This window comes from Dermacentor andersoni, chromosome 3 (assembly GCF_023375885.2).
Source record: "Dermacentor andersoni chromosome 3, qqDerAnde1_hic_scaffold, whole genome shotgun sequence".
Taxonomy (NCBI): domain Eukaryota; kingdom Metazoa; phylum Arthropoda; class Arachnida; order Ixodida; family Ixodidae; genus Dermacentor; species Dermacentor andersoni.
Window position 1 is genome coordinate 148,040,909 of NC_092816.1, and position 144,179 is coordinate 148,185,087.

The following is a 144,179-nucleotide window of genomic DNA, read 5'->3' on the forward strand; positions in this document are numbered from 1 at the left end:
CCTGTCAAGGGTCTCGCTGAAGTACGCTTTTCAGGGGTATTCTTGCAGAGACGTGTCAAAGACAAGAAAATCTTCTTGCGGTAACCATGGTGTCCTCCCGTAGAGCAGATGAAACGGCGTGGCGCGAGTGCCTTCCCGTTGGGACGTGTTTAGAGCGAAAATCGCAGCAGCGACGTAATCACCCCAGTCGTCGTCTGTCGGACAAAGGTAGGAAGAAATGACTTCTTTTATGGTGCGGTTGGTGTGCTCGGCCTGTCCGTTCATTTCTGGATGTGGAGAGCATGCTGTAGTATGTCGTATTCCCCATTTATACAAGAAAGTTTTTAAGGCACGCGACCTAAATGGATGTGCCGCGGTCGTAAATCAGCAACTACGTGATGCCGCGCCGGAATATGACGCACTCGTTAATGAAGGTCTTGACATGAACGGCTGCAGAATCAAGGACGGCTTGAACTCCTACCGACTTAGGGAGTCAGTTGCCACAACGAACAATTTTGTGCAATGCTTGCTGCGAGGAAACGGACCCATGTAATCAATGCCCACGATATCGAATGGTTCATTAGGAGGGGCTATTAGTTGTAAGGGCACAGGTTGTGGGTTTCTAAGGACCTTACGATCGTGACAAATGCTGCAGGATAACACGTAAACGTAGAGATCGGCGCGCATGCCACACCGCCAAGACCTTTGCTTAACGCGGGCCAGAGTCTTCTGCTGACTCAGGTAGCCAGCACAGAGGGCATCCTGACACATGAAATGTATGGACAACCGCATGGCCACAAGCACCACAGATACCGCAGATAAGTAGGATTCACTTCCTGTGCGTCCATGATAGAGGATGCTGTGTCGGACTGCATAAGCTGATGAATGTCTCTCGAGGTGCCGCTTAGGTGTAGTGGTATCACTAGAGAGGCGCCGCACGGTGTCGCAGATTTCGGTATCTTCTTATTATGCAGCTCGGACATCGAGTACTGCAAATGCCGACGCAGAGTATTTAGTAACGTCAGGGCTGCGTGAAAAGTACTCGGCGTCTTGATGACAAGAACCAATGCAATGGATGACCGTGACGTCGTAGTCTTGAAGTAGTCCAGCGCAGTGCAACGTTGTGAGTAACAATAGCAAGACGCTTGATGTAGACGTTCAAGCCGAAACTTCTAAAGTGTACAGACTATCGCAAGACGCTCAAGTTCTGAAGCTTCGTGCAAACTCTTCACTTCAGAACATTAAGGTTGCCCTGACGCCTATAAGGAAACGCGTACAACATCAAGATGCCGCCTCTTCACTGAGGCAGCAACTGACATAGGCAACAGGCTTCACGTTCCCTTCGGAGACGGATTGTGGAAGAACCGTCCCAAGGCCCTGACCAGTGGTGTCATCTTTATAGTGCACGTGTTTCTTTGGAGGTGTCAGGGCCACCTTAATGTTCTGCAAGACTGATTCCCGGTCGCAGCCCCAATCCAACCCCTGATTTTTCTTTAGAAGTTCTTTGAGGTGCGCAGCGTGAGCGGCAAAGCCAGGGACGAAACGGCGGAAGTACTAAGCGAAGTCGCAACAACATTGAACTGGTTTGGCCATTGTGGGAGGCGCAATGCTCGTGAAAGCTTCTACCTTCGAAGGGTCAGGGCTTATGCCGCCGGCTCTCACAGCATGACTGAAGTGGGCAACTTCTGAATAGCCTAAGAAACGCTTTGAAGCCTTTATGCCGAGGCCACAATCATCTAGATCTCGCCTGACGAGCCCCAAACGCCGTTGGTGTTCGGAAAACGCGGAAGCGCAAACGATGATGTCCTCAAGGAACCAACGTCATCGACTACTTAGAGTTCCCAAGGACCCGGTCCATTAGACGTTGGAAGTTGCAACTGCATTTGAGAGTCCAAAAGAACTACAGTTGAAACAGTACAGGCCGTCTGGTGCGATAAAAGGGGTCTTCACGTCGTTCTCGTTCCCAGACAGTGGCGCGTGCCCACTATGGGGGATTGGCCAAGAAGCAGGCGGTTTTCCGTAAGGTTAGAAGTATAGAGAAACTAGATTTGAATAGTGGAGTGTGGGACGATAGAACTGTAATTTAGACTTGCAATGAAAATATTGTTAAGAACTTTGATAAAATAATGTAACGCAAAGAAATGAAATAATATAAACTATGGATACTTGTAGAAAATCAGCAAGGAACTCTTTTTGTTTCTCTAATAAAATTGTAAACTGCAAGAAAAGCATCCCTGTGGCTGGATACCAGTGAAGTCGCCCCAAAAGAAAGAATGCTTGTCGAGGTTAGCGATAGGCCAAGTTTGGTAAATGAGTATTCTAATATATTTCTTTGTCTTAGAAAGCGGCTGTATGACAGAAAATAATGTTCGTTAGTTTCAGGTGCACTGCAAAAAGAACATAGAGGGGACATAGCGAGACCAGACCTAGGGAATTTAGAGGAGGCATACGACATCTCACTTTTGTAAAAGATACTTTCAATTGCCTTGAAGGACACCAATTAATATTCCATGGGAAGCCAAGATGGTGGAATTCAGAACACGGTGTTAGCATGGATATTGCAGAATTTTGAGATATAGCGAAATTTCTGTACCTAGCCGCGGTGACATAAGCTGATGTCGGCAAAACAGATATGATAGGGCCGTTCAGGGATGCTCGTGCGAGTGAATCGGCCATTTCATTCAAGTGCAACCCATGATGTCGCGGTACCCGAAGCAAACATACTTTTCGTAAGTACGGAGGTACCATCGAATGAAATGTTCTTTGAATTGCTGAATTTAAAGACGCAGTTAGTGCTGTGCATACAGATAGCGAGTCGGTCACTATAACAGCTAATTGGTCTTTTTGGGGGAGTTTTCGTAATGCTAATATAATGGCTAACAATTCTGCCTGAAATATAGGTGTGAAGTCGGGAAGCCGAAGGGTGTAGGAACATTGAAGAGATTCAGAGAAGATCCCCACTCCTGCCTTCTCATTGCAAACAGAAGCGTCAGTAGCAGCTATTACGTTGTCAGTGGTTAGCTGGTGTAGGTGGCCGTGTAAGATATTAATTAAATCTCACCTTGGTAATAGTTTAGCATGATTAGGAAATATGTCCTCGAACTCAATTTTGAGGTCTGTAAAGGCATCATTTGTATGGTAAACTTGGCGTATGGATACATCCAATTTTTGTAACTGTGCTTGTACGAATACTATCTGAGGACTGTGGAATTTCGACAACGATACTTCGAAAAACTCAGCAGGTTCAGTGATAAAAGCATAATGCGTACGTCTTTTTACATAGTCATAAATTTTTAGAAATGTCTGATCCGTAAGTACGCGGAATCTGCAATCTAGGGTGGGTATATGAGCTTCCTGATATAAAACAGCGTTGGCAACAAATCTAGGTAGCCCAAGGCATTACCTTAGAGCTTGTCTTTCTAAAAGTATGAGAGGTTTAATTTTGTAGGCGGGGCCACCGGAAAATATCGCGCAGCCGATTTCTAATATGGGCCGCACATACATTTTATAGATCATCAGTAAGGTATCCCTGCGTAGTCCAGAGCGACGGTGGCTAAGCCGGCGGAGCATAGCTACGGCTCGTTCTGCCTTTGTTTTAATATGTTCAATGTGACCGCGCCAGGTGAGTTCGCCATCGTAAATGACACCAAGGTACTTGACTTCGTCAACTTGAGGAATGATTTCCTGTCGGTATTGAAAGACATGCACCTGTGCAGCTAATGGGAATACTAATACCGCACTTTTGCTAATATTTAACGACATGCCTAACCCCTTATTAAAGTTTTGCATCCATCCATCCATCCATGCCTAACCCCTCTAGCCATGTCTCCAGCATTCCTAAGTAATTCTGCAACGACTGTTGTAGTGAATGTATAATATTTCCGGACGTAAAAAATGCGATATCGTCCCCGTAAACATAAACAGGTACTTCCGGACACAAAGGAATTGTGCTTAGCAAAATGTTAAATAATATAGGAGAAAGAACGGAACCCTGTGGTACACCTGTTGTCTGCTTGTGTTCGGACGTCGAAATAGCGTGTTGGTAACAATAAAACTCTCTATCTCTTATAAATTCATAGATCCAAGCGGTTATATATTTTGGGAAATTCGTAGACTGAAGTTTATCGAATAGAATACAATGTTCTACAGAGTCGTATGCTTTTGATACATCTAGCGTCACCAAAGCTGCGTACTCTCGTTTGCAGCGAGCAAGTTTAACGCGGCTCTCTGAGTGTACATGGGCGCACCATATGAAGTGGCCGGGACGAAATCCAATCTGGCAAGGACTGAGAAGGGTGTCATCGTGTATAAAATTTGTTATACGGCCGTGAAGAACTCTTTCTATTAATTTGACGACATTGGAAGTAAGAGAAATTGGTCTTATGTTGTCTAGTCCAGCTGATTTTTTCTTTATTAGTGGAATAATTTTAGCTACTCCCCACTCTCTTGGAAGCCATGCATTCTTGAGAGAGAAATTTGTTATGGTTAGGAGGTTCTGAGGCGCATAATCAAATAAAACTTTTAGCATTCCTGTTGTAATTCCATCGGGACCGGGGACTGACGCTGGCAACGAACTAATAATGCGTTCAATCTCTGTCGCTGTTACTGTTTCAAAGTCGTCCGCCAAGGGAGGTTTCTTTAGGCCTAAGGGCAATTTATGTTTGAAACGTCACGCAAGTCCTTCGGCAATTTTCTCAAGTGATTCCAATGCTTCTTTTGTTGATAGAACGGCAGAATCGACATTCACGGGCGCCGGTATAACTTTACGAGATCCAAAAAGTTTAAACAAGGCCTTTTTATTGCAAGACTTCGAAAGGTATGCCTAGTGCTTGGAATCATAATGCTCCTTAGCTTTTGAGACAGTTCGTTTAAATGTAGTAGCTATATATGTATAATCAGCCCAATTAACAGGACTTTGGTTGAATAAAAGTTTCTTCCACGCTGGTTTTCTAAGTCTAAAATCTCGCTCGCAGTCCGAATTCCACCAGGGACAATATGATCCATCCTAAGTAGATTGCACAACAAAATGAGCTTTTTTTGATGACTGTTTTAGAATGAAACATAGGCTCATTGCTTTAATATCTCTCTCCATGCCCTCTTGAGCGTGTAAAGCTGATCTTAATGCATTTTAAAATTTTTCGTAGTTAACAAAAGTGCGCACATCACTATCTAAACTAGTTAACGGGGTAAGGAGTTCAAAAATTATAGGGAGGTGATCACTGTTAGTTCCGGAGTCTACAATCTTCCAGGAGGTGACAGACATGCTCGAGGTAGCAAACGTAAAATCTAGGGCAGATCGCGACTGACCCCGTACGAAAGTATGTGCTCTCGAATTTAAGCAAGAGAACTGATTCGTAAAGACCCAATCCCACAAGTGTTTGCCACGAGTGTCCGTTCGGAAACCCCACGATACATGATGAGAATCATAATCTCCCACCAGTAGGATGTTCTTCTGACTGCGTGCAATAGATGTATCCAGATAGCGGGTATCTTTCACTCCAGCGGGAAAGTACGTGTTAATTATAGAAAAAGGTGTGCAACCAGGGAGTATTATATCCAGTGCTAAGATTTCACAGTCTGGGGACATTATCTGGTATGTTATAGTAGCCCTATGACAGATTTTTGATGAGACAAACTAAACGACCACCTCGGTATATGCAATCCAATCGAAAACACCGGAAATGTTTTAGATGAAGAGCCTGACCAGCAACAAGTCAAGTTTCCTCTAAAATAATAATATCTGGAGAATATTTAGAAATAAGATATGATAAATCTGTTGCAGCGGAAAGTATGGAACGACAGTTCCACTGAATGACTGTTAAAGTTCCTATGGTGAATAAATCTGAGCAGTAGAAACTGCTTGGTATAAAACGCTCTCTTTTAAGAAGTCCTTCTTAGTAGGAATCTCTCTATCGTACTTTTTTGCCTTGGACTTGGTGGGAGAGCTGAGTTTTTTCTCTGTCGGTGACCTTGTTCGCTTAAGAGATCGGGGGTCCATATCTACATCTCGATTTTCCATCCAATCTGTGTCAGAAAGACAGATTTGGTCGATTTTCTTAGAAGTTGTTGGCTTTGATGACTCGTTATTCGTGGATGTCTGCGCGGTCGATATTTCAGTGGGTGCACCCCGCGGTAGATCCGGCACTGGATCTTCAATATTGGCTTTATTAGTTAGTTGAAGCCATGGAGCTAGTTGTGAGGACATCACCTGAACAAAGGAGTCGGTGAGATTTGTCATGATGCGCTCCATTGCTTACTCCAGCGCCTTTTCTACGGAAGCTGCCACAGCCTCAGAGATTGAGTTTTCCATACACATCGTTTGACAGGCCATCATACCCGCATACCCCTGAGTGCTACTCTGAATTTCTCCAATGGCCTCACGACGAGAGCATCGATGTCTATCAATTATTTCAAGAATTTGAGCTTCTTTTGACCCTGCAGGGCAATTAGGCTCATCTGCGGGGTGGGGACCACTGCAAAGGCAGCAGGACTCATTTCGGGAAGAACAGTCATTTGAGGGATGGCGTTCTCCACAAATTCGGCATCGTGTGTTGGATCTGCGGCCTTTTATGGAGTGCCCGAACCGCCAGCACTTTAGACACTGAAGGACGCGAGGTGATAGAGGCTCAACTCGGTATATCAGTGGCCATGCCTTGATTTCCGATGGGCGGTTCATTCCAGCGAAAGTAGCAATGACTGTTTCAGTGGGCATGCGCTTATTATCAACGACACGGCTGCAACGATACACAGAAGTCATACCTGCCACTGAAAACATTTCCAAAATTTCTGCCGGACATATACTTACGTCCACACCGCGGACTAGGCCTTTCGTACATGCAAGGGATGAGGAATGAAACTGCTCAGCGGATGTGCCGCGAAAATATCGCACTTCAGTGAATCTTGAGCACAAGCCTGGTCTGACGAGCACCAAAGAATCCCCCCTCGGCCGAACTGTCGAACCTCGGTGATTTGTTGAAAATTGGCCGAGGCCATCCGGAGTTCGGTTTAAATTGCTTTGGTATTCTTCATGCTACTCACACCGCCATCACTCGGAACCAGAGCCACAGGTACGCTGCTCGTCCCACTGCGTAAGAAAACCTGCACCGGCAAATTAGAGTTAGGAACAGAAGCCGACCAGCAGGAAGCCTCCTGGCCTGGCGATGAGAGTGACATTGCAAAGAAACAGGAAATTACTCTGGAAGGTTAGCAGATATTGAAAGAAAGGTCAAAAAGAAATACGTAAAAGACACAGATTAAAAGAAAACCGCCAGCTACACGACCAGAACCAGTGTTCGAGAGCTCAGGAACAAGGCCACCTCAGCACACGGTCAAACTACAGCCACGCGCGGCCCCTGCTACTGCACCCCCTTCTACTGGCCCTTCTCTACCTCTTCTTTCTCTTGCGGCGTACTTCGTTACCTTCACAATACGCACTTACACCGCCGAATGCACGAAACGTCGCAGCGTCGTCCATACGCACTGAATCAGTCATCGAACTGTGCGCCGTCGGGAGAGCACACGAGAACGCATAACTCGAGATACGCAAATGCTGATCTATCTTGCTGATACGGTGCGCATTAGTTACTACGCTCAGCGTCATGCACACTTCACATAGTTATGTGAAGTCTGCGCTATGTGCAGTACGTGTCCAGCTATGTGTGTCCGGCTTATTCATGTTGTTATGTTGTCCTGCCTACACTCTTAGACAAATTCACAACCTTTGAGGCTTATCTTGACCGCCAACGATAATCGTCATCTGTGTTGCTTGCGTTTCTTTTATTGAAAACGCTGCGCTGGCTGCTCTCCTGTCGAGAATGCTCTACCATGCTGATAACGCGCATGCCGTTCGTGACTTGGAAGTAGTGGACTCGCAGCGTTAATAAAAGAAAATGGGCACACGACAGATGTCGATTATTGTTGTGTGGCAAGGTAAGCCCCAGAGGCTGCACATCTTTTTAACAGTGTACTTCGCATCGGGCGCGCAGCACCGTAAGACTGTCACTTGCTAGATTATTCTTTCATCGAATTCACAATCGCTTATGAAGGCTTTCTTAAGTGACAGGAGGAAAAGGTAAATATACCATCTCAAGAAGTGACTGAGAGACGTAAGTGACGTCATTTTTCTCAGGAGTGATGCTAGTTTGGCCACACTAACATCTCCTGCTAATCGTAAGACGACGGTGGCTGCCGTATAGCGCCGCATTTTTTCGTCGTGCTGTCTTTTTACGGCCTGTTGCTCGTTACTGGCTTTGTGCAAGCAAAACGAAAATTTTAGTTTTGGACAGTGCAAGTTTCCTAAAAGCATGCATAAATACTGCACTATCAGGGGATGCCCTATTGCGTGTAGTTCTTTTTACACTGAACGACATAAGGGTTCGGAGCCCCAAGGAAAGGTTGGTGTCATATCCCATTCTATATATTGAATCACAAACCGCTTTATGACGTAACCCTGCTTACCTATTAAATGAAGGTTCAGGGTGACAGGGACCTCTAATGTGCATTGGAATCAAAATACGTAGGTCAACCTGACAGACGTTGTCCGCTCAAAAATTTGTTACGAACACACGGGGCATTCGTTCGCTTACCTCCGACACGACCTGCTACAGGAAGACAGATTAGATTGTTGTTCGTGTTATTCATAGATGTGTATTTCATTTCAAAGCATCACGCTTGTTTGAACAGTCCACGTTATTTTCGTATGAACTGAATTCTGGGGTTTTAGGTGCCAAAACCCCGATTATATTATGAAGCATACAATAGTGGGGGACTCCGGATTATTTTGACCACCAGGCGATCTTTAACGTTCCTCCGATGCGCCGGGACACGGGCGTTTTTGCATTTCGCACCAATAGAAATGCAGCCGCCGCAGTCCGTATTTGATGTCGCTATCTGGTGCTTAGTAGCGCAACACCGTAGCCCCATTTTCGTATCAGTGGCAATACCTGATGTTAATCGTCGTATCTTTTTTTTCTATGTTTCATCGCTTCGTATCATTGACAGGCTCTCCTTCCGTCGTGCGGATACGCTTGCTTACACCGTAAGCTGCGGGGTGTGTGATACTGTGGGCACAAATATTTCGTCACTTCGACTCAGTGCGGAATTGACATTATGAGCAATACAAAGCGGGAACTATAGCGTTGAACGTGGTTGTGAATTGTCCCAGAGCAGCAATCTATGATAGTTAGAGACGGCGAGGCGGTTATTTCGTAGTTTCATGACACATGGATACTTCCAGCCTTAGTAGCGCCTGGAAAGATAACTATCCACACCTCTATTACTGAGGGAAAGCTCGAACTAGACAGACTAATGGAAGACCTTGAAACACATGAACGAAAAACTTGATGGTTGTCAGGGACAGACACCGCACTTCTATCTGCTTCTACCCAGTAGAGTGTCATGACGAGCATGAAAAATCAAGCTACAGAAACACAACCTATCAGACCTGAGGCGTAGGTTCGCAGCCCAACATTAGTGTTAATATCTTCCACATCAGCACATGTCCAATGCGATTATGCACCAAGACTGCTCAATGCACTTTCAGATGACAAACCAAAGCGTACCACATGATCAAATTATGCGTCATCTTCGGCTATCAGTTGTGGTGGATGACCACTTAGCCGCAACATCATATTCCATCGCTTAACCGCGTCAGCTCGTGCGGCACAGATAGAAATAATTATGTTCGTAAGACCACCTCCCTGTTCCAGGAATTCCTTCTTATGTTGGCATCTGCAACGGCGGTTTAAGTTGTTTGATCGACTTACATTTACTATTAGCGCAAGTACTGAATATCGCAACTGCGCTACCACTACATACACGCCTTTTGTAGATTGCAGCGCTCATCTTTGAAGCGGTGGGCATCGCAAAAGCGTCGATCTTGCGAGTGGTTCTGGCGTTGTGAACAAACTTGCTTGGTAAGATTTTTATTGCGACAGTATATATATGGACATGCCAGGCGCATTTCTGCTGTGGGCGTCGCCGTCGCTGTGAGGTTCCGCATAATGTACAAGTGCGATAATATCGTCGCCGCGCGCCGTATGTACGAGTGAAAGCTTGCGATAGTGAGCCGGCGCTCGCGGCTCAATCTCAGGCTTGAAAGATAGGAAGCGCGCCATTTTCCCTCGCGCACAAAGCTCCTGTAGAATGTACTAGACGTATTCTAGTACACTATACTACGGCGGAGGGGGTGGAGGGGTGTGTTCACCTCCGCGAGGCCCGCGCGCCCGCTCGGACTGCTGTAGGGTGAATGTCATCTGCGAGAAAGTCCGCCGTGGGTTGGAGGGAGGGGGGGCGGTGGAGGGGCGTGTTTTACTTGAGGCGGCGTGCCCCGCCCGGGCCGTTGTCTTGAAAACCATCTGCGACGTGTGCAGAGTCAGCCGGGTGCCAGGGGAACTAACGATAGCGGTTGAATCTCGCGCGGCATATTGGAAGAAAGCGGGGAGGAGCTCGAATGGGAGGCGGGTGGCGGCTTTGACTCTGCCAACAATGCGCAGCTTGCACGGCCGCGCCCGGCCGCGCTCACCGTAACTTGAACGGAATCTGCAGACGGCTCATGCCTTTGGGCGCGCTGTGTACTCGCCGCTTTCGCCTTGAAGCGATAGACGGCAAGGTAACTTCGCTCACTGCTGCTGCCGCCCTTGCTCACGCCAGCGTTTTGAGACTGATTATCCGCGCTCATCGAGTGTGATGTACTCATGTATGCTTGTGCACGCTGACACCATGCTAGTTGATTCAGTTAGTAAGCGACTGTTTCCAAGTTTATACGGCCCATAAAACCTCTCTCCTTACTTTGCATAGCTGTATACTAAATTGCTAACGCAATCGATGTCTCGCCTTTCGGGCGAAACTGCGACTTTTACTGCGACAGCAATTATATGGACAATTCAGGCGCATTTCTGCCGCAGTCACCGCGAGGTTCCTTATCAAGTCCGAGGGCTATCAAATCGTCACCGCGCCGTATGCTGTATGTGCGAATGAAAGCTTCCGAAGTCGCCGGTTCAATCTCGCGTGTGCGAGCTAGGAAGGCAGGCCGGAAGCGTACCCTCTGCGGTCGCGCGCTAGGCATAGGGGTCAGGCGAGGGAAAGGGCTTCTTCTCCAGCGATCGCTTACGGCACGGCAGTGCGGACGCCGGTGGCGTATCTTGACAGCGATCTGCGACGTGCCCAAAGGGGACAAACTGCGTGCCCGCGTCGGCCCCATCTTCAAAGCGATCTGCCATGTTTGAAGAGTACGCGTAGTGCAGGCAGTATTGTATGCGCTGTGCTTTGGAAATAATTATGTTTCTTTTGTTCCACCTAAGCATGAATATTTGCTACGTGCCCCTCATATCAGATGAGGAGTTATCGAGGCTTCAGTGGCATCCTGCGACAGACATGCGATGTGAGGTTGGCGCAAAATATGTTTCACCAATCGCGGAGAGCTAGCGGCAGAATCAGAATAACAACAGATTTTTCTAGTGTTATGTTATAGCACCCATAGTGCGCCTGTGGGTGGCGAGTGATTGGAAAAGAAAGAAGAAAAATTTCCGGGGTACACAGGAGCCTTTATCTCTCGGTGTCATCAAGTAAGCAAGTCATATAATGCTAAATGCGATGAATTTCTTTTTGTTGCTAGTCGGGGCCAGGGCCAAATGCGAGGCCGTCCGAGGTCGTACAGTTCGAAGCCTATGCGCACCCACCCCCACGCGTTCGCTCACTGTCCGCTATTGGTTCGGTGATCGGTTTCTCTTTGCTCAACGCTTATGCGCGCGCTCTCTCACGTGCCCTCTCTCACGCCTCTACTCACTTGGCGCTTCTTCTTGCGCCTCTTCCTCTTCACAAAGGCAGAATCAAGCGTCTTTCCTTTCTTTCGACCACTAGCATCATCGTCTTCACAGACGCTCTTTCCCTCTCTCTATCTCTCTCCAATCGCCGATACTGGTGTGCGCGCAGAAATAGACGAGGCTCTGTTGGGCTATCTGCACAATGTTGCTCGTGGGCTTCAACGCAGAGATACAACAATGGGCCCTCGAAAGAATCAAGCGGAAGGGGAGGGTAAAATTGCAAAGACTCTGCAGAGACAACAGAGGTATGCTACGCGTACCGAAGCGTCGACGTAGGAGTTGCGGCGACATACACGCGGCCATGTAGCGGGGCACCAAGAGAGAGGACGCACGGCCGAATATCAGCGGCGCACCAAGGAAACAGCCGCTAACAAGCCGGCTGTAGACAAGCCGCGGCGATGGGAGGACTGCGTACTTGCTGGACGTAGAGGGGTACTTTCAAAAGCACCCTGTCGAATACGGATTTGTTGCAGGGTGTAGCGTCTGCGACCGCGTCTGGTTTCAGTCGTACGTCATCAGGGTAACGGGACCCGCGTATGTGGTGGTCCTCGAGGGGACGTTTCTTCGGGACTATGTCAGTTCGTGTAGAACTGACGTCGTCTAGAACAGGCCTAGGCATAAGAGCTTCGGTAAGCCTATCGAAAGGTACCTATTGATACGTGGAATTTTAAAGGTGTAGTGTTGTCAAGAAACCATTTCTCATGAAGAGCAGGCTCACTTTATATTAAATTTTGACATGTAGCACGATGTATCTTTTTAACTCGTTTAGCTAGAACGAGGAAATTACCGCGATATCTTGTCCTTGTTTAGCAGATATTGCCCGCCGATTCCTAACACTGCGCCCTCTAACAGACTAGTGAAAACACCGCGATGATACCGGTGGTCCCGGTGGTAAGGAAAGCGCTCTCAAATGTTCCTTCGGGATAGCTCGCGCTTTGAAAGGGTGTTGTTCAGACGCTGCATGTGGTTGCCAACTATTGAGGAAGAGTTGATAACACCCAGTTCAACATATTACCACCTCCAAATGCATGCTGAACGCATTCTTGAATAGCACGCGGGGTTGGTTTATCATGATTAGTTCTGTCGCAAGCGTTTTCTCATTACCATCAGTTTGAATGTTGCTAAGCGTCCATTTATTATCAAGGTTACTAAGCTAACCCCGTGACTATCGTTTAAATAATAGTAAAGTCCTGTGCTGCTCTGAAAACATAAATGGCAGAGCCGCAGGAACGACCAGCTGCACTCTTTAGATTATTCGCAGCACGAGGCACGTTGCATATTTTGACCTGGGATAGTTTCAGTCAGACATGTGGGGAACGTTCTGATAGATTGCAGATAAAGCCCCGAGAACAAGCGCGTGCGCTTTCTCTATAAAAACACATTCTTTGACGAGGCGCTGCATTCTTGTAAAGAAAACCTTTCGGCACTCTGCTGTTTTGCCGTAGGGAGCCATTAAGGTAAATGCCGTGACTGCCGCTGCTGATTTTCGCTTCAATGAGTCTCGCAACAATGTCAATCTTTGCGGTCATTCTGCTGGCGTCAGGAGCACCCATCCCACTAGGCCCTCCCACTGGTGATGTTGAAGATCGAACGTGGCTCGAAGGTAGGCACTACTTGTGAAGCTTTCGACAATAGTTTCCTTGTCAAATTCTTTTATTGCAGCGGTTCTGCCTTTGCGTGTAGTGCATCACACCTATCGAAACAAAGGCGCAGTGTATACAGCTAGAATTAACACAACAAATATCGCACAAGAAACAAATCCTGCTATTCAAGTTTTCCTATCGTCTACGAAGAAGGATACGAAACAAAGCTTTAGCAACGAGCGCACCTCAAGGCCGCAGGCTGCTATAGTGCGTTCAGATATGCCTTTCGCACATATCTGTGGATAGAAGAAAAAAAAAAGAAGATGGCACGTGCTAAAAAAAGAATGCGTTGCTCCATTCGCATCCATCGAAGTATCATGCAAATGAATTCAATTGTACACTCAAGAAACGTCACACCCCAAGGCGTGACATTCTCACAAGAAAATGACAACTTACGAATGAACTACAGTAAAATATTGAACGCAGCATTGATTATATGTGCTTGAAGTAGGCGGAACTCATCTTGATATAGCTGAGAGTCATTCATGCGGTCAGAACTACCCCCATATTCGCAATACTTTAAGCAGAGGCAAATCTGGTAGAAGCTCAGTCACAACCTCTGCCCACACCTACTGCATATATTCTTTATGTTTTTATTTATTTAGCAGCTACAGCGCTAAATAGCTGTTAAAGTTTGGTCTGGATGGGGGGGGGGGCTACAAACAGAACGTAAAGTACATGAAACATTTATTCATATAACGTCTAATGCAGGTAAGTAATAGCGATAGTAACAGAATATTCCGAATACACAAATGGAAATATCGGAGCAGTTTTCTGCTGGCTGGTGTGGTTGTGCGTTGCCATGCATATGGTTTTGGGTTTATTGAGACGCTCATCCAAATATTGAAGCTTTCTGCTTCATCAAGGGGATTAATTTCACAGCTTTTTCCTCATCACGGTGATTTGGAATGAGGAGCAGTGATATTTAACGATTCCTTTACCTTTCTTTCCTATTTGTTTTTCGTCATTGGCCGACCTAGCGCAAGGTCATCATTATCGCCAGCTGATACCAACCTTCGCTGTAAAGGGTGGCAAAAATTGCGCAGAGATATTAGACAGTTTTAGTTACACGTACGTAGAGGCTTCACGTACGGAAACGTGAAAAGCCTACGTACCTTACGTGCACGCCATCTGAAACGCTTTTAGCTACACGTACGCGACCAACGCCAAGAGGGACCCCGTAGCTACGTCTATTGGGAAATGTGGACACGGCGGTAGCCAATTGAATCCTGTCGCCGTGTTTCGATGCAAGCCGTCTGCGCGCGCGCGGCCCGCTATCGCTTGTTTGGGATCTCGCGGAACTCCCGCGCGAAGCTGTCTACGTACGCAAGAAACGCACGCAAAGAATTGAATCTCACGTACGTCCGTGAGGCGCGCGCGCGCCCGCTACATTGTACGCATGCGCACTGCTGACACGTAGAAGCTGTACGTACGCAAAGCCTCTACGTACGTGTAACTGAAACTGTCTATTGGAAGACAGTTTTCAATGTAAGGCGATATGCGAACGTCAAAGCCTGCGTTCGGCCCCATATTTTGTAGCCCAGCACGCTAACTAAGCACGCCAACTTCGCCAGCACGTCAGGGATCGCCTACTTGGTCGCTCGTTCAACTCGTAGGTAAGGACGCGTTTGCTGGGCACTTATGAAAGCGAATTTTGAAACATCACACTTCTGATTTATATATATATATATATATATATATATATATATATATATATATATATATATATATATATATATATATATATATATATGTACAGTCAAGCAGACGCGTGTGTGAAGCGGTTTAAAGACGTTTCGGCCGGGGTCCGGCCTTCATCAGAATACATTGCATGGTGTCAGTACAGTTAATATACATGTGCCCTATCAACCAAATGAAGACACGCTAACATGAAAAACGAATAAAATGGGCGAACAAAATGCATCCGAATCGTTCAAAGGATAGCTGACACGTGTATAGACCGATGGCAATTGCAAACATATCATCTAAAATACAAACCATAAAAACGCATCGACATGAATTGTAAAAAACCAATCGCCACGTGACAACGAAACGTGCTCAATGGGCTCAATATGTGCTATGTTATCAAGCAAACACAGACACAGAAAAAGGGGAATAGCGACGTACTAGTAGAAGAAGGGACAAGTGACGGGCTACAATGACAGGCAACTCAATTTTCCTACACATTCATTCATACCACACGCGACGGTATCAAACTTATAGATAAGGAAGGATTCGCGGGCTTCTCTATCATAATTTGAACGAAATCCAGATTCAAGCAACGTGACTCTCAGTTTATCAAATGAGTGGTCAGGAAGATGCACGTGTCTTGAGATGGGCAGGTTGGGCAACGTGTTAGCGTGGGATTTATGATTTTTAAAGCGGAATCTGAAAGGCCCGTCTGTTTGTCCGATGTACCGTTTTTTGCAGAGTGTACATTCAAGCATGTATATTACGTTTTTTGTGTCGCAGTCGAAATCGCCTTTGATTTTTAAACAAAAGTTTGAAGACCTACTAGTAACCTGTTGCGATGTGACCAGGTAGGGGCATACTTTACATCGCGGTTTTCGACAAGGATGGTATCCGATGGCATCAGGGCAGTCAGTCTTAGATGATGTTGCGAGTATATCTCGAATATTTCTAACTTTACGGTATACTGCTTTAGGCGGATCAGAGAATGTTTTTGAGGCATCCACTTGGCATTAGAATATTGTGGTGTTTCTTTAATACATGTGAAACACTTGAGGCTGACGCAGTGTGGGTTAGGACAAGATTTGTCTGGGGTGAGGGAGTCGGTTTGTTCTTAATGCAAAGAAGCGTCCTTCGGTCATGCACGTCTGCGCGTTTTATTGCATCGTCAGTTAATTGTGGTGGGTAATTTTGTTTGGCTAAAGCGTTTTTTAGGGTACCGCAATTCTTTTGAAACTCTGATTGCTCAGAACAAATTCTTTTAAAACGTAAGGCTTGGCTATAAGGAATGCTAGTCTTGCAATGTTTAGCGTGACTGCTATCGAAGTGCAAATATTGACATCTGTCGGCTTTTTGTATAGGGCAGCAGATAGTTTATCATTTAGCACTGAAACGCTGACGTCAAGGAAGTTAATAGTAGATGCAGAATACGTGTGAGAAAATGATATGGATGGATGGGCATCGTTAAAGTCAGATATGAAAGAAAGCAGTTCCTGTTCCCCATCAGGCCAAATCAGAAAAACATCGTCAATGTAACGTTTTTAATAAAACGGTTTTAACGTCCTGGTTAGCAAAAATTTATCTTCTAGCTGGCCCATAAATATATTGGCGTAGTTCGGGCCAATTCGCGTACCCACAGACGTCCCACTAACCTGAACATAGTGCTGTCCTTCAAATTCGAAGTTATTTAGTTCTAAAATAAGGGCTAGCAAAGTTGCCAATGTGTCGCTATCGATGAGTTTCTCGGGTGATACACATTCGTAGCAATTGACGACTGCCATGATGCCATCAGAATGTGGAATACTAGTATACAAAGATGCTACATCAAGTGTGACCAAAAGAGAACCTTGGGGAATAATGAGATCGATTATATCCGACAGGAAGTGGGTAGTGCCTCTTACTTAAGAGGCAAACGTAGCTGGCATATTACTAATCAGGAAATCTACGTAGCTGGACAAATTTTTTGTGACTGTACCTGTACCAGAAATGATGGGACGACCTGGGTTGTTTATCTTATGTATTTTAGGTAAAAGGTAAAAACGACCAGCTACAGGACTTAGTGGAATTAGAGAATGAACCGCATTGTCAGGCACCTTTTTCTTCTTGACGAGATCTAGCACTGTGCTTTTGATCAGAGGTTTATATTGCTCAGTGGTGTCATGATCAAGGCGCTTATAAAACGTCGCGTCTGCTAGCTGTCTGTGGGCCTCTGCGGCGTAATCGGACTTGTTCATTATGACAACGGCACCACCTTTGTCAGCAGGCTTAATGATGATGTCTTTGCGAGAGGACAGGGTATCTAGTGCTTTCATTTCGCTGGCGGACAAATTACGGCGGAAGGGTGCTTGTTTTTGATACAATTGCAGAACGTCTCGTTGTACTGCTTTGATATACATGTCCAAAAATCTATCGCGCTGTGTAGGAGGGACCCAGCGCTTGCCAGAGGGTAACGCGTGTTTCGAATCGCTTGAATTGGAGCTTCCATGGAAGTATTCACGCAAGCTTAAGTTACGGGCGAAATTATCCAAATCTTTCAGTAGTTGAAATTCATTATGTCCACCTGTTGCTGGACAAAAATTAAGACCACGACGTAGAACACTGCACTCCTCAGCTGTTAGCTGAATGTCCGAAATATTAACAATGTTATTCTGCTCCTGATGGGCAAGCCTACTAACAGAGGATGACGAAGAAGTGCCGGAGTGTACTTCTAGAGGTTTGGTTTGAAAAGGGGCAGAGTTGAATACTTTGTCCTGGCTTCCAGAAGGGCACACAACACCGTCACGGGACAGTTTCTTTGCTTTCAAAGCGTAGATTTCATTCCGTTTTTTGGTTGCGAATGCCTCTAATGCGGCGGATTGGCTAGAGGACAAGTTTAAGCTCGCAGCAATTTGACTTTCTCGGTTCATGAATTTCTTACTGGAAGAACGATAGTGATCTAACACGACACGGGTGAGTTGTAGTGAAGCATTTGTTAGTATGTTATCCCATCTAGCTATATTGCGCTCAGACATGCCCGACAGAGCTGGTTTTACAACAATACGGAGACCCTTTGGTGCAACAGCCGCAGCTAGGTAGGTATTTCGCGTATCTACATGTAGAGCATTGCGAATTCTTTTTGCTGTAACCTTCCTTAGCCTTAGAAATTCAGTTGAACAGAGGTAAGAAATATTGTTACCCGGAGACACAGCCTTTAGTCAATTTTCCGGGGCATCACCCACGGTTTTCGTGTGGGCTATGCGAAACTCGTAGCGGGGACCTTTCGGGGAGGAACTTGTAGCGTCCTTTGCTGAAGGCGACTGTTCAGCTGACGGAGCTATCGCTGCCGCGTTCTTTGGGCGATCCTTTGAAGCAGCCTTCTTGCGGTTCTTTGAAGCAGCCTTCTTGCGATGGACTTGTGTCTTTCGATTGTGGGGTGACGACTCCTTTTGAGAGGAACTACCATTCGTTGTCTGTCCTATCAATAGCGCCGGGTCAGAAGATGGGCCTTCAACGCTCGGTTCCTTAGTGCAGTGCTGAGGCGGATTACTGGGAGCACTGCCTAACCAACAATGGTACATAGCACTGGACGGCTTGTAACAGAGGTGCCGAATGTGACAGACCATGAGTGAGACGCCTTCGAAGTTCGGGTGTAAACCATCAGCTGCGAGCACGCGGTGCGGGGGCAGCCATTCGAACCCATGGTCCAGGAAAAATACTAGTCGAGAACGACTGTAGAAGTTTTTCAACAGGGTGTTGAAATAACACGCTTCTTGGTTAAAGCAGCGAACAAATTTGGCGCTGGGGTAGCCTCGTAGGCGGTTCCTGGAACCGCCAGGAACCGGTACCGCCGACGGACCAGGAACCGCCGACCGGTACCGCCGGTACATACATATATATATATATATATATATTATAAATTGGAAGTGTGATGTTTTAAAATTTGCTTTCACGAACTCTCCAGTCCTATTCACACTATTCACAGCGTGTATACAGGAGGTATTCAGAGACCTGGAGTGGGAAGAATTGGGGATAAGTGTTAATAGAGAATACCATGTTAACTTGCGATTCGCTGATGATATTGCCTTGCTTAGTAACTCAGGGCACCAATTGCAATGCACGCTCACTGACCTGGAGAGGCAAAGCAGAAGCGTGGGTCTAAAAATTAATCTGCAGAAAACTAAAATACTGTTTAACAGTCTCGGAAGAGAACAGCAGCAGTAGTCTAGCCATTTCCAAATATCCTGGAAAGCGTCGCCATCCATGAAACGACCTTCATGTTCGTAGCGCGTTGAAAATTCATGGAGCAGGCGTTATGGTGGTCTGGTCAGCCTGGCTAGCCGTTGAATTGGTTGTCATTTTTCCTAAATGGATTCAGAAAGGTTCCACTTCTGGTGGTAGACCTACTTGTCCCCAGCTGTGCCGAAGGTCAGCGTCGAGGGTGTCACGATCGATACTGAGAGTTTCCTGTGAGTCGCAGTGCATGGAACAGCTTACCCAACACCTCCAACACACGCCTTACTCCTCCTGTAAACCTCGTGTACCTCCTGTAAACACGCTCCTGTAATACCTCCTGTAAACACGCTGTGAATAGCATCGGAGAGATCGTATCTCCCTGCCTGACGCCTTTCTTTATTGGGATTTTGTTGCTTTCTTTATGGAGGACTACGGTGGCTGTGGAGCCGCTATAGATATCTTTCAGTATTTTTACATACGGCTCGTCTACACCCTGATTCCGTAATGCCTCCATGACTGCTGAGGTTTCGACTGAATCAAATGCTTTCTCGCCAAGTACTTGGCGAGCCACCAGTCGCCGACTCTTCCATGGCGTTAGTCCCGTTCTCCGTCTCCTCGACACTCCGCGTTACCTGGGAAATACTAGGCGTTCGCTCATGGCGTTGGGGTAGATCCACCAGGTCTCCAAGCCCAAGACGCGGGATCTAGGAGCAGCGACTTCCGCGGGTAGGGGTGCTGTTGAATAAACTGTACAATGTCTTCGTCCCCCTACACGCCAGCCGCCCGCCGAAGATTCCCTTTGAAAACCGCATGCCATCGACAATAAAAGTGTTTGTGCTGACATCCCCATTCATTTCGACAGCTGTGCGGTTACTGCCTTCGTGGACACTGGCGGCGATTATTGAGTTAGGCGTGTAGATGCTGAACTGAGAAATGTCACGACACCATGACACAGACAAAGCCTCAGGACAACATGTAGTCATCGCCTGACGTCGATTAGAAGATGCGCAGCCTGACTCAAAATTCGTCTGTCAAGGTACGTTGCCTCCTTCATCGTATTCCATGGGTGCTTCGGGAAAGTCATCCTTGGCATGGGGGGGGGGGGGAGTTTCTTCGCGACCTCTAAGCTGTTATCGATATTCGCGATATGCTTATAGCGTTTTCCGAAAACTACAACTCTGGTGTAAAATTTCTGCGGAAACCTGCAAGGCGGGGAGAAGTAATTAATTAAGGGGCAATCAGACATCCACGCAATCGTAACAATTGCTATAAAGGAAATCCATACGTGTTCTTCGAAACTCATATGCGTCCTGGGTTCGAATCCCGAAGCAGGGTGAATTCTTCTTTAACTGCGAAGCTTTTCTTTCAAGGCGCCCGCATGGGTTGCCTTTGTAGAACTTAGCTAAGTTCGGGTGGATATCTAATTTTCCCCTAATCGATTACTTCTCTCCACCTTGCGGGTTTCCGCAGACCTATTACGTCAAACTTTTGCCGTTGCTTCAAGTTGCTGACAAGTTTAACTTCGCCCTGCCATCTGCTAGCCGCTGGTTAGCTCAAATGGTAGAGCGGCTGCCCTGATCCTGGGCTCGAGTGCTTGACCGCGGCGAATTTTCAACTGCGAGTCTTTTCTTTCGAGGAACCCGTATAGGTTTCCTTTGTAGGAATCGCAACGATTGGGTGGATGTCTCGTTTTTCCTTGATTAATTAGTTCTCTCCACCTTGCGGGTTTCAGCATAACCATTACCTCAAACTCTTGCCTTTGCTTCGAGTGGTTGGCAAGTTCGAGTTCACCTTGTTAACTGCTAGCCGCCTGGTTAGCTGAGATGGTAGAGTGGCTGGCCCAGAAAAGTGGTGGTCCCGGGGTCTAGTCCCGCACCAGGACGTACTTCAACTGCGAGGTTTTTCTTTCGAGGGACCCGTATTGCTTTATTTCTAGCAATTGCTACGATTGGGTGGATGTCCCATTTCCCCTTAGTTAACTACAACTCCGTACTGCAACATAGTAACATGCTCAAGAGAGCACTGCGTGTTAATAACAATGTAACTCTCCCGCCGCGAACTAGTGTGTTCGCAACTCTTGAAGGCGACTGCGACCATGACGGTAGTGGCACCGCTGAAGGAAAGCTATGGGTGCTTTTGGCTCAGCAGTTCTTCGAAATTGTTCAACTGAATGGCAGGATGACTGAGCCTTTAGTTACGAACCTCAGCGGCCATTACCAACACATCGTAAAACGAACGGCCATTGCTCACTTTGAAGATAGCGGGGATGCAAAATGTTCTACGCTTGTTGAGCGCTCCACATCGGTCAAGAGTGAAGCCGCGATTGTCGGAACAGTCGAAGTAAACTATGAGCTTTCAGCCACACAGTAAGAGCCTATGGGAAGATCATGAACATGATCGCTAAAAGACTGCGTTGGTAACTCCTGACAGCCTATACGAACTTAAGGCGCTGCCCTTGGGATTATGCTCAGCTCGCGCGACGTTTGCAAGGATGATGAACACCGTGCTTTCAGGTCTTAAGTGGGAGTCATGTCTCGTCTATTTAGACAACGTCGTTGTTTTTTTTTCGGACGTTTGAGCAAGATCTGCAGCTTCTTCATTCCGTGTTCCTTGGAATTACCTCAGCAGGCTTATCATTATAACTTCAGAAATGTCATTTCGGTTATCAGGAGCTAAAGTTCCTATGCGATATTGTCAGTCACGATGGTGCTCGGCCAGATGCAGAAAAGAGTATGGCAGCTGCTGAATTTCCACCACTAGTCTACAATCGCAATGTGCACCGATTCTTGGACTTCTGCGTAGGCTACAGACGCTTTGTGGAGAATTTTTCCCAAATCTCGGAACACCTTAGTCGTTTTACAAAAGAAGGATATCCAGTGATCTTGAGCTTCGGAGCAGAGAGACGCCTTCTCCGAGCGTCAGCGGCCAGATACCGCCCTCAATTTCATACTTTGATGAAGATGCCGACACCAATTTGGACACCGACGCTAGCAACATCGACCTTCGTGCAGTCCTCGCGCAGTGGAAAGATGAATTTTAAACATGCTACCGCTTACGCTAGCCACACTTTAACTTCTGAAGAAACGAACTGCTGTACCACTGAAAAAAGAATGCTTGGCTGTCGTCTGAGTGATAGCTATATTCCGGCCCTATCTCTACGGCCTGCCCTTTAGAGTGGTTACCGACCATCACGTCCTTTCTTTGCTAGGAAGTGTCAAAGACCCTTTAGGGCGTCTGGCCAGGTAGAGCCTTCACCTTCAAGAATTCCACGTAACAATCGTCTTTAAGTGTTGACGGAGGCACGTTGATGCTGACTGTCTTTGACGCGCTCTAGTCGCAAGGATGTGAAGTGATACAGATGACGGCAGCCACTTCTTTTGGGCTGTCAATATATCCGACTCGGCTCGGTAACGGCGGTACAATTGAGAACTCGGCCAACCTATCGACTACGGTGGAGTCTGAAGCTCGCGTCCACCACGAACATTCGCGGGTTCACCACCTTCGTTCTGCCTCCGCAGCAATGTGTTGTACAAAAAAGAATTTCTACTCATCAGCGAGTGGACATCTCCTTGTCGATCCACTCGCGCTGTGTGCAGATATTCTGTCCGATTGCCACGATGTGCCCTCTTCAGACCATTTGGAATTCGCGAGTACCTTGGTCCGTATTCGTCAAGAATACTAGTGGCCTAAGCTCGCCCCGGATATCAAGTATTGCGTGAAAACGTGCCGTGACTGCCAGCGCCGAAAGCTTGCAACTCAGCCTCTAGCCAGTTTTATGAACCCTGTTACACGGCTACCATAACCATTTCAACAAATTTGCATGGACGTACTCGGGCCATTCCCTAAGTTCTTTGCTGCAAGCCGCTGGATTCTGGTTGAGACTGATCATTTAACGCGATACTGCGAAACTGGATCCCTTCAGCGAGCCATTGCCGGTGATGTCGCGCACGTTTTCATCCTCAATTTCGTTCTCCTAAATGGCGCAGCAGCAATAGTCATAACAGATTGTGGTACGCCTTTCACAAACCAGGTGGTGCAAGACCTCATGACGCGTAGTGGAACAGCTCATCGTCGAGCCACTGCAGACCGTCCTCAGAGCAACGGCTTTACGGAGAGGTTAAACAAGAAATTGGTTCACATGCTTTCCATGTATGTCGACAGCCACCACAAGAATTGGGACGTTTTGCCTTACATTACATTCGTATACAAGGCTGATGTTCAAGAAACTTCTCGGTTCACTCCTTTTCGGTTGCTCCACGGCCTTGAGGCTACCACCATACCATGCTCCTACGCAGCAATACGACATTACCAGTAAGGCGGATGAATTTCCCCTGCTCGCAGACGCACCTGGCAAGCTTGCACGCGAGGGAATTTAGAATCAATTATATATAGACTCCGAGATGTATAACGTTCGACATCGCGAGGTTATGAACCAACCCGGTGATCATGTTTAGGTGTGGGCCCCTATTCGCCAACGGGGTTGGTCGTAAAAGTTACTGCACCGCTACTTTAGTCCCTACATAGTCCTGCGCTGCCTCAGCGAGGTCAACTATGAAGTTATCCTTCTTAAAGACAAGACTCGGCAATCCCGCTGTGTGCAACAGACGGACATTGTGCATGTTTCAAGGATTAAAACGTACCACTCACGCTGGCTAGGTCATCTTCATTTTCATTCGCCTTTTCCCACTTGAGTGATCCTTTCCTCTTTACAAACTTCATCAGTGTTACAGTGTGTGGGCTTTGCATGTTTATTTGTCTTTGTCGCATTTGAAGCATCGAGACGATGCTTTCTGGAAGAAGGGTAGTGCCACGTGCATAGCAGTTGGCTGCTTTGGTGGTTTGCCGCTTATGTAGAAGCTGAGGACTACAAAGTGAGCTGGCTGCCGAAAAAGACGAAGACGCGATTTCAGTGGAGGAGTCGGACTGGATCTCTGAGAATTCCTTAAATGAAATTAATGATTTTGACTCTATATATACCAACATATTTATATACCTTTTTGTCTGCACCCTCTAACATCCCTAAAGTGCTGACTACACTTAAATAATAATTTCAATTGAATCACAATTTCCCGAACTTCGTGCATGTCAAATACTGCGTGGTCATTCCTAGATCCGCCTGAAGAGTCGGCTCTGTGTAGTATTAACTGGCCCGAAAGACGGGACAAAAGGAGGCGGTGTATTGATGTTAACGTAAACGAGCCCAACAGCTCAAATACGGGGACACTTTAATACACAGTGTTGCCCTATATTCACCTCCTGTGCTCTAAAAATTTAATGGCATAAGCATTAGTAACTTATTAAACTGCTGCATTTCGAATGGGCACCAATGGAACGTATTTGGTGCGACTGCAGCATCCGCGCCATTGGCACCCATTTTAATTGTTTTGATAAAGAACGAAAACAAACAAACAAAAAAGAAAACCGCTACCTAGAATGAAGCGTGAAACCTATTTCCCTCAGTGCTTTTAACCACAGCGAATAGCGTCTAAAAAGTGCTAACCGTACCGTTTCTTCATCGTGGTCAGGTAGCACCTTCGTCGTAAATCATGGTGGCCTTCTTGTAGTTTTTGAATAAGCATTAAAACGCCATTCTAGAAAGTGAAGAAATAATTCGGTCACATCACGAAAAAAAGGTGCCGGTAGCAAAGCAGACCAACAAGTGGTTAAATCTAGCGACGAGATTGCTAAAATGGCGACGTTGATCTGATGCAATGCTTGTTTTGTGAACACTCTCGTACTTCATGCTCTTTTTTCTTTTTTCATTTTCAGTTGAGTGGGCAGTGGAAAGAGCCGGACACATTGAAGGGGACAATGTTTCGCCCGAAGGCCGCTCCTTGCAAGTGGGTATTTTCTTCTGCTTCTTCTGCAGCATTCCACGCCGTGGCCGATATATACCTGTAACAAACGGGCAACTAAAGTTCCCTTGAACTAAACCCATTTCCATTACGCATAATGACCGCTTACAAAAAGAAGTTTGAAAGCTAACAACCTGTGCGGCGCAGTCTTCTAGAAACGATGCAGCAAAGCACATTGCCTTGCTTTTACGGCGAGCGAGAGCAATTATTCGCACGCCTGAGGGGCATTTGCCGCTGGCGCTGCCGTTATCATGCTGTGACAAGCATCGGTGACAGGCAACAGGCTGTGACAGGCTGTGACAGGCAACAGAGACACTATAGGTGCGCGGTGTGTTTGACTGCAACAACGAGGAAGCTAAAGGGACGTACCCCTATTCTACGATCAATCGACTGAGCAGGAGAGCCAAGGCAGCGTTCTGCCTACCACGCCTGGCTAAAGAACGTTCCTGCTGAGCAGTGGTATCCAGTGGTCCGAGCGGAATGAACAGCGCACTGCGAGCTCCGAACTTCCCTCTCATTTCATGCACCGAATTGTGTTGCGGTGCCTGCAACGCTGGTGGTGGTGGTCCCAATGATGCCAGCGTTGCGAGATGTCCAACCACTGTCAGGGCAGCTCTTTCAGCAGAGCAGCAGAAATTGCTTCGATGAGTTTGTTACGCCAACGCATCGCCTCGGCGTATTCTTAAAACCGCATCCGAGGATCTTCAGCGCAACGCTAAGCCTTGCTATCGCTTCATTTCCTCGTCCCTCATTCGTGGAAATGCCAAATGATTGAAGAAGTGAAATTGCTAAAACGCTAGAAAAATTTTGTATGTCGTGAATGGAAAGTAAAAAGAAGATAGTGTGAAATGCATTTACGCCCGCATTCTCGAACGATCCCCGGTGAGAAGCCCCTCCTCAACTTTATCAGGTGAACAGAAGCACCGGCCCTCGGTCGGCGTTCGGGTGTTGCGTTCGGCTGTGGTACAGTTTGCTTTTTTTCAGTAGGTCACTGAGGCAGAAGCTCAGGGCACCAAAAATGAGAACAAAGGCGTTTTTTCACAGTGGTACACAAAAGATTTAAGGCACATAGGATAAAAAATACGATAGCAATTGATTTAACAAACAGTGAACGACACAAAAAATCTTAAACTGACACTGACCGCGTGTTGTAGGAAACCAGCGCTGGCCAGGAGGCGCTACGACAGCTTTAGTGTGGAACTAAAATATGCTGACACCGTCTGATAGGGTGGCTACGAAGATGACACGACATATTTAACGATAACAGACGCGTGCCTGTATCAACGTTTACATTTCGTTGATTTTTCGTGTTAGACTAATTTTTGCACTGTAAATACATTCTGAAAGTTTTATGAGTGGCGCTTTATTGTCTGAAACTCTACGATAGTGTACTTTATGAAGTACGCTAGGCGTTTACGGGAGCAAAACAAAATATCTCCAATGCTATTCATTGCGTGCTTGGAAGAAGTATTCAAGTTATTAAACTGGGAAGGCTTAGGAGTAAGGATCGACGGCGAATATCTAAGCAATCTTCGGTTTGCTGATGACATTGTTCTATTCAGGAACACTGCATACGAGTTACAACAAATGATTGAGGACCTTAACAGAGAGAGTGTAAGAGTGGGGCTGAAGTTTAATAATGTCGCAGCAATGCGCGACTGAGGCAGAGAAAGAAGAAGTAGAGTGTGCGCGCATGATTTCGGGGTACTCTGGGGTGGCTGGGCCTGGCCTGCAGCTTCCTCTCGGACCTCGTTTCACCCTGTAAACAAACATCATTCGTAACATCTTTGGTGGAGGTGCTGGGTATCGATTCCAGTACCTCTCGATAACAGATAACAGATAACACCAGTGATGCGCCGACGTTCTCTCCGTGTTGCATGATGTGTGTTTGCCCCCTTAGACTGCAATGTTTGTACCTGTCAATACTTCTCGCCCTCATACAGGTTCTTGTTTAGCCGAGCCCGATTATAAGAATGCGCTCAAGAAAAATGCAATAGTCCCTCGCTCCTTCATTGTCGCCACTGATGGTTGTACTTGTTTGTGGACAGTGAACGTTTCAACCTAATCCATAACATTGCCGCTAGGACTTAAACTGGCAAGTTTTGATGAACAAGCCATTGTCAGCGTCGGAACGGTCGAAATGTCAACTGCCGAAAAAAAAATCCAACCCCGATTCCAACCATGATAATTCTGCTGACTTTAAGCGTATGATTAACAGGTCGCTGTCTTTTAGTGAGCAGTGTCTGCTTGAAGGAGTGATCGCTCGCTACGCCACAGCGTTTGATTTTGCTCATGGCCAACGAGCGTCCCATACACCACCGGCGTCTCGTATGCAACACCGCCTCCATACAGGGCAAGCGACGCCAATTCGTCAGAAGCCCTATCGCGTTTCACCTTAAGAGAGAAAAGTCATCGCCGAGCAGGTCGAATAAATGTTACAGAAAGGAGTGATCCAGGAATCATGTAGCCCTTGGTCTCCTCCTGTGATCCTAGTCAAGAAAAAAGACAACTCATGGAGATTCTGTGTGGGCTATCGCTGCCTAAACACCGTAACAAGGAAAGACATGTACCCCCTACCACGAATAGACGACGCCATCGACTGCCTCCACTCCGCGTCGTATTTCTCTTCTGTTGATTTACGGTCAGGATATCGGCAAATTCCCATGCACCCCTCAGGCAAGGAGGAGACAGCCTTCGTGACACGTGACAGTCTCTTTGAGTTCAACGTTATGCCCTTTGGCTTATGCAACGCTCCAGTGACATTCGAGCAATTTATGGATACCGTGCTCCGCGGAATCAAATGCGAAATTTGCATGCGCTATTTAGACGACGCCATTATCTACGGCCGGACATTTCGCGAGCACAATCAGCGCCTGTTTGTGGTTCTTGACTGTATCCAGCAAGCTGGCCTTATTTTAACCTCGAAGCAATATCATTTCAGTGAGCGTCAAGCCCTCGTACTAGGCTTTCTGGTCGAGAAAGACGACATATGACCAGACCCTGAAAAGACAGCAGCGGTTCGAGACTTGCAACAGCCACACATGGTGAAAGATCTGCGAAGCTTTTTCGGCCTTTTCGCACAGCTTGCCTCTCCCGTCACGTCTCTCCTTCACAAAGACACCCATCATACTTGTGGACTGCTGATTGCGAATAGGCGTTTCAACAGATGAAGTTTTTGTTGACTTCCGGACTGGTTCTGCGGCATTTTGATCCGGAGGCGACAACTGAGCTGCATACTGACGCCAGCGGTGCGGGTGTTGGCGCTGTGCTTGTTGAGCTTTGCGGTGGCCGTGAGCACGTCATTGCCTACGCCATTCGGACATTTACAAAAGCGGAAACTACACCGTAACTGAACTCGAGTGTCTAGCAGTCGTCTTCGCCATGCAGGTGTTCCGTCCATATCTACATGGCCCCGCGTTCACGATAGTGACTGACCATCATTCACTCTTTGGCTCGTTGGGCTGCGTGACCCGTCTGGCCGGTTAGCCCGCTGGGCTTTGCGCCTTCAACAGTACAGCTTTTCCGTTAAGTACAAGAGCGGACGTTGTCACACGGATGCTGATTGCCTATCCCATCTCCCTTCGCCGCACACTAAAGCTGAGGATGATGACTTCTATGACTACCTAGTTTACATCTCTTCCGACTTTCCAGACCTGAGTACCTTCGAGAGCGAGCAACGTTGCGACCCTACCTTGAAATCGCTACAGGCGGCTAGCTGCATATGAGCCAGCAGCAACAATACCGTTTACTTTTCGTAATGGTTTGCTGTAGAAAAAATTACTCGGCTGATGGTCCTGCATTGCTTCTAGGTGTGCCCAAAAACCTGCGCCCTGCTGTCCTTCGTTCCATGCATGACGATATCACGTCCGGGCACCTTGGCTTTGCACGCACACTACACCGATTTCGACAGAGATTTTTCTGGCACAAGCTGTGGAAAACAACGAAAGAGTACGTCGCCAGCTGTACAATTTGCCAGCGCCACAGGCAAACGACGACAGCTCCAGCAGGCTATTTGCAACCAGTTAGGCCACCGACGTTACTCTTTGAAAAATCGGCATCGGCTTGCTTGGCCCACTCCCATAGACGTCAGCTGGCTACCGCTGGATATAGTATGCGTAGATTACCTTACTCGCTACACGGAAACGGCTGCACTTCCATCTGCCTCTGCAACAGATGTCTCTTCATTTTTGTTGCATCACGTCATACTCCGTCATGGGGCTTCCCGGTGTCATCAGTGACCGTGTGCGGCAATTCACCACCGACGTCGTTAAATAACTTTTACGGCTTTGTGTTTCTGCATGTCGTCATTCCACTCCTTACCATGCGCAAACCAATGGCCTCACGGAGTGGACGAATTGAACACTTACCAACATGTTATCAATGTATGTCGCTGCTGACCACAAGAATTGGGACGCCGTCTTACCTTTTGTAACGTACGCGTACAATAGTGCCAAGCACGAAGTTACTGGATATGCGCCGTTCTTTTTGCTGTACGCACGCGCTCCCCAGAGCTGTCTGGACACTATTCTACCTTTATCGGGCCAAGAAGATACTTCCATCGCCCAAACTCTGTGTCGTGCTGAGGAAGCACGTCGACTGGCGCATCTTAGGACGTTGTCCTCACAAGGCAACATCAAGATTCGCTATGATGCGCGGCATATCCCCGTCAGCTTTACACCCGGTGATTATGTTTGGTTGTGGACACCTGTTCGCAAAAAGGGACTGTACCACAAGTTTCTCGCCACTAACACCGGACCATTCGTTATACTCAGCCGCTTGAGTGATGTGAACTATGTCGTCGCCAAAGTGACTGCAAGTAATCGGCATTCACATGCGACGCAAGTTGTTCACGTGGCCAGACTCAAGCAGTACCATCACAGGTCCCTTTAACTCGCTCACCGATCTTCGTCTGCCCCCGGGGAAAATGTCGCAGCACTGCGCGACTGAGGCAGAGAAAGAAGAAGTAGAGTGTGCGCGTGTGATCTCGGGGTACTCTGAGCCGCCTGGGCGTGGCCTGTGGCTTCGTCTCGAACCTCGTTTCACCCTGTAAATAAACACCATTCGTAACAATATGCAGAAGTTAAGATAATGATTAATGACCGGGCAAGAGAACAAGAAAGAATTCAGGATCGCCGGGCAGCCTCCAGAGTCTGTGAAGGAGTACGCTTACCTAGGTCAATAGATCGCAGGGAACCCTGATCATGAGAAGAAAATTCATAGAAAAATAAAAATGGTTTGGATTGCATACGGCAGACATTGTCAGCTCCTGACTGGAAGCTTGCCATTATCATTGAAAAGGAAGGTGTACGATCAGTGCATTTTACCGGTGCTTACATATGGGGCAGAGACTCGAAGATTGACGAAGAAGCTTGAGAACAAGTTAAAGACCGCGCAAATAGCGATGGAACGCAGATTGCAAGACATAACGTTAAGAGACAGAAAGAGAACGGTTTGGATCAGAGAGCAAACGAGTATAGACGATATTCTAATTGATATCAAGAGCAAAGATGGAGCTGGGCAGGTCATGTAATGCGCCGGTTAGATAACCATTGGACAATTATGGTTACAGAATGGGTACAAAGAGAAGGAAAACGCAATCGAGGACGACAGAAGACTAGATGGAACGATGAAATGAGGAAATTCGCGGGCGCTAGTGGCAATCGGTTGGGGTAGGACAGGGGTAATTGGACATCGCAGGGAGAGGTCTTCGTGCTGCAGTGGACATTAAATAGACTGATGATGATGATGATGATGATATATTGGAGCTTCCAAAACCAGAAAAGCTTGCAGCAAAGAGTCAAACAAAATTTGGATCAAGCCCGCATAACCTTCTGGTAGCAAACTTAGCATTTTTTTTGTGAGAAATATGGTTTGTAATTGAGGTGTTTTTACTTATGAAGTGTATAACATGAGTTCACCAAGTAACAAGGAAGGGCTTTGCTGTTGCTGGTCGTCTTCAGACTCGGTCTGGAGCAAGGCCTCCCAGGCTTGCGTGGCCGTTGAGGCCGTGAAGACTCACCGTCCCCAACGCGCGGGGACTGCTTCGTGCTCCCCTCCTACTTACGTGTAGGTTAAGAGGCGGGCACCCCAGCTCGGTGAAATAATAAAGTTTTCAATCAATCAATCAAATTTCTGTTGCTTGCAGAGGCGCGTGCAACGCAGATTTATTATTGAACCAGATCTAAAAGCTCTAATTGGCGATGAATACGTGCATTAAAAACTAAGGGATTCTGCATTTGCTTCAGAGAAGAGACTGGTGACGTCTACTCCAATGCCAGTCTGTTCATGCATTACAATCTTGTTGTAGGATTTCTAGGTGTCATTGTCGTTAGAATTTTCTGTCGTTTCATGAGGTGGGGTTGCGTCTCGTTCACCATCATTGGTTTCCCTACTTGAATGCATAACTCATTTCGATTGGCATATCAATATAGATAGTCTTTGATGTTTTCTGTTCCCTCCCACTCATTTTCCAATTTGTAATAAAGGATGCATGAATGATCTTTCGTTTTAAATATTCTTCATGTGATTTTTAAATGGTTTCTATTTATCCAAATTTACTGTAACACTGCTCCCTAGTTTATTGACTGAAAAGACAAGAGCATCGTCATCTTTGTCAGCAGCAAGAAAGGAATCAGAACGAATAATAGCAATGTTGGTCTTTTTCTAAACACATATATTTCCTGCAACAGTCTGTGAAGTTCTTGTAGGCACCAAGAATATTTTGACGAAACACAGGTAAAGAAACCATCGTGTGTGCTTCGAGATCAAGCCCACCCCTCTAGCATACCCATAGGCCCAGCATACTTTACAAAGCTGACCTGCATTCATTTTCTTGCGAGGGTATCATATGTATTTTATAGGGAATGACATGCGTTCATCCCTTACACCGTCTTTTTTAAAACCTACCCAAAACTTCAGCTTCGAGAAGCGTATATATGCTATACTTGACAGAAAATAAAGAAGCTGCATGTAGAACAGCACCTGCTATGTTCAGCACTTTTCCAAGTTGGCGATGGATGGATCAAACACATCATGCAGCTGACAAAAAACTGCAATGCCGTCGTCTTCGCAGGACCCTTCTTGGCAAAATGGCGTACCAAGCAATACTATGTGTTTTGTCTTCATTTGTATTTCTTTATTTAAAGTAAGTAAAGTTTATTGTCTCTTTTTCAATGTCATATACAGCATCCAAACATACATCGCCACATCAGGAGGGAGGCTAAGGCCTATCCTCCTCGTGGTGACAAACAGTGCATCTGAGACGACAACAAGCTTTCTTCTAAATTAACATTAAAATCGCCCAAAAAACGAACATCCACAATTCTGTACAGTATATAAATGTTTCGACATACTAATTAATGAAATTACAGCTGTGAAAAGAAACAGGAAAGAGTGCATACAAAAATCAATAAATAAGTAAACAACCGTTGTCTAGCAGTGTTGTAAATAATCTACCACGTTAAGACTACAGTATGTCTAAGTTGTGTATTATGACCTAAGTAACAGATCCATAACTCCTTTTTGTAAAGAATTTCATTCGGGAACTCGTGTATTAGCGTTTCTATATCTTTGTTGTCATTCCAGAAAGTTATAATGGTATGTTCAAAAGTCTGAAGCCCATAGTTAGTTCTAACTTCAGGAGTTTTGTAAATGACAATGCTCATGCACTTTTAACGCGCCAACGGGTTAACCTGAAAAGCCCATAAATGCTAAGCATATATTATCCATATAATTTTCGCAAAGCCTCGGCGCTGCTGATTGTCTAGTTTTCGTATTATCATTCTATTGATAGCGCCTAAGCAGAGGAGACGTGGTCCTGGCGGTAAGCGGTAGCGATGCGGAACTGGCGAAAGAGAACTGTAGGCGCCTGATGATCTCTCACTTGCGTCTAGGCGTCCAGGCGCGTCGCTCGCTCAACATGTGTAAGTTGATGCGTGTCTGAGCGTTCTTTCTCGTTACGCATGTTGTTTGAGCTGTTTCAACAACGCCTACACGTTGCGCACGGTAGTCGGGTGCTCGAACACGTACACGAGTACGAGTGACGGCTGCGAAGTACCCAACGCTGAGTAGAGGAAGTCGGAACACATCTTTGCTGCCCCAGCTTTCGAAGCGCAAGCGTGCACAGCGGCGCAGCAGGCAAGTGCGACGCGGACCACTCAACGCGTACAAAGCATGCAAACAGCAGTTGACGTGTAGCTGCACTAGCTAAATTTCTGCGACACAGTCACTTAGCCATGCAAGATCTACATGAGAAACGTTTTCTAGGGATGGTTATAAATTCTATGCGCCGCGATAGCGCATGAAAAGTTGCATTCAGAGGCGATATTCTTCAGCGAACATTTTCGCTAGTGCATCTTTCTTCGAGACATTTCGCGCGTGTCTACGTCGGACGCGTCGAAGTAGACGAACGAAAGCCTTTCTGACCCAGCGCCAGAAACGCTGTGTGGAGAAGTCGCAAGCTGCATTTGTCACGACGGAGAATGCGGCGCCGCGGTCGTGGTTGAGATGGGGGGGGGGGGGGGGGGGGGGGTAAGCCATGCAGGAATGCGATGCCGACAGAGCGAAGTGGGCGAAACTTTGCCAGAGCTAGAGTGCGTCCCGTTCGGTAGCGAGTTTAGGCGCACTTTGCGCTAAGGCCACGGCTGGGCTAGAGGTCAGACCCATCCAGCCCACCCGTGCCGAGTCTCGGTTACTTGTCATCCGTTACTACATATGGCGGCAGTTGTCTCACCGGTGGACGAGCCCAGCGTTTCGAGCGTGCCCGGCAGCGGTTGGTGAATGGTGAAGTAGATTATGTGATGCCGGGGACGCTAAGATCGCTAAAATTTCACCTTGCGTTTTAAACGTGACCCGCAGTAGCGCGGCGATCCGTTGTTGCTGCAGCGCAAGCGCTGAAGTACGCGCAGGGCGAGCGCATTGTGGTTTGTCGAAGACGGAAACTCAGCACACTTGCGTCTGTGAACCCGAACTGTGTATAGGTCAGCACGCTGGTGGGCAACCAAGGTAGCGGGTGATTTACCCTGTTCCAAATGCTCCGACGTACTATAGGACATCTATTCCTGCGCCAGCCACACGTCTGAGCGTCCAATTTTTGCCGATGTCGGGTAGATCGCGTCCGCTTTAAACCGGACTATATCCACGCCTTTACCTTGGCCACCTCACTGCGATCTTCTTCGAGCGGAGGTAGAACGCATCAATGCTTTGCTTGTTGAACGTATGCGACCAGAGAGAAAAGCGGCACGACTCGGGCAATACTCCGCATTAAAGGAATATCGGCGGCGCACAACGGCGTTGTCACAGCGCACGAAGCAGCTACCAAAGTTTATTAATTTTGTGGCTAACACGCGACACATAGGGCCCTATAACGTAAAACTATTCCAATATTTTTTTATTCCAATCTCCTGATGTCAAATTCGGGTAACCGCCGACGCAACCATAGGGCGGCGACTCGCAGGGTTGTTTGAACAGACCGAGCAAACGATGTCCTCGTTCATAGGAGGTCATTTTTGTTTGCTTGAAAAACGAATAACATTGCCTGCACTGAACGGCTTGTCTTATCCAATTGGCTTGCAAGAGGCGAGCAGCACGCTCACGTGGAGATGGCTTCGATGGGGCGGAGGCAGTGCATTGAAAATCGGTGACCGGATGAAGAGGGTGGTGCCTGTGTCTGCGATTGGCCCACTTCCCCTGACTTAGCTTGCGGTGGCTGCTCGAAACTTGCGGCGGCATGCAATGGAAGCTTAAAAATTATGGTAAAACGGATCCTGAGCTAAGAAAAGTTGGAAGAACGAGGTCGTAAGCGTGCCAAAACGCTGGAAAACGTAACGCGGCCGCAAAAAACCTTTATTATACGCAAATAAACCCATGTTCTCCGGCAATGGGAGTAGCCAGTGCCTGAGCGATCGGTGGGAGCCATCTTTTATTCCTTTCGGAACGGGGCAGCCTGCAGCTATTGATAAAAAAAATTACTTTTTGCTCGGCATATTATTGCATCTTTAAGGCGTACACGCCACTTTGAAGCGTTGAGTTTTCGAGCTTTTGTGACGTGGCGTGACAGGCAGGTGAAGTGAGTGCAGCTCGAAAACTTTTGACCAATAGCCGAAGGCTAATGACGAAAAGGAGTTAAACCAGAAATAACTATTTTTCTTTTGTTCGATACAATCATGCATAGTCAGTGCGTACACGTCATATCAGATGAGGAGCTATCGCCGTTTTCATGACGTTGCGTGACGGACAGGCGAATAGGGGGTGGTCCCAAAAAGTTTTTGACCAATTGTGGAGGGCTGTTTCCAGAATTGGAATAGAAAAGTTTGGAATAGCTTTACGTTATAGCGCCCATGTTCACTGATGCGCGGAAGTGGCTTTAGTTACCTAAGATATTTGTAAAGCCTATGACAGCATTGAACATGCAATTTTAACAAATTAGTTACAGAGCCATTGTTTTTTTATCTATATTGTAGCATGGGTGCATGAAATTCAAAAGACAGGGAATTCTATTGTTTTCGAAGCGGCTATTCCTCTAGTAAACATAAACAAACAAGAGGTGTGCCTCAGGGATCGGTACTCTCACCAGTTTTATTTAATATTTTACTGAGCAGGGAATCCCCGTTCACCCAGTTGTCAGTACCTACGTTTACGCTGATGACATTGCCTTTTTTGGCATGGCTAGTGACATATACTCTCTTTACGAAATTTTGCAGTCGTATCTAAGGGAACTGGAACGCTGGCTGGATATCTTACACTTAAACCTGAATGCTAATAAGTGTGCTATACTTGTTTTTCCCGTTAAAGACCCAGTATACATATCGCTTAACTATAATCTCGAAGATATACCACAAGTAGAGGCACTAAGGTACCTTGGAGTTATTTACAACGGAAATCTTAACTGGCGGCCGCATATTGAATATATTGCGACACGAGAAGCTCGTACAATGGGCATTTTGCGCAAGTTGAGCAATCAAAGAACAGGTATGCGAAGAAAATCCCTCTTGATGGTATATAAAATGTACGTTCGTCCGGTGTTAGAATTTGGATGTGTTTTATTCTCAGGTGTTCCATCATACAAGCTACACAGGCCGATAGTTTTGTTAGAACGAGAGGCACTACGTCTGTGCCAAGGCCTTCCAAAATACGTTGCAAATGCCACATTATACCTGGAAGCAAGAATCCCACCCATATTATGCTGATTTCACCTTCTGACCGTTTAGACCTTCTTAAGGCTATATGAATCACCATTAAACCGTCCTCAAAATATTTTCATCTCCGATCCAGAATTATTTTTTCCTCTTTTTTGGCCCAGGTTTCATAGACCACAGATTGTATTTGTGCAAACATTACTTGAACCACTAAATGTGCAAATTCTCGACGTGCTTCCTAATAATACTCATTGAAGTTACCCAGAGATCAGGTTCGAGGACATTTTCCCAAACCACGCGAAACTACTCCCTTACGGCATCTTAAACCCCATGTTGCAAGATCACCTAAGCACTCTAGAAACAAACATTGCAACAGATGCCTCACAGTGCGAGGAAAAAGCTGGTATTCGAACATTTTGTCCTGCCCTTTTTCTTTAAGATCGCCTGATTTTGTGCCTATTTTTCTGCCTGAGTTGTTAGCAGTAACCCTAGCTTTACGTAAATTACACCAAATGAATACAATGGCTGCTATTCTTACTGACTCCCTTTCTGTATGCTCTTGCCTTACCGCTGCTAATGAGTCACCCATGCGAAAACTCGTCCACTTACTAGTTCCTGCCCATGTGCAATGTGTTCATTTGATTTGGGTGCGTGGTCATAAAGGTTTTTTTTAATGAAACTTCCAACCAATTCACTGGTAAATGCATCACTATCCGGCCCTGTTCTTCCTGTTCTACCAGTGACAGCAGAGATCACGGCGGCAAGATTTCGTATGCGATGAATTAGATTAGCCTTATCAAACCCACATTTTACTGCTTCTCCAGAGTATAAGCACCGCGCATTTCCCTGGCATAGCGAATCCTGTTACACAAATATGCTTGAGGTCTGCCTCACCAAATTACGCTGCCGCATTCCCTCCCTAAATTTCTATTTACACAAGTCGGGTTTGGTTCCCTCCCCCCTCTGTTCTTTTTGTGATGAGGAGGAGACGATACAGCGCTTTCTTCTACCTTGTCGCCGCTTTACTGCGTTAAGAAAAAGATTAATTGTTGGAAATAACTTTTCGAAGAATAGGCCTGGACTTGACAGAACCTGCAATTCTTTCGTTCGGGGCGTCCATTTTAGGATTCTGCCTATGGGATGCATGCTTCGCTGTTCAAACATTCCTTACAGAATCTAAACGAATCGCATTATGAAACATCGCTCCAGCGCACAAGTGAACAGTCCGGAGTTCGTGTTGTCTATCTCTTCTCGTCCGTGTTGAATTGTGCGCTGGAACGATGTTTCATAATGCTAATCACAACCAACTAGCCCAGCTGTCGATACTTAGCGGCACGAATGCCCTGCTGAAATCCTTCTTGTTTTTGTTTTTACTTTTAAATTAATTAGTACTCATTTCATATGACCTTCGTGATTTTATTTTAACAAGTAATTCTACCCTATTCAATGCTATTCCCATTGATATTAGGAAATTTATGCTCCATATTAATTTGGAATAATCCAACCATTTCTTGGCCAATCCCCCATCGTGGGTAGGAGCCACACGTGTCACAGGCTCCAACAACAACAACAACAACAACAACAACAACAACAACAAAGTGGTGTACAAGCAAGGGAAGCAGACGACTCGGGTGCAGGTTCTCTACAGTCTTCAATGTACGTCATTTCGGGTGACCGGTAACAGCGACGTATTTATTAGTTTGGGCAGAGTGACCTAGAATAACAGTAGTTTCGGTATGAAGAACATCGATTTTTGCAGGCATTTTCTGGAGCGCCTACTCGCATTTAAAGCGTAAAATTCTCCAGTGAAGCACTATCACATGTGTAAATTGTCTGAAAATGGGCTATTTATGCAGTTCAGAATTTTGTTGCAGTTGGCTTTTAAGAACGCACAGTTCTCTGAAACAAAGCAGTTTCCATTGCATAATGTGCGCGGCAGTAAGGCAGTAATGGGGCGGAGCCACACGTCGTACATGGACGTATCCATGTTGTGTCCAGCAGGCTCGGTAGCAGCAGACGCCCTACCGGCAACCATCAGAAGGAAGCGGTAAAAGACCGGGAATCCCGGAGATAACAACCAATCGCAAACTCCGGCTCACAGCCCGATTGCGGGCATTCTGTCCACGGGCCCAGACGTTCACAGGCCTCGAGGTGGGAGTCCATGGCCTGGCGAAATCAGGAAGCATAGCGAGGCAGTGGCCGGCGTTCGACTGGTAGCGCCGTGCTAGTGAAGTCTTGGTGGCTCGGGTCCTGAGCCCAACGGTCCATCTTCAACTCCCCGTTAGGAGACCGACCTTCTTACGCCGTTTCCTGTAATTCAGCCGTGTTCTACAACGCGTTTCACCCATCGCTTCGTGTTTTCCGAACGATCGGTCTGCCTGAGAACTCCGTGATTTTCACCGATTGGCCCACTTGAGCTCCTTGGAATCAAGCGAGTGGTTCATGTTTTTTTTAATTCTTTCTCTCACCGCATGTCCTCTTGTTTTTAGCTCTTCGTCACTGTCTCCTCTCGAGCACCTCTCTTACGTCCGCGCACGAAGTCTTAAATGTCTACTTTCCCTTATTCTCAAGAAACCCAACATTCGCCCGCTCGTACTCCACATATCGCTGAATTTGAGAAGCCTTTGTTTCAAAGGGTGACCTTTGGCCACGGTGTAAGATATATACTGTTTAGTTTGGGAAACTTCTCGGCTTGCTTGCGAGACGTGATCGACCAGAGAAAGAGTATATATATTAAACCTTTCCTTTTACCTACAGTAAAACACGTTGTGGGGCTAGTTGGTGCATAGCTTTCAATAGATTAAGCGCCAAAAGTGACGGCACACAAGATCGGGAATCTTGTGTGCCGTCACTTTTGGCGCTTAATCTATTGAAATCCTTTTACCTAAGTCGGAATAGGGCACCCGGTAAAGGCAAGAACGTCTCCTCCTGCAAAAGCAAACAAAGCGTTAATTCTTGCGTCTCCTTGCGGTGCGGCCCAGTCATCGAATGACGGCACCTTGAGAAGTCTAGCGTACTAGCTCGATTGAAGTAGGAGAGAAAGGCTCTACTACAGGAGCTGATTCCCAGCATCCGCCCCGCCATTCCCACTGGCCTACAAATAGCGAAGTGGTGATTTGGGTAAGTTAGTTATGCATTGCGAAATGTATTAATCATGAGACGTTTTAACTCCAGTTTTCGCCGAACTTCAAGTGACCTTGAGCCAAAAGCCAGAGCACTTCCGGGCTCTCCAACGAGAACACCCCGTCAAGTTGCGAGAACAAAACAAGATCATCGGGAAACCAGTCAAAACATAAGAAAATGTGGTCTCTGACCCACAACCCTTTGTACAGGACAGCATTACATACGCTAGATATGTCCCAAGCAAGTTGGTTCACAACTTGCTTGTTCACAAGATCACTCGAGCTGTAACATGTAGTACGCTGAAGTTTTATGGGAGAGCCAGCAATTTATTTTACGCGAGAATACGCAGACGACGAAAAGGCATACGGGACGCACGAATCACTTCGTGTGACCTATACCTACCGTCCTTGTCCGCATCTTTTAGCGCAAGAAAAAAAAAACATTTCTCTACCCAGCGCAGCTCAGGTTATGTTGCCCAAAGCACAGCTAAGGCTTCCGTGGCTCCGGACGTCTTTATTAGATGAACGCAAGTGGGTTCCACCTAACTACCACGCGATCGCGAACGTCGTTCTCGGGGATCTGAGATGCTTTCCTGCCACTGCCAGCCTCAGAGACTCATAAAAACGTGTCAGTGAAGTTTAGTTACCACTTCTATACAGGAGCAGCACTGCCCTGCACTTTTCTAAGGGGAGGTGGAGTACTGGGTGGAGGAAAATACTATATTACAGGGTTTATTCCTGTCACAGCACTGACAGCTTTAAGGCGCGCGTGGATTATTTTCATCCGCTCACTTGTTCAGAGGTTGCGGAGAACTGCCTTTTATCTTGTATTTATATAAGCACGTTTCTCAAGCGCCACAGGCGCGCAGTTAGCTTCACGGTAAAGGCTCAATCTGTTTGGTATCACATCGATGACAGCGTTTCGTTAGGACGCTTCATCTTTCAGGAATACTTCATGCATGATTTATTTATTTATTTATTTATAGATACTGCGATCTGAAATCAGATCATAGCAGGGTGGGTATACATAGAAATATACAAGCATGTAAACACATACAAAATTGATCACATATGCAGGCATTTGCAGACATTGGTGAAGAATACATAACATACGAGAAAAAAACATACAAGCAGATAAACCACACGAATTCATAACATTTGGAAGCATTTTTCAAACATTGATAAGGAATTCTGGGTAACAATATCAGAATTAAGATTATTCCAGTTTGTTATGGCCCTAGGAAAAAAAGAATATTTGAAACATTTATTCCGTGCGTTGATGGTGGTTATCGATAAAGCATGCCTTTGTGTCGTGTTATAACCTGATGAGTAAGTAAAGGACTTGGAAGTGTTAACCTTATAATGGCCGTTTACAAGTTGAAAGAGGAACTTTAATCGACAGATACGGTTGCGCACAGTCACCGGGGGTAATTCACTGCGCCTTACGAGCTCACGAACAGACACGCGGCCGTATGAATTAAAAACAAACCTAACTACCTTATGCTGTACACGTTCCAGTTTTTCAATGTTGGTTAAAGTGAATGGGTTCCAAATAATTACGGCATATTCCAACAACGGACGAATGTAGGAATTGTACGCCAGTAAACGAACACCAGACGTAGATGATTTCAGTGAGCGCCTCAAGAAAAACAGTTTACGCAAAGAATTTGCAACAACAGTATCTATGTGCTTCGTCCAGGAAAGCGCATTGGTTATCCACAGGCCCAAATATTTGTACTCTCTTAATAGAGATACGTTGTCAACATTATATGCAAATTGAAGAGGTTCTTTCTTATGTGTGATTCTCATAAAAAAAGTTTTTTCAAAATTAATAGACAGTTGCCATTGTTCGCACCAAGCAGTGACCTTTGCTACGTCATTATTTAGACGCACCTGATCATCAATAGAAGATATCTTTTCATACAATATACAGTCATCTGCGTTAAGTTTCACGGAAACTGAAAGTTCTGCGACTATGTAATTTATAAATAATAGAAATAAAAGAGGTCCCAAAACGGATCCCTGGGGGACTCCAGACGAAACCTCTGTATTGTTAGAAGAAGTATTGTTTAAGGAGACAAATTGGAGTGTGTTAGTAAGATAGGCTGATCCATTGAAGTATCTGTTCATTCTTTATATAATACCCTATTTTATGGATTAATTTGTTATATGATACCTTGTCAAATGCTTTACGAAAATCCATGAACACAATATGTGTTTGCTTCCCTTCATTAATTGCCTGTGCGAGATCGTGAACAGTCTCGACTAATTGAGTACATGTAGAACACCTATGCCTGAAACCATGGTGGACATATGTAAGTACCTTGTGCTCTTCTAAGAAACCTACTATATGTTTATGAATTATATGCTCTAAAATTTTGCATGATGTAGACGTAAGAGATACTGGTCGGTAATTGTCTATGTGTGTCTTTTTCCCGGATTTATGTAAAGGTTTGATTCCGGTCGTCCTCCTGTCATCCGGTAGGGAACCATCGCGTAAAGATCTGGTGAAGAGGACATATAGGTACTTAGCCCACCATTCCGCATAACGCTTTAAAAACGCGTTTGGTATTTTATCTGGTCCTGGTGACTTTTTAGTATCAACGTTCAATAGCAAATTAAAAACGCCGCTCTCAGAAATGACAACGTCAGATATAACAGGAAGCGATATAGAAAAGTTGGGAAGGCAACCATTATCTTTGATAAATACCGACTGGAAGAATTTGTCAAAAGCAGAAAAAATGACAGTCTCATCACTTACACATTTGCCGTCTATCACGAACCCACTGGTAGAACAAGATTTAGGTGTGATTTGGCGCCAGAATCTCTCGGGAGACGCTTTAATAAACGAAGGCAGGATCGTTCCGTAATATATTTCTTTGTCGCAAATTATTTTCTGTTTTAGTGGTTCTGAAGCGCCTTCTACAGTAGATTTTAAGGTTACATTTGTTCTTGCTTTCACTTTTAACCTTTTAAGCCTTCGCTGTAAGCGTAACGTCTCGCGAGAAATCCATGGGTTATGGTGCACAGAAGATTTTGCAATAGTGGGAACGAAACGTTGGATACATTCAGAGACAATTCCCCTAAAAGAAACCTATAAGTCATTTACATTGCAAGTGCTGTTTCTGAAGTCATCGAAGTAGAAAGCAAGCATATCCAGAATAGGTTCATCATCAGCACGAGAAAAATTGGGAAACAAATGAACACCGTTTTTGCGATCAGGGTAGACATTTGACAAGCACAACAAGACAGCTTTGTGATCAGAAATCCCGTTTGTGACTTCACAGGTTATCGCATTTCGGATGGCGCCACTTACAAAAAATAAGTCCAGAATTGAGCCTACGGCTCCCTGTACTCTCGTGAAATTATTTACCATTTGCAGCAAGTCAAACGTGAATACAATATCAAACATTGTGTTATCAATACTGTGAGCAGAATGCAATGAAAAGGTGTGCCAATCACTGTTTGGCAAATTAAAGTCCTCTGCCAATAGTATTCTGTCATCTGATTTTAAATGGCAGTGCATATATTCCCTTACGTTCTGAAGTACCGCCGCAGAAGAGTTTGGAGGCCTATAAAAAACACCAAGGATGAAGCGGACCTTGTTGATGTATGCTTTGCAAAAGACAGCTTCAATATCTTGCGCATCGGGCATACTAAAAAGTTGCATTGATGATTTGTACAATATGGCCACTCCTCCACCTCTTCTATCGCGGTCACCCCGAAAGACCTTATAGCCCTTAGGAACAAACTCACTGTCAAATATTTCACTGCTCAACCACGTCTCTGTAAGCATGGCAACGTCTGCATCATGAGAGAACAGCATCTTTGTGCAAAAGGGCCATAGCGTTCCTGCTGGGCAGCTGTACGCAAGTATTTAATACAAATCGGTCTCAATGGAGAAAAAAATATCGGGCTCTACAACTGTGTGACGCTTTCAATCGATGTCAAACAAGAGCCATGCGAATCAAGCTACCTTGTTTGACTTACGGGGAAAATGCCACCAATAGATAAAGCCGACAAAGGCCAATATGACATGAAGGCGCCGATTATAATTGTGACAAGTGCTGCGATGGTATGAGAGCATAGCTGCAGTAACAGATCACGGCTAAACAATTGCGTCATTTCCAGGTATAAGATCGTCTTTGTAAGCGCTAGAAATATTTTAAACGTTTCATTGAGTTTTGTCAGATTTTGTAGTCTTGAAGGGGTTATACCATGAAGGAGCTCGAATATCTCCCTTTTCACAAGGGACCCCTATCAAAAAGAGAGACTTCTTTTACGTGTGTCACCGAACACGAGCGACATTTCAGTAGATGTCCCCTAGCCCGATGGTCTTATGAGTACTCGTGTACCAGAGGTACCAAGCCCCCCGTTCGTCGACAAAGCCACGTGTATTCTTTCCGAGCTTTGCATTTCAAATGTGAGACAAGAAACAATCTTGATATCAAAATAGAGCGTGGAGCACTCCGTGTATACATTTGCTGTGTTTCGTGCAGGTGAACGCCATTACTATAAAGCAGTTGTTGTGGCCCGGAGCAACCATTCCTTACATGATATCCCCTGGTGAGTTGAAACCGCTCAATACAGAGTGCACGAAAGTGTATATATGCTAGCTTAATAGACGTATGAAAGACGGCGTAGCGCCTACAGACGCTGTTACGCGCGGACGCGAAAGGTCGGCGCTCTCGGTCGGCAATGAAAGAAGATGAGGAAAATAAAGTTGGCCAGCACGTGTTCACGGCGCAAACGCGCCACGTGCCAGTACGTTCTAAGAGCCCGCTACGCTGGTCCTCTGATTCTGGCGCGCCGCTGCGACCCCTCGGTTCGGGACAACGGCACTAAGGCTCCTGTGGAGTACACGGGCACAAAATTGAACACTGACATTATCCGAAGCGTGTTGAGTGCGAAAGATGATTTAGAGTATATTTTCAATGTCATTCGTGTCAACAAATTTAATTTTCGTTGTTGCTAGCAGGTCAACTAGCTTGATTATGATTCTTCCTGCGTAACAATTGGTTGGTGTCTTTTGTTGTTTTACTGTACATTGTTCGTTGCAGAATGTATTGTGAAAGTACCGCCGGTCGCAATGGGTCACTATAACATTAACAATTTCATTTGAACCGTTGCAGTTCTTTCAAACGAAGGATTAAGGCGCAAGTTACTTGCAACCTTCTGGCAAGGCTAATGCTACGCTTCCACGCTAAAGAACATAGATTATATTGCTTGACATTGACTTAATGCACTGCCGGATAGTGTGCTTGGAATTGTTTTAAATGGAACGCCGCCCACTGTAAAGGACAAATGCTGTACTTCCAATATCGTTCAACTTTCTTTTCCAGTTCTTCCCAAGTTCGAAAGTATGAAAAAGTAAAAGCAGCACATGAAATGCCATGGAAATCGCGCTCCTCAGCATGTCTGAGTTCTGAAATAGAGCTTTAAAATTGGCCACTGCAGATGCAATGTAAATTCTTGCATTTCTGCAGTCCATAACAAAGCATACATTGGGCATACTAGGCACTACCGAATGACAGTATGCCTGAGAATCGTTATATTTTAAAGGAAACTTCTTGATTGATTTCTCATAGCATTGCTTACAATGTACCTGCTTGCCATCAGCTAATCCCAATAAATTTCGTTATGCCAGTAAATATACTAGAAGCGCAGAAATCTCCGAAGCCTTATTTCATTAAGAAGCGCGAAGCGTGCGCAAGGCGTACATCACTATCGTTATTAGACCGCCAATTTTTGTCTTGTAGGCATTGCATTCATGCGATGTTTCTATTTTACCTAGGTTTTGCTTGCCTCTTCTTTGCCTTTGAATAAATAAAATAAACAAGTTGTAATAAACGCTTCTTGTGGCTCAGTATTTAATACCATGAATAGCGGATATCTAAGAGCTCCTACACTGTGAATACCTGCCAACTAACGCAGCCGCCCTCCTTTGTGTTGTCAGATATTCCAGTGTGTGTATATAGGCTGTTGTAGGCGTTGGTTAAGCGGTTCCGACATTCGTATATCTACATTTTTGTCACGGGTACGCATATCCTACTTTTATAGTTTTCACGTTTTTTTTTCTTTCTAAAGCTTTGTTAGAAGATATGACACAAGGATTCAAGGCATCCAAACGTTGCCTTGCCACCCTGACTGCAACTCCGTCCTTTCAGCACTATGAGCTAGCGCACGTACAGGATAATGTTTTACTGGTTGGTCCGTAATACAGAAGTGGGGGTATTTGGCTAGCGTTAGGAATGCCTAGAACAGAGAGAGAGAGAGAGAGAGAGAGAGAAACAACCTTATTGGGTCCACTATCGACGTAAGCAAGCTCCACGTCACCTGGCTAGGCCCACTCGGGGACCATCAGGTGAAACCTGACGGCCCTCTCGCGAGCCCTCTGGACTGCCAGGATTTGAGAGGTCTGATCCTGGGCCTTAATTAGCTTCATCATTTCCTCTTGAGTAAAAGGGGGACCGGCAGAGGCGCAGCCCCACAGGACATGTTCGAAGTCCGCATAATCACCACACAGAGGGCAGTCCGGGCTTGGGAACCGTTCGGGGTACATTGTGTGCAGCGCCGCGGGGCTCGGGTAAGTGCTTGTTTGCAGGAACGAGCAGAAGGAAAAGCAAGTCCCCCTTCCTGTCGTGGTGTCATCCGAGGTATTTACAGAGCTGTTACATAGGTCCGAATTCTCTTGGTAGCTGACATGCAAAACACAGTTGTATGGAAATCAGTACACATATGTCGAAAATTCAGTGGCATTTTATGATTTGTCATATGTGAACTCATAAATGCAAAGCTGACAGTATTTAATCTTCTCGTGCAAGCTACTGTAGCTCGTGAAAGAACTCAACATTGAAATGAATGTGGGCCTTCTCTCACATTGCAAATTGCCAACATGATGTTCATGCGCACGCAGAACTCTCACATAGAACTAAACAGAAAGCCCCAAAGAGCAACACAGCACGACTTAAGACAACCTTGCTCACTTTCCCTAACATTGAATCTCAGTGCAGCCTACGCAATAACGTATTTTGGTGGAGAGTCTCACTATTCCATCCGGTAAGGAGAGGATATGCCTATACTGAATGCAATGAGCTGAAGCAATGTCGATAGTTGTGCGACTTGGTTAACCCTCATTTATAAAAGAGTGACACGAGGATCAGAGACGAGGGAAACAGCCCACCTTAATTGCGCTGTCTGATAGATTACGTTTTGTGAAGGGAAAAATTATCATGTATCCGAATTGAGCCCGAAACAACAAATGAAACCAAGACAGATTTCTCAGAAAGAAGCTTTGGCAGCTGAGAAAGAAACATAGTCCTGGTACGGCTTTCAAACGCGGGACCAACGCCTTTTCAGTGTGGTCTACGACTTGGGTAACCAGGATTAGCTCAAGCGGTAGGGCGACCGCCCGGGAAAGTTGTTAGTCCCGGCTTCGAATCTCTGTGTCCAGTTACTACACACACACACACACACACACACACACACACACACACACACACACACACACACACACACACACACACACACACACACACGCACGCACACACACACACACACACACACGCACGCACGCACGCACGCACACACGCACACACACACACACACACACACACACACACTTATATATATACATATATATATATATATATATATATATATATATATATATATATATATATATATATATATATATATATATATATAGTCATATCATAAGAAGCCAACAAACAGTGGACACTAAGGACAACACAGTGGAAATTAGTCGTGCTGTATAAATGAAATAAAGGAACGGTAACTTATTTGAAATGAAAGTGGATGAAAAAGCAACGGACCGCAGGTGGGGAACGATCTGACAACCTTCGCATTTCGCGTGCGACGGTCTACCAATTCAGCTACCGCGACACCGTTTCCCAATACACTTTCTTGGGTATTTATGTTTCCTACTAAAACCCTGGGAGTCTAGGCAATGCCACCGCTCGCAGACCTTCGTGACGGATATGGAACATTCTTTCTGCCGCAGGGGTCACTAGAACCTGATTTTTTCGGGTGAAAGCAACCGCTGAATAACCCCACACATGCTACCTGAAGGCGTCAATGTTGCCGGATTCGATACTCCAGTTATGTAATGAACGAGAAGAAAGGGGGTTAATCGAGGGGCCCGATTTTTACTAGTCATATCACAAGAAGCCAACAAACACTCACACCAAGGACAACATAGGGGAAGTTAGTCGTGCCTAATAAATAAAATAAAGGACGGCAAGCCAATGGAAGTGAAAGTGGATGGAGAATAAAGAATTGTATCTGTTCAATCGCTGTCTTTGTGTGCTGCGGTGATTTTTCTGTTTCTTGGACATTTACGGTTATCATTGAAAACGTAGAAGGATGTATGCGATCGGACTAACAAGACGTCGGGTGCAGATTTAGCTAGCCAGGCGCCTTACAGGTACGACGTTCCTTTTTTGAGGACCTGGCTTTTACTCTGCCACAACAGTGGTCGGAAGCCGAGAACATCGTCCCGAGCCTTATGCTCGTCCAAGTGTAGCAAGCCATATGAATGATGCTAGAGGCCGTAATGAAAAGCCTGTGGCCTTGCAGGCATCACAGAGCTTCATAAAGCCGGCACGTTTGGCTCTCCACAACTCGGAATTCAGGAACAATGGCTGACGGTAAAACCGAGAGCAAGAAACCTTTCCTAGAAGACAGCAAGTATGATGATACAACATCGAATTACGAGCTAAGTGATGAAATAGAGATGGGTGAAGATGCGCCATTTACTTTGGTTGCTTGATGAAGGCGGTGTTTTCGATCCTTATCGTGGACTTTTTTTGCCAGTTGCCAGTCCTGCGACCCATCGACGAAAGGTCCTTAGCGGTTTAGATCTGATCCAATGCGTTGTCTATGCCTGGGTGAGGGTATACATAATTTTTGTGCGATCCTATTTAACCAACGATGATCAAAGCTGAAACGCAGGGTTCCGTCCTTTCTTCACTAAGATTACAGGAAGTGCCCACGGTCTTTTCGATGGCGTGATGATGTTCTCGCGCAGAATTTCATCGACTTGCTGCCTTATAGCTTCACGTTCTCGTGTCGAAATTCTGTAAGAGCTATGACGATGTGGTCGAGCGGATTCTTTCGTTATTATGTGATGCCTTGCAACTGGTGTTTCTCGAATACACGATCACGTCAAAAAGCAGTCTTTGTCTGCTTACTCAAGAGAAGACTTGGATTTTTGTCCAAGGCTCGTTCCTGAACTTTGACAGCCGAGGAACGTACGACGGAGTATGAGAGGATAAACACATTGCTGGTTTCCACAATTTCCTGGATGTATGCGATCGTCGTGCCCTTGTTGATGCGCTTAAGCTCCTCGCTGAAGTTTCTTAATATCACTTTCGCTTTTCCTCCGTGCAGTTGAGCAATCCCTCTAGCGACACAAATTTGGCGGTCTAGCAGTAGACGTTGGTCAGCCTCAACGACCCCTTCTACGCCTGCGGGTGTTCCGGTGCCGAAGGAAATGGCCATGTTGGACCGAGGTGGGATGATGACTTGGTTTTCAAGCACTCTTAAGGCCCTTTCCAGCAGTATCGCTTCGTCTTTGGACAGCGTTATCGAATTCGACTTGGACTCCCAGTGTAAGTCTGGTCATGCGCTGGAACTCTTCTTGTGCAGCGTCCAGTCGACATTACAAGGTGACCTCCTGCTGTCCGGATATCAGGGCAGTTCCATGTAGTCGTGACTTTCTTCAGCTTGGCGACGAAAGGTCCACTGGTGACGGAGTAGTGTGCTACCGTGTCACATTTGAGCGGTGATGGTGTGGCTCTCGAAAAGCACATCGAGGTTGGTGGTTCTCCGTCTTGCATTGCAATTGGGTCGTGGTGTCGCATGACGGCTAGATAGCGTTCTGTAGCTGGTGCGTTGGCAGTCAAGTGTCTTTGACGGCGTATCCTTGGCTTCGAGACTCCGTCGCGATGGCGGCCTCGCATTCCTACGTCGTCAAGATATAACTTGAAGCGTCGTCGTCGTCGGCGGCGGCGGAGGATCTTCGATATTTAGGAGGACAACAACCGCACCTCCACCGGCTGCGTCTTCTAGTTTTCCGAATATAGGCTTACGGACCGGCCACGTACTGGTCCCTGTGTGCGGTCACCGCTGCGGTGACTGGTAGCGTTCTGGTGACGGCGAACGCAAGGAACGTCTGTGTTGCGGCGATGTGGTCGGCGGTGCCACGAGGCCGTTCGCCAAGCTGTTAACGAGGCTCGTTGGCAACGAGGTCTCGCAGTCCCAAGGCGCGATAATGGCACTAACGGTAGGCATGGCCCGTTTCTTCGCGGCGGTAACAGAGCGAGTGGTGGTGTGGAGCAGACCATACATACATGTATGTCTTCATTGGGTAGCTGCGCTGGGCGACGAGAGGGCTCGCTGCTGCGGTGGCGCAGGTCATCGCTTCCGGCCGAGGCTGCGATGATTTGGAGACTCCAAGCTACGGCTGAATCTCCCCTGGGACGATATCAGAAATAGATGCTACTTGAAGCTTCGTCCAAGGGAACATCCTGCGCAGTTCTTTGCGTGCGGCGGTTCTAATGGTCTCTCGGAGCTCATCAGGACCTAGGGCTTGAATTTCGCGCTTAGGCGAAAGCACTTGGCGGTTGCATTGACGGGTTCGCATTTCCAGCGTCTTCTTCATTGTCGTTGCCTCTGTGAAAAGCTCAGCTACGGTCTTCGGCGGGTTACGGACCAGTCCGGCGAAAAGTTCTTGCTTTACGTCCCGCATCAGGTAGCGGTCTTTTTTCTCCTCGGACACTCCCGGGTCGGCATTTAGAAAAAGACGGGTCATCTCTTCTATGAAGATAGCGATAGTTTCATTGGACAGTTGTCCTCGGGTTTTCAGCAGGGCTTGCGCTCGCTCTTTGCGCACCACACTCGTGAAGGTGAGCAGGAAGTCGCGGCGAAGTAGGTGTCACGTTGTTAGGGTGGTTTCTCGATTCAAGAACCACATACTGGTGGCGTCTTTCAATGAGGAGAAGACATGGCGCGGCTCGTCATTGCTGTTTCCATTGTTAAATGTGGCGACGCTTTCGAACGTTTCCAGCCAGTTTTCCAGGTCTTCAAACGATGATTCACGGAACGTCGGTGGCTCCCTGGCCTTTTACAGCATGGTGGGTGACGCTGGGGCTGCTTGTGGTTGTTGAAATGGCCACGATCTTTCTGGCTGTCTCAGGTACAAGTACATGCTCCGGGGGCAGGTTTTGTACCCTGTCGCTTGCTCGATATTCTGGGGCGACGCTGGTACTGCCTTCTGCGTATGGTGTTCACGGGGGCATCCCGTACATGCAGACACCTTCATGAGATGTCACATTGTAATGAAGAAGAAAACAGCCGCAGAACTGTGAATAACGAAACTAACTTTTTATTGGGTGAACTCGTGCCCAGAAAATCAAGTTACACTCAAAGCACAAAAGCGGTGAACACAGTTGGCGATTGTCGAAATCTGATCGGCGGGGCAAGCGCGTCAGTTTTTATTCAAGAGACATCGAAGGTTCCCCAATAAACGCTGGTGAGCGCGTGTCTTCCAGAAAGTACTACACAATTCGCGCCGCGCACAAGTTTCGGTGACAACAGGCAACGGATAGAATCATTGATGGCATTCAAAAAACTTTCGCAGGTTTTTGCAGGCGCGTCGTCCTCGGTGTGACAACGTTAAGCCTTCGTTAGCCGGTGAAAAAAGCTGACAGCCGAGAAAGCCAAACAAGTACACGTTATATATATATATATATATATATATATATATATATATATATATATATATATATATATATATATATATATGTTGTGAGCACTCCAAGTGCATTTCGTCTTCCCCACCTGTACATAGTGATTGCCTTCACTTGGGGCCGTAATGGTGTGTGGCTCGCGTACTGATGGAAAAAGACGACCTGTACAGTAACCCTTGCGGTCATGATGGTGGCTTTCCAGGTTCTCAGTCCTCTCGTCTCTCGATATTCCTCTTCAATGAAGCCTTGGAGCTCCGCTCGGCTCGCTACTTGTATCAACTGCCGTCGGCCGTGTCGCATAAACAGTAGCCCAACACGGCAACTTCCATTGTGGGTGCTGTTGGCGAGACACCTTCTTGGACCATTACTAGCACTGACAAGAATACCCGAATGTTCGCTGGTCTCCACGGCGACGATATTCATGACTGGTTGGAAAACAATCACCACATATAACACTTCAAGGAATAGTTTTAGTAGATAAACATCAGTACCCCAGGAAGTGGATGGGAAAACGGTAAAAGCATCGCAAGCGTAATGCGAAGACGTGGGATTGTATACCACAGGCTGCCAGTTGCTTTTTCATACACTCCCATGTCCATTGATTTATCATTTCCTTAATTCAATTATGACCTGCAGTTAATTTCGCCGATTCTGCTCTTTGTGTCACTGTATGTTGTAGGCGTATGACGTGACTAATAAAAATTCGTCCCATCGGTTTCCCTGGAGCTCGTTCATATATATATATATATATATATATATATATATATATATATATATATATATAGTACCTGCGTCAATTGAGCTCTCGAAAGGTGCTTTGAATTGAGGTGACAGCGGTTTAAATCATGGATATGGTGCCTCAAATAGTGGCGACGTAGTGCTAAAAATTTGTTTTGCATTTATCTCTCAATCTCCATGTAATTTTGCTTAACCAGTGCGCCTTGCAGTGGTTGCAAGATAGCATAATGCCATCTACTTTCGCGCAATATAATGTTCACGGAACTGCCTTCGATGCGTAGCCCTCTGTTTCTACGCTCACTTAATCCGAAAAACAGATTTACTACAAAACGCGTAATTATGCAATAGTCGTGTAGTTAAGTCATTTACTACTTGGTGAAACCGCCTTTTTATTACATCGGCCGCGAAAAGTGCGGACATGATCAGCACGGCGACAAATATCGCACGAACTCTTCCCGAGATTGCTAATTCCTAGAAAATATCAATGTTTAGAAGGGCCTACCTGCCTTGAGACGGGATTCTGTAATCAGACGCATTAGCATTTAAAGTTCCCTAGCGAGTTATTTATTCCTTCTTAAGCCTATGGTCGAACATTATTATCTCGTGAACTAGGCCATGCAAAGTATGTTTAGCGTACCAAACCTACCAAGTTTCAATGTTTCTGTAATTCTGTGCACCGTTGTTTATTGCAGAGTTGAAAAATCAATATGAGTTAATCAGGAAAGCCATGGACTCGATAGAGAACGTAACATGCGTTCGCTTTGTTGAACGCACCAACGAGAAAGACTACATCAGAATATTCAGCGGCCGAGGGTGAGTGGTTGTGGTGAAGCATTTGGTGCTTGGTCGCGTCTTCTGCCAGTGAGTTCAGACGCACGACACCCCATTAAAGAAATCTAGAGATAACATCCGCATCAGAGACTCGTTTAGTCGAATGTTAGCTTGTTTTTTAGCTAGGAGCCGCTAAAACCTCTCACGAAAGTATTTGTAGAAAGTCTATATAATGTTTATAGATATGTGTCCCTGAAGTCAATAGGCTTTCAATGATACTTCTTTACAGTAGTCTATAGACAGTCAAGAATTTATGGCTTTGCACTTTTTGTCGACTAGTCTACAAAACGTCTGAGAATAGACTGACTATAGATGGTCTATAGATTAATAAAAATTCCTATTTGTTGACTAATGTCTGCAGAATGTCTATAGACAAAAGTGTAGTTCTACTTATGTAGGCTAAAGTCTATGAAGTATGTATAGGCAAATATCTACAAACTATCTATAGACTATTCCTATAGACCAAGCTATAGTCTGTCTATGGACTTGTGGCCTTACAGTTATTGCAGATTGTGATCTATAGACTGCGTATAGACAAATAGTATAGACCAGGCTATAGCTAATATACAGATTTTACACTTACAATTTTTGTCGACTATTGTCTATGCAGGGTGCCTCAGCTAACACAAATTTAGCGAAGCTGTTCAACGAAGAATGATATTAAAGAAAGACAGTGCAATGAGATGCGATATTAGGACCTATGGTTTTCAGGTATAAGAGTTCAGAACTATAGGTCTTTTCATAATAGTGCATCATGAACCATATTTTTGTTCTTTATTTTCATTGACCAGCTTGGCCGATCGAGCTAGGACACCTTATGTAGTAGCTATATAGACCACATTTTGACAACTATGATTCGGCAGGTAATTTTATTTTGATCATATATAAACACTCGCTGCTGGGGATTGTTAATAAGGAGTTTGTTAGAAATGTCTATAAAATTTATTGTATCGACTATGCGAATGGGAGCATACGTAGCAAACTGTTCATAGAAAAAAATGCATGCGGATGCAAGAAGCCGAAAAATGCCAAATACATGTAGCCGTGAATCTTTATTTAAAGCTGCATAAGGATTCGTGCATGTGCACATTAAAGAAATATCAGCGTTACATACAATGCATTCGCTTGAATGAAATCTGCAATGTATCAAGTTAGTTAAAATTTATTTATACATGGTGACAAAAATTTTTCTATGTATGTTATGCATGTGTACCTGTTGCTCCTCACCTGTACTTATGGAATAATGCTAATAGATTAGTAGTGCTCCTGATCGAGCTGCACTCTCATATGTTGCATAAACAGATTAAAATTGTATCGATTCCAATAGTCATGACACATGCACTGCGATAACAGAAACAAGTACACCAATATTGAAATAACTGTTTATTGCACGATATAACATACGAATTTATTAAACTGCATGTCTTCTGCTATGATCGATAGAGGCTATTTATAGACTTTGCAAGCTTGATCGCCAGGCTGGCCTTGATTTTCACGTCATTCGTTGCAAAGGCGCTGCAAGTGAATGCTGCAAATGAGTAGATGCAACAATGTGAGGCAAATCTAGCATCTGTGTGTGCTTTTTACGTTCATTAGGCAGCTTAATATGTTTGCTATAACCACTTAAGGGAATGCTTAATTTACTTTAATTATGACTCATGGCTGTTTATCAATACAAATTTGTACCATTACAGAATGCGTCATTTATGGTGCGATGAACAATTAGACAGTCAGAACTGCTGCTGATGCTGAAGCAACAGTATGTTCCTTTTATGACAAGTTCATGTATGACACAATAATGTACTTATCCCAACTGATTTTTATACGAATTGCCAAAACAGGTTACCCTGTTGGACAGCCTGCACGTGTTTTTGGCTAGTAATTAAATGTGCCTGTGTAGAATGATATGCTAAGAAGAGTTAATGAAGTATTGATAGTATCATGCGAAATTTCGTATTTTATTTCCATTAATACACATTAAAATGTCTTTGTCATACTCTTAAACGAAAACATCATTGGTCAAAACTTGAACAGAAGGAACATGAAAAAATTGTATTGATATGATAATTTTCTAGTTTCTTATAGATAATGAGGCCTTTTGGACATGCTGACACGGTTGCAAGTTAGGTATACCACATGAACACCAGAAATACCACGTGAGCACTTTCTGTGTCATAGCAAGACGCATATGCCCCTCATGAGAAACAAAACTGGAACTGCTGTTCGAATGAATGCTATCACAGTAAATTATTTGAGGTGCTCTCAAACATGAGTATTTTTTCTAAGGTTTCGAGGTTCAAGGCTTTTAGTTAACGATAGATAGATAGAACTTAGTGACAGGAAAGACAGAGACGTCGACCTGAGCTAGTGCGCTCTAGTCTGCTACTCTGCACTGCGAAAGAGGGAAGGGGAGTGAAAGTACGCGAATGGGCGCTGACGATAAGTAAAGTGTGATTGCTTTTGTACGTAAGACAGTGGCCCTGATGCAACCGCTCGTCTAGCTTGTTGTCCTGTAGAAACTTCAACAACACTTTAGTTGCCCGCATTGAAGATAACGCAAAGTACTTTATTAAGAAATGCTAAGTCTATGCTTCACTTTCATTTTTTTTTGGAGAAAATGGTAGCAATTTGTCTCAATTTGTTACCAGGTGAAACGTTTTAGAAATATGTTTAATAGAGAGATTATCTGGAAACCTTGTATTGAACATACCATGACAGCATACCTATGTTGACGTCTTCAAATTCCCTGATTTTTTCCCAAGCCTTCCCTGGCTGTTTTCATGGGAATTCACTGGCAGTCTATGACACCAGCAGTTTTAGTGGAATAAAAGAATATTGTGGCTTAATGCTTGCCGAGTTACTATCCGTCCATATGCTTTAGAGAAACGAATAACACGTCAGTAACTTGACATGCACTATTACACTAAACTGAATTGAATCCATTGTTTAATAAAGCTGGAAGGGCTTCGGCAAGTTCGTAATTCATGGCAGCACGAACCCAGCGCAGAAGACAAGGGCACAATAAGACTCGGACGCAAAGCAAGTGCAATATAGCGAGGGAAAATATTAAATGAGTATTCTTTTTTGCGGCTCATTAGTAGCTTTATATACAATTTGCTGCCATCACTTATGTCTCTAGTAAATTTGGTTTACCTCTGACTAAAGAAATCATGCTAATAAGAATGACTACAATTATAATGTTTATTCGTGTTACACCACGATGAGCAGTTAGACAACCGTAGTGGCCGCTGGTGCCAGTCAGCAACGATACGTTTCAAGACAGGCTTATATGACATATAGCGTACTTTTCGAAATAAGAAAGAATACGAGAATGCCAAATGATTCCTATAATAATTGGTGAAACAAAAATACACGTCTGAACCATGTGTACCCTTTTAGGCTGTTAATAAAATACGCCAGTGCAGAAGGAACGTGCTCAGAATAGGAATTGCAGTTTTGAACGATCGCGTAGAGATTTGCAATTTGTTTCTGCTTAGAACAGACTGCAGCGTTTTTGTTTCTCATACTGTAAGATGAATTCAATATTTGCTACACTTTCAGTTGAATGCACTGGAATGGGGTGTGTTGGTAAGGTTACATATCAGCTAAAACATGTTACGATCTCTTAAGTGTATTGATATGGTAAGAACAAGTTGAATGCCCCCAAAGGTATTTGGATAATTTGGGGATTATCCATTAAGATAAGGGCATCAAATGGATAATCTGGCCATTTATTAGTACAGCGCATGTAGTATACAGTCTGCCCGAGACGATGGCACTTGATTAAACAGTAAGGAAAATCGCAACACTTATTACGCACAGAAAGGACTTCATGCCATGCACGGCTGTCAGAATGCGATTCTGCGCCAGCAGCTACCGATAAAACCAGTTGATAAACAGGGAATAATAGCTTGTAAACTGCAGAAAGCCGAAGCATCGGAAGGAATTAACGCTTTTCAGATAGCCAGGAAAATAATTCCTGCTGCCAAACTGTTCACAAAGAGACTCTGCCCCGCCCGCCCTAAAAAAATCATCAAAGTATCGTCGAACTGAATGTCTTCATTTGAAGTGTGTAAACGGTGCTTCCGCGAGTGACTAATTTATTCAGAACAACATTCATTTGGGCTAGATGGTGCATACTTGTATTAGAAAGGAAGGAAGGTATTAGGACCGGGCGGCAGAACATTCGCCACGGAAAGAATGCCTCTACTGCGAGAAGTGTGAACCACGGTTCCAGGAGATAGAGATTCTTGGCAGAAGCAGAGATACAAAGGCAGGCGCGGTTTTGGGGGCATTCGATATCAAGAAGGGAGAAAAAAAACTGTGTTAGTGGTATTTCCGTGACACTCCTTATAAACAAGATGTCATATCTTGAACGGTTTGGCAGATGATGCATTATGGTCCTTGTGCGCATGTCTGTGATTTTCCTTATGCTTGCTGATTTTTCAGCGAATAAAGAGAGATGAAGTTGGCGCTTGCCCTGCGTCGTTCTCCTTCTCGTGCTCGTCTTAGTTGGCGCTGTTCCTTCCTAATTCGACTAATTTGTTCTCTATTTTTTTCGGCGTAGTTGCGAAGCTGGGAGTGACTGAGCGTATCGTGTGTTTCGTACTCCGAAAGCTTTGGCGGTTGCCAATATTTAGATTGGCCGCCAGGATCCTCATAAACGCTGCTATTTTTGCCCTACGATAAGGGCAGCGCCCACACTGCTGATAGATGTCCCGCAAACACGGCCTGTCATCTGAGTTCGCTAGCGTTTATTCAACTATATCACTCTTTTTGAAGGTTCGTCACGCTAACACCATTGCGAGGCATATACGCAAAGCGAGTCACAGTCATTTTGCTGCTCAGGCAGCGCATCGTTTATGGTGACCCGATAGAGCGCCACGAAACGATATGTACGCACAGTTCGCTGCTTATCACACACAATCCACTTAGTGGCTCCTCAGCATCCAGGTAAATAATGGTGTATTTTCCTTTTTCCGGACATCCAGTATGACGGTAGAATCAACGAGCGTGAGCCATCGCTTGGCGCAAAACGTTCCATACAGTAGAAGCGAGAAGAAGAGCGTGTATTCAAAGCAGGTGAACGACAAATCGAAACTATGTCCGAGTCGCCTACACTATAGGCAGCCGGTTGGCTCTAAGAAATGCGTTCACCGAATCCCGAGCTCTTGACGGCAACCGCCTTTGCTAAATCTTACCGTTCAGTGTAGTTGACGTGTGATGCCACGAAAGAGACGCGAATACACAGACACCGAGGTGCAGGCCGAAACCAAACATCGCTGCAACAAGCGTAGACGTGCCTGACGCAGTCACTGAGAATTCGAATTCACGGGATCAAATCCCGGCCACGGCGGCCGCATTAGGATGGGGGCGAAAACACCCGTGTACTTAGATTTAAGTGCACGTCAAAGAACCCCGGTTGGCCCAAATTTCCGGAGTCTCCCACTGCGGCATGCCTCATAGGCGAATAGTGGTTTTGGCACGTAAAAGCCCTTATTTTTTCTGCAGAATTCAAATTGACGCGGACAGATGGCGCGCCCCGTTGCTGCCATTGCGCATGCACAAGCGCTCAGGGCGAAGAACGCATGCGCGCTCCGAGAAGTCCGATCACGTTTTCAATTTTTTTCCTTCTCTCTTCACCTGTTTGTTTCTGCGTGCCGTGCACGCGAAACGGGTGGCTTTTCCATTTATCAGTATGTGTCATGGAGGAAAGAAACGGTTCGTCGCGCTGTATTAGAAACGATGTGGGTTATCGTATGGAGCTTGAACGCACACTTGGATGAATGCACTGTTTGTAAGACCCGTTAGGAGCAAGGTAAGACGCTTTTATTATCGCCAGTGACGATGGGTAATACAGTAAATTTGCAGAATACCATCCAGCGCACTGCCAAATGGGATACCTGCACATATGGTAGTGCACATTTGTCTATTCTGGTGATATCTCAAAGCAATCAATATAGTAATGACTTACACATATGCTCGGCCGCACTGCCATACGGCCTGCGAAGATCCAGATGAGCTCAAATGATTTGGCTTACATATTAAGTGAACGAGAACGTTTGATGAGTTTGTAGTTAAGAATACCAGTCTTCGAAAAACATCCGATGTTAGTGACACGCCGGAGATATCAGGACAACATAAGGAGTATCTGAGAATCAGACGACACATAACGCGCACACCAAATGCGCGACATCGGCTCATCGCACACTCATAAGTTCTGCATAGCCAGCTACAAACGAGTCTCGGTGCTTTTAGCTTGATGCCGTTTTGGAATCCGCTTGTCACTAAAGTTGCCATTCATAACATCCCGATCGGATTGGCGAGACACGCAAAGTGCCTCGAGCGGCCAGTGGCGCGGGCATTTTGCGTGTATTCGCGATTTTCTTTCACGTCGAGAAACCATTTTATGTAGCATGTATTGAGCAAGACACTGCTGTGTCGGGAGTTTCGCATATTGGTCTAGAATTCTCTCTGACACTTTCCATGTAATTATAACAACCCAGAAGTTGAATAATCATTAGGACTAATTATCTGATTAGGCGGTATGTAAAAAATAATTACATTATCTCGAAGTGACGGCAAACAACATTACCTTGGCTCGCTCCAGATAGGCGGCATTTGCATATTTTTTAAATTTGGTTCAGGTTACGTGAAGCACCCTTTATATTCCCCCTCCGTGTGGTTCGCAAGTAAAAATCATCATCGGTGGTGCATTCCAGACTAGCCTGCCCCAGAGGTTCCATGTTGAAAAGCAGTGCAATCCTGGATGAAAATCTGCAAGCAGGCCCTAAAACACCAAATCATCTAGTAAAATAATAATCGAGGATAACGTAATTCAATGACAAAGATGAAAGGTTAACGTTTCTAGGTCTTGCCTGCAGACATTTTATAAACTTGACATTGGCGAAAGAATGAGGCAACCGAATAAGCTTTGTACACAGACGGCTTATAGGCCTAAAATATACAAAAAGAAAGAGAAAATTTAAGGGCTTTGGTGAAAGGCAAACTTATAAACGGCGAAGAGACAAAAATATACGGTTTAGAAACTTTTATCTATCGACAATCTCTAAACCGAGAGTAGACAAAAATGATCGACACCATAACTACTCTGATCTATAGAAATCCTATAGGCAAGGATTCAACAAGTTTAAAGAGACTATATAGACTTTTGTCTGTAAGTAGTCTATAGAGCAAATATAGACAAAAAGAAACAAGCACCTTATTGATCTTTTTCTATAGACCGACTATAGAATGGGAGTAGACAAAATTAGAAACCTTATCAACTTTTTCATATAGACAATCTATAAACTGGAAGCAGACAAAAATAATCAACAGCTTATCGACTGTCGTCTATAGAGCAAGAATGAACCAGATAAATGGACAGTGCTTTTACTCTTGTCTACAGGCAGTCTATAGTTGCTGAAGTAGACAACAGTTACCTACATCTAATCGAGCTTTTTGCATACACGGACTATCGAATGGGAGTAGACAAATAGAAATAGAAACCTAATCACCTTTTTCAACATACAGTCTGTAACTTTAGTATCCCCGAACGAAGGAACTTATGGAAAGACAACGTCGTCTACAAGAAGTCAATAGACACTCTATAGACAATCAAATCTCATTTTTGTTATTGTTCTTTCGCTAACAATTGTGCCTATAGATCACATAAGAAATGTTCCTTGCAGTTAACACGATATAGTTGACGATGACAAACATTTGTCCCAGCGTGAAGCCAGGGCAACTCACAGGGGCTGAATGGCCTCGTTCTATGAAGAACGATACCCTCCCACAATGCTACAAAGAGTTGCGCGCATAGGTTTTCACTAATAGTAATCATGCACACATTGTTCTTTACCTGCGTGCGTTTAGGAACTGACAATATTCAATGGTATGCGCAACCCCACATGCCGTATTTGTTGTTTTTCTTTCTGTGTCCTTAGTACGCAAAGTAGCAAACATGGGACAGTGTCATCAGGACGGCAAGGAAACAACCCAACAGCGCCGAGGAAAGCGCAACCACAAACAAGATTCTCGCAGGGCAGTGGCTGTGCTAATATATTCAAACTTTCTTCAGGAGCCATATATAGGCAGTATTCCCCTCTTCAAGAGTTGCTTATTGGTCGTGCTCAGGCGGGATGCCGCTGGTGAACCATGATGACACAACAGCATTGTGCTTAGTCCTATGAAATGCGGTGGGTCAACCATCGCGGATACCATGCATATGGTCGAAACCCGTGATTCCTCTAGAGCAAAGCGTGCCTTGAACGCTTCACAGACGTCCTGCAGCAACCACTATATCTCTTGACAGCGCCATAAAATAACTTACGTTAGAATGGTTGAAACGACAATTGGCTGTAAAACCTAAATGGAGGTTCTTATAATTACGCAGGTCGCACTCGACAAGGGCGAACATTACCCTTATTATAAACTACAGTTGCGACATATTCGCGAAAAACTAGCACCTCTGTACTCTGCAGTGCGACAGATGGCGATGCCGCTGGATTTTGTTGTGAATACTACGCAGAATTTCTTCATCGAGTGTCTATGGTACTAGCAATGATCGTTCTTGCGTCGTAACTTAATTGAATGAGACACTGCCTTTGCGCAGACGATGGGCACTATAACGCAAAGCTTTTCCAAACTTTTCCATTCCAATTCTGCAATCAGCCCTCCACGAAGGGCAAGAAAATTTTCGGACCACCCACAATTTGCTTGTCTGTCACATGGCATCACGAAAACTGCAAAACGCCCTATTTGATATAATATTTGTGCACCTTAATTAAGCATGATTAGACCGAACGAAACAAAAATGATCATTTCTGGTTCAACGCCTTTTTCGGTATTAGCCCTCTTCTATTGGTCAAACATTTCGGGCTGCCTCAGTTCGCCTGTCGTTCACGCGACGTCACAACACCGCGAAAACTCACCTCGTCAAAATGACGTGTACGCTTTAAATACACATTAAAAATATGCCGATCAAAACTTAATTTTTCTTAAATAGCCGGAGATTGCTCTAAAGCGAAAGGAATAGAAGATGGCTCTCAGCCGATCATTCTGGCACTGGCTACTCTGATCTGCCGTGGAGCATGGATTTATGTGTGTTTAATAAGCATTTTTGCGGCACAAAAAACGTTATCGAGTCCTTTCCGAATGTTTACAACATCGTTCTGCCAACTCTTCTTTGCTTAGAATCCGTTTTAGCGACATTTTTAACCTTCCGTTGCACGCCGGCGCAATATTGGGCCAGTCACAGCCAGCTTAGTAAAGGGAATCAGATCAATCGCACACGCTGGCATCGCCCTCCTCATCCGGTTTTCTACTTTCACTATGCTGGCTCAGCCCAATCGAAACACACTCCATTTGCGAGTGGTCTTTGCCTTTTGTCAGCCAAATAGACAATAAAAGCTGTTCTTAGTAGGCAATGATACTCGCTTTGAAACAAAGAAACACGCGACCTCCTATAAACGAGGAGCGCATTTAATTGGCTTTTTCACGCAACGCTACGGGGTTACCACCCGACGCTTGCGTCGGTGGTTACGTGAATTTGACTTAAGGAAATAGAATTTGACAAGAGAAAATATGTTGTGTGGCACTGATAATGCTCACTCATGAAGCCTCAATGTTCTGCTCAAGCTTTTTACCAATACCTGTTCAAAGAACTGTTTAAACATTTAGAGGACGCCTAAGATTCCCCTTTAAGTGTAGAACGAGACATCATTCAAAGATCCCTTACTGCTTCTCACGCTTCCCGGCAACTGCAGAGTATGTAACCTTAATATTTACTGAGAAACGCTGGTGGCGAACGCTATGCACGAACGCGTGCTTTCCGGTAAAAACGTGGCCTCAAGCGTGTGCCCCGATGCAACGGAGGCAAGCGCCTTCTGGAAGTGTTGGAAGGTACCGGGCGTGCAGCTCCATGGCCTCCAAGATGTTCGCGCACCGGCGCGCGCATATGGCGGACGCCGTGGTCGGTATATATATATATATGGTAGAAACGCTGGAAAAGGGATTTTTTTTCAGTTTTCGCGTAACTAAATTACGTTTTCTCGTATATCAAAATTACAATCCGACGCTATCATGTCCGCAGGCTGCGTGTGAGTCGTACTTTACGATTTTTCTGCGTATATTAGCTTGGGAAATTTAATTAGTTCAGTAACTTCCTTGCGCCACATGTAGGGCCTGGTTATGCGTGGTTCGAAGAATTTTTTGTCGACACGACATCCGACGCTGGACGTCGACGCCGGATTTTCGTCACACGTGGTCCTTAAGACGATGCTTTAGCTCGGGTGCTCCTATATATGTACATGTAAAAGGAGAATTCGTTTTTCTCGGCAACAACTGCAACAAATTTGACGACGTTTATTGCATTTAAAAGAAAAACGTAAAATCTGGTGACTGTTGGCTTTGAATTATCGATTTAGGTAGTTAATTTTTTAGTAAAATTGTCAAAAGTCGAAAATTGTCAAAATACGAAACTATCAATTTTACATCTCTTTCACTCTGCAACCAAAAATGATAATACAATTGTGTGAATTGCATCTAATAGTACATCTAATGCGCACAAAATTGATATTGTAACTTAGATTGGAGATGGAGTCTTGCAAAATATACGCTTCTCTTTAATGGCGGGCCAGAACAAGAGCGTGCAGCTTACGCACTTCATCGTCTTTCGTGGCGCCGACCTTCGCGCGGTGCGGAAGCGGTCCTGCGGTGCGGGAGCCCCACATCTTTGTGTCAGTTGCCCCCCCCCCCCCCATGCGAAAGCGACCGGCTCGGTCACGTCAAAAAATTATTTCAAAGACATAAGAAATGGAGCTGCTCAGGTGCATTTCGGCGTTCACGTACGCGCATAGTACGGTTTCATACGCACTACATTAACAACTTCAGCGCGAGGATGACGACGGAGTGAACCGGGGTCAGAATTGCAGGGGACGACTTCGTAGGTCAGGTCAGTGAGGCGGCGTGTAACCGTGTAGGGACCAAAATACAGGCGGATAAATTTTTCCGAGAGTCCACGGCGACGGACGGGCGTCCAGACCCACATGCACGCGCCGGTATTGTAATGGACGTCGCGTCGACCCTGGTTATATCGAAAAGTGTCGGCATGCTGTTGGCTCCGGATATTATGCCGAGCAAGCTGGCGTGCCTCTTCGGCTGTTTGTACGAACTCTTCCACGTGTTCGCTGGTCGGGCTATTATCAGCCAGAGGTAGCATGGCGTCGAGTGTTGACGTGACGTGGCGCCCGTATACAAGTTCGAGCGGCTTAAACTGTGCATTCTCCTGTACAGCAGTGTTATACGCGAAAGTCACGTAGGGTAAGATCTCGTCCCACGTCTTGTGTTCTACGTCGACATACATGAAGAGCATATCAGCCAGAGTTCTGTTCAGACGTTCCGTTAATCCATTGGTTTGAGGGGTATACGCAGCGCTCTTGCGGCGAGAGCTATGCGTCAGCTGGAGAACGTCCTGCATAAGCTCCGCTGTAAATGCTGTACCGCGGTCGGTGATGAGAACAGAGGGTGCGCCATGTGGTAGGACGATGTGGCGCACAAGGAACTTGGCCACTTCATACGAATTTGCTTCAGGAATAGCTTCGGTTTCGGCATACCGGGTTAAGTAGTCGGTAGCCACGACTATCCATCTGTTGCACGAAGAGGTCACTGGGAATGGCCCAAGTAGATCCATTCCTATTTGTTGGAATGGTACTTAAGGAGGGTCCACAGGATGGAGAAAGCCAACCGGTTTAACTGGTGGTTTCTTGCGGCGCTGACAATCGCGGCAGGTCTTCACGTACCATTGTACAGAAGAATAAAGCCGGGGCCAGTAATACTTCTGTCATATCCTTGCTAATATTTTAGCGAATACCAGGTGTCCCGCGCATGGCTCATGGCAGGCTTGAAAAATGGCTTGGCGTAGCGCCGACGGCACAACAAAGAGGTACATACGCTCTTGTTCTGGCCCGCCATTAAAGAGAAGCGCATATTTTGCAAGACTCCGTCTCCAATCTACGTTAGATTTTTCTGGTGGAGGTGCGGTGTACATGTTACCACTCCCAGCTCGAACACTGTCTACAAGCCCAATGGGGCTTGGCGGGTCGAGCTGACTCCTGTGCACGAACGGACAAGTCGCCGACTTCAAGGACTGCCGCCTGAGCACGAGCCTCTACCCAATCAAGTCAGAAGGATGAATACATCGGTTCCATCTTCTTCGACCGCGCCGACCAAGGTCGTCCTCAACCAGCCGCGAATCCCCACGTCCTTCCATGGGGACACCTTCCAGCATGTAGATGACTGGCTCGATCACTTTGAGCGTGTCGGAGAATTCAATGGCTAGACTCCAGAGCGCAAGCTACGCAACGCTTACTTTGCCCTTGAGGACTATCTGCGGAGATGGTTTTAGAACCGTGAGGCGGCCCTATCTATCGACATGTGACGAATTCCGACGGCAGCTGATCGGCACATACGCCAGCCTCGATCGCAAGGAGCGAGCTGAATCTGCAATTCAGACGAGAGTACACAGGCCGAACGAAAGCGTCGCAATGTTTGTCGAAGATATGTGCAGACTTTTCCGACGCGCGGATCCGTCCATCCCAGAAGAAAAGAAGCTCAGAAACGTGATGCGCGGTGTCAAGCAAGAGTTATTCGGTGCCCTAATACGCAACCCACCAAAGACCGTTGCAGAGTTTCTCGCGGAAACTGTATCAACGGAAAAGGCACTACAGCAGCGAACAATGCAGTACAACCGCGACGTGTCGACCTTATCGTGTGACTCTGTCGCTATACCCCTGGACAATGCGAACGCCTTGCGGGAGCTCATTAGGCTTATCGTTCGAGGAGAGCTCGAAAAGCTCCAGGCGGCTCCAGCATCGGTACAGCGACTCGCTTTGGCTGAGGTCGTCCGGGAGGAAATCAGGCAGCCAGTCCAAGTCCCAGAGTGAAGCGAGACTGCACAGCACGAGGTACGGCAGCCACAACCTCGCATGTCGTATGCGGAAGCTGCGCGAAGTTCGCTGTCCCCCATTTTTCGCGATGTGAGCGAAGTCCCGGACTTTCATGGTGTGCGACCCGCAGTGGTTGCTCAGTGGCTATGGTGTTAGGCTGCTGAGCACGAAGTCGCGGGATCGAATCCCGGCCATGGCGGCCGCATTTCGATGGGGGCGAAAATGCGAAAACACCCGTGTACTTAGATTTAGGTGCACGTTAAAGAACCCCAGGTGGTCGAAATTTCCGGAGTCCCCCACTACGGCGTGCCTCATAATCAGAAAGTGGTTTTGGCACGTAAAACCCCATAATTTAATTTTTTTCATGGTGTGCGCGCCGTTGAACAAGCGACTGGCGACTTCAGGCCTCGTCGCACGCCATTCATGGCTGAAACACGACCAGCCCGCAAGAGCGATGTATGCCGCACCACAAACCGGAGGCCCTTGTGTTTTCATTGCGGTGAAGCCGATCACCTCTACAGGGCGCGTCCTTACAGCCGGGCTGGGCTAAGTGGATTTTCACTGAATTCGCCGTGCCCGCGGAATGGTGAACGCCCGCAGGAAATTGAAGTATACCTCGCGGACGCCAGGACCTCGTTTGCCCCACAATTCCGTGAACCCCGGTCACCGTCACCCGCCCAAAACAGGTCTTCCAGCCCCCTATTCACGCCGAGAGCGACGATGCGTCATTCACCTAGCCCAGCCTTCCGGGAAGATTGAGTCCAGCGACCTACGGAGGTCAGGTCACTGACGTTGCGAACGCTGAAGATCCTCCACTACGACGACCGCTATATGACGCAATTGAGACGCAGAGAAAGCAGTGTAGTTCTGTGTCAGTATGCTGCGACGTACCGGTTATCATAGATGACCACGAAGTCACGGCGTTAATCGACACGGGTGCGGACACGTCTGTTATGAGCCAGAATTTTGCGCGCATACTGAACAAAGTTTCGACGCAATCGACCGGAACTCAGATTCGTACTGCAGGAGGGCATCTCATAACTCCTATGGGCCAATGCACGGCACGAGTCAACATTCGGCGCTTCACGTACATCGGCGACTTCGTCATTCTTCCTGAACGTTCAAAGGACCTTATACTCAGCATAGATTTCCTTCAGCCGAACGGTGCCATCATCGAGTTGCAACAGTCTACAATCAGCTTCGTTACTACGCAAGCCATAGCGAACAGTAATGACAACGACCGTGAGATCGCGCTTCGCGTAGCTGACGATCACGTCACGTTGCCCCCCAAGAGCAGCGTGCTTACCCTTGTCCGATGCGACATGGAAGATGACGCCGAAGGAATTGCTGAGGCAAACATGCCCCTGCTTCTTGAGCGCCGCATTTGTATAGCCAGAGTTCTTCTTCAGGTGCGAAACAAATGTTCAGCTGTTTTGCTAACAAACTTTAGCAACGAGTATCGGCATGTACCGCGAGGAACGACAATCGCATTTCTTCGCGAAATCACTGATGTTACTGACATTGCCACATTGGAAACCGCATAGTCTCAGCAATCTGAGTTCCCCAACCTAAAAGAACAGATTCACGTTAACGCTGCTCTGCCAGACCATCAGAAAGACCGTCAGCTGAGTCTCGTGAATGAATTTGCGGACTGTTTTTCAACGTCATTCAAAGTGCGGCGCACGTCCATCACAAAGCACCGCATTACTACGGACGAGTCCACACGTCCTGGTCGTCAGCATCCTTATAAGTGTCTCCAGTGGAAAGGGAAGCGATCAAGAATCAGGTGAAAGAGATGCTCAAACACGACGTGATCCAGCCGTCCACCAGCCCGTGGGCCTCCACTGTAGTGTTAGTCAGAAGGAAAAACAATACACTACGCTTCTGGGTAGATTACAGAAAGTTGAACCGTGTCACCATGCGCGTTTTTTATCCATTGCCACGCATCGACGACGCATTGGATCTTCTACAACATGCCAACTTTTTTTCCCTCGTTGGATCTTAAATTAGGGTATTGGCAAATCGAATTTGATGAACAGGATCGTGAAAAAACAGCGTTTGTGACACCTGACGGGCTTTATGAGCTCAAAGTTCTCCCCTTCGGTCTTTGTTCCGCACCTGCCACCTTTCAGCGGATGATGGATACCATGCTTGCTGAACTCAAATGGCAAACCTGCCTCGTATACTTGGACGACGTGGTCGTGTTCTCGAGCATGTTTGACGAACATATCCCACGACTCGAGAGTGTCCTCGCTGCGATCTATACTGCCGGCCTCACCATCAAGCCTGAAAAATGCTACTTCGGGGTCCAAGAGCTCAATTTTCTTGGCCATGTCGTTGGTCCTCAAGCCGTCCGACTAGACCCCGACAAGTTAGCTGCCGTCGCCGAGTTTTCACCACCCACAGACAAGAAGGCTCTCCAACGCTTACTTGGTTTGTGCGCATATTATAGGCGCTTCGTCGAGGGATTCTCGAGAATTGCTGAGCCTCTGACGCGGCTTACACGCGACGATGCACCTTTCATTTGGGCGGGCGAGCAGCAGCAGTCGTTCAATGAAATGCGTAAGCGTTTGCAAGAGGCCCCCCAGTACTTGCTCATTTCGACGAAGACGCTGACACTGAAATTCACACTGACGCCAGCAATGTGGGTCTCGGCGCAGTTCTTGTGCAGTGGCAAGCTGGTGCGGAATGCACCATTGCTTATGCAAGCCACAGTCTCACCAAGGCTGAGAAAAACTACTCAGCCACTGAGAAAGGATGCTTAGCGGTTGTGTGGGCAATTGGTAAATTCCGACCCTACTTGTACGGTAGACCCTTTAAGGCTGTCAGCGATCACCCCGCCCTGTGCTGGCATGCCAAGCTCAAGGATCCTTCAAGCAGACTAACCCTTTGGAGCCTGCGCTTACAAGAGTACGATATTACAGTTGTCTACCGATCTGGAAGGAAGCATAGTGACTCTGACTGTTTGTCACGCGCACCACTCCCTACGACGTCATCAGACCCTGACCATGACTTGCGATTTGTCGGCGTTATCGACGCCACAAAAATGGATGAGCACCAGCGCGCTGACGCTGAGCTGCTGCCGCTGATCGAGCGGCTCCAAGGAGTTGAAGGTGTTTTACCCCGCACCTCCACCAGAAAAATGTAACCTAGATTGGAGACGGAGTCTTGCAAAATATACGCTTCTCTTTAATGGCGGGCGAGAACAAGAGCGTGCAGCTTACGCACTTCATCGTCTTTCGTGGCGCCGACCTTTGCGCGCGCTTTCCTGCGCGCGGGAGCCCCACATCCTTGTGTGAATATGTTACACATGAATCTCAAAACGTTTAGTGATATGTATATATAGCTTTTGCAGAACCCCTGTAAACAACCTAACAAATTCACGTAAGATGTAAATTGACGTATCAAATTTGCCGGCTTTGAATGATCTAATGGATGCCATTTACATAACCCCGATATCTGTTCTTGATGCGGAGCTATGAATTTATAAACTTCGTACTTCTATTTTTTTTCAAACTGTCGAATATTTGAAAACCTCTTAAACAAAATTTAGGCCCTAAATCGAAATTCCGCTTTCAACAGTCACTCGTGTTTAGCGGTCTTTCTCAAATGCAACAAATTCCATTAAAATCGGTCCCAGGGTTATCTCAGAAAAACACTTATGCGTTTTTCAGTATATGAATAGGCAGCGTCGAAGTTGGGCTCGAGCTGAAGTTTCCTCTTAACTCATTCGAATTAAGAATGAAAAACAATCGTATACGGCAAACGTTACGCTACAAATGTAATCTGAATTCAGGGACATGCATTTTTATGGCTGAAACACTACTATGGTTTCAGAATAACGTAGTAGTGAAAGAATTAGTCGTCAGACGAGAAGGCTCAGCTCTCCTAAAGAAACGCAGTGCAGATGGCAAACAACAAAGCTGAACGACAAGGATGAATAACATAAGTGTCGTTTCCGAGTGACACCATGCGAAATGGTAAGAATGTCTATCTATGCCCATCATTGTCGTGGTAGTTCATTTATTGCACTAATTTGAGCTTAAATGTCTATCACAGAAGAATCGCGAATGCCGTACTGGCCTGACGTTCCGGTGTTGTTGTTAGCACGGAAAAGGCCGAATGTACAATGCTGTCCATCGTAAATTCTGCTTGCCAGTGCTTGCTGCATTCACTAATATTACGTCCAACATCTCAAATATCTGGCATTTACTCTTACAAACACTTCAAATGTAGCACTAGTTTCTTAGTAAGGACCCTGATGCCCAACTCACAAATATTTTAGATGGTAAGATTAGTTTTCTGCTTGCACTTCTCCGTTCGTTATGGTATGTCCAATCGCATGATCGGCCAGGAGTTCCTCTTACGAACAGCCTATGAAGACTTTTCTGAACATGGGCTCTGAGTTTTGTATGTACTTCGCTAATAATTTATGCTTCCTGGTCAGTGTCGAAAAAATGTCCTTACGTGAGAAAATTTCTCATTCGAGAGCGTTCAGGGAACCGCCTCTTCATGTGTCATGTGTGCGACAAGTACAACATGAGCAGATACGCTGAGGACTACCGACGCAATAACTGACCAATCGTTAAAAGCATTTGCATTAGAAAAATTTTCCGAATGGCGATCGTGAGCTGTTAGTTCTACACAAAGAGTTTCCCACCGATGTGCCCCAAGGCCTAGTTCATTTCTCGGTGGTTTATTCGAGCGATATCTTGCAGTTGCTATGCTGGGGTCGGCCACCAGCACGGAGTACAGCCGGTGTCGCTCGGACATGGCTGCCTTTATCTGAGCACTATAGAGCACGAGCTTCTCCACGCAGTTGGGTTCTTCCACGAGCAGATGCGGCCAGACAGGGACCAGTACATCACCATCATCACGGAAAATATCGACCCCAGTAAGTTCGAGGGGACAAGAAGTTCCTCAGAATACTCTATCAACTGGGTCACACGGATCAACACGAAAGAAAACACTCAGATACAGCGCAGTGTTTGAATCCAAAGGACGGCAAAATTGCTTAGAGTTGGCGCGGAAGCTGCAAGAGCTGATAAAAGGCGCATGACATCAATTCCTCCATCTGTTTGATCTCTGGGTCAGAAGAACGGATGTGATGTATAATTCTCGCAGGGGAAAGTAGGGCACATATCTAAATGCGTTTCTTGCTTACACTAAATCCGTTGTGTGACAGTTACACGCTCTGGAGTGTTGGCTCAGAATGCGCGCGTAACCAGTGGACCATAATGTCAATTGTACGAGAGACGTTACTCATATGTACGTTACGTACACATACACTAGGGTGTAGACCAACTAAGCTTCACCTTAAAGAATATTGTTTAGACAAAACTTAATTCTCATGCCTCACAATCAAATTGTGTGATCACTCCAACATGATTTGTATCCTGAATTGGTGACAATGAAGACATACGGTGTTGCGCGCGCTTTCGTTCGGTCTGTTACAAGTGTCGAATAAGTAAAACCACTCCTGTGTAAGTTGAGAGTTAGAATTTAGATTTTGTGTACTACTTGCCTTCTTAAACTCGGGCTGCAATTAAGAGTTTATTACAGTCGTGATCATTTTTAAAAGAATGGTAACATTTCACTGGCTGTACGAGATGGCAGTACGTCGTTTCGACCTTGTTTTCGCTTCCTGATATGTATGTATTTTCTCTTCATGCAGAGTACGTATCCCAGTTTCAAAAGTTGCACCCTGGCCCAAACGACAACTTTGTCCCTTTCGACACCGATTCGGTCATGCTATACGGTGGACATGCGTTCGCCCGTCAGCAAGGACTTACCACTATGACGGCAAAAGACGGAACGGTGTTGATTCCCCTCTACAACAAAACAGGGCTAAGCGACACTGATATCCTCAGCGTTAACATCCTCTACAACTGCCCCAACTAGCGCCTCGGGCAAGCGTCAAGGAGTAGTTGTCGACATTGAATTCTAAATAATTTGAATAAAATGATCATGGAATGAAGTACGTGGAAAGAGTGCGCTATGATGTCTTCTTTAATTTACAAAAATAAATTCAGCGTGTTATGTGGGGTTGGCTCCCTAACTAAATGCGTACATTGGCGAATTCTCGAGTTTAGGTCTCTTCATCTGCAAGCCTAAGCCTGACGCTAATTCTTCCCTCTTGTAGGCGTGATGCCACATGCATCTGGGGCCGTACTCATAAAGTTGTTCGTTTGTAAGTGCTTATTGCCACTGGTCTGCTGCATTCTTTATCATGTCCAGCATGAGAACAATTATTGCATAGAAGCTTCTTGTGAATACGAGCCCCAGTGAAAGTTTTCGTACGGAATTATGGGCATTTGACGACCAAGAAATTTTTGTTATGCCGGTGTTGGCCGAATATATATATGGTGCGCCCCTAGGGAATCCACTAGTATTGCATTCGCTGGCCACCCCTTTTGGGACAGCTGAGTCAATGATTGCTAAAGATGCATCCTTTTCCTTTTGCCGTGATTGTCCTGATGACTCACATTGCACTTTCTCGGAAATATAAACATGGTCCTTTAACTTTCTTCAATGAGCAAGCCTCGCTTAGCGGCGATATATTTCTACCGTGGTAGCCTACGCCCAAGTCTTCATCCCATAAGCGCTGTGGAATGCACTGGCTGCTAAATACTTGATGCAATGATATATAAGAGCTGACAGCGTTCTATATACATAGATGATGAGCATACCTTAATGAGAACTTATCCGCTATGGCTTCGACGGATGACAATTAGGCCGGCTAGATATTCACTGAGTGAGTGAGTGAGTGAGTGAGTGAAAAGCTTTATTAGCTCTAGATTCGCTGGTCTTCTGCGGTCATCAGATGGCTTCGTCCATCTTCTTGCGCAACGGTCGGTTGCCCTTAGTCCAGGGGTCCGTTGGATGCTGCTGCCAGTTGTGCTCGCCGAATGAGACCTTCTTGGTCGACCCGGCGATCGCTGGAGAGCACTCCCTCCCATTGCTCCGCACTCGGGTTTGGTATAACGGGTACCACGTCTATCTTCTGGCATACTCACGTTATGTGATACAGCGTGGGTGTTTCGTGCCACGAGGGGCATTTGTCATTGTATTGTGCGGGATACATTTTGTTGAGTACGTTTAGGTTCGGGTACGAGCCCGTTTGTAGCTGCCTCCACGCGACAGAGTTCTCTCTGCTAAGGGGGTTGTGCGGTTGTGGATACCGCTTTCTGCAGCCCTTGTGGTAATTTAGCATCGTCGAATAGTCCTGGGGTACAGGTTCGGTCCCCTCGAAGTCGCCTACGTTGGATGCTCGGTAATAAGTGTACCCTCGAGCTATCCTGTCCACCTCTTGGTTCCCTGCCACTGCCTTGTGTCCCGGCGTCCATACTATCGTATGCCTAATTGGTTCTTCTATTGTTTGTCGTTGTGTTATGGGGTCTCCTGAGCGGAGTATGCGGAGCGCTCCGTGCCCTATTCTGCCGCGTAGGTAGTTGCGGCACGCCGTTTGTGAGTTGTAAGGATTGTTAGAGACTGTTTAGATCGATATCCCTCCGCTGCCGCAAGAGCGACGGCCGCTTCTTCAGCCTCGACTATCGTACAGCCTTGTAGTGATGCGCTGGTGATCTCGCGTAGGTTCGAATCAATCACTGTTGCTACCGCGTTACTGTTGCTCTGCCCCGCTGCTCTGGAGTATGTGGCTGCGTCCACATATACCGTCGTTTCTTGGGGTGCTAGTGTCTTTTGTAGGTATTCAGCCCTCACCTCTCTGCGTGCTTTGTGTAGGTTCCTTTGTGTAGGTTGGGTCCGGGGTATGGGTGCTAGTTTTAGTGTGTTGCGATACTCGTCCGGAATTGTTTCGGTCCTCTGTATCTCTTGAAGTTGATCGGCGCAGCTTAGTTTCTTCAGGAGCTCCCTGCCAGATGGGGTCTGCTGTAGTCTGCGCTCTTGGGAGACTAGTTGCGCCTCTTTCAATTCCTCGAAGGTGTTGTGTAGTCCTAAGGAGATTTTCGGTTGAGGTGTTGTGCGGAAGGTGGAGTGCAGTTTTGTAGGCTTTGCATAGAATCGCGTCCGCCTGTTGTACCTCACTCTTGACGGGATTGTAGTATGGGATGCTGTATGGAACTCGGCTGACCACCAGGCTTCTGACCAGCTTGAGTGTGTCCTCCTCTCGCATGCCGTGGCGTCTGTGTGAGATGCGCGTGATCATGCGGGCCACTTGTAGGGTGGAGGCCTTGAGTAGGGCGAGGGTGTGGGTGCAGCGTTGGTCTGAGTGTATCCACATCCCCAGGATTCTGATGAGCGTCTTTTCCGGTATCGGCTTCCCCTCGAGGTAGACGTGAAGCTTTAACTCGTCGCTGGTGGGGACGGTGCAGTTTTGCTGTCCCCTCCAAACTCTCAGGAGCTCGGACTTCTCAGTGGAGCACGCTAGATAAATTCCTTCATCATTGTCCAGTGAAATGCACAGCCGTGGGAAATGTAATATTAAATATGCAGGCTTACAACAGAGTGATGGTGATGATGACATCGAGGTAATGAATGAAACCCTAACGAGGCTGGCTTCAGAGGCAGAAATTGAAGTGGGAGGCAAGGCACCAAGGCAACCTAATGGAAAGCTCTCCCAAGTTACAAAGGACCTAATAAAGAAACGACAAAGAATGAAAGTCTGCAACTGAAGAGATCAGACAGAATTTGCGGAACTGTCAAAACTGATCAACAAGGCAAAAATAAGTGATATTCAAAATTATAACATGAGGAAGACTGAAGAAGCCGTAAAAAATGGACGCAGCGTGAAATCAGTGAGAAGGAGACTTGGCATAGGACAAACTAATATGTATGCACTGCAGGATAAGCAGGGTAATATCATCAGCATTTTCGAAGATATAATAAAAGCAGCAAAAAAACTCTATACTGACCTGTACAGTACCCAGAGGACTCACGAGTACTCCATTCGAAACAATAATGAACAGGATACACAAACTCCTCCTATAACTTGAGTTGGGGTCACAAGGGCTTTGCAAGACATGAAACGGGGAAAAAGGGCAGGAGAAGATGGAATAACAGTCGATTTAATCAAAGATGGAGGAGACATAATGCTAGAAAAACTGGTGGCTCTCTATACGTAGTGTCTATCAACTGCAAGGATCCCAGAAAACTGGAAGAATGCAAACTTTATACTAATGCACAAAAAGGGAGACGTTAAAGAACTGAAAAAATATAGGTCCATTAGCTTACTCCCATTATTATATATAGTATTTACCAAAATAATTTCCAAAAGAATAAGAGCAACACTGGACTTTAGTGAACCAAGGGAACAGGCTCGCTTCAGGAAAGGATGCTCTACAATAGATCACATCCATGTCATTAATCAGGTTACCGAGAAATCCGCAGAGTACAATAAGCCTCTCTATATGGCTTTCATAGATTAGGAAAAAGCATTAGATTCAGTACAGATGCCAGCAGTCACAGAGGCATTACGTAATCAAGCAGTACAGACCACTTACGTAAATGCCCTGGAATATATCTGCAGAGATTCCACAGCCAGCTTAATTCTACACAATAAAAGTAGGAAGATACCCATAAAGAAAGGGGTCAGACAAGGAGACACAATCTCTCGAATTCTATTCACTGCGTCCTTGGAACAAGAATCCAAGCTATTAAACTGGGAATGTTTAAGAGTAAGGCTCAACGGCGAACACTTCAGCAACGTTTGGTTTGCCGATGACATTGTTCTATTCAGCAAAAGTGCAGGCGAGTTATACCAAATGATTGAGGACTTGAACAGCGAGAGTGCAAGCGCGAGGTTGAAGATTAATATGCAGAAGACAAAGATAATGATGAATAACCGGGCAAGGGAACAAGAGTCCAGGATCGCAAGTAAGCCTCTAGACCCTGTGATGGAGTACGTTTACCTAGATCAACTAATCAAAGGGAACCCTGACCATGAGGAGAAAATTCACAGAAGAATAAAAATGGGTTGAATCACATACGGCAGACATCGTGAGCTCCTGACTGTGTTCACCGTTATCTTTGAAGAAAAAGCTATACAATTAGTGTATTTTACCGGTTCTGACATATGGGGCAGAGACTTGGAGACTGACAAAGAAGCTTGAGAACAAGTTATGGACCGCGCAAAGATCGATGGTACTAGGCATAACATTAAGAGACAGAAAGAGCGGTCTGGATCAGAGAGCAAACGGGCATAGACAGTATTCTAATTGTTATTAAGAGAAAAAAAATGGCACTGGGCGGATCATGTAATGCGCTGATTATATCACCGTTGGACCATTAGGGTGACACAATAGGTACTAAGAGAAGGGAAGCGCAGTAGAAGTCGGCAGAAGACTAGGGGCGGGGGAAGACAAAATTAGGGAATTTGCGGGTGCTAGTTGGAATCGGTTGGCGCAGGACAGGGGGTAATTGAAGATCGCAGAGAAAGGCCTTTGTCCTGCAGTGCACATAAAATAGGCTGATGATGATGATGATGACGATGATGAGGAATTTCTGATGAAATTCTCAATTTGTGAGCTGTAGAGTCTCACAGGCAATGCGCCAGATGTTATTGAAAGTAGTTATTCAGCACGATTCTTAGATACAAAGGAAAAAGTATCTTGAACATTTTGTTTTCACACCATCGAATGGGTGACATTTGAGCTTTCTATTCATGGCGCTAAGCTTTTTACACCATCAGGTCATTGACATCTTCCTGAATCAACTGCAGTAGATAAAATGCGAATAGGGTACCGAAATAATCCATGGGGCATCATAAAAGACTACAGCTAACAACGACAGAGGCTGTTTCAGATAAGGCGTGACGGTGACGCCAGGTGCCAGGTGCCAGGTGACGGTGATGCGCGCTGCACTTCCGCCTCGCCCTCCCTCGCTCCTCGTCCTCATAACGTACCAGGGGAAAGATGGTCGCTCACTCAACCTACAATAAAAAGTTCTAGAGTTACATGAAAAACTCCGAATACAGCTTTCTGCTGCTCAATACGTGCTGCTACATAAAAGTGTTTTTCCGAGCGTTGAAGAGCACCGCAAATGCACGAAACATTGCTTCGCGACTGGCCGCTCGAGGCACTTTGCGTGTGTTCGCGGTTTTACTTTCAGGATCGGAAATACACATTTATGTAGCACGTATTAGGCAACCAAAGGGGTTTCGGCAGTTTTTCATGTTGCACTACAATTTTCTCATTGACATTTCTCATATAATTATTATAGTTGAGAAGCTGAGTAATTATTTGAGAATAATTATTTAGTAGCGGGAATGAAGAAAATAGTATGAGTACCTCCAAGCCACGGCAAACAACATTACCTTTGTTTTGTCCAGCTACGTGGCATTTGCATATTTTTAAACTCTGGCAATAGTTAGCTGGGATACCCCTTATTATTGTGGCAAAGGAAATCACGCTGGCCCCGGTAGTATAATAATGAAGAAAGAGAGTGCACAGGATTTGCACAGTGTATTCTACAACGTTTCGGCTAGTGAACCAGCCCTTGTCAGGTAACAAGCACATTCCATTAGGTTTCCCTATAAACACGTTATACATGTGATAGTGTAGTCGAGATTTCGATGGAAGCCCGTCTGGCCGGGATGAGAGATGGCCAATAAAGACGTACACCGATCGAGTGAAACTCATTAAAAGAGAAGACGTTTCCGCTTCCTTACGGAAGCCTTGTTGACCATAGGGCGAAAAAGGTGGAAGCGACTATTATATAGGCTTCAGCATGTAGGCGTAAGCACCGCGCGTAAGATGGGGGGAGGGTTCGTTCGTTTCGATTGAGCGTGCGTGCTCTTGATTGTATCTCGAGGGACTCCAGGTACAGACGTGACTTCCAGTTTTATCCCGGGCCGGTTAGACTTGACTTCGTCCAGTCAATATTGCGCATAGTCGTTGCTGCGTGCTCTGCCGTAGCATTTGCAGCCACTCTTTTCTTATCTACATCGTTTTGAGGTTGGCGCGGACACTGTTTAAACTTTCCCTTCTCCCCCATGAAGGCACAATCGCAATCCACACAGGGTATGTTGTAAACAACGCCAGGAAAGGCTTCCTTCGACAGCTTGTCCGTCCCGCTAACGAGTGCATGCCTCGGTTAGCGTACAGGAACGTGAGCCACCTATCCATTTACGCAGCACTCGTGATAAGGTATCGCTTATTGAGGACACGTACAGAATGGAAGCGCGTTTCTTCGGATGGGCACTGCAAGCTTGGAAAGGGTTGAACAAATGGTGTTCCACAGCATGCACGAATGCAGGTGGCTAACCGCTCGTCGAAAGATCTTTCCGGGTTGTCTGCACATTGGAATTTAGGTCTTCAGGTGTCACGCAAATGCGGCTCGCGCGGTCCAACAGGGAGGCAACCACTGACCTTTTTTGAGCGTCAGGGTGCACAGAGAAGAAATTCAGGTAGCGGCCTGGGTGCGTACTCTTTTTGAATGCGCTCAAAGAAAGTGCACTATTGGGTCTTTTCACCAACACGTCGAAAAAGAAAAGCAGTTTCTGGCTTGTTTCCATCTCCACCGTGAACTGGATGTAATCTGCTTGATTGTTTCGACACGTGGTGAAACCTTTCAAAGCACAGCGCTTTACTACGCAAAACCAACAGTCAACGTAGCGTAGAAAAATTATTGGAAATGGGCTGAAAGAAGCGAGCACGTGCCTCTCCAGCCATTTCATTGTCAGATTCGCAGCGGTCACCGAGACGGAGGCACCCTTTGGTGTGCCGTGGACTTGCTTATAGATGATCTTATTAAAATAGAAGCAGGTGTTGCCCAGGTAAAAATTGAGGAGGCTCTTCGAGTAGGAGACACGAAACGGCGACCTTTCCGGTTGCAGTTTGAATAGCAGAGCACGCTTCCACGGCCATGTCAGTAGATATGGAAGTAAACAGAGACACAACGTCAAACGAAACCATCACCTTGTAGACGTTGAGGACGAGATGCCGAACTTTGTCAACGAAATTCGGGGAGTTCCACACATGCGTTATATTTTTTCAGACGAGAGGGGACGAAATTCTGTGCACAAAGCCGGATAGCTTGTACAAAGGGGGAACGAGTAAAATACACATTGGGTCTCAAAGGGACATCTGGATTATGAATGTTCGGTGCGCCATAAAGCGCCGAGGGCGCCCAATTACGGAAAAGAAGCGAGTAGTATAAGTACTTGGTTCTCAGGAGGAACAAAGTGGAACACCTCTGCTAGGAGTTTCCGTGCTTTTTTCTGTACCTTCAAAGCAGGGTCCTGGGTGAGCCGAACGTAACTGTCCTGATCGTCAAGCAGGTTCAGCATTTTTCTTTTGTACACGGTCGTAAAGCCTGCGTTCCTTAGCAGAAAGCAGTGAAGCAAATTTTCGCTGATGCAGCCAACAGAGGACACGGGTAACGCGGGTGCGGGCCTCATCCCGGTGGGATTGATGAACTTGGCTAACGGCGTGCTCCACAGCGCAAACCACCATTCTCACATTCAGGGCAGGACCAACATTGAAGTTGGTCCTGGTGCGCAGGTTTAATAACGATGTCATGGTTATTGCCTAATTGTCGTAGCGCTGTTTTTTCTGCCTTCGTCAGATTTGGTCGGTAAAGAACACGGGTCTTGTGCAACTCGACGATATCACGTTGCCCAGCGTTCACGTATTGTCAAGGATTGGCGGTTAAATTGCCGCAATCTCCATTCCGGATGGAACAGGGTTACAACAGTTCGACACCGCGTGCGTTTACAGGTGGTTCGACTGGCTGACCGGCGATGACGCCCACGCCTCATCGACCGCGGACACAAGTCGAGAGGTGGCCGAGGGAGAACAAAGTGTTTAATGAAACCCAAAATCGTACCAGCGAATATGAAGACACAATCCAGTCAGGATACACCAACGCGGCAAGCTTAGTCGATCGGAGAAGGGTTAACCACCATTACGTCAAATTTTCCGGGATCCATATAGGCCGACCTCGTGGAAGTACGGCCGTTAAGAATTGTTAATATAAAAATAATACGTGGCAAGTGAAAAATAAACACGGTACTGCACCCGACACATACTGCGATGAAAGTCACTACAACAAAACTCTGGCGCAACTCGCACAACAAAGCCCACCATGTGGCAACCTCCATTACTCGCGAAAAAATAAAAATATTTCCGACACAAATGAAAAATACACGCGAAAGTAAACGCCCCGAACTCTACACTAATAGAACACAGAAAAACGAACACGGGATGAATAAATAAATGAAAGATCAAACGCGATAAAAAAAAAGGAGTCCCGACGGGGTGTCTGAGAGCTGCTGGACATGAAGGCTTCTCTGCGGCGTGTCGACTCGGACGTCCGAGCCTGAGAGGCACCGGGCTGCTGGGTTCGTCGTGGCCGCATGTCGCTGCGGAAGATGGCAATGGACTCGGGGCCTCCGTAGACGTGGCCCCGAGACGCGGCTACGAGAACTCAGGGGGCCGGCCACAAGTTCGCCTGAGCTCCGATACACCTGCCGCTCGCCTCGGCAGTTCAACAACTCTGCCCGCTTGCCGCGGTTCACCTGACACACTCTCTCTCCCACTCGTCCCAGCATAATGGCGGATGCCACGTGAGGAACCGGTCTTGGGGACTGCAGGATATAACGACTGCGCTCCCCACAGTCGGGCACGCCATGGCGGGATCTCATGGCGGCTGTTTGGTGACGCCGAGGGGTACACGAACTCTGTGACATGTACATATCTAGACATTTATCACGTTGGGGTCGTGGTGCCCCAATGTAATTTAGGTGGAACACCTAGTAACCTAATGTCAACTTGGTTATGCCGGTCTCAGGCACCTGCTACATCATGGACAGTCTCGATGAGCTGAGTTATTGTCAAATAAACGTGGCAAAAACCATGCTGGAAGGAACCTATTAGGCTTTCATTTTCAAGAAAAGCGGATATGGGTTTAAAAACTATGCGCTCTAAGAGCTTTGTACATGGGCATATTGAGGAAATGATTCTGTACGATGCCTGTGAAGGCACTCTTGTTTTACGAATTGGGGTGAGTTTCGCTCATTTCGAGTCGCTCGGAAGTTCCGCATTAGACAGCGATTTCTTAAATATTAAACATAAATATTTCGAGCACCATTCTGCATAACGCATTAGAAATATATTAGGTATGCCATCCATACCTGGCGAATTCTCGACGTCTAGTTTTAACTACAGCGCAAGTATGCCTTTTTCTGAGATATATAAATCATTGGTAGCTTCTACATTATCAAACTTCCGAAATTTTTGCGTGCGGCCGCCATCGACAGAAAATACAGAAGCAAAATGAGCATTACGTGCTTCGGAAGTTACTTTGCCATTAGTGGGATACCACTGACGGAATGAGGGAGGGCAGATATCTTTTTTGGCGAAATGAGGCGCCCAAACTTATCTGGTGACGACATAAGTAAATTTTTTTGGTGATGGCTTTTGTAAGAGTCTTTGGCCTTGTCATTGGTATCATTTAGTTGCTCTCGTAGCTCAGACAAGTTATAAGAACCGCTGCAACACGGATGCAATACGAACTGTGCTCTGACGTTGTTTAGTTCGCGTCGTTGGCGCGGGATCTCCTCCCTCATCCCTGGATTATGTGTATGCTGTAATTTGCGTTTGTGTGGAACAAAGCTTTTACACAGGTTAAGACAAGATTAATAAAAAGACACGACATATATTCAACTCAATCCGACTTATACAATGAGGTAAAGAAAGAAAATTAATTTTCTAAAGCTTCCACTATACTGACGTCACTAGCACGCGAGAACACAAGATCAACACATTACTTTTTTTTTTGCCAGCCTCGATGGAATTTTACTTCCAGCTTTAAACACAGTAATTTATGGTCCGAGATTCCTTTGCATATATCAACGTTTGGGTCGCAGTCAAGCATACTGTCGCTTAAACGAAAAAGATCTAGAATTGATTGTTTGCCATTTTGTATTCGTCTAGGTGCTTTTATTAGCTGTGTTAAGCCATGAACAAAACAATGCCTATAAGCGGTTCAGCGGAAAATCATCGTCCCATTTGACTGACGAAACGTTAGTTACAATTTAGCGATAGATTAGAAGTGTGGTGATGTGCGACTTATAAATCTTTTTCTTAATGAAAGGGCTATTGTAACGCAAAGGTATAAGGATCACCACTTGATTTTGTGAAATCAAGAAGCTTTTTGCGAGAACTGCGTGTTTCGTTGCGGAAGTCTTCGCCTACAGCCCCAACAGTGCCTTTAAGCTTGCCTTTTTCCGCAAGAATGTCGTCTCTAATTTTGAAGGAGGTAAACTTAAGAAATACAGGACGACACTTCTTAATGTCACAGTTACCTAGCCTATGTGCCGGAGAAGATTCATCTGAACATATCTTAACACCAAGTCAGATGGCGACAAGCGACCGGATCCTTTCTTCAGACTGAGCCGAAGATTCCTATTCGCTGTCAGCTACAGTATAAAACATACAATTATCGAGTCGCGACCTATCTTCGAAATCATTAGGCCGTGCTCGCAGCTCAGCATTTTCTTGTCGGAACACCTCAGCCACAACTTATTGAAATTTAGTTACCTGACTCTGATTCAGAGTGTTTACTCGGATCTCGGCTGCCGCTAGTCTCGTGTTAATATCAGCAACTGTTTCTTCCCGAGCTGCCTCACTTGACTTGACATCTACAAGCATTCATTTGATTTCTTTGTGGCGCGCATCCGCATGCGCATTATTTGCTTTTAGAACGTTAATGAGTTCTTCAGGTAGGTCGGTAGCACTTTCAGTCGTACTAGGGGTTCCACATCACCTCAAATTAGCAACAGTTTCGCCATACCGAAACATTCTTTGGCTATTACATGCAGACTACCGGGGCATGGGGTGAGCAGAAGCAATACATTCTATGACTTTTTACAAGAGCAGGAATCGGAATTACCAAGCTGGATGAACGAAAGGAACGGCTTTATAGGAAACTTCATTTCTGCCACTCGGCCATGCCCACTGAAGTCACGCGAAGAATCGCTGGAACATTTGTACTTGGCGGGAACTGATGGAACTATCGATCAACCGGAAAACACAGGAGGAGGCACACCAACGAGAGCTCACGTGCCATCATCGAACATTGCCAAGCAGTTGCCGCAGGTGCATCCAACGAAGGAACCTGCTGAGACAACCTGCGCAACTTCTCAGCTTCTACGGCTACTATGACGTGCGGAGATGATAGCGCTGTTTGGTTTCCCGTGAAAGACATCATTGGTGAAAGCGTATATCATCCTGCGCCTACTCACTGACAAATAAAGGAAGACAAGCCGGGCACCGCCAGCAACATGATCTTGATCGACACGAGGAACGTGGGTTTAGGAGGCTGTTTCTGCCGCTGGCCCATGCCCACAATGTGGACCGTTTGCTCAAAAAGAGGTGGTGGCGAGTGAAACAAGAGTAAAAGTCTTTGCGACATGAACTTTCCGAAGTGTCGCTGACGCCAGATGAATGTAAGGCAACTCACACTCGAGCCGACGTTCGTCACGCCGGCCGACGTGTGCTGTGTCGAGGAGAGGACAAAAGAGAGATTCGGGAATTAACGGTAAAACACGATGAAATGTATTTACAAGAGCCCGGGACAAGAACTAAGGAAAACATGCAGACACAACTCACAAGGAGCAAATAGAGCTCGCGGCTACCAGGAAAGTGTTAGAGTGCGTTGTACAATGTTAAGGTGTTCCACGCGTTCCTGCGTAAACCGGTAGCATTTAGTGTAGTTGACGCGACTGCAAGTCAACGGAAAGTTCGACGCTCTCTGGATAAGTCTGTCACGTTGACTCGTTACAGTATATGTGGCGTGACTGGTTCGGCAGGATCTGCTTGTTAGTGGTTTCAGACGGCTCGACATGGTGTTGCTAGCGGATGATGGAGACAGGGGAGGCGTCGACGAGTACGGGGCCGCGGGTCAGCACAGCCTAGCGGATGTCCCAGGAAGCCACGCATGACCGGGCCTATTGCACAGCACTCGTCTATTGCGGAGCGACCATCGGTCTTAGCAGTAGGTCTCTTGTAGCACCGGAACGCCAGGCAGCCTCGTTCCCCATTCATGCTCAGTGGTGCCCAACTGGCTGTCTTCGTCAGTGGCTTCGGCCTGCTGGGTCTCCATGGACGTCCACCACGTCGGTTCTCCGTAGCTCCTTCTCCATCCTATGTCTTCCTCTCCTGTTTTTCTCGCCACCACCTCCTTCAGGGCATCATCTTATGTACAGCGCCGAACACAAGCACTGAAGCGAAGATGACGGTACAGTGCCCGTCGTGTCATCTTCGTTCCCACCGGTGTTTTTGTGCTGTGCATAAGAATAGGCTTACTCAACTTGCCCAAATATCAGTTATCTTATTTTTCTTGGCACACTTTCTGCATACGAGGTCCAATCGTTACGCAACGCACCATTGACGTGCTATGAAGTGGCCCTTATTGAGCCATACCACTCCAGCGCATACGTTGCGCAATCACGGTGGCACCTGTGGCCGTACTTTGTTGCCTGCGTTTTGACGTCCGTCATTGGAGCACGTACGCGCACAAGTGACCCAATCCCGCGCGTTCGTATGGACGTTGAATTGTATCGTTTTCTTCTTTGATCCATGCATCCACAAGCTGTCGTATTGGCACAGCGCATATTTTTCGTCATTCGCGACAGTTATGCACATGACACATTTGACGACAAAGTATTGATGATGATTGAATCACCACGACGCCACAAAGATGACCCTACGACGAAGACAGAGGACAAGAATGAATGACAACGATGGCATGAGCACCGTGGAATCACTGCCGCAAAATCACAACAATTGAAGGAGCATGACGGCATGATGGCGAACGCATAACGGCCATAGAAGACCGACGATGGAGCGATTAGTATGGCATGACGATGACGTCTGACGACTTGGGCGTCACGACGAAGGCCTGACGAGAACGTTTTGCCCACTGTGAAAAGATGATAATGGTATGACAATGACGGCATAATAGCGACGGTTTGACGAAGGGAATGATAGAGCTTGAATGATGACGACGGTGTGATGACAATGGGATGACAATGATACAATGATTACAGTGGTATGGTCATACCTCATGAGGACGGCGTGTCGTTAATGAGATGATGACAAGGGGAAGAAGATGGTGAAAAGATGACGCCATTACCACGTGGCGCCACTGCGGAAAAAGGACGACGATGGAATAACCACGACGGCATGACGGCGACTCTGTGCTGACAGCTCGATGACGACAAGGTAATGACGATGGCAAACTCATACTGACGAAATGAGGATTGCGGTATGACAACGAAGGCTGGAAGACGTTAGCGTGATGACGACGATTTGAAAATGCAGTGACAGTGACTGAGCGAAAAGGAAAGAATAACAATGATATGACAGGAATGGTGAGGATGGCGTCACAAGAATGGCGTGTCGGTCTTGGAGCTCACGTCCACACTTATGACCTGACGCCACTGGCTGATTCAATTATACGGCATACCTGGTGCTTGTTTGCACTATGTCTTGCACCGGCCAATTATTCAAAAACGTAGTCAGTAACAAGCAGGGATCACATTATTCACAACCGCATCACGATAGCACTACTTTCAGTATAACCGATGCATTCGGAAAAGTTTTCGGCAAAATAGCAGCCAGCACCAGCTGTAGGAAACAAACAGCAAGAGCCAAAGCAACCTTTGTTTTAGAAGCCAGGAGGAGAGTCAACTTGGTGACTATGTGAATACCTGCTGCTGTCTTGCTCAACAAAAATATGGGCCGCTGCGTATGCGCCTGTCGAAACGGCGAGTTCGCTGTAACAGTCAATATTCCAAGTACACACGTGAACACTGTCATTTTCTTTTCTTATTTATTCCCTGTGCCCTCTAGCCTTCGTGGGGAATAAACCTGGGTCTTCTGCATCGTACCATTGTCTAGCTACTACTGGCGCGGCATCGCCACCCCCAATCCAGGTTTGAAACAGTGACGATGAGTACTCCAACCGAGATGCAGCTGCTTCTGGATGCCAGTAACGGGAATTATCTGCCCAGAGGCCCACCTTGAGCTATGGCCTTTAAACTAAAAAGACATGGTTACGTGGTATTTATAATAAGAGATCGAGCATAACATATATCTCGGTTTGCAGATTCAAGTCGGAAACAGCTAGCGCACGACAGGGGTAATTAGAAATCGCAGGTGGAGTTGCACGCGTATGCCTTCGACCTGCAGTGGGCTTAAAAATTGGCTGGTGATGATGTTGAAGTGGTAAGCATACCTCGTAAAAGTTGACGCATACTTTGAAGCAAACGATGTCGTTGACGATGCCAAGAAGAGGGCCTTGTGGGTCGCAGCGTTAGGGTCGAGGACTGCTGAAGTTCTATGCGGTAGACTTGCACCAAGAAGACTGACTCGTTAACGTATCAAGAAGGAATGTCAACACTGAATGAGCACTATGATCCGTCGCTGAACGAGACGTCCGAAAGTTGTGGGCTTTTTCATCAAGACCAACCGGAAGAGGTATTGGTGCCGGTGTTTACGGTCGAGGTACGAGGGCTAACCCATAACTGTTATGTTCGGAATAATGCTCCGGGATCGCATCGTTTGCAGTGAGGTGTCGAAAAATTTGCTGTAACAGCTGCTAGCCAAGAAGGACGCGACCATTTCGGAAGCCGAAACACTTGCCGTGGCAACACAACGGGTGGAACTCGGTTCGCAAGAGATGAAAAGGCAGAATAATACCGTGAGCATCCTCAAGGTCATGTGGAAATATGAGCGCTGTGATATCAGGAATGAACAGAGTCACTTCACGCAACAATGCAACTGCGTTACTAGACGTGGTCATAAAACCTTCACTTGCTCGCAGCGAAGGAGGCGGTGTTACAAATGCGGGAGGCAGAATACTTGGCACGCGTGTGTTCTCGGATCACTATGACCGACCGAGCCTTAGCGCAAAGCAGCTGATTGGTCAGATGAAGCGGGAGATATCGGCAGCCGCACATTCAAGCATGGTCGGTAAATGAATAAACCCATTGTTCCAGGTACAAAATAAGATGTCACGTGGAACGGAATCGCAGTGGAAATGTCACTCGATAGAAGTTCACCTGTATCTGTGGTGCCAAAAGCGACAATCAAGGCATTTGGTGATCAGTGACCGCCACCCCATAGAGAAAGATATTCAGCAAGAGCGGACACTCCCATAGAGCCCAGCGGCCGAATTGGCTGTAGTGCACCAAGCGGCTAGGATTAACTTCTTCCGGTTTCGGTTTTGGGCGTGCGCGTTTTGAACGCTAGCTTGCATGCGCTATGCCGGCTGCGCTACTCGGCGTTTTTTTTTCTTGCTTTTGGTGCTCAATGGCACGCGGTCTTAATGCGCAATCGTTTATTTAATTAAAATGATTGCGAACGAGCTTTACAAGCCTCCATCGAATCTGTGCCAAGTGCGATTTCATAAAGTAGACGCAGAACACCTTGCAAATTTGCTGCGCCGATCGCCTGATAAATGGACGAGTTTCACTGACTCTAAAGGAGCTGTACAAACACTGTGCAGACTGTTAAAAAAACAATCATCAGCCTGTTTCTTTCGACATTGCGTATTTTCATCACTTGGCCATTGCATCAGGCCACTGTATCAAACTTCATTGAATACCTGTTCATTGTGGTAGTCTGGCCAACAAAAAAGCAGATGAAGCGGCACACAAAGAAACGGCACGCAAAAACCATGAATGGATTTACTTCACCACATCTGATGCTTTCCAACGAGCTAAAAGACTTGCTTCTGAAGAAAAGGACCGGCTGTGGAGCTCGCCGACCCATCATTACCCTTTCCTTTACTCAATCAGCCCAAATCTCAGATCTAGACTCCTATCTAACATTTCTCGCCATCTGGAAATTATATAATCGTCTTCGCCTTAACACAGCATAGGGAAACGGCTTACGGTACCGCTTCGGTCAAGTGACAAGTCCACACTGCAACAACTGTGGCTCAATTGAAACGGTGGAGCATATCCTGTTTGAGTGTCGAGCGTATGCCAACGACCGTGCGCTCTATGAACATTGCGTGCATTCGCTTACACAGAGACCTCTCTCATTTGACTGTGTCTTAGGCCCTTTAGCCTGCCTCACACAACAGAGGCGTGCGAGGACCTTTTTATTCACTTACTTAAAAAACACTGATCAACTCGACAAACTTTAGTTCTACTCCGTAACGCTCATGTACCTTTCACGCAGCGAATTCTGTTACCTCGTTGTGGGACGGCGCATACACTGAACGACTTTACCATACCAAACCGTTGCCCAGGAGTAAGAAAACTGAGTGCTTATTTTTTTACTTACTCCTTTTTTGCGCCTCTCTCCTCACTTTTTCTCCCCAATTCCCTTCCCCACGCAGAGCAGCATGTCAGCGATGTCTGTACGCCGGCTAAAATCTCTGTCTTTCATCAAAGGGTTCTCTCCCTCTCTCTCTGTTTATTTCGATCTATATAAACGCTAGTTCCGGGCTTTCTGTGCCCTCATCAAACTTTGTGGCACCAGGTAAGCAGCAGTAGGTCCCGTACGAAGCTCCACCCGACAGCCCTCCCCCCTCCCCCCCCCATCAGCTGAAAAAATTTAATTACGAGCATGTGTTATTTTGGCATTTAGCCTTTATGGGAATACTGCGTGCAAAGTGGGAACCTGTGGAAGTGGTGAATGGGCGGCATTATAAACAAAAGCGATTCGCTTTTGCATACGTGGCATCGAAAATACCCGCCTCATTCCAAGCCGTCCTCTAAAATAAGGAGGAAACATCTCATTTTCAAGCATTTCCCCTTGCCCGGGCATTATTTCCTGCACTTCAAGAGCACAAATGCACGGGCGACTTCGCGTTTCCAAAACAGCTTGGCCTCGGCCGACGCGAAAGTATGCTATATGCACAAAGGTGGCCTCAACACAGGTTCTGAGCAAGACCATGCTAGATGCTCGAAGAATGTCGCCCACTCGCAATCACAAGCACTGCGTGGGAGCAAAGCCTCTTTTCAAAAGACAGAGTTTATGAGTTCTTTGTTTTGGAGCTCCTCGGCGTTAGCGCGTTCTGCGGGCGCCAGCAACACACTCCAGTGTTATCACTCTTGGTAATCGCTCGTCGCGTCTTCGACAAATAGGAGTACCGAAAAAAGGTATACGTTGCGGGGCCATAGAAAGCGTCACAAACTTGTCTCACTAAGCTTCAGTACAAGCTAAACTAACTGTCACCACGGCCAGCTTGCTTTTTTGCCAACTGCTTCAGAACCCCACGCGTGGCGAACAGGCCTCTAAAGTGTCCCAAAATGTTACAAAATTATTTAGAATAATGTTGGGAGTCAGATAATACGTCACGAACTTGTCCCAATAAGATTCAGTACACGCAAAACTAATTGTGGCACACAGCCGAGCTGCATTTCGCTAACTGCGTCACAACGCCGGCCGCGGCCGCTGCTCTTAAGAAGTACACCAGAAAGCAACGAAATTAGTTACAATAATGTTCGGGGCCAGCAAAAGCGCCAGAATTTGTCCCGGTGTGTTGCAGTGCCCGCGAAACTGCGTCACACTGCCGAGCTGCTTTTCCCTAGCTACGTCACAAAGCTGTATGCGGCGAGCGTGCCCAAAAACTAGCGAAATAAGTTATAATAATGTTGCGGGTCATAGAAAGCGTCGCAAACATCTCCCAGTACGAGTCAGTAACGCAAATTATCTACACCAGGAAGGCCGAGCTCTTTTTCGCTAACTGCGTCACAAGTCTCGGTACCGTGCCGTAAGAGCCAAAATTGCTTCAAATGCGTCGCGGACTGTCAAACAATATTTCTGACCTTGCCGTAGTCGAATAGTGCAGTTGTGCCGTGTTGAAGTGCAGAAGAAACGCAAGAATACGCCGGGAGCCCAACAGACCACATCCAAAAGAGACGGGTCACCGAACAGGCGAACTTCACATGCGCAACCAGCCTCGCCGGCTGCGGTGGCGTGTCTGGCGTATGACGCTTGCACCTGTCGCGCCTTGCGTGCCGTTAGCTTGTTGCTAGGTGCGCAAGAAAAATAAGTCGCAAAGTATATTTAATCGCAAGTTCATTTATACGCAGCACTTTTTAGTTTTAGCGGGAAAGAATAAAAAAAGAAGAAAAGAAAACGTTGTCTGTAAGCACATTTTCTTTTTGTTTTTTCCGACGCTCACGCCAACTAACGGATGAGATTAAAAGTAGCCGTGACCTCTTTCCTGTTGCCAGTTTTCGCCGAGTGTCCCCTCTTGTTGAATTTATTTCTCTATGTTCACCTTTTAAAGCTATCGTAGAGCGTTCATGCTATCTTGGAAAGGTACCCGCGCTTGACGCTCTTCAAATACAAGCTTCCCATAAGTAGTTAAATGCTGATTGTAATCTCACGGTGTTGGACTGTGAAGGCCCTACTAGCTTGTTGCAGATGCTTGCGACTCAAGGGGCGCCGCTTCTCCACATCGCTTCACAGTCAGTCAAGGAGCGCTCGTAGCATCGAGGAGTTGCATCAATGAGGGAACAGTACCTTCTTCAGTTCGCGGGTGTCCCGAGGCTCATCAAAGGGCCGCCCACACGGCTGCACATTAAATAGGGAGGTACACCAGGGTTACGTCAGGAAAGGAATATGCCATTCGCACTGATAGATAGGGTCTCCGTTGAGTTAGACAGACTCGTGCACGCAGGAAGTATATCGCCAGTCTCCTACGCAGAACAGGCAACACTGGTTGTTCCAGTACTAAAATGCGATGATCCATTTCGCCTGTGTGGAGACTTTGTCGTAGTCCTGAACCCAGTGTTCGAAATGGAACGGGGAACGGGGAAATGCATTTATAACCGACTGCCGTTCGGATTTGCGTCGGTACCTGCGATTTTTCGGGAGGCACGGAATACGTCTGCAATGCCTTTCAGTGTCGTAAGCTGTTGAAAGTGCTGAAAGATGAAAGGAAAGCTAAGCCTGATGCTAACCGGCTTGTGGTCCTGCGGTGCTTTATAGGCAAAACGGCATAGAGTTCCGTATAGAGTGGTGGGCCATCATACTTGGAGCGTACCGATATTGTCTGGAACATAAGCCTGACAAATTTATGTGCAATGAAGATGCACTTAAGCATCTTGCCGCAGCCATTTCAGATATAGAAACGGACTTAAAATACTTGACACAATCCGTACTGACCCTATACCAGTGTGGTCAGCCAACCGAGCTGATTAAAGAACTTGAGAAACTTGTGGCAGATGAGCAGCTCTCGCAGGTACGCAAGTACACACGCCGTGGCTGGCCGCGCAATTTGGGTATCAAAGAATTGAAAATGGCTGATTACTACGGAAACGCGGAATGAGCTGTCCGCTGCCGACTAACTGCTGTACTGGGGTCACCACTTGGTGGTGCCCACACTTGTGCAAGGGAAGCTGCTCATACGAAAAATTAAAATTAAATTATGCGTTTTTACGAGTCAAAACCACAATGTAATTATGAGGCACACCGTAGTGGCGGACTCCGGAAATTTGGACCACCTACGGTTCTTTACCGTCCCCCTAAATATAAGTACACAAGTGTTTTCGCATTTCGCTCCCATCGAAATGTGGTCGCCGCGATGCGGATCCTGTGACGTCATGTCTAGCAGCCCAACACCATAAACATTAAGCAACCGGGGTGGGTGTGCTCATGCTTCTGTACGAAGCCCACCAAGGGGCCCTATGAAGGTAAAAGCCAGACATTTATTTGGATGGACCGGCTAAGAGTAGGACATCAAGGGCATTGCGGAAACATGCAACAGATGAGTGGAAGCATAAGCGATGCCTCAAGTCTCAAGTACAAGAACCGATAAATTGGCCGAAACGCGGATAAAGATGGTTGCGCATACACACTGATTATGGAGGACCAATTAAGGGCAAGATGGTATTAGTAGCTGTAGACTCCGATACGATGTAGATCGAGGTGATTATTTTGTCATAGGTGAACTTCCGTAGTACAATCAATGTTATTGGAATAATGTATAGCCGCTTTGGTGTACCACGCACTCTGATGTCCGACAACGGGACGTCATTCATGGGGTGGGAGATTGAGCAGTTCATGCTGCGCAATGAAATCACACATTTTCGAACATCTCTGTATCACCCGCGTAGTAACAGACCAGCAGAGAAGGCTGTACGGACACGAAGAGCTTGCCTAACGACGTCGTTGCCACGGGTTTTCCGCAACTATCGAAGCACGCCACTGCAAGCTGGTCATTCCCCGTCAAAGATGCTATTGGGTTATCGCTTGCGAACCTATTTGACATGCCTCATCCATCCGGGACCGATCCTGCCAAGTCTAGCGACGCCTCGAGCTAGGACTTTGCACCGGGTTAATTCGTATGGGTGCAAAATTGTGTCGCTGGGGTCAAGTGGACTCCAGGAAGTGTCAAAGCAACTTCTGAGGCTCGTCTCTTGGATGTGATGACAGCGGATCGGCTTGTGCACCGACATTTAAATCAAGTGTGCAAGCAGAGCCCAGATCGTACCACATCAGTAGCAGACCTATACCGAGCCCGGCGCGCCGGCATCGCAACTAATAAGGGAACTAATAAGGGAACGGCAGCCTCGATGTGTCCCACACCCTCTCTACTACGATGAGTACTGTACAAGAACTACGACATTCCGCACAACCAAGGAAGCGTGTCGAGAGCTAAGGCTACCAAGTGGGAAGAAATGCTGCAATGTAGAGCTCGCGGGCACACCTGACACCCCATGTAAGCATGCGCGCACTCGCCCTTTCTTTTCCTATTTATACCTCTCCCCTTAATATTTTCTACAAATTCTCGAGTGAATAAACTTGGATCTTCTGCATCCTGCCACTCATAGAGCTTGCTGCAATGATTAGTAGAGGTAACTCGGGCGCTGCGATCGTTCCGTCACCATGGAATCACGGGAAGGACATGAATTGGTCTGATGTTCGTCCTTGTGTCTTCAGATGTTCTTGCAGCTTCATTTATTACGCTTTGTCTGCTTTCATCGTCCTTATACTTTTCGAAGGGCAGAAGATTCTGCGAACGCACACAATCACTACTGATTGCAGCAGTTCAGCCTTTCGAGGTCGCCAAATTGAAACGCACCAAGCGTCTCAACGCGCTGCGTTGTCCGCGAGAAATTCATAAGGACGCTCTGTTGCTCTTGTCGGTGCATACGTCCGTAGCATAATGGTTCTAATATGAGGCACCTGTTTTCGCATCCCGCTGTCGCCTAAGTTTAGTAATGCGTCTTTAATTATTAATTGCGCAGCACTTTGTTGAAAATTATGAGATACAAAGTCACGAAGCCATTTGAAGCCATAAGGACTAAGGTTAGGAAAATCCATGCACTTATATTACCCATGCCCGTGGAAACGCATCTATTGCAGCTCCCGTGTACGCTAGCGCCAGAGTACTATCTAGGAATTATTGTTTGAAATTTTATGGTACTGCTGTCTCGTTGTTACCGGCACGACGTTGCCGCCGCCAAGTGCGGAGTTGTAGCAGTGTACGAATATACAACTTGCTCGTGTCTCATCTTGCAGACAACTTGGGTGAATGAGTAAGTGCCACTGGGTATGTGCGTGAAAGACAAATGGGCGCTATGGGCAAACGTACGTTGAACCACTAAATATTAGTCAGTGGATAGTGCCTGTCCTTGTGACAGATTACTCCACGTATCTCCACATGTAGTAACAGATTACTCCACGGGGACTGACAGATTACTCCCCGTGTCTTCCTCTATGCCCATCGGTTTACCGCCCAGTGAATTGCTTCTTTCAATTTATTTGTTGCTTTGTTCGTGACGTGCGATAACAATGATAACGAATTCGAATTGTACGAATGTACATGTCGCGAGCTTGAGTCCAGCCAGCGATGTCAAAATTTAAGAAAATCAAGGGGCACTTAGTTATACCTACGTGGATAAATACTCACACGTGTACTTGTTTATCTTTAACTGGTGATCGCGTTTCACCGTTAACAAAAGCTCAGCTCAGTGTGCGCCTGCAGGTATCGGAAATTTCTCGAGCGTTATCGATGTTTCTATCCGCTATCTATAGTCACCGAACCTTGTGTGATCTGATAGCGTGTATGCGCAACAAGGATTGTGCAGTGCTTTCTGGAAAACACGCGGGCACCAGTGATTGTTCTCGAACCGTCGAGGACTCCTGTATAAAAGCCAACGCGCTTGACGCGCTGATAAGAGTTTCGACGATCGCCGGCTGTGTTCGTGGCTATCGTTGTTCATTGAGTGCAGCCTATACTAAGGGCACAGGTTGGCCCAATGACACGCTAGTTTCGTCATTTACGTTTGTGCTGCTTTCTTCGCCGTCACTACTACGCAACAATGCGAAAACATTGCGGCCACAGCAGCAGAAGCGCAGTGACGTCACGTGCCCAATGGTTTACGTCCCAAAGTGCGCACTACGCGAGGTCATGGGTGTGACTCGCAAGAAAGGTCCTGGGTTTGAGTGCATTAACTCTATCCTTATTACCTGTGCCTTAATTCGCCTTAACGTCATATGTCGTGGGTTCGTATGGCCTAATTAACACTATGTTAACTGTGTCGCGCTTACCATAGCCTTAACAACAAATGTCGTGGGTTAGACTGCAACCAAAGGTCGAGTGTTCGTAGCCTTCTTAGACTATCCTGTGGTCACGCCAACGCCGACAACACCGTATTTTCCTCCTCCTGAGCCACATAATCCTTTTGCTTTAAAAGCCCTTTGGTCATTGAAAAGGTGGTACATACATAGTGGCACAAACCTAGCGACGCCATTTGGCGTCAAACAGGTTGACTGACGATGTCGAGGCAACCCGACATCGTCATCGTCATCGTCATCGACTGACGATGACGAGGCAACTACCTACCATGTGTGGCGTAGCCATTTACCAAAGTTGGAATAAAACCTCAGTGCCTTCTACTCTGTGAAGAAGGATGAGCAGCGAAGCCGTGTGTATGTGGACCCCTTAATGGCGTACAGCACCTCCGTCGCGGGTCTTTACGACACATGGTCCGATTTATTCGTTCTAGTCGACGGCTACACCGGCTTCGCGTGCGCTCGTCGAGTCAACTCGCCAGCTGGTGTTCTTGCTATATTCGTGAAGAACGACGTAGCCGGCGCTGTAGGACCGTACCACGCTTCGTCCACCATGGAAGAACTAGAAGGCACGGCGTTTTCTGCCAACGTGTGTGCGGTGAAGCACGCCGACGGGACGGTCGGTGCCAGCGTGTATGTTCGACGTGCCTCTTCCAAGCGCGATGTAGAGGACTTTATGTGCGATTACTTTGGATCGCTATTCGATCCGGCCGATGACGATCAAACTCCAGTTCTCGTCGTTGGCAAGTTCAATGTGGACGTGTCACGGCCATATGGCTATTGGCTGCCCTCATTTACGGTCGAATGGTTCGCGCTACGGTGCTACACCGATGCCAAGCTGACAACGACAACAAGGCGCTAGTTTTTTGACTTATTCTTCGCTAAAAACCTGTCCATCGTCGTCACCGAACCCTGGGCCGTCTACTATGGCGGCCACAAAGCTTTAGTGACTTGCGTGAAATAATGAACATCACAAAATATTTATCTCTCTTTGTGTTGTACATTAAACCATTTATACAGCTTTGCTGGCAATCCACCTTGACAGAGTGGAATGGCTGCCGAACGTTTTAATTAGACCGGTGCTGGAGGGAGTTGACCCCATGCAATACATATTGGGAAAATCTTGTCTGAGTTTATATTGAGGCACCAAGGAGCCTTTAATGTACCTTTAATGTACCAAGGAGGCCTTAAGCGTTTTAGCACTTCCTTGTTTTCCACAAAGGACAAGGATAAGCTTTGGCATATCTAAGTATACACTATTTCGAAGTAGAGGTCATTTCACTTCTTTAAGCTCTTATTCATATAACAATGGATCTACGGCGTTGTTATACGAAGAGAGGGGATGATAAGGAAAGAAAAATTCGACAGAGACACTTAAAGGGAAGCTGAAGAGTCTGTCGAATTCAATAAGACGCTCATATACGGATGCGGGAACCTTATAAACCATGTAGGTAAAATTTGTTTTTTTTTTCAATTAGGAGCGACATAATCGTTGGTTGAAATTGCGCTGTAGCTCCGCCCCCCGTCGAATGCCGCGCGCTGCTGCTGACGCTGACGATGCGAGCGGAGACCGGAAACCGCGGTGTTGTGACGTCAACACTAGTGTTTCGTTCCTTCGCAGCCTCCGCGACCGTGCCTGACCATGCTTGTTTCTGCGTGCGTGCCATCGTAATCTGCTTCTATCGACCCTGCATTCCTTTGTTGGTGCGTCTGCGTGTATGTAGAGTGGTAGTCAACGTGCGTGGTAGTCAACGTGAGTGGTAATCAACGTGAGTGGTTGTGAACGTGGTAGTCAACAGATGTAGGTCACTACACGTACTGCATGAACCGGGAAGCTTTTCACGCGTTGAAACCGTCTTTGTAGATTGCCGACAGCTTTGGACAGCGCACAAATGCCGACGATCGCATCCCCGCTTACGTTCCACGAGTAGGCATAAAGGAACACAACACTACAGTTGTTTGACCGGAAACGAGCTCACTTGATCGGCGAAAGATCGCCGAGATCACTAGATCGCTTTGCAAAAAACATACTCACCAAAGAGCATTTCCAACACGAGGAGATCCCAAGACTTCGCTTTCGTTCGCGTCGAAAGCACTGCTCGCACCAGCATCGTTTGCTTCTTCGAGAGGCCGGCTCTTGGCAATCGGCTCGTACATGTAGGGAGTAACGCCGAACTCCTCAGAAAAACGCAGTCTCTCGAAATGTTCCATTACCGTCTCAGAAAAACAGCACCAAACTACCTGGCACCGCGCTTCATGTGTAGCGGCAGCGGTCGGTTACTAGTGTTGACGTCACGAGGCGCCCGACCAATCGCAGGCGGAAACGAGACGTGCGAGCTGGGCGTGTCCGCTGCTGCACTTTTCGTTTAAATAAAATATATTTGCGTTTTCTTTCGCTCAATTTCGATACGATATTCGAATTCGGAGGGTTGAAAACCATTATGTACAGATGTTCACTCAGTGTTTCTGGAAAACCTTTCAGCTTCCCTTTAAGAGGGCTTAGTGTGGGAATGCGAAAGATTATGGTCCCTGTGGTGAAATGTTTTTTTTCCGCGCTTTCTTTGTCCGCGCAAGTTCTCACTTGCATTCTAACTGTGCCTCGGTAAGGACAAATCAAAACGCACCAAGCGCCTCAACGCACTCAACCCGTGCAGCCGCCGTGGCGTAGGGATAACGTGCTCATCTTGTACCCCTGAGGTCCAGATGCGATTCCCACCAAGACCGAAATTTACGAAATTTTCTTTTCACAGACGATAACTTGCTTTGGTCATAGGAACCCACTGTAGTAATGTGACACCAATCCAAGCATTTTGTGACGTGCTCTTGCTCTTTGCTGAGTCGGCCATTTTTGGTAGCATCTTGAGGTCATGCGGGTGCAGTTTCGCGTAATGGGCCATATCATGCTTTCGCATTAATAGGCATTGTTTTTGGTGTGATTACAGGCGTCTCATAACTCCAATCACTAAATTAAAATGCCACCAAGGGGTCTCTACTTACGCATTTGGCGCATTCGGAATGAAGCCGTTTGTAGCATTCTTATGCATTCTTGCACCTCAGGGCTCAAGTTATAGAGGTGATATAAAATTTTCTTTAGGAGGAAAGAAAAATACGTACGCACTGCTATACAGGAATAATTTTGTGTAAATATTTTTGAATCCTCTAGTTTAATTTCAGTACGCAAACTTCTAAGCGCCCTCACACGATCATGAAATAAATTTCAGAAAATACCACCTGCATAGCATGACGTGTTTCTTCCAGGAGAACATGAGATGCTCGAAAGGACACCTGGCACAGTTTCTACGGAATGACCCAAAGATATATATGACATCTCAACATACCACCTTATTATAGCATCACGTCAGCAGGCGATAACGATGAAGGCTATCAAAGGATATATATATATATATATATATATATATATATATATATATATATATATATATATATTACCGCGAAGGCGTAACTAAAATTGCAAGTTATGAAGCGTCTAGTATGTATATTTTCGCATTTTTCATCTACACGTACAACAAGACACGAAACCAAGCCAGAGCCTGGCACCGCTTTTTGAACTCCGAGATTATCATTTTAGATCTAATATTGCTAAGATGTTTATGACTCACGTGTCACAAAACGTTAGTGGTTCATGCGGAGAGCATGTCATGAGTGAACTGTTAGGTAAATGCCGCTATTGCGTGAAAACGTCTGTATTTTCAGATGCCTTCCCATTGTTTATGTAACCTTTCTTACGACAAACCCTATTGTGCTGTACGACGTGTTCTGGTCTACCCCACTGACAGTTACGTCTCTGCGAAATACCACGTGGACTTTTCATATTTCCCCAGTAAAACTTTCGGTCAGAATACTCCGCTTGAAAAGAAGTTAAGTGCGCTTTTCTCATCTCCGGGTGCCCAAAGAGCTTTACAAAATGCGCCTACATTTCTAAGTCCCAAACAAATAACCGAGAAAGTGGTTAAAAAAACGTGGATAGAGTATTATTCCCATTTCGAAAATAATTTAGACGTAAACAAGGAGAGAACATGTGTAGTTACTTCTGCCAAACTAGGTTCAGAGCCCTTGGCATTACAAAATAATTTTTTATTTCTGATCTTTTAGTAAAGGATGTTAAGATTACTGAACGCTCCGGCAGAATGCATAACAAAAATACTTTCGACGGTAATGCGATTAGCACTTATGCAATGTAGCTAGAAAATGTATTGCTGAAAACACGTTTATGAGAATCTGTATTTGTCATTGTGAGACTTGGGGCGCTATAACGTAAAGCTATTCCAAAATTTTCTATTCTATTTCTGCAATCAGCGCTCTGCGATTAGTAAAACTTTTTTTGAGCCACCCCCACTTCAACTGCCTGTTACCCGACGTCACGAAAACCGCGATAGCTCCCCATCTGATATGATATGACCGAACAAATGAGAAATGATTATTTCTGATTCCATGCCTTTTCCTGCATTAGCTCTCGTCTATTGGTGCAGCCTTCGTCAAAAGTTTTCGGGCTGCACCCACTTCACCTGCCTGTCACGCGACGTCACAAAACCGCAAAATTTCACCACGTCAAAGTGACGTGTACGCGTTAAAGATGCATTAGTATTGCTACGGAACAGTATTTGCGATGACGAAGCAGTGTGAAGACGATGACGACAATTGGAGGCTAGCGCGGGCTGTTGCCTCTTGGCCAAGTGTGGCGTATGTTCTTGTAAATAAACTTGTACATCGCTTTTCGTCTGCGTCTTCCTACGTAACATATCTGGTGGAGGTTGACGCTCCCTGTACCTCGTCACGGAGCTTCGCAGTGAACAGTACGTCTAGCCTTCCTTCATGGCTCCCGGCGACGACAGCTCGACTCAGCCACCTCCGACACCTGCTTCCACTTCGACGACCTACATCGTTCTCCCCGCTCGCGGTGATCCCGGCGTATTCTCGGGCAAATATGGAGAAGTCGTCGACGACTGGATCAGCCTGTACGAACACCTCAGCCGCAATAACCGGTGGGACCCTACTATCATGATCGACAAGGTAGTCTTTTACCTCGGTGGCACACCACGAGTTTGGTTTCGGACGCACGAAGATGAGCTCACCAGCTGGGATTCACTTAAGCAAAAGCTCCGAGACTTGTTCGGCAATCCCTACGGTTACGAACGTGCCGCGCAGAAGGCGTTATCTGGCCGTGTGCAGACGTCAATAGAGCCCTACGTCACATACATTCAGGACGTCTTGGCTCTGTGTCGCAAAGTTGACGCACACATGACTGAGTCAGACAACGTTTCCCACAACCTCAAATGCATTGCCGATGATGCCTTCAACTTGCTCGTTTTCAACAATGTGGCGACGGTCGATGCAGTTCCTATGGTGGCCCTTCTCGTCCCTATGCCGCACGCTCCGATAATGCCGCCACTGATTCTACTACGCCGAACCGCCCCTATTCTCGTTCACCTTCGCCCCAACGACGACAATTTCGCTCTCCCCAGCCCCGTCGCTCCTTTTCGCCGACTCCCTTCGGACGCCGCTCCCAGCCGGAAAACTAGACGATGCAGCGCCTCGAGGTGATGCTGCATTGCTCCCTACGCCGCCAAATCCTCTACTGACGTTGCCCACTCATCTGAACCTTCTTGACGTGCAAGTCGACGGTGTTTCTGTATCTGCTCTTATGGACACTGGGGCGCATTTGTCGGTAATGAGCGCAGACCTTCGTAACCGGCTGAGGAAAATAATCACGCCCGCCACGACGCCTGTTGTGCGTGTCGCCGATGGCGGAACAGCCCCGTAATTGGTATGTGTGCCGCCCGCGTCTCCTTCGCCGATCGCTCCACTATCATGCTAATCACAATCATCGCCCACTGTCTCCACGACATCATCCTCGGCTTAGACTTCCTCTCCGCACATTCTGCTCTCATCGATTGTTCCGCCAGTACTCTACGCCTTGACCTGCTTGTTCTGGATCCCGCAGAACCACACCCCAGTCGCCTCAGTTCCGTCAACTTCGTTCGCTTGCCACCTTCGGCACTGACTTACGTTGACTTAGTGTCATCCCCACCAGTGCCCGACGGTCAGTACATCGCGGCTCCTATGCAAGACGTCCTCCTTTATTACTTTATTACTTTATCTATTACGGCGAATTGCGTCTGCCTGCCAGTGGTCAATTTTGGCTTGACTACACAAGTGCTGCCACGCGCGATTTCTCTGGCCCAGCTTTGCTCATTCGAGGATCACTCACTAGCATCTATTGCAGTGGACGACAATTCAGCCGATCCTCCTCTACCATCGCACTCGGCAACTTGTATCATAACCGACTTACAGAAAATGATTGCGCCCGACATGCCGTCCGAGCACGCTCGTGAGCTCTACCGCGTTCTATTTTCCTACCACGATATTTTTTACTTTAACGATCGTCCTTTCGCCCAAACTACAGCGGTTAAACATCGCATTAATACCGACGATGCCCCTCCTATTCATGGCCGCCCGTATCGAGTGTCACCGGCTGAGCGCCAAGTAATTCACGCAGAAGTTGGCAAAATGCTTGCCAAGAAGATTATTGAACCGTCATGTAGTCCATGGGCGTCACCTGTTGTACTCGTAAAAAAGAAGGATGGCTCATGGCGCTTTTGCGTGGATAATCGGAACCTTTACAGGGTTACCAAAAAGGACGTGCATCCCCTATCTCGGATTGATGACGCCTTTGACTGCCTCCACGGTGCTCGCTATTTCTCCTCTATTCACCTTGGCTCCGGCTACTGGCCGATTGCCGTGGATGATCTCGACCGCGAGAAGACTGCTTTTGTAACACCCGACGGTCCTTACGTTGAAACCTTTCGTCGTGAGCTTGCTGAGGTGAAAGCGCGAAATGTTCAGTGTCAAAACACAAATGAACTGCTCCGCACAGAACTGCAGGAAGCTAAGAAAGAAATTCTGGAATTAAAACAGTTCAGTCGGAGCTCAAACCTCGAGATCAGCGGGCTCACAGTTGCCCAGGGTGAGAACCTTTTAAATGCTGTGCAGAAAGTGGTAACTTCCCTGTGCGTTGAGATTGCCGAATCCGATATTGACATTGTGCATAGAGTTCGCTCTAAAGATAAAGACAAGCCGAATGTCGTGGTCAACTTTGCAACCAGGTCAGCCCGGGACAGGGTGCTCAATGCCGCTAAACAGACTCAACTGAACGTGGGCCTGCTTGGTTTCGAAGGGGAGCAGCCACTGTATGTCAATGAGCATCTTTGCGTTGAAACTAAGATACAGCTCACTAAAGTGAAGCAAGCAAAGCGGGACAAAGGATGTAAATTTGTTTGGGTGACGCAGGGGAAGGTTTTGTTGCGCAGAACAGAAAATTCCACTATATAACACGTCACATGTGAGGATGATCTGATGAATGTTGTGTGAGTCTGCTTGTCCCTTTTGTTTTGGTGATGTGGAATTTGCTTGTCCTTCACCATGGCTTTATCATTTTTCTGAAGTTGAAGAATTGGTGCGCGATAAAAGTTCTTTTCAGTTTTTCATTGCAACGTACGCAGTGTTAGAAAAAACCTAAATGATTTGGTTCCGCATTTGTCAAGGTACGAATCACTTTTTGATGTCATTGCATTGAGTGAAACGTGGCTCAAGGATGATGAATCAGTCTGTCTTCCGGTTTACAAATTCTTGTCTGGACTTCGTGAATCACATACGAGAGGAGGCAGGGTTGGACTCTTTGTAAAAGATAACCTTGTCTACCAAGTGTTGACCGAGACATCTCTTTGTGATAATTGTATTGAAACACCTTTTATAAAGCTTTCCAATGGACTTATAGTAGGGGTAATATACCGGCAACCTAACTCATCGATAACGGTCTTTATTGAAAAACTTCGAAACTATCCTCGAAGAAATATTTGGTGGGAAATGAATTGTAATCATTGTGGGCGATGTTAATATTGATCTGTCACCTGGCACACAGAATAACTGTACCCTTCAACTCGAATCGTTCGCATTGCGTAATCTCATCTCAGAACCAACCCATATAACGAGTACCTCAGGCACTTTAATAGATAATGCCTTATGCAATATTGACAAATGTGTGAAAGCTGGTACTCTTGCAGATATGATTGCTGAGCAGCTGCCGTTTTTTGTGTTATTTGAAACAGAGCTACATAACCAAAATAGACATCACTCAGCAAAATGCGTACTAAAATCAATTACGTTTTACTACGCAAGATGCTTAAATAAACCGCTTTTACTTCTGCCTATAACAAGGGTGTTGCTATTGAGCACGCACAACTCCTAGCTCTTCCGAAAACCGCTATTAGCCGGAGCTCTACAGTGTCTACGAATAAATACAGCCAGCCAACATGTGCCTGGATGACAACTGAGATCTTGAACATACTGACAGAAAAGGACAAATGGTACCATAAATGGAAGCAACTAAAAACGAACGACTATTATCTAAGCCAGCTTAAACGCTACCGCAACCTATTTGTGTCTCTTATGAGGAAGAGGAAGAAAAAATATTTTTTATCACTTGTAGACGAGACTCGGGGTAATACGGAAAAAATGTGGCACATAGTTAATGATGCAATTGGCCGTCGTTCAAGAGTGGATGTATTGCTTGAATGAGCTAACGAAGACACGGCTGAATTATTTAATGCTCATTTTGCCCCCATAGGACCTTCGCTGGCCTCACGGATTAATATTGGTGTAGCCTCGTTAAGAATGCCTGAGCGTGTTGACACTACTTTCGCATTGCCTGGCATATCAATACAGGAAGCGACAGCTTTCTTAAACTGTCATGGTCATTGCAGCTTGCTACTGTATTCAAGTTAGTCAATTCTTTCATATGCATTTGTACCAGCACGTCATCTTTTCCGTACTTCTGCTTGAGTAGATCAATGGCATTCCCATAGTTACTGTCGGAAAACTGTAGTCCCTCCACGGCAGCTGCCGCTTTTCCGGCTAGTGAGGACAGAAGGTACGTAAATTTCTTATTTTCGTTCAAGTCGGTTCTTTCATGTACAGCTGTTTCAAATTGCCGCCAAAATCTCAGCCATTTCATTTTATCGCCGTCAAACTGCATTATTTCTAGCTTTGGTAACTTCACTATCGCTGCTTGCTGCGATTGTCTAGCTTCGCCATTAAAGTCGGGTTGTTCCCTCGCTATTTCCCGTATTCCTTGTCGAGAAAAGTACGCGTTGATGCCGTGCAGAGCGCTTATTATTTTTAACTTGTACTCAGTGGTTTTCGCAAACTCCGGGTCAGCTGTTTCGGGTGTTATGAACTGCTCCATCTGCTCGTCTGCTTCCTTCAGGAGTCTGCAATACCTTTAATCTGGCTGGCTATCAGCGACATCGCTGTAGGATCCTGATTTTCCTCCATTTTCTTTTCAGCATCGCTTACTAAGTTGGTTATTTGTGTCCTCAGCGTTTTTCGCTTTTTCAAAATCACTTCTCTGTTCATCTTCAGATTCTAGCGATTCATCTACTGATTCTAGCGGCGAAACGTCATCTGATTCTTGGTCGTCCTCTGTGTCCGTGCCACTCCTTGCTGTCGATGTCTCGCCTCGCTGCCGTTGATTCGCCTGCGGGCCTCCTCTTTGTCCGTCTTCTGTGGCCAGTCCGTCGTTCTGGTAGTCCGTGGCCAATCGGAAGAGGAGTAGCCGCTATCCTGGTCACGGCACCATGTTGCAGAAACGAGACGAGACAGCTGCGTTCGATGCGAACGAAATCAAGGTTCTGCTTTTTCTTTATTGCTTTTCTATAGAGCGCGCGCCTCTGGAGCCCACCGTCTTCTTTCTCTTCTTGCCCGCTCCCATGAATTTCAACAACCTCGTTCTGCTAACTCTTCTCTGCTGAGGATCCGTTTTAGCGTCATTCTTAAACTTCCGTTGCATGCCGCCGTGATTTTCGACCAGCCACGGCAAGCTAAGTAAGGGAAAGTAGACCAATTGCAGACGCTGGCACCACCCTCTTCATCCGATTATCGATTTTGAGTGCAGTGGGTTGGCCCCACCGAATCCCTCTCCACTTGAGCGTGGTCCTCGCCTTTTGTCGCCCAATTAGATCAAACAAGCCGTTCAGTGTAGGCAATGTTATTCGTTTTTCAAGCAAATAAAAGTGACCTCCTATGAACGAGAAGAGCGTTTGATTAGTGTGTTCAGACAACCCGGCGGGTGACCGCCCTATACTTGCGTCGGCGGTTACGACAAAGTTGACATCAAGAGATTGGAATAAAAACATATTGGAATAGCTTTACGTTATAGGGACCCTGTTTATAACACATATGACCGTTTACCTTAGTATAAGTAATTCACTTTTAATTCATGTGATGTTTAATGCATAACACTGCCTGCAATACTCGTAATCTTATTTGCAGCATTTCTAATGGCCCTATAACTATTTTTACTGCACAAATACTAATGAATAAAATAGACTAGATAGAATAGAAATAGAATAGATAGAATTAGATAAAATTAGATAGATAGACGAAATAGAATAGATAGAATTATAGGGGGGATTTAATTGGGTGGTAAGTATTGTTTTGTTTAGAGTGGAAAAAGGTATCACTTTGGAAGATAGTAGTAATTCAGGTAGACCGATATTAGCAGATACTGCTGCAGTAATGTCGATCGCAGAAACAATGTTCTGTATGCTGCCTGCCCCATTATTCGTAAAGTAAGCTGAATTACCACTTCTTAAAAGAGCTCAAGACAGTGGCAAATTTGAGTGAACCGCTCTCTAATCCTTAGCAGATGTAATGTTCGGGTGCCTTATGGAAGCCTTTTTTCTTGAGGAAATAAAAGAAAATAGTAAGCTGGGTAAGATCACCAGACTATTTGCTTAGAAGTGCATTAGATTTTTCTGTATGCCAATATATCACATCGCTAAGAAATTGGCGCCGAAAGTCCCATTCCTGCTCCTCAGCTTGAATCCTCCCAGCTAAAACAGATGAGATGAAGTAAACCCCATGTGACCTCTTTTCCTGTCCCTCTCTGCGAACGAATACGCACACGAAAGGCACCGCCAAAGTTTGCAGATTTATACCGGCTTGATTTGAATTGTACGACAAGTCATATCGGCGCGAGGGATGAACGCTGACAGGGCCCTTTAATATGCCAACCGGTAACTACATGTTGGCATAGCTGAGCCAGAGCATGCCGTGAAATGGAAACTTTGCCATCCACCAATGTATATTGGGAGCGTGGTAGTCCGAACCTATATTTATTGTTACTCTGCGGTCAGCTACGATCGGTAATGTTTAGCGATAACAGTGCGCGACTGAGTATGTTTTTTATGGCCACGAGGTGCGTAACTGACTTTCGCCTCTAGAATGTGCCTGCGGTTTCCTTATTAACATATGCAGTGCAGACAGTACAGGGGACGTCCGAAGTAAGTGGCGCCACTCCACTTTTTCATTTTAGTCATTTTGTCGCTTAGAAAATGATTTGTTGTCGCTGCGAACGACGAATAAGCTATACCGAGGCGTCATCTTTCAATGTAGCTCAACTTCTTGCTTTTTTTCCATGTCTCTTTACGATGTACACGGCTATCGCAGATACCATGTATATCAGGCGCTACTTCAGATCGCATTTTTAGGTAAAATTTCAGTGCCGTACGTACATTTCATAGACTTTTTATACACCTTCTATTTCTTTCAACAGTTATGTGCGCGCTCATGCACATTCCAGAGAAAGTTACCTCGTACCAGTCATCAGCAAGATCTGCGCTGGTACCGCTAGCCTACGACCAGTTGCCCTAGAATTATGCATTAGTACATTAGTACATTAAAAAATTCCCCTCCCCCATAGAGCACCCCTTTTCTGCCGCAAGGCTTGGCCTACTAAACGCAGAAATAAAGACGTATTAAAAAAAAAAAAATCCACGCCTAATCTCGCGCTGAACTGTCAGTTTAAGCGTGACGCGCATGTAAACGAGGCGCGGATGATGTTCCAAGCACCTCGTGACTGAAAATGAACATGACATTCCTTCATATAAGCGTGAGGGAAAGACTGCCTGCCATAGTTCTTTCTTATGCGAGCGTGGAGCGAGCCGCGTACGCGTGAAAAACGCAAATGACACGCTTAACATCCCGCGGAGCGCTCACGCGGGAACCCTCCATCACGCTTATAAAAATCGAAATAGGATATCCTGGATATATCAGGTGATCTTCGCGGAGCGTGGCCGAGGAAGAACAACGCTCTGGGTCTGCTCACTGCCCTGCGGGGAACGCGAAACTGTTCTTGGTGAGGCTGACGGAGACGGTGGTGTTTTGAAGGCTGCTCTCGTGGAAATTTTTGGTGTGGATTTTACGGCAGACTGCCACGAGTGACGTTCGTTCATTGCAGCACACAGCTGCGGTCTAATTGTCAATGTTGGTGTGTATTGCCATGTTCAGTTTTACAGACATTTATGGTGCACAGCGCGGGTGGTGTACGCATACATTGTGCACTGTGCCGAGTTTACGAGAGTTTACGAGAGAATCCACTGCGCTCTAACGGCTTCAGAGCAGCATTTCCATATGGATAATGGATGTGTTGCGGTGTCTCACTTGCTATACATGGACGATTGAAATATAGAGGTAAGAAATTTAGTTATGGTTCGCTTTTATTAAATAGCGGCTAACTGCCAATTTCTCATGATTTCCGACATGTGGTTGTGCGATGTGTGGTGCAAAATTTGCCGTAATGGTGCATTTATTGGAAAGCGAGAACTTTTTACGCGGGCAGTAGTGTTGATCGAAATAGAAAGTAGTGAGCCTCGTGCTTCTTTTAACAAGTTTTGACACGGGGCTGTTGAAGTATTCTGAATCGTTCAGTTTATTGTGCTAAGTACCGCATTTCTACGATTTCTGTTGTTCTTATTTTATATTCGCCAGCTCACCATTCTCTCTGTACCCACTGCCATTTCTCCTGGGGCAAGGGTGGCGAGCTGCGAGTTACCCCTCTGCATTTTGCACCGTGCCTTTTCTCCAGATTTAGAACTCTGTTAGTGGTGCATCAATGTGGTATGCCGCGTATGCCGTTTAGTTGTCACGTAAATTGTATACCGGTGCCTATTAAGTGAAAATCCGCAGTTTTCTGAGCTATTTGTTGACTGACAGTAACCAGCATCTCCTAAGCGCTGCATGCGAGGTTGTAGCCACACGTGCCACTTAATTTGCAACCTCACTTGCACTCTGAATTAAGATATCTATATAGTGTTGCTCTGCATATATTATATTTTGGGCTTTATAGACAGGAAGTGTGACTGCGTTCAATGAACATGATTATACTCTGCCCGTTGCAGCTCTTGAATTCCAGCTGCAAACCCATCTATGCCGGCAGTGAGGGTTTACGTGTGATAAGTTCACGTAGAATGCCATTCTTGCGAAAGTTTCCATCTCCACCGGGTTCGGAATTAAGCATAGCTACATTTCGTTAGCTCATTTTCACTTAGGTATTAAAAGGTTTTATCGAAAGCGCTGCCAGTTGTGCTCGAATTTTTGAAGTTTATTTTTATGAAGAGCATGATGGAATGAAATCAGTTACAGCTATGTGTCTCAGGTAAATGCGTTTTGCACATTGTTCTTTTGTTTTTAAGGTCACATTTGAAAGAGAATAAAGGTTTGGATGTAGGATTGATGAAAATGAACGGAATTTATAAAAGTTCCCTCTGATCTTATCAAAAATACTGAAATTTTCTGAGCCTTCATACGTCGCTTTACAAACGTGCTTGCCACCCAGGCTTGCAATGCATGCTCTCATTACTGCGGCCAGTTGACCATCTTTCCCCTATCGCTTACTTATAAAAATTTCCAAACCACAACATTTTAAAAGCAGTCAGTAGGACAAATGTCAGAAGTGCAATCAGTGTTAAAGTAGTGATAAACCAAGCGGTCTTCGTCACCACATTCAGTCCAAAACAAACATGTTTTCACCTCTAAAGTATTCTGCTTTGGGTATTAACAAATCTTTCTTTCTTTTCTTTTTTCAGATCGCGCTAAGTGACCTTTAAGACCATGTATTCTTTGGGGGGAAACAAGGCTCCTCATCTGCGACTGTGAGCAAGAAAGCATTGAGGTCAGTGACGACACATCCCTAGAAAAGGCACTAGTGCGGCGCCTATGCCTTTATGGTATGTAATATGTAACATAGGCGGTGGCACATATCCAATTTTTTGTGCAGTCAACTAAAGCCAAGAACAAGCATAGAAATACCATGGGCGCTAACAAGATTAAGGGATTTGTTCACTGCGTTGCTCGTTTCAATCAAACTCATAAAAAGACTTGCGCTTTCTCAGCGATCTGAAAACGCTTTAACTATTTAAGCTTTGTTTTAAGCATCAACGTTTCATTGTATTCGTCGTAGAATATTCGTCTTTCCTAGAGAAAGAGGCAAGTGAAAAAGAATTTGATCAGGTATTTTGGGCCAACAATCACAGAAAGAGTGCAACAGCGCCAAGATTTTAATGGGGAAAATTCTGTCTTAATGTGCTTATCTTACACAAGTCTTGCTATCTTCGAACGTGCGACGCCGTGCGACGCCGCAGAGCACGGTTGAGAGGGCATTCGTCCTTTTGTGCAAAGAGATACCGAGGGGCTTGTCTTCGATTTACAGTCCTTGGCGCCGTTGCAATGTATTTCGCTAGAACAGTAGCTTGGGGCTTGTTGGTTTTCCATCCTGGTGTTAACAGCGCAAAACGTAGACGGAACACGGGAAGAGAAGACGGCACCACTAACGCTGACTTTCAACAACGTTTATTTGAAAGAAACACGGATTCATATACCTTTGCCCACACGTGTCACAGACAAGTAATTGCACATCATAATAATCATATACATCATAATTTCACATGATGTGCAATCGCGTGTTTGTGGCACGTGTGGGCAAAGGTATAAGAAGCCGTATTTTTTTTTTTTTCAAATAAACGTTGAAAGTCAGCGCTAGTGGTGTTGTTTTCTCATCTCGTGTCCCGCCTACGTTTTGCGCTGTTAACACCAGGGTCATTGAAATGTGCCGGGGCTTTGCAAAGCCCCTTCTTAGTGGATTAGTTTCAGTGTCACTGGCGGGAGCGTCTTGCACAATCTTTCTGCAGCATACTCAGCACCTACTTCGCCGACATGCTGCCCCTGTCATAGCGTCTTGGTTCGCCACAGTCTGCGCCGGCGAAGCAGAAGTTAAAGAAGAGGACAGCGAACAGCTTGGTGAGCAAAGCTCGCTTCAGAGAAGCGACCCGACCGCCCAAACCTACAAGTGCCGGTGCGTCTTCGTAGCCTCAACGCATGCAGGGAAGGGGCGAGGGGGAATGGGGTATGCCCCTTACCTATCCCCCTTGCCCCATTGGGCAGCTTCTCTAAGTGTGAAGATTTGTCACACCATAATAGGCGTGGGTACAGGGGTCCTTATCACGCCTGCTAAGCGTGAAGAGGGGTTCCTCATCACTCCTAGCAGGCGTGATCGGTAAGCGTGGAGAAAGATCATGCTTAGATCAAACTTGTAAAAAAACTGCAAACGCGCGTTTAGATAAGCGTGGATTTTTTTAGAGTGTACCTTTAGCCGTAGCTCTTGTGTTATCTTCTGCATTTTCTTTCGCATTAACCAGTCTAGCCTGAGGCATCTGAATTGCATCTAGGCGAGCACCTGGTATAGTATATCAGTAGGAAGAATGAAGTGCAGCATAAAGCTTATGCCAGAACAGTGCTCATGCATTAATTTTTCTATTGAGATGGGCGACAGCTTATTTTCCCTGTATATATTAAAGTGTATCTTTTCCTACCTCCCTGGCGTTAAGTGCGGTTGGGGGTGGTGGCAACGGCTAAAATTGCCTGATCGTGGCCAGAGTGCATCAGTAAATTGGGCCAATTCCGGAGACGGCATATTCACAACTGGGCGGATTCAGTAGAATACGCAAATAAAGATGCTGTCTTGGTGATCCGAGCGGGGTGACATGCGTATTCTCCAGGGTTTTAGTGTTGTTTGTAGCGTGGCTGAATCCTGGACAGCCCGAACAAACTTAAGGCGTCGGTGGTTCGTTTCTAATGCTGTCGCAATAATAGATGATTAGTGAGCAGAAAAAATTGAATCTGTCATGTCAAGGATAAAAATACGCAGCGGGATGCAGAAAAAGCGGCAAGCACGCGCCTGCTTTGTTCATTGCTTGCTGTCACTAATATTCGAAGCACCACAAATTCCAAAATTTCAAAAAGTGGCACATCTGTAACTTGAAAAATCACGGCTATTGTAAAATACAAACGCAATTGGTCACATAAAAAACTTTCGCACCAGTAAAATACAAAAACAAACATCACCAAGAAACACAAACTGACAGCTGCTTCCATTTGTACAAATCTGTATATCTCTATTCTTGAGAATTTTGCATTCGAACAACACTCCGGCATTTGATTGGGCCTGGCTAACTTCTCTGATGTACCTTGTTACTTGTTGCATAAGTGGTCTGTTGTTACGAAGTGGTTCGGGGAGCAGTCTTATTGGTTGGAGTCATAGACGCCTCGGAGGGCAGGGAGGAAGGAATGGCGACAATCACAGTGCACAAAGATGTATTCAAAAATAAAAAGTGCAAATAGACGGACGCGTGGCATGGGGCCAAGCGAGACCAAGCGTTCCTACAAAGCGTGCAGAGCAACTAGCACAGCGCACTCACAGTTTGGCTGGTGTTTCAAGAAGCTGGCGTGCTGCGGGGCTCGATGACCGCCCTGAGAGGAGACAGCAGGCGAGCTCCCGCAGGATCTTTTTCGTCGGCTAGTTGGCGGGAGCCGAAGATGGGTCGTGAAGAGGTCCCCTCGTGCGTTGGTCTCGACGAGGTCCCTCCGACAGCTGTTGGCGTCCTGAACATTGACGTCCGACCCAAGCGAACGCTTATTGCTCACTCCGCATCTCAGCTCCATCTCTCTAGCCGACGTGGTCCCTTCTCTCTCTGTAGGCTGCTTGAGCCTCGCGTTATTTGCCGATTAGTCGCGTACTCTACTGCGGCGTTACTTGATTTGTTGTTTTCTTCTTGATTTGTTATTTTGCTACACCGCGAGCGCACTTGGTGCGAGACGTCGTCTTGTAGTAAGCGGTGAACGCGGCCCGGCGCGCGTACTTGCATATATTTAAGGTGCTTCGACGATGTGTCGCTAGACGCTCAGCCGCATCTGTCTATGGGCAAGATAACAATTGTATGACATGTACTCAAGATGCATCCGAAGCTAGCTCAAACATTAGCGCGTCAGTGAGGAATCGCTCAATGTGGTTATTATGGCAGACTGTTACTGTTAGAAAAAGCTTCTAAGCAGCGAAAAGAAACCTGCGATCTTTCCTTTCTGGTATGATAACACAGCTGGCTTACTCATCTGCTCCCTCCCTCCTCCTCCGGCAGCCATCATTCGGTTCGAGTGCGTTGCCAGGTGCTATCCCAAACTATTGTATTGAATGTATTCTATGTATTGTAGTTATTGAGTGGAAGAGACGGACAAACGAAAAAGAAAAAAGGCATGGACGCAATTGCACAACTAACTCGCTTTAAGTTACCCCTGCTGCATCTCAGTAAGCTAGGCCATAGAAAACCACTAACATAGCACAAACAGGCTCTAAAAGCTCTAAAAAAACAAGCTCTAAAATATGATCAGAGGTGACGACCCGTGATATATCATTTGCGTAACAATACAGATGTATGAAGGAACACAACAATTCTTGCGCGCCGCATGCGTACATTCATTAGAATAGCGACGCAATAACCAGTATTTGTAATGTATTGCAAATGTGAAGTAATGGCGGTTCACAATAACAAACTAACATCGAATCTCTTGAGAAGCCTAAACTAAGATTTGCATTACAGTTTTTCTTAAAGTTCGCACAGCCGCCACCTTAACATATAAAGTTAGGTCGTCTTCTTCTTTTTGGTGAAAGCGTCTTGTTTTTCGCAGTAACCTGAAACCAGCATCACAACAAAGCTTGCGGGTTTAAACAGCCTTTAAATGCTATACCTCTCTGCAGCCCGTCTAGCCCATGTCCTCTCTGGGAAGCATAATCAATCTTAGAAACATAGGTCAGTGAGTTGTAGTCTGCTGTCCTAAAACAAATCACGAAAGGCTGCTCTTTAAGCCTTCCGAGTTTATTAAATTTGATCGTTGGCTTCTTCAGGCCGTGTGGCTAACATATAAGGAAGCTGAAATCTCATTCATAAAGAGGTTTCGCATGAGTCTACTGTAACGTATTCGAGCTATTCTTGTATGCGACATGAAGGCGCTGCAATGTGTTTTGCTACTCAGCATTCTGACGACTGTTATGTGAGTACAATCTTTTCTTCGACATAGTGAGTGGACAATTGTCGTGGTGATTAGCGACGAGTTGATTGGAGTTGAGTGGCTTTATCAAGATCTTGTAGGATAATGCTCAAATAGGAAATCACTTATACTTCTCGCTGCCGGTACAATGCAATATATGGACATTTGCTAGTGACAGTTCGCATGCGCTTAATTTTCGTCTCTCGAAGTGGTTATGCAAGCAGGCCTTTTTCCCTAGGGGTACCAAGTGGCATCTCAGTGAATAATAGAAGCATCTAGGGCAAGGTACCATACTTATCTTTCGTAGCATTGCAGCACTCTTCGCCTTTGAAAACTGCACGACTTAAGATATAGGTTCACTTGGATTGCAACCACGGCAGCCATACTTTTGCAAATGAAGTGTTGCCGCGTGCATTTTATGAGCGTCGTAAGTAAAGCTTCACTGGTGCATAAACGAAATGCTGCCGTTCAACTAATAGGAAGGAAATATGTTTGTTATTGTGTTTTACTTGATAAAATTTGACCTGACTCTCGAGGCAGTAAATGAAACAGGAGACATCAAATCTCTTCTAGCTTGAGTGTACCACCAAACCACTTTTTGATAAAGCAAGCAATCCATGCGAAATGCTTTCGATGCGCTTGTATTTATTTTTATCTGCGAAGCAAGGAGCATTAAAGGCAACTATACCACTTACACTTTTCATCAGGCAAGAGTATTTTCATTTTCCACATCTGCCTTCGCGATTTAGTTATGAAGTTTGCAACCGGTGACTCATTCAAAGAAAAAAGTTACCTTGTAATGGCAGAATAAGCGCTACGAAAATTTATTTTACGCCGTTTTAAAAGGCCTCTTGCCGCTCCTGTCGTGCTTTCTTGTAGATTGCTCCTTTCACTGGGGCAAAATAAATGCTTCATTGACCTGAACGTGAATAAAGGACCTTATAGATGGGAATGAGTGAACTATTAGGACTTAACTATTCTCTCCTCACAAACGTGGTTAGTTTTCAGCAGCATCAGTCGCTACTTTCTTCACGTTCGATTTGCACTGATGGCCTCATTCTGCAAGCTTCTATTGATCTATCTGGATGCTCTGCTATTAATAGAAGTCCCGCGTATATGTCATCGGGAATTGTAACTTCCTAAACGCCAAATAATGTTTTTCTTTCACCTCTATCTACGCACACTCACTTCCGCAATGTTTTCCTAAGCGAAGTTAGGTGCTGTTATCGTAAGATTGTAGTGTAGTAGCTTTGCAGTCACTGACTTAGCTTTGATTGCAATTGTAAGTTCTTCAACTGACATTGCTGCTAATGTGAGTTCAAGTTTTCAAAAAGGGAAGTATGGCAATGCTTTCTGGCAACATCAACATTTGGCCTTCCATAAGCCGAGTGCATTTCACGCAAGGTTGTCGCGCTCAAAACTAGGTTACAACAATCTCGGCAACAGATTGCCAATTGTGTAAGTTGATTTTCTTACCCTGCTATTCTGGCAGCTCCATGTTGTTTGCGCACAAAACAAGCTATTCACTAAATGTCAACTACTAGAAAAGTTGAATCAGTTAAAGTACAGTAACTTCAGGCATTTCGTTTCTCCGAAACAACGAAGTTTGGGAAGCGAGGCATGAATTCGCGAACGTAGCTTTTCAATTTTTGTTTATGCAATAAGGGGCGCTATAACGTAAATATGTTCCAGATTTTTCTATCCCAATTCAGCAATCGGCCCACCGCGATTGGTAAAAAACTTTTTTGGACCACCCCCACTTCACTTGTCTGTCACGCGACATCACGAAAACTGCGATAGCTCCCCATCTGATTTGACGTGTACACACTGACTATGCGTAATTTGACCAAACAAACCAAAAATATTTATTTCTAATTCGACGCCTTTTTGCCATTAGCCCTCGGCTATTGGTCAATAGTTTTCGGGCTGCATTCACTTCACCTGCCTTTCTGCCACGTCACAAAACCGCAAAAGCTTACCGTGTCTAAGTGACGCGTACGCGTTAAAGATGCATTAATATGCCTAACAAAACTGAATTTTCTTCTGAGTAGCCGCAGGTGGGCCCATTCCGAAATGAATAAAAGATGGCAGCCGCCGATCGCTCCAGCACTGGTCGATCGCTTTAGCACTGGCCACTCGCCCCTGCCGGAGAGCATGGGTTTATTTGCGTGTAATAAAATTTCTTCCGTGGCCGTGTAACGTTTTCTAGAACTTTCGGCACGTTTACGACTTTGTTCTGCCAACTCTTCTATGCTGAGGGTCCGTTTTAGCGTCATTCTTAAGGTTCCGTTGCATGCCGCCGCGACTGTCGACGACCAACCGCAAGCTAAGTAAGAGAAAGCGGACCAATTCCAGGTGCCGGCACCACCCTGTTCATCCGGTTATCGATATTCAGTGCAGTGGCTCGGCCCAATTGAATCCCTCTCCCCTTGAGCATGCTCCTCGGCTCTTGTGAGCCAATTAGATAAGACAACGTGCTCAGTGCAGGCAATGCTATTCGTTTTTCAAGCAAACAAAAGTGACCTCCTATGAACGAGGGGAACATTTTATTGGTCTTTTCAGACAACCCGGCGGGTGACCGCCCGATGCTTGCGTCGGCGCTTACGCAAATTTGACGTCAGCAGATTGGAATAAAAACCTTTTGGAATAGTGGGCGCTATAACGTAAAACTATTCCAAACTTTTCTATTCCATTTCTGCTATCAGGCCTTCGCCATTGGTCAAACACTTTTTTGGATCACCCCCACTTCACCTGTCTGTCACGCGACGTCACGAAAACCGCGATACTTCCCCATCTGACATGATGTGTACACAGTGATTATGCATGATTTGACCGAAAAACGAAAAATAATTATTTCTGATTCGACGCCTTTTTTCCATTAGCCCCCGGCTATTGGTGAAAAGTTTTCGGGCTGCACCCACTTCACCTGCCTGTCACGCGACGTCACAAAACCGCGAAATGTCATCGTGTCAAAGTGACGTGTACGCAATAAAGATGCATTAATATGCCGAACAAAACTGAATTTTCTTCTTAATAGCCGCAGGCTGCCCCGTTCCAAAAGGAATAAAAGATGGCTGCTGCCGATCGCTAAGGCCCTGGCTACTCGCACCTGCCGGAGAGCATGGGTATATTTGCGTATAATAAAGCTTCTTGCGTGGCCGCGTAACATTTTCGAGCACTTTCGGCTCGTTTACGAGCTCATTCGGCCAACCCTTCTTTGCTGATGTTCCGTTTCAGCGTCATTCATAAGTTTCCGTTGCATGCCGCAACGATTTTTGACCAGCCACCGCAAGCTAAGTAAGGGAAAACGGACCAATCGCAGACGCCGGCACCACCCTCTTCATCGGGTTATCTGTTGTCAGTGCACTGGCTCTGCCCCATCGAATGCCTCTCTACTTGAGCGTTCTCCTCGCCTCTTGTCAGCCAATTAGATACGACAAGCCGCTCAGTGTAGGCAATGTTATTCGTTTTTCAAGCAAACAAAAGTGGCCTCCTATGAACGAGGATAGCGTTTGATTGGTTTGTTCAGACAACCCTGCGGGTGGCCGCCCGGTGCTTCCGTGGGTGGTTACGCAAATCTGACGTCAGAAGATTGGAATAAAAACATATTGGAATAGTTTTACGTTATAGCGCCCAGTTTTACGCTATACGGCCCAAGGTGTGAGTAATATTAGCTAACTTACAAAACAGGCTGAAGCACAGAACTTTGGCATTAAACTGCGACTGGGGTAATCGGTAAAGGTCTCCTGCTTTTTTATTTGTTTCTGTCGTTATGTTGTAAATACTCGGTAAAATGAGAAGAAACCCAATGTATAATGTACCTTCCCCGAGAACTTATGCCGGACTTTCTTGCAGGTGCATCATCTGGGATCACAAGAAATGCCTTGCATTTGTAAGTTCACTTTGCCGTCACTTCTCGTTAGAAATACGTGCATATTATTATTGTAGTGTCGTCTGCACCACCGCGCCTCCTGAATATGTGCCTTTATCATTATTCATTAATACAGTGCATGTGTGCAAGTGGCTCGTCCATCAGAGCGCACGGCGGAAATCACAGAAATCACCGCACTTACTGGCCGTGGGTCACTGCAGTCAGCGTCTTCGCATAGGGAGGGGCAGTATGGGAACACTGGCATGGCGAGCGGCGTCGGAGCCGGCTGTGAAGATTACCACGAACGCGCGAGCAGTGGCCCGAGCGGGTCTCTGTGATCACGTGACTTTTTGACTGAGACCGCGCCGCCGGATTTTCGACTTAATGAGCCATATAATGCTTTCGCATTAATAAAGCAGGAAATCCTTTTTAACGCCGCCCCTGCCGACATTTGCCTCTTTCTCGGCGTCCCGTCAACCAGCCCAAGGCCCTACAACGATCTGCGCTCGGCGGTGCTGGCCTACTGCAGAGTCAGGTACATTCCACTGCCCGTGCTGCAACAAGAGGCACTGAATCTGCCTCCATTCACTGCTGTAGCGTCTACCACAGCAAGTAACCAAGTACAGCCCGGACCGCCACTCTTCCTGCACCTGCCCGTCTTCACTCGGCTGGCGACATGTCGACCGAGCGGCGCGCTACTGTGGAGACCGCGGCCTCCAGTGCACCGCTCCGTTCTCCGAGGCTTCGCGTTCTCTTCTCCTCTACGGTACCAGTCCATCCAAGGCACTGACCTTTTTCATGCCTTTATCACCAACATTGACTTCCCGCGACGGCGGTGACACTACAGATCCAATGCAGGCCCCCGAAGCTCACGCCTATGGGTCCGTACCAAGCGTCTTCTCGCCTGACATTTCAGACAGCCATCCGCTAATCGACTCGGCTCCCGACCATGGTTCCTCATAGTGCCCTACGATTGGTAGCGAAATGTTTCTGCCTGCCACGCTCTCATTCCTGATTCCCGCTTCCCTCAGAGAATCAGAGTGATCGCGCGTATGCCGTTCCCAGCCGGTTCAGCTGCGTGTAACCGTGCCCTCTGTCACCAGCGCGTACACATGCCACGATGTACTACGACCCCCGACGTCAAATACGGCACATTATCAGCGGTCATAGGTGCGGTTAGCGCAGATTGCTCATCCGACCGAGTCAACCCAGCCCTTTATCTGTGCTAACCCCGTGGATATTCTGTGCCTTCTTGCTGTTCAACGCACGGCCTGGTCCCACTTGTGCCACTTGTGCTCACATAACCACTTGTGCATACAAAAATCTGAGCTGCTGGAGTGGAATTCTCTGTAGAAAGTCCACCTAAATATCAGTCCTAATAGACCGGTCATTGTGCCTCACGTAAACAAATTAACGCATTGCCTAAAAATCGTGGCTGAATGGCATGACGTCATAATTCTCTTGTATGCGCCTATCAAGCTAAGGGGATTATGCAAGAATGTGTAAATTTGGATAAGGAGGGCATGATGTGAAGAAGTGGCGTGATACTTGCGGGAAAAGCTTGTAGATTGTGAATGCAATGTGATGTAGAAGATCCCATTTTAAAGCGGCAAGATATAGACTAGGAAAGCGGGACGTTGTCTCAATGATAGGCTTAGAGAAAACTGATACACGTGGCCGTGTCTAGCAATACGCCATGCGTAGTAGAATGTGCAAATGCAGGCCAAACTATGAAAAAACAACAGTTGTCGCTAAAGGAAAAGAAAAATTTAAAAGAGAAACGCAAGAAGCTGTAAATATATATGGACAGATATACGTTCGTGCGAGCCTTCAGTTAGGGTCATTGGAGCCGAATTCACATATGCACCTGAGGCACGCATACGCAGGAAATCTTAACAAAATACCACACAAGAAAGTGGGAGGAGGCGATCTGGGAATATCTGCTGATCCCCTTCTCCCTTTGGTTCAAGCAGACGTAGTGCATGGCTGTGTCCATTTAAATATGTCATTTGATGGGACAATAAACCTGTGGGTAGCTGGCACTTCGTGTCGCTTAGCCTCTTCGTCCCCTTTCAGCGTCCAGCTCGTCCCCGTTAGTGTGAACTTTACATAGCTGAATAAAAAATAGCGGACAGCAATTAGACGAATTCATCGCTCTCTTTGGTGTCCACCACGTTGCTATAAAATTTCAGGAGACGACGTAATAATATAGCTGCACGCACTGGTCAGTTAACTTAGGGTGGCCCAGATGAATTCGGCTGGCTTTACAAACCAAAGCATTTGTCCCCTGGATTCCTCCCTAAAGCTCTGTCTTCCGCACAGTACTATAAAACAGGATATGAAAAAATGATCGTGACTAGGCTTTTCATGACGATATAAATCATTGAGTAGTCGCGATGCTCGTAATAAGCACACTACGGGTGCTTTTATAGCACCTCGGCTTGACGTCAGACATGGTCAGTGATGAAGGATTCTATTTTCTTGTTGTCGAGTCTCTCTAGCTTGATGTACAAATCAGCTTTCCGTACACTGAAAAGAGAACACTCCCACAACAGGTGAGCAATCATCTGTCTGCAGCCAGAAAAGCTATAGAAAAAATCTCTCCCTTCTATTCGAAAAAAGCGGGCTTTTTTATAATGATGATCCATGCCATAGGCAACAAACTTGTGTCAGGTCACGCCGTGAAGCTCATGTCTTTCTGCACATCTAACTACCTTATATACGTTCCGCCAGTGGAAAGTAGGCATCCAGAGAGAGATTGCTTTTAGATGGTCTTTCGCCCATTGTTATCTCTGTCTTTGAAATATAACGGGTCGGGAAACGCTCTGAAAGTATTTTACAACTTCACATGCATTATGCGAAGTCATGTCAGGATATCACATGCATCACCTCTACAAACATGTTCTAAATCACTTCCGGAGCTTGGGTATTGTATAACTAAAACCAACAAACTCTCTCAATGATTCCAAAGACGCAGGAAGAAATTTTGCAACGGCGTTTGACTTTCTGAAATGTCGTAGTACCGAGTCGGGCTTTATGGGAGCGTGACAACTGAAGGGAAAGCGATTGTATTAACCTCGCACTAAAGTACACTAAAGACACGATAGGGGGCATGCAGTTGCCGAACACGTGAAATAAATGTTCACTCTGTGCTTCTACGCATACTTCAGTGGCAACCGTTTCGACGGAATTCTGGCCTCTCCGCGTAGCTCCGCTCGGGAGAAGAACAATCATTTAATATCATTTAATAGGGGCACAAGCATCGAAAAATATTATGGGGTTTTACGCGCCAAAACAACTTTCTGATTATCAGGCACGCCGTAGTGGAGGACTCAGGAAATTTCGACCACCTGGGGATCTTTAATGTGCACCTAAATCTAAGTACATAGGTGTTTTCGCATTTCGCCTCCATCGAAATGCGGCCGCCACGGGCGGGGTTCGATCCCGCAAACTCATGCTCAGCAGCCCAACACCATAGCCACTGAGCAACCACGGCGGGTGCACGAGCATCGAGTCATACTCGTTTCTTGCGCAGCATTTCCGGTTCACCTCCTCAGAAGACGGACGACGAAATTCAAGATGAAAAAAAAAGTACAGTTGACAATTCAATGGTTTCATTACACATATGGTATTAGTGCATAAGTTGAGTTATAAGTTGAGTTAGTAAAGCGGCTGAACTAATTAGAATTAATTAAAAATTACTAATTACCCCACACCGAAGCACAGAATTGTAGACTTTAGGACTCGCCACGTTAGCACAACCTTGGCGAAATTGCTGGAAAACCGGAAATAGAAAGTGGCAGTAATGATGTCAATATTGACGTCACACCCACAAGAAGGTGACATTACAATTAACCGGCTAGTTAATGAAAGCCACTTGCCTGGCATAGACTGAACATCTGCCTACCAAAGCGGATGTGACGTCACTCCTTCCTCTCTGGCTGCTCCTCTCCCGGCGTTCACCTGCGTGCTCGCTTGCTCTCCACAGCTGCGCGTGCGCGCTCGTTATATGCTCTGATGTCAGCACCGGAGAGGGTGCGTAAGGCGTGCTTCGTGCGCCGCTCGCGGGGGGCTGCTAGCTGGCACGCACTGCGCTTCCGCCTCGCCCTCCCTCGCTCCTCTCCCGCATATCGTGCCAGGGGGAAGACGTTCGCTCGCTTAACCTAAAGAACACTTACGCCGAGATGCTAGTACCACTAGAGACGCCTAAGTCAAAGATTACGGTCGCCTACCATCTTTTTTACTCAAGCATTAACTTAAAATTATAACATATTTTCCAGCTAACGTTAGCCAAGCTGTTCAAAAAAAAAAAAGAAAGAAAAAAACCCAAGAAGAGCAGGATGCAAGGATACTACTTTAAGACCTAGGGTGTTTGGTCGTCCGTACGATTTTAAGGCCTAGTATGTTTGGTCGTAAGGGGTCTGCCGAGGTCTGCGCCACGATTCCTAGTCTTCCTTTTTTCCTTGCAACATTTGGATAACCATAGCTGCGACACCTAATATGCACCATTCAGATTGTGCTGATATGACACCCGTATATCCCAGTTGCCGTCAAATAGCCTAACGCCGTGTCGCCTAATGGATGGCGTTTCCGTGACATTACAGTTTGTTCCTAAATGGTCGCTCATTCTACGTTTTAGCTTTCCTCGTAATCAAACGCGTGTCTGGGTCTCCTGCTTCGCCGCCTAATCAGTTACCACGGTCTTTACACACATCAATGAGGGCTCCTATTCATCAAATTATGCTTACGGGAAAGAGGGGATTTTCACCGCCACGCAAAATAACGATCTGCTCTATAACGATCGGATCACCGCTGTAATGGTTATCCATTCTTTGAACGGTAGTTACTTGAGCGAAATCATGAGCACTTAGGTTCAGACTGGTTAGCGCTGCAGTATCAAACCCCGGGCCCATCATAACTCACACCACATTTGCAAGGCCTGTGCGCACTTTTTAAACACAAAGAACACCAGCAAAGTAGCGATACAGATGAGCCCTGTTCCCTACTTTGTGCATGCACAATGTTATGATACACTAGCCTTTAATTAAGCTGGAAGAGGGCTCGCGCGTACTTCGCTTGAGCCGTGTGGTGGCCCCCCGAGTACAACATCACAGGCTATTAAACTTATGAGTGGCTCGAAGTGGTAAAAAGAAGATGGTGGATTTTGTTGGCGTCATGCTCTTCAGCCTCATTGCCCGCTATTCCTTAATGTTCGCTCAACGATCACGTCGATCATAACAACGATCACGTCAACGATCACGATAACAACGATCACGTCGTGTTCCATTTTTGGAAAGCAACCTATGTGTACCCGTATGCCTGCATATTTTGCTACAATACACTTCCACTGCTCTGTAATTATTGCGTACTTGACCCATTATCTGGCGCTGCACAGTAGTCATTTGTGAAGCACCATATTTCTGTCAATCAAGTCATAAAAGATTGCCAGCTCGTTGTCTGCCTAGCATAGGAGGAAATGGTTTCGACGAACGGTGACAGGGGATTTGTTTCCTTGAATTTGTGACACTTGCACAAACTTTCCCACGAGAAGACTGCGTAAAACGTAAGCCGTAAAGAGATAACACAGACGTGCATTCAAAAAGTTATAGAATATGCCACATCGCTTTTGACTGAGCCTACATGCATTTCTTTTTAATCACTGCTACTTTGTATCAAAACAATGTTTAAAAAGCCAGAGCTTCAAGTTCCGCAAACAAATTCTGATTCTTTTTCTGTTTTCAGTGCCGACCCAGTAGCGGCAACAGTACCAGATGCGGGACTGGTTGCAAGTGCCATGCTTTTCGTTACATGCCAATGATTGGAGGCTGCCTTGATAGCTCCCTTTCAGTTCCCTGGATGTTCCGTCCAATGCGAAGGATTTTGGGAAAGTAACTACATATTTCTAGTCACCCTAGCATTGAAAATAAACAGCCGTCACTATTTGAAGCCTCGTCATTTTGTCTTATCTTGGTGAGAAACCGACGCGTCAGGAATCTTTCCGAAGTGCTGACCATTCATAAGTGGTAAAAACTAAATTCCTAGGCGCTGAAGAAATAGACATAAACTTTACATTGTGGGAACCTTTGGTCTTATGGCAACAATAAATATGCCATAGCCTTTCAGGCAGGACACCGAGTCCACCAGGTCAACAACGTTTTGTGTGTTTTGTGAACAGGAAACTGCCGTTTCCTGCTTAGTTGCGTTGGAAATGGGGTCTCATGCACGTCCGCCGGACTTGGAAATGCTCGGAGCGGTTGCCTCCAAGAACCTCAACGGCACTGAGCACGGCATTGACTGCGACTAAACCGTGCACTGCTATGGCAGCAGTGAAGAATCTTCTGATGACGACACCTTCTAGCTGGTGCGGAGCCGTAAAGGAAAGATAAGGTTCCCAAGCAGGTCACCACATTTAAACACCTCCATCATGAGATTTTCGCAGATCACCTAGGTACTTACTCACCATCCTTTTCGCGCCAGTACTCACCACTGAAATGAGACCACAGGCAAGTCATGCCTGTATATCTAGAGGCGATGGTGCCAAAATAAATTAAAGGTGTGCGAGTAGACATCCACAAGAACGTCATAGCGATACACGTAGACCACGCGGCTTCTTTGCATAACTCGCGCAAGGTCATGGAAGTTGCTGGGATTGAAGTCCTACCGCAAATTCTGCTCGGCAAGGAGGTCAACACTGGCATAAATTACGAGATACGGACGAGATACTTGCCAACAACGATCTCTCTGTCCCAATCAAGCCACATGCGGAAAACACCGTCATAGTGATTGCTTTTGTCTCGGCACGTCATGATGATTACCATTATATTTAAGGACGTATCCTTCCTATCAGGTGGGACACTTTCGTGTCAGGCAGGTCGCCCTTTTATTACGAAATGGCGGCAGTGCTTGTAGTTCATCAAGTTAGGCCATCTGAGTAGTCTGATAAACTCACCACCGCGTGCTCTCGATGCACTATGCCCCCCACTACTGACACGTGCAAGGCCAATGTGCTGAACTGCACAAATAGCAGCGGGCCTCGCATTGCATCTTCGAGGGACTGCCCCTTGATTCGAAAGGAATAACAATATTGAAGAAATCGGTTAGATGCCACTTGTCTAACCGTGAAGCGGTCGCATCTATTACGCCACGGCTATCCCGTCGCCGACGTCAGTGAAGAAGCTCAAAGCTTTCGCACCGCGCGAACAACATTCAACATCACCACCTCTCTGCCGCCCAGGCCACATGCAGTAGCCACGAAGGACAAACGAGCTTCGCTTCATCTTACCTCCCGAGGCCACACGCACCTGTTGAGCGATATCGGACTTCGACAGCAAGTAACAATTTTTCCGTTCCTCATAAACCGACGGATAAAGATAAACTACTTGGGCTCATGCTGAGCTTACTGATGAGTGCTATTTATGAACTACAGGAAAAGCAGCCGGAACCAAGAGCTTGAAGTGCTTAAAAGTGCAGGATGACCTTAATTAAGTTTTGGCAAGCCTCCATCAGTACTGTGCTTGAGAGCTTATTACCATGCCCCGTCGACTACAGTGATCGCTCAGGGTTGACGCCAGAAGCGCCTGCCTATTTTATGGGAATGCTAGAGGTTTGAGGTCACGTATTTCTGATTTCTGGCAGTTCATGTTTGAAAACAGCTTTCCTATAGTGACTATCTGTGAACCGAAATTGTCGGCAATCATAAGACTGTCAGCACATGAATATTCAGGTTGAACCACGTGCGTGTGTCCGAAGTAGTAAGATTCTCGTTTACATTCGCAACGACCTTAATTATTTGGCTCAGCCCGTACCGCCACACGGCAACAACAAATACGTGTGTCTTACTGTTCAAAAGAAGGGGCTGTCTTTTACACTTATCGGCGTCTAACTTTTCGCAATAACGCATTCTGATTGCTAAAGAATAAATGATGTTTGCACTGCGACACCAAGTCTTTGGATAATAACCGAGGACTTGAACGCTCACCACCATATAGAGGGAAGCTCGAGAATAAATTGAAAGTTCACTCATATCCTCTGCATCAGACCACGACATTTGTCTTCTAATTGGGGGAAGCCCAACATTTCTGCGAGGAACGAAGTACAGTAGACACCTAGGTTTGAAATTGGTGTCACATAGCCTCACTTCGGTTGTGCAGTGGTACTGGTATCTGAACTTACGGAAGTAATCATATTCCAACCTTTGTTAAAATTTATGGGCTAGAAGCCGCAATACAGGTTTTATCTCAACAAATTGACTGGTCAGGTATTGAAGATCCTGTAGATTACACATGCCAGAAACCTAGGGAAAACACGGGGAACGCGGGAGATGGAAATTCAAGACGATGGGCAAAACGAGGACGAGGTGAAAGCAGCCAACGTTTCAACAAGTGGCTTTCCTCGCTACAGTATATATAGGTGGGGCTCTCTTAAAGGGGAGAGGGTGTAAGGCGGGAGGGTGCGGCAATGAGGGAAGGTGTGTTAGCGTTTCGATTTGAGAGTAAAGGAATGCTGTACACAAGGCCAAGGCCAGCCCCCCCCCCCCCCCCCCCCTTCCACACCTTCACTCGTTGGCGCACCCTCCTGCCTTACACCCTCTCCCCTTTAGAAGAACCCCACCTAGATATAGTGTGGCGAGGAAAGCATACGTCGCCTTGAAGAACACAAGTCCACTTGTCGAAACGTTGGCTCCTGCTTTCACCTTGTTCTTGTTTCGCTCATGTCAGAAACCTGTCACACGCAGGTTAGAATGCATAATTGCCGACGCAATCCACGATTGTGCGCGTTGTTTCGCAGATTCATCGACGCGTACAATCTAATATTGAAATGGAAATGCTCCGTGCGCTACATCGGTAAGCTGAAAGGAGAGACAGGCGCGCGAAGTCAATTCACGACCACAGAGCAGCTCGGTGCATCCAAAAGAAGATACAGCGCAATATGCATGTTAGAGGATCAAAGATGGAAATGCTTTTGTGAGCTATTGGACTGCCGGAGGCCACTGTCCCGAGTAATGCGAACACTACAAGGTCTGCGCTCATGTTCCCAGTAAGACACCTTTTGAACACCACTGCCCTGTATTAAAACCGCTTGAGGTAGACGTTGCATAGATATTCTATGAGAAAATCACCGGCGGTATAGTATTACTCACCGTAAATGTTTTACATGACAGTCCTGGTCCACGAGAAACAAGTACAGGCACCACATTTCCTATGGCAGAGCTAGAAACTGCTATGGCGCACTCTAAGTGTCCGTCTTCACCAGGGCTCGATGAAATAACACACTACTTTGCTACACCTATGTCAAGAAGCAGGAAGACAACTGCTAAGCCTTTCTAATAGGTTATTGCAATATAACATCGTTATTGCGGTATGAAAACAGGAGAAAAGGGCACACAGGGACACAGAGCACCGCCTGTGTCCCTCTGTGTGTTCTTTTGTCCTGTATATTAAACGCACTACTGTAATCCTATTCAACATGCGTTACCAACAAGCCCACATTGTGACCATCTGATAGCACATTTCCACCCAACGCTTGACTGGATCACAAATGATGACTGTCTCGGTGATAATATTATTAAAGCTAGGAAAGCACCTCAACTCACTTCAGCGCATCAGACGGAATACTAGGAAACCCAGTATCCTTGAACAGGAGGGAGAAAATATGGTTGTAGACACAGGAGCTTGTTTCCGGGATCACCTTAAGATTGTGGAGGCGCAGCATATGATGACGTTTCAATCGTTCATTTGTATGCATTTCAACCGCAATTTTTAAAAAGAAAGTTGTGCATCCTGGCAAATTCAACGTAAAGTGGGAGGCACAATTGGCTTTTGTGTGACTAGTAACCTAGTAGGCAACGTCGTGGCGGGTAGCCATTAGTGTTGTTTTACGAAGGCTTACGTAATGCCGGCGCGTCAAATAGAAATCGAAGTCCAGGAACACTCCTGGCAGCCCATCACAACGCATTCGAGTTGAAGACGAACGCTCCTAAGTGCAAACAATACTGCTGTTAGAACAAACTCTCATGATGCATTGTTCTGATTCGAAGCGGAACCTCAAAGTCTTTAGATCGCTCGTGACTGTCTTTCATGAAGACATCGATTCACCGCTTATTTTCTTCCGAGTTGGGTGGCAACTAATCATGCCCACAAAAAGAAAAAGTAACAGGCCTGCGCGGCCCACGCAGCACAGTTCCAGCGTAAGCTGAAGCAGCGGGGACATAGGAATTCCATAGGAACTCCGGGTGCATAGGGACTGAACTGCCCACCCGCCGTCGACGGCGAGGTACGGCTTGTGCTGCACCCTGCAAAGCGGTAGGCTGAGCCCGGCGCTGCCTCGTTTCAGCGGCGCTCGTAGCTAGCTCTACGATTCTCTTCATCAGCAGTGGTTCGGACCTTGATAACAGGCACAATAATGTGTACCGAAGAAGAAACACAGGTATCGATTGAGACTACGCGGCACACATGTCACATCCCTTAACACGGGGCATGGTACAATGCAACTGCTACATGTCGTGACACATTGTGGAATAGAACTCAACTACAATGCAAAGTTCGCACGTATCGAGGCTACGCGGCGCGCATCTCTCATTGCGTCATAAGTGGCAAGACGCGAGAGTGATGCTGCAGCTGCCGAAGATGTTTATTTATTCCCGTTGTATTTGACACAACGCCGTGAGACATAGCCATCTAGCATTCTTCTTTTAATCAGGCACGCTATACATGTTATTCATTCTAGCATTTCGGTATATATCTCCTAAACGTCGTTTTTTCTTCCTGAAAACTTTTCGGTCTAACTCCTACCGCTACCTATGCAACTGCTACATGGTGTGCCACCTGGTGCAGTTACTATGCGACTGCAATGCAAACTGTGCACTTATCGGCATAAGGCGGCGCGTATCTCACATCACGTAACTCCTCGCGCGCTAAGACGCGCGCATAGGGCATTTCTCGTGAGCTGCCAGCAAGCGCTGGCATAGCACAGTGGCATAGCAGCCGACTTTTGCTCAGCGGGCCCCGCGTAGGTTCGACCGCGAATTGGGTATTTTTTTCTCATTTCTGGCGATAGCGACGACGAACACCGGCGGTTGTGGAGAACATCGCTCACCAAAACGGCTGTTGGAATGAGCCCATGTGGTCTTACGCTGCAAAAAGAATGGCCGTTTAGACCCAACGACGTACAACAGCGATAGCAACGTTTCGTGTTTTTTGACAACGTTACGCGAGTGCTACATGTTGGAATCTTGGAACAACGTTAACATAACGTTAATCCATAAGAAATGGGACGCCAAAGGCTTCAAAAATTATAGACCCATCAGCTTACAGTCCATTGCCTACAAAGTATTTACTAAGGCAATCGCAAATAGAATCAGGAACACCTTAGACTTTGTCAACCAAAGGACCAGGCAGGATTCCGTAAAGGCTACTCAACGATAGACCATATTCACACTATCAATCAGGTGATAGAGAAATGTGCGGAATAGAACGAACCCTTATATATAGCTTTCATTGATTACGAGAAAGAGTTTGATTCAGTCGAAACCTCAGCAGTCATGGAGGCATTACGGAATCAGGGTGTAGACGAGCCATATGTAAAAATACTGAAAGATATCTGTAGCGGCTCTACAGCCACGGTAGTCCTCCATAAAGAAAGCAACAAAATCCCAATAAAGAAAGACGTCAGGCAGGGAGATACGATCTCTCCAATGCTATTCACAGCGTGTTTACAGGAGGTATTCAGAGACCTGGATTGGGAAGAATTGGGGATAAAAGTTAATGGAGAATACCTTAGTAACTTGAGATTCCCTGATGCTATTGCGTTGCTTAGTAACACCGGGGACCAATTGCAATGCATGCTCATTGACCTGGAGAGGCGAAGCAGAAGGGTAGGCCTAAATATTAATCTGCAGAAAACTAAAGTAATGTTTAACAGTCTCAGAAGAGAACAGCAGTTTAAGATAGGTAGCGAGGAACTGGAAGTGGTAAGGGAATACATCTACTTAGGACAGGTAGTGACCGCAATCATGAGACTGAAATAATCAGAAGAATAAGAATGGGCTGGGGCGCATTTGGCAGGCATTATCAGATCATGAACAGCAGGTTGCCATTATCCCTCAAGAGAAAAGTGTGTAACAGCTGTGTCTTGCCAGTACTCACGTACGGTGCAGAAACCTGGAGACTTACGAAAAGGGTTCTACTTACATTGAGTCCGACGCAACGAGCTATGGAAATAAGAATGATAGGTGTGACGTTAAGGAATAAGAAAAGAGCAGATTGGGTGGAGGAACAAACGCGATATAATGACATCTTAGGTGAAATCAAGAAAAAGAAATGGGGGCATGAGCAGGACATGTAATGAAGAGGGAAGGTAACCGATGGTCATTAAGGGTTACGGACTGGATTCCAAGGCAAGGAAAGCGTAGCAGGGGACGGCAGAAAGTTAGGTGGGCGGATGAGATTAAGAAGTTTGCAGGGACAACATGGCCACAATGAGTACATGGCCGGGATGGTTGGAGAAGTATGGGAGAGGCCTGTGCCCTGCAGTGGGCGTAACCAACCTGATGATGATGATGACATGTTGGGTTGATGTAGCCCGCAGGGCTGTTTCTGATGTGCAGAAGGTAAAAGTGAACCTTGGATTTTTTCTTTGGTCAATATTCTCATATGATCTTCACATATTTCTGCACTGCATTGGTGTAAGCGCTTAATTTAGGTTGGTGAAGACCTGGAATGATTATAAACAAATAAGCGCTAAATGCGCATTTGCTGTCGCACATTTCACATACTTTTAAGTTTGAGGTCCAAGGTGCCCGCATTTATTGCACCTGAGAGCCTCACCCTAAGTACCATTCTATTTTTCACTGCGTAATGTTGGCTTATTTCAAACCATTTTACACGAGTTTTCATGACTGTATTTAAGCTTGTATCTCTGGCTTTGTAGTTTTATAAGTAGACCTAGTTGGCTGTACGCACTCGGACACATTACCGACTGGAACCACTTTCCAGAGTTGCTAGTTACCATTCCTGATGACAACTTGTTTAAGTCAGCCTGACTGGTCATTTTAGCAGCATAACAGAGTAATGCATCAAACATGTGCTTTCGTGCTTTTAGTGTTGCTTTGCTTTGTTTATTTGCCTCTCTCTAATCACGGTAACAACTCGCATATTTAAAGAAGCATAATAACATGTTTATATGTCGATTTGTAATTGTGATTAAGATGTACTCCACTACTTAATGCCTTTTGTGGGTATTGAGTATAACAATAAATAACCTTGTATTTCACGATAAACCGCGCATTTATTCACATGTAATCTACAATTTGTGTGTGGTTGTGCACCTCTTCACATAATGAATACCGACCACCACAACTAATAACACTCATAAAATTATGTCAATATTTAAATTTATTATTTCCAGCAGCTGACACATTTTGTATGCCGTGTTATAGTGTTAGAGGTGCAAGAGGAATTCACGAAAATTCTAGGATTACGGAAGTTAGGGCGAGGCGCGCAGAACGTTACAGATGACGGTTACCGCGGACAGGAGAAATGGTTGTGGATGAATTTATACAAGAGTAAGGAATCACAGTATTTCCGCCTTACTTCTAGGGGTCTAATATTAATCATGCGTAGTACACGCTCACAGGCATAAAATAAATGACGTCCGAGAAATCGATCTACAGGATACAAATAAAACGTCGCTGAACACATTAAATTTTTCCAACGTTGGTCAAATTAACATAGTTCCATACAGCAGAAGTAAACTCTACCTTCCAGCAGACAAAAGGACAATGCGAGAGAATAACGCAGTTCACATTCCTTAACCTTTTAGTCATCGTCGATACGAGGCCTAACCTCCTGTAGGATGCATTAACGACGCTTGAAACTTGTCTTTCGAAATTTAGCTAGGAGTCATCCAATATTCTTAAGCAGCGCGTACAGCTCGCTGTTTTCAGAGGAATGGTGTCAAGTGAGTATTCGTATAGTAAAGGGTGCGTTTTGAGATTAAAGGAAACAAGTGTTTCCAGGGGCAACTTGTCTATGTGGGCACATACCCTGCGGCCCATGTTGTATTGACAAGACACCCACGAGCACACTGGCCATTTCTATTATAAAACTTGTAAAACTGCGTTAAAGAAGTTAGACAAACCCAAGATTCGCAAGATGTTCGCCAGATTATTCAAGAATGCTGATCGCAATATCAGGTTTTTCGCAGTTTAGAATTCGAATCGGCGCACAAAAAATAAATACCAGGGTGCTTATTATTCACCGTAAAATGGAAATTTCTGCATCCTATTTGGTGTAAAACGCAGTTTGGGGTTGTTTGTAAAGAAAAGTGGACATTTGCTTCCTCGCGAAAGAACATATTTGTCGCAATACATAAGATTTGCACAACCATTATTAGCAGTGAATGGGTCCACAATGTTCATGAAGATAGCATGGGTGCTATTACGATCAGCAACAAACAACTATAGCTGGAAGAAGAAAAAGTGTTTCTATAATTTTCTTGTTAAATTCTTAAAATTTATCTGACTTCATTCGTTCAGCCATTCAAAATTTCTAAATAAGGATTCCTTGCAGACTCGGATAATCATTTCACTTAAATCACCCGATTCTTGGCCAATTCCCTATAGTGGGTGCGAGCCACTCCCTAAGGGAAGCAGAGCAAAGTAAAGCTTGCGTCCAGCTTCATTTCTCGCCAAATTTGACCTATCACCAAAGTCTATAAATTATGCGGACGTAGGTATTGAAGCTATCAGGACTATTCTAAATTAAAGTCATGATATTTTAAAGAAAATTTGACTTGTTGGAGCTGCGAGAAATACACTCTATTCTGAAAGCAATGTTTCAAGTTTTGTCATTCTTCTGTTTTTTAGGTTTTCTACAATATAAATGGGCTATGCATGTTGATAAGAGAGGGCACGGCAGCGTTCATCGGAACATGTCACATTTTGCATGGCTCGTTGTGCAGGTCAGTTTTCACAATTCATACCATTGCTTACGTACCAGTTGTTACGGTCTTGTGATGCTGCCGTGCCCTCGCACTTGCATAAGCATTCTTGATGATTGTTGGTCTGTGTTCTTACTTCTCTTATGTGGTGATGTGGAAACGAGTCCCGGTCCTCGCGGTGATAATGAACCAACACTTAGCACAATCTTGGCAGAAAAAAAGAGTCTGCGACTTGCCGATTCAACGCGCGACGCTACCCTTGCTGAAATTAACGAAAAGCTGTCCAAACTAGACGAAGTTGTCACGATATCCAAGGCAAACGAAGAAAAGATACTTAAGCTCGAGGAAACAGTACAGCACTTGCAGAATGTTCTGGCTGCACAGGGAAAACAACTGATAGATTTTGAGGACCGCAGCCGTAGGAATAATTTAGTAGTCTTCGGAATAAAGGAAGATGCTAGTGAAACCCGGTCCGATCTAGAAAAAAAGCTTCTTCAAGACGTTTGCAAGGACAAACTAAGAGTGAATATTGATTCTCTGGAACGTATACACAGAATTGGCAAAAAACGCGATAATCAACCAAGGCCTGTTGTTCTTCGACTCTACAACTATAACGAAAAAATAGCCGTACTTACAAATGGCCACAAACTGAAAGATTCCGGAGTGTCAATATCTGAAGACTATTCGCAGGCAACTGTAGAAATACGGAAACTGCTTTGGCAATCCTATAAGAGCGAAAAACGACCCGGTGACAAAATAAAGCTCGTCCGCAACAAACTGCATGGAAATGGTAACATTTATGCGTGGGACGAGTAGAACAACTGCAGGGTATTGCTGCACAAAGCAGCCCACACGTCCCAAGATTAACGAACAGATACCACCGCACGCGTTGTGGAAAAATCACTTCGATTAACATGTTTGAATGCGCAAAGTTTGTGCAACAAGCAAGACCGGCTCGAACACTTATTACTCTTCTATGATCCACACGTGGCGATTATATCTGAAACTTGGCTTCATGCCGACATTCCCGATAGCTGCGCCGTACCGCCTTCATACACATGCTACAGAAAGGACCGCGCCACGAGGGGCGGCGGAACAGCGATTCTCGTTAAAGGGAAGCTGAAAGGTTTTCCAGAAAAAATGAGTGAATATCTGTACATAATGGTTTTCAACCCTCCGAATTCGAATATCGTATCGAAATTGAGCGAAAGAAAGCGCAAATATATTTTATTTCGACGAAAAGTGCAGCAGCGGACACGCCCAGCTCGCGCGTCTCGTTTCCGCCTGTGATTGGTCGGGCTCCTCGTGACGTCAACTCTAGTAACCGACCGCTGCCGCTACACATGAAGCGCGGTGCCAGGTAGTTTGGTGCTGTTTTTCTGAGACGGTAATGGAAAATTTAGAGAGACTGCGTTTTTCTGAGGAGTTCGGCGTTACTCCCTACATGTACGAGCCGATTGCGAAGAGCCGGCCTCTCGAAGAAGCAAACGATGCTGGTGCGAGCAGTGCTTTCGACGTGAACGAAAGCAAAGTCTTGGGATCTCCTTGTGTTGGAAATGCTCGTTGGTGAGCATGTTTTTTGCAAAGCGATCTATTGATCTCGCCGATCTTTCGCCGATCTAGTGAGCTCGTTTCCGGTCAAACAACTGTAGTGTTGTGTTCCTGCATGCCTCCTCGTGGAACGTAAGCGGGGATGCGATCGTCGGCATTTGTGCGCTGTGCAAAGCTGTCGGCAATCTACAAAGACGGTTTAAACGCGTGGAAAGCTTCCCGGTTCATGCAGTACGTGTAGTGACCTTCATCTGTTGACTACCACTCACGTTGACTACCACGCACGTTCACTACAACTCTACATACACGCAGACGCACCAACAAAGAAATGCAGGGTCGATCGAAGCAGATTACGATGGCACGCACGCAGAAACAAGCGCGGTCAGGCACGGTCGCGGACGCTGCGAAGGAACGAAACACTAGAGTTGACGTCACAACACCGCGGTTTCCGGTCTCCGCTTGCATCGTCAGCGTCAGCAGCAGCGCGCGGCATTCGACGGGGGGTGGAGCTACAGCGCAATTTCAACCGACGATTACGCTGCTCGTAATTGAAACCCCCCCCCCACCCCAAATTTTACCTACATGGTTTATAAGGTTTCCGCATCCGTATATGAGCGTCTTATTGAACTCGACAGACTCTTCAGCTTCCCTTTAAGGCTGGATTGTCTTCTGTCCTTTTGCCCGATGTTTCCACCTTTCATGAAAGCGTTTCGTGTAGGCTGATGTTCTCAGGTAACCAAATAACTATTGTTGGTATCTATAGGTCTCCTGGGGCGGGACCAGTATATCTACTGTAATTATATGATTACCTAGAAAAGTATTTAAATCAGAATATTAAGATTGCAGGTGACTTTAATCTTCCCCATATTGATTGGGGCACCATGAAGTTTAGTCCCCCCGATGCGCATAGTTCAGAAGTACAACTTGATATATTGTTGGCGTATAATCTAGTCCAGACTGTACACTCACCTACACGCGTAACTAGTTCAGCTCCCTCAATTCTAGACCTCATTTTATGTTCCGCAGGCATAAAAAATTGCATTACTGAAGTTTACGAAGGCATTTCTGATCAGAAACTAGTCTACTTTAACTGTATGCTCCCACGCCAACTGGGAACGTCCACGCCAAAATTACATACTTTAAAGCATTTTGACGCAGTAGACAACCCACGTAGTATGCACTTTCTGCAAGATGCCCTCTTATCGTTTTGTGAGGACGACGTAAATGCGTTGTGGGCGAGGTTTAAGTACCTCTGCGATTACTGCATAGGAAACTTTGTACAGGAAAAAGTAAGGAAACTAGGGAGCACAAACCCTTGGTTAACCCGAGAACTAATACAATTAAAACGAAAAATCAAGCGCTGCAGGAAGAAAAAGAATAAAAATGCGTCACTAATTACAGAATTAGGCGCCTCCTTCAAGCATAGACTGCAAAAAGCAAGAGACAGGTATTTTTCGGAGACACTTGGCCGTTTTGGAACGGAAAATCCTCGAAAATTCTGGCAGTACCTTTCGAGTAAGGACAATAAGAAGTTAGACCAAGTAACGGTTGACGGGCAAGTTGCCATGGAAAAAAAAAGGAAATGGCAGACAGGTTCAACCTCCATTTTCAAAGCGTATTTTCCAGACCAGATGCAAGGATTGATAACACGTCGGTTAGTGATGGCGCAAGCAACATTACCATCTCTTTGGAAGGTGTTACCGAACTTCTATTGCCATTAGATACAAAAAAATCAGCCGGCCCTGATAACATACCCGCAGCATTCTTAAAAAGGTATGCAGAAATTCTGGCCAGATTTCTCGTCGTAATCTTTCAAAAATTTGTAGAGTCAGACGTCGTACCCCATGACTGGCGTGTTGCTCGTGTTGTACCCGTATTAAAAAAAGGAAATCCATCGGACATCAATAATTACCGCCCCATATCTCTCACCTCTATTCCTTGCAAACTAATAGAGCATATTATACTCAAATACCTTAACAGCTTTTTAGACACGAATAAAATAATTAGCAACAGGCAACATGGCTTCCGGCAACGTTTTTCCACTACTACACAACTAATTGATACCGTGCATAATCTAACAAAAACTCTCGACAGTGGCGGTCAGGTAGATATAATTTTTATGAATTTCTCCAAGGCGTTTGATAGGGTTCCTCACTACAAATTAATAACCAAAATGATAGAAATAGGTATTCCTTCCTGTATCATCGCTTGGGTTATGTCATATTTACAAAATAGAAAACAATATGTGGAAATTGATGGCAACTGCTCCTGCTTCTTAGATGTTCACTCTGGTGTTCCTCAGGGCTCAGTCTTGGGGCCTGTTTTATTTAATATTTATATTAACGACCTGTTAGATATTCTGGAACTAAGCACGTCGGCCAGGTTATTCGCCGATGACTGCATTATCTTCAAAAGTATTCATTCTGTATCCGATCAACTTGTCCTAAATTCGAACTTGCAGCTCATTGGAGACTGGTGTAACAAGTGGGATATGACAATTAATTATGACAAAACCGTTTATTTATGTGCTACGAGTAAGATCAACAAAATGAAATTTACGTATGGCATTGGGGATAACAGAATTAGTCAAGTGGAAGAATATAGATACCTGGGCGTCACTTTAACATCTGATCTTAAATGGTCATCCCATATCTCCAACATCTGCTCCTCTGCAAGGAAAAAGGTAGGTTTCCTAAAACATAAATTAGGCAATTCTTCAAGCGTACTTAGACTTCGAGCTTACAAATCAATTGTTAGACCTACTCTTGAATACGCCAGCATAGTATGGGACCCACACAACACAATCAACATAGATAAACTAGAAAAATTCCAGAGATTAGCAGTAAGGCTTATATATAACCGGTATAAGCGAAGGGACTCTCCGTCTGCCATGTTACATCAGGCAGCCCTTGAGCCATTGGCTGAAAGAAGAGAGGCTGCCCGGCTGCGCTTTTTTCACCCCTTGTATTTTCAAAAACTAGGCATTCAGCCACAGGACTACTTCGAAAGGGACACAACCAGACCCTCACGACATAAACATAGTCATAGCATCAAGCCAATATTTGCCCGCACGAATTTCTTCAAACATTCATTTTTCCCTAAAACAATATCAGACTGGAATTCCATGCCTCATGACTCGCCTCTCCTTTCTTCAACTTCTTGGGAGCCTGTATATAGGTATGTATATGTATGGTTAGAAATGATGATTAGTTATTAACTGTGCATAGTGTGCTTCTTTGTCTATGTACCTGTGTTTGGGGCACGTACTCTCACAAATTATATTTGCCTCGTAACCTTGTTTAGTGTTATTATTATATTTTCTGGATCTAAATTGTAACTTCACCATTGTTGCTCATCCTAAGACATAGCGCTTACTAACAAATGTATGTACCCTCTCCTGCTTGGACCGATCCAGTCTGCAGTATTTTGTAAATAAAATAAACAAAATAAATAAATAAATTGTACTAGTAGCGGCAAAGTGTGTGATTATGATGCGCGAGAACAATGGCTCCTAAAACGGCAACAAAGCGCTCCTTTCGAAACGCAATATTAAGAATGAAATAAAAAAACTTCATTCAATAAGGGTTAATATTACATTTGTTACTATCACGTAGGGCCAAACAACGTTACTAGACTAGCTTCAGTTGTAAAACTCCCCGCCCGCGCGCTTACAGCCGCTGTCGCCACTTCTCTGACAGCCGCCAGATGGCAACGCTGTTCCATCGGGCTCCACTGCAGACGCCTTGTCACAGCCTTGAGCTCGTGCGGAACGGCAGTTTGCGCGTGTTTCACGCTCGCTGGCATTCTTCCTTGTCCGAATTAGTGATACCACGAGAAAGCGGTATCCACCTACAGCGATAAGATTTATCGCGCCAGTTCGTTAATACTGAAAGAAGGGTAAACTGCACAAAAGGAAGAAACGCATACAGCGAAGCGCAGAAGTTGCGTTTCTAAATGTCGTGTGTTTCTACCTGTCGTCTTAAAAAGAAAGATGAGGTCGGTCTTTCTACACACAAGCCACAAAAAAAAAAGAAAGGAAGAAAGAAAGAAAAGAAGAAAAAGAAAGAAGTCGGATTTTTTCTTCCGTGAAGATGCTTATTCAGCGAAGCTGAAACGTGCGGCCCCTGTTTTTATCACTGGGTTAATCCCGAGGGTTCATTAAAGTATTTCTCAGTTATGAGGTTACACACACAATCGGCTGCGACGGAGAGAACGACGTCACTGACGGTATGCACGCAGTCCGCAGTTGTCGCTTGCGTTCGATGTCTCGAGTTAGCTCGGCGGCGTGGTTAGCAGCCTTCGCCTGCGATTTGCCGCTTGTGATTCTTCGAAATTAAATTTCTTCAAAATTAAATCTTTCCGTTACGTAAGACCATGAGTGGCTCATACCCCCTTAAACGCGGCCTCCCCATTACAACGACAGAAGTGAAGTGAAATTCTACGCTGGCAAGATGAACGGCCACGCAGCCAGCTGTGCAAGACGACGACGAACGCGGGAGCAGTGGCACGAGCGCGTGCCGTTGATTTCGCAGAGAGTTCCCGGTTGGCACGAGGAATCGCTCTGTTTCACGCCGAGCGAAGCGTCGCATTGCTGGGAGCACAGAAAAAGTGGTGCGCCGAACTGTCGACATCGTTCCGATAGCGGCCTATGCAGCCAGGTGCGCAGCACGTCGGCATCGTCTGCTGATATTCTTAAGAAACTCGGCGAAGGCTACAGTTCCACGGATGACATACTTGCTGAAATTCGCTGTCAACAACAAACGACAGAATACACCAACGCTGCACCGATTGCTTAGTCCGGCCCGCCCGCGTAGCCGGCTAGTGAGGAAGTGAAGCCGGGCGCGACTGCAGCGCCACGAAGGCGCGGGTGGGTGGCGGTTCCGCGCAACGGCGCCGAGTTTTAAAATTGAAGCTAGTCTAGTAACGTTGGGGCCAAACTCTGAAGCCTCTGTTTTCTTGGACGACGGACTAACGTGACGTGAGCGATCCTTCATGTATCCTCACCACGCAGTAGCGACGAGGCAAGCAAGCATATTCAAATAGCTACATTGTTGAGTCCTCTCGAAAGTAGCGCTTTCATAATAGAAGAAACGGTTGCCACCGATCCCCATGCATAGCTTTAAATATTGTTAAGAATAGTTAGTCTAAGTCATTCCTTTTTTTTAAAAAAAGCGAGCATTAATACACACAGGTGTGGACACTTTTTCAATTTTTGTCTACGTCAGAATCGCCATGCATGAGCACAACACTGGAGATTGCCAAGCAAAGTATTTCTCATTAAATGTATCGCATCAGGGACTTTAAGGTGATAATAAAAAATACCTACTTAAATAAATAAATACGAGAACAACAGCCTCCAAACAGCTCCATCTAACAGCTGCTTTGCGATGTGAGCTCCGTTCCTTCAAGCTGGGTTCGCGTCTCAGTGCCTGAGAGATCCAAGCGACAGGTCACGTACGCCGGTAATAATGACATTGGCATGCATTGATGCTATATGCCTTACAAGACTAGGAGCGAGTACGGCAGCGTGGTGGCATTTTCGAGCTTGTTACACGCTGAACGAGCACCAAATAAGCCTTGTCAACGTGCGTCTAAGAAATACATCTTTCCTGATTGTCGTAAGCTGGACCTGTCTGTAATAAAGACTTCATTGCTAAAGTTAGGCAGGTTTCACAGTGTCGGCCCTAACGGTGTAGAAGTATTGAAATTGCTGAATAGCATAGCTCTCTTAGGAAATAGCTTTCAGTTGAAATATAAATGCAAGTATTCAGTCGCAGTTTATTTCTTTATTAGAGAGAGCAAAGGTGAGCTCGTTGCCAAAGCAGGGCCGGTCAAAATGTCATGCTTGTTACGCAACTTTGCTGGGCCGCAGATCGTGTGCAGCACAAGCAATGCGGTGGTGGCGCTGCTCAACGTTTCGTTTTAGTCTTTTTCTTTTAACGAGGGCTTAAAATTCTTTATCGACTTGCTTCAATGGTCAGGCGGCGCAGCGATCGGCTCAGCCATCAGCGCCACCGTGTCTGTTCTGCGAAACACTGAGGCGGCAATTGCTACGAAGGCATGCTTTTGCGGCGCTCGCTTGAATGATGTCCGTCGTTCTGCGTTGTAGATTTGAGGCAGTCGAAAACCTCGAAGCCCATTTCCGACCACCGACGCTTCAAAAAGGACATCAGCTTTACGGCAACCATGCATATCGTGTCAGAGAGGTAAACAGCACGAACATCTCAGCGAAGTGCTTGTCGCAACACAGTAAGCATACTTACGACGTCGAACTGCAAGTAAGTTGATATATAATAATTTTATTGCACTTGAGTGTGCACATACGGCCGTAGATGTTTTTCAACTGTCAATTGTGGAGGAGGAAAGAGAAGAGCATAAGGCAGAGAGATTAACCAGAATAACGTCCGGTTGGTTACCATTTGTAGCTTAATTACTTGGAGCGTGCCTTGCATCTCTCACTTCTAGAAAAGGTAGAAAAGTAGCAAAAGAAAAGGTAAGACTCGTGTCCCCGTCCGTCCCTCTCTCTCTCTCTCTCTTTGTTCTCGTTTATCGTACGCTACGTATAAGAAGTGTACTTGCACCTGGCGTCCGTGCCGGTATACCACCGGCACTTCTCACGCTTTCGTTCACGTTGACAGTTCGCTCGCGATGTACTACGTATACGTGTGCCACCACGCGTCATGCCTAACGCTCACCTGTGTTTTTTTTTTTTTCGTTCACCGTCTTCATCTACAGCTGTCGATCACGCCTCGAACGATACTGAACGGGACATGTACGTGTCGTTACGGCGCTCTTGGTGAATGTAAACACTGCGGAGCGGTGTTTTAGCTCAACATGCACGAGGACCTGTCGTGTACAAGCAGCCTACAGTCGTAGGAAAAACGATAGAGAAAGCCCAACTGTGACGACAAAGTGCCACAGAGAGCTGTTTGGAAATAGGATGCTCACGCTTTCTGTTCTATATGCTTTCGCTATATTATATGGCCTCTTTATCCCAGCTTATGTACACGCTCCGATTTCTTTTTCTGTTCAGTCTACACGTGAATAGAAACAGGTGTTTTTCGCTAAGGCATTATTGCAATCCAAATTAACGAAAAAAGTGCTCTTAATTACTCATGCAGTGTTCATTGCTACATACAGGCACATCATTACTATTTATTATTTCACAAATTTCAATTAGAATTTCTTGCTTGAACCAAAGACGGGTCACTTATAGGGAAAGTTTATCCTTTTTACTTTGCAACCTGACATAATCAAGCAAGCAATGTTTTTCTTCCCGCTTCCTGTCTAAAAATCTACTCCTGTGTGAAGTCGAATCACTCTTTCTGTGTATTATTTTAATGCCCTATGCTCTTTCATGTTCTCCTGTTTGCAGACAACAACAGTCGCCTTTGTGCGAAACAAGCAGCCTGCATAGCTGCCACCTTCCTATGTCACCCAACATTTTGGGGGCATCGAATCCCCTTTTGCAATGGCACTTTAGGACATGGAGAAGAGTAAGGCGGAAGTCAGGCGTGGCGAAATTCTCCTTGGCATTTTTGAAAGGGTGGGAAGAATAGTGCTGAGCAAAACGCTTAGCGCACTGCTTTAGCTACCAGACAGACCACTTCACATGCTGGAAGAGCAAGGTGACTTCCCTATGTAACCATAGCTCCAAGGAACCATCTAGAAGGGCTGACACCAGAGTAGAGGGCTCGCATACAAGGATTTCGTTGTATGCAAGTCTGTTAATGAGCTATGCGTTCTGATTGCTGGCCAGTCAAGTTGTCGGAGGTAACAATGGTTCAGAAAGCATTGCATAGGTATATTTCTGACATGTTCTTTTCGTTATGTTTATGTTGTATATATACGTGTATGCAGGTGGCACAAGGAACGTAAAGCGCGCATCAGCAGCACAGCAACTCATAACATTTTGCGTACCCGCTAAGGTCATAAAGAGTTCCTTCACAGCCTTTCCAGTTCCAATTTTTTTTTCGTCTGAGGCTACAACATATGGTACGTTTTGAGATTGTTGGGTCTAAGCTACATAATTTACATGTGTGTGTTCTATATTAGCAATACATATGGAGCCAGTAGCCAGGAAGGACTTTGAGCAGCAGCGTGGTGTTACGATGACAAAGGTGAGCACTTCACTTGCGTCTTCTTGAGAGCTCAGTGCATACTACTTTGTGATAACACATAAAAAATTTAATAGTTGGAATCATTTTCAACGATGCAGTGTTTAATGTTACAGTACATGTCATTATGTATCCTGCTGCATATTTTCACAGGCAGCCTGTAGGTGAACTGACAACATATCAAAGTGAATTGCTATCCTTTATGCTGATGTGCACAGCATGACAGCGGACCTGAAAGGCTCGAGGGAGACAAGTGTTTGCCTTCGTTGTGCCTTTCTGTCCATTGTTGCGCTGTGCATCCCGTCATGGATTACCAACTATCCCAGTCTCACACCCTGCTTTTTGTGCATATTCATCAAATTCTGTTAATATTGTAAAAATATATGTTTTATTAACCCTTTATCCTGTCTATTTAAGCACCCTGTGTATGTGTTCTTCGTCTGTTCACTTCTGTTCGCTGGAACTGTGTTATTATGGATATGAACCAACTAGCCCAAATATACGTCATGACTGTAAGAAAACCTGAGGAAATGTTGGCAATATATAAATAAGGAATGGGCAAAGAAATGATCTGTGCAACAATTTTTGTCTGCGTAACCTAAATGAGCAAAAAATGACATTTCAGGTGGGCCCGCTACTTCATCCGCAAGAGCCGTGGCTTTGTGGAAGCCATGATGCATATTTTTCTATCTCTGGCGAGACCTGCTTGCTGAAGATAAATTGCCCACACAAAGGCATAGACAGAGAGAATTTTGATGATTCAGGGCACATCATCCTTGACTATATGCATCATGTTGATGGAAACCTATACTACGGAAACCACACAGGTACTACATAGAGGCCCAGATTTGTATGTCTCTGCTTAATGCAAAGCAGCGTTTCTTTTTTGTATAATAAAACAAGCAGAGCGGGACCATGCTTGTCTGTAGGGATGATGCCCTTCTTCAAGAAGCTATTTCAACTCTCGAACAATTTTATTTTCAGTAGATTTTGCGTGAACATGCATAGCAGTAAAGTTAGTAATATGAATGATGCCTCACTCTAGAGTGATACTTTATCTATTGAGTAGGGTTTTTCAATGCTTGGTATACAAGTAGAATGCATCTCATTTTATTTAAAAGACATCAGGCTTGCTTTTTTCGATTTACTTAAGGTAACATATTTGTGGTTAGGGAGGTTGGGCAGGGATCAAACGTTGGAAGAGACAGTATAGTATAAAGACTAGTGCAAGGGACTGTTGCCTCCTGGCGGCTATACCATACTCTATATGGGTGAACATAACATGAGACTTCAAAATTTCGGGCGTCGGAACACGCCTCGCATTATATTCTGAGTCACAAAATGAATATAGCAAATTTCTTTTTTTCTTGATTTTCCCTGGCACTTAAAGCTAGAGTGAGCTAGCCTACTAGGCACCCCCGCAATTATTAATGTGCACGAAGCCATGTTTAATTGTGCCACAGGCCTTTCTGCAGTGCTGCGTGTTCAATAACTTTTATGGAATGGAGGACTAAGTAGCTCGTGCCGACATAACTAAGACGTCAACCGTGATGGGTAAATTGTGGCTGCACACGTCCTTTCACTGTATTTTGCCACGGCGATTCATAGAAACAATTAATAATGCCACCAGCGGGCATCCTATTTCGTACGTCGTTTCCTGTTTTTCCGGCGGTCATCAATTGCCGTTATATATGAAATATTTTTTTCCGAGAGACAGAAAGTCCTCCCTCATGTTTTTTAGATGTAAATATAGTACACTGTATGTCATAAGCATTTTAGTACTATCACTGAATCAAACACATGACTTTGTGCTTAGCAGCTACACTCCATAGCCACTGGGTTACTGCCCTTCGTGGGCAACTTAAGTACATACTCCAGCAAAACGCCACGTGTAGAGAAATATATTGTTACGCCCACAAAAGGCGTTACTTTGAAGCCGGGTAGAGTTAGAAGCGATGGCCTTGGTCAACTGAGCGCCTGTCGAGATTCAGCCAGCCAGCCACACGTCGTCGTCCTCGTTCACTACCCTTCGGTGCCCCCGCATACTGTTTGTTGAGGCGTGAACCCACTATGCACCTAAGCGCGTCACATTCGTGAACCCACTAGGCACCTAAGAGCGTCACATTTCCCTCCGCGCAGACGAAGCCCGCCGGGCAAGTCAAACAGGCTGTCGAGAAATAAAGGGCTTTAAACGGGCGACATGCGAAAGTTCAGTCTTTGCTGACCGTCGGCCATTTGATGTGAGACGTGCTATGCGGTAGGTTAATTCGCTGATGCGCTCCGTAATAACATAGGGTCCAACATAGTGGGCCAGCAGTTTTTCACATAGTCCACGTTTCCTGGTTGGTTTCCAGAGCAACACTAAATCACCAGGGTCATATATCACGTGTCGGCGTCGGCGGTCGCAGCGTGCCTTCGAGCGGTCTTGTGAAACAAGAGTGCGTAACGAAGCAAGTCGTCGGGCTTCTTCAGCAAGACAGACTGTCTCTGATATACAAAGATTATCGTGGCTGGAAAACGGGAAGATAGTGTCTAGTGTATAACGAGGCGAACGAGCGTAGAGAAGAAAGAAGGGACTGTAGCCCGTAACTATATGCTTTGAGGTGTTAAATGCGTACGTAATGAAAGGTAGCACGCTGTCCCAGTTCTTATGATCTGACTCGACATACATGGACAGCATGTTAGTAAGAGTTCTGTTCGTGCGTTCCGTAAGGCCATTTGTTTGGGGATGATACGGGGTGGAATGTCGAAACCTTGAAGCACATAGACGAAGCATCTCTTCGACCACGTCTGCAGTGAACTGCCGCCCACGATCGCTGATGATGACTCTGGGAGGTCCATGTCGGAGAATGACAAAACGCAGCAGAAAAATACACACTTCGGTTGCAGTAGCCGATGGTATTGCAGCTGTCTCACAGTAGCGTGTCAAGTGATCGGCACACACGATAATCCAGCGATTCCCATCGGATGAACGCGGGAAAGCACCGAGGAGGTCGATGCCAACTTGCTCAAAGGGAGAGCTGGGGGGTGGCACTGGATGGAGTTGACCAGGGGGAGCACTCGTCGGACGCTTTTAACGTTGACACTCGCTGCAGCTGGACACATACTGGGCGGTCGTCTGGCGCATTTTAGGCTAGTAGAACCTTTCTTGGAGGCGGTAGGGAGTTCGCGCAGAACCCAAATGTCCAGATGTTGGATCGTCATGCATAGCGCGCAA

At 46.0% G+C, this 144,179-nt stretch overlaps 1 protein-coding gene and 1 long non-coding RNA gene across 2 annotated transcripts; both read left to right on the forward strand.

Moving 5' to 3' along the window:
* Positions 1-13,194: 13,194 nt before the first annotated feature.
* LOC126524660 (astacin-like metalloprotease toxin 5) lies at positions 13,195-71,693 on the forward strand. Its single transcript, XM_050172967.2, has 6 exons — positions 13,195-13,404; positions 25,115-25,185; positions 43,957-44,023; positions 52,659-52,779; positions 70,463-70,638; positions 71,419-71,693. Exons 1-6 carry the CDS (start codon positions 13,296-13,298, stop codon positions 71,643-71,645), a joined length of 771 nt encoding a protein of 256 aa, XP_050028924.1. The 5' UTR covers positions 13,195-13,295; the 3' UTR covers positions 71,646-71,693.
* A 40,659-nt stretch (positions 71,694-112,352) lies between these two features.
* On the forward strand, positions 112,353-122,303 carry LOC126524662 (uncharacterized). Its single transcript, XR_007598025.3, has 3 exons — positions 112,353-112,489; positions 116,342-116,378; positions 122,100-122,303. It is a non-coding gene; the product is annotated as an uncharacterized lncRNA (long non-coding RNA).
* Positions 122,304-144,179: the final 21,876 nt, after the last annotated feature.

Excerpts from the sequence above, each read along its gene's own strand:
- LOC126524660 (XM_050172967.2), top strand. The coding sequence starts at position 13,296 with ATGAGTCTCGCAACAATGTCAATCTTTGCGGTCATTCTGCTGGCGTCA. Across the intron at positions 13,405-25,114 it reads AGATCGAACGTGGCTCGAAG|TTGAGTGGGCAGTGGAAAGA; the intron begins GTAGGCACTACT and ends TTTCATTTTCAG. Across the intron at positions 52,780-70,462 it reads AGAATATTCAGCGGCCGAGG|TTGCTATGCTGGGGTCGGCC; the intron begins GTGAGTGGTTGT and ends GATATCTTGCAG.